The 144,179-nt window shown below is 37.4% G+C and overlaps 11 protein-coding genes, 1 non-coding gene and 1 pseudogene across 15 annotated transcripts; 6 read left to right on the forward strand and 7 right to left on the reverse strand.

Moving 5' to 3' along the window:
- Positions 1-3,636: 3,636 nt before the first annotated feature.
- LOC116178780 lies at positions 3,637-4,564 on the reverse strand. Its single transcript, XM_031498385.1, has 2 exons — positions 4,159-4,564; positions 3,637-4,111 (listed from the first exon to the last, which is right to left on the reverse strand). Exons 1-2 carry the CDS (start codon positions 4,207-4,209, stop codon positions 3,722-3,724), a joined length of 441 nt encoding a protein of 146 aa, XP_031354245.1. The 5' UTR covers positions 4,210-4,564; the 3' UTR covers positions 3,637-3,721.
- A 5,753-nt stretch (positions 4,565-10,317) lies between these two features.
- LOC116179013 (GATOR complex protein NPRL2) lies at positions 10,318-13,198 on the reverse strand. Its single transcript, XM_031498706.1, has 5 exons — positions 13,011-13,198; positions 12,867-12,958; positions 11,321-11,577; positions 10,747-11,090; positions 10,318-10,694 (listed from the first exon to the last, which is right to left on the reverse strand). Exons 1-5 carry the CDS (start codon positions 13,155-13,157, stop codon positions 10,341-10,343), a joined length of 1,194 nt encoding a protein of 397 aa, XP_031354566.1. The 5' UTR covers positions 13,158-13,198; the 3' UTR covers positions 10,318-10,340.
- A 2,349-nt stretch (positions 13,199-15,547) lies between these two features.
- LOC116178979 (bifunctional coenzyme A synthase) lies at positions 15,548-20,128 on the forward strand. 3 transcript variants are annotated; one of them, XM_031498646.1, is made up of 7 exons: positions 15,552-15,824; positions 15,873-16,251; positions 16,302-16,502; positions 16,552-16,743; positions 16,791-16,999; positions 19,162-19,305; positions 19,360-20,123. In XM_031498646.1, exons 1-7 carry the CDS (start codon positions 15,627-15,629, stop codon positions 19,576-19,578), a joined length of 1,542 nt encoding a protein of 513 aa, XP_031354506.1. In that variant the 5' UTR covers positions 15,552-15,626; the 3' UTR covers positions 19,579-20,123. The 3 variants fall into 3 exon arrangements, with proteins under 3 accessions (XP_031354508.1, XP_031354505.1, XP_031354506.1); XM_031498648.1 differs by lacking the exons at positions 19,162-19,305; positions 19,360-20,123 and adding an exon at positions 17,071-17,720 and having other exon boundaries at positions 15,548-15,824; positions 16,791-17,020; XM_031498645.1 differs by having other exon boundaries at positions 15,551-16,251; positions 19,360-20,128.
- Positions 20,129-21,250: 1,122 nt separating this feature from the next.
- On the reverse strand, positions 21,251-23,221 carry LOC116179223 (glutathione S-transferase theta-1-like). The gene is made up of 5 exons (XM_031498955.1): positions 22,967-23,221; positions 22,822-22,912; positions 21,732-21,882; positions 21,504-21,684; positions 21,251-21,445 (listed from the first exon to the last, which is right to left on the reverse strand). Exons 1-5 carry the CDS (start codon positions 23,076-23,078, stop codon positions 21,291-21,293), a joined length of 690 nt encoding a protein of 229 aa, XP_031354815.1. The 5' UTR covers positions 23,079-23,221; the 3' UTR covers positions 21,251-21,290.
- Positions 23,222-25,145: 1,924 nt separating this feature from the next.
- Positions 25,146-27,603, forward strand: LOC116178787 (glutathione S-transferase 1-like). Its single transcript, XM_031498400.1, has 3 exons — positions 25,146-26,838; positions 26,883-27,086; positions 27,130-27,603. Exons 1-3 carry the CDS (start codon positions 26,698-26,700, stop codon positions 27,439-27,441), a joined length of 657 nt encoding a protein of 218 aa, XP_031354260.1. The 5' UTR covers positions 25,146-26,697; the 3' UTR covers positions 27,442-27,603.
- Positions 27,604-35,303: 7,700 nt separating this feature from the next.
- On the forward strand, positions 35,304-85,826 carry LOC116178519. Its single transcript, XM_031498026.1, has 2 exons — positions 35,304-36,036; positions 81,137-85,826. Exons 1-2 carry the CDS (start codon positions 35,337-35,339, stop codon positions 84,922-84,924), a joined length of 4,488 nt encoding a protein of 1,495 aa, XP_031353886.1. The 5' UTR covers positions 35,304-35,336; the 3' UTR covers positions 84,925-85,826.
- Positions 85,827-91,161: 5,335 nt separating this feature from the next.
- LOC116178134 (unconventional myosin ID) lies at positions 91,162-109,871 on the reverse strand. Its single transcript, XM_031497525.1, has 12 exons — positions 109,623-109,871; positions 99,978-100,084; positions 99,379-99,552; positions 99,091-99,332; positions 97,759-98,377; positions 97,597-97,710; positions 97,400-97,548; positions 93,752-93,919; positions 93,459-93,703; positions 93,196-93,413; positions 92,384-93,107; positions 91,162-92,131 (listed from the first exon to the last, which is right to left on the reverse strand). Exons 1-12 carry the CDS (start codon positions 109,709-109,711, stop codon positions 91,939-91,941), a joined length of 3,042 nt encoding a protein of 1,013 aa, XP_031353385.1. The 5' UTR covers positions 109,712-109,871; the 3' UTR covers positions 91,162-91,938.
- A 9,175-nt stretch (positions 109,872-119,046) lies between these two features.
- Positions 119,047-119,119, reverse strand: Trnav-uac. The gene has a single exon. It is a non-coding gene; the product is annotated as a tRNA-Val (tRNA).
- A 250-nt stretch (positions 119,120-119,369) lies between these two features.
- On the forward strand, positions 119,370-120,087 carry LOC116178604 (protein C10). The gene has a single exon (XM_031498154.1). The coding sequence runs from the start codon at positions 119,434-119,436 to the stop codon at positions 119,797-119,799; it is 366 nt and encodes a 121-aa protein (XP_031354014.1). The 5' UTR covers positions 119,370-119,433; the 3' UTR covers positions 119,800-120,087.
- A 6,975-nt stretch (positions 120,088-127,062) lies between these two features.
- Positions 127,063-136,830, reverse strand: LOC116177661 (epsin-2). 2 transcript variants are annotated; one of them, XM_031496687.1, is made up of 5 exons: positions 136,693-136,830; positions 135,668-136,466; positions 135,498-135,615; positions 131,259-131,682; positions 127,063-127,429 (listed from the first exon to the last, which is right to left on the reverse strand). In XM_031496687.1, exons 2-5 carry the CDS (start codon positions 136,450-136,452, stop codon positions 127,083-127,085), a joined length of 1,674 nt encoding a protein of 557 aa, XP_031352547.1. In that variant the 5' UTR covers positions 136,453-136,466; positions 136,693-136,830; the 3' UTR covers positions 127,063-127,082. The 2 variants fall into 2 exon arrangements, with proteins under 2 accessions (XP_031352547.1, XP_031352546.1); XM_031496686.1 differs by having other exon boundaries at positions 136,689-136,830.
- Positions 136,831-141,187, forward strand: LOC116177664 (7,8-dihydro-8-oxoguanine triphosphatase-like). The gene is made up of 2 exons (XM_031496690.1): positions 136,831-136,965; positions 140,623-141,187. Exon 2 carries the CDS (start codon positions 140,635-140,637, stop codon positions 141,121-141,123), a length of 489 nt encoding a protein of 162 aa, XP_031352550.1. The 5' UTR covers positions 136,831-136,965; positions 140,623-140,634; the 3' UTR covers positions 141,124-141,187.
- On the forward strand, positions 137,177-137,995 carry LOC116177663 (annotated as a pseudogene).
- Positions 141,149-142,237, reverse strand: LOC116177662 (nuclear pore complex protein Nup85-like). The gene is made up of 4 exons (XM_031496688.1): positions 142,078-142,237; positions 141,813-142,030; positions 141,448-141,766; positions 141,149-141,401 (listed from the first exon to the last, which is right to left on the reverse strand). Exons 1-4 carry the CDS (start codon positions 142,167-142,169, stop codon positions 141,185-141,187), a joined length of 846 nt encoding a protein of 281 aa, XP_031352548.1. The 5' UTR covers positions 142,170-142,237; the 3' UTR covers positions 141,149-141,184.
- Positions 142,238-144,179: the final 1,942 nt, after the last annotated feature.

The following is a 144,179-nucleotide window of genomic DNA, read 5'->3' on the forward strand; positions in this document are numbered from 1 at the left end:
ATATTCCAGAGTATTTCGCCTGTAATAGTAAATCTACGGGATCTGCTGTATTAGGGAGTGAAAAGTACGTGCTATTAAAAAATTTTCTATAAATTTTCAATAAAGTTGTCAATATAAATAATCGCATTCTTGATCTTATTATCGTACCTAAAACGCTAACATGTGATGTTATGCAGGACATTCAGCCTTTAGTGAAGGTAGATTGCCATCACCCACCCTTAATGTCTTTGTTGCAAGTAACTAGCAAAGTCAAATCAATAAACTTCCAACGGAAGTTAACACCGTCTTACAATTTTAAGAAGGCTAATTATTTTGGGTTGTATACTGCTATGGCCAACATCGATTGGGAAGTCCTTTATTCTTGTGTTGATGTCAATACTGCTTGTAAATATTTGTACCAGAATGTGTATTCCACCTTAGACCAATTTGTCCCAAAGACAGCTGGAAGCAGAAACCAATTAAAGTATCCTCCTTGGTTTAACGGTGATATAGTGCGACAATTACGTATTAAAGAAAGATCCAGAGCGCTATACATAAAAACCAGGAAAGTGAGAGACAAAGAATCATTTCAAATAGAACGGCGGGAATTAAAGCGAATGATTAATAACGCCAAGAGTTCTTATATCAACTGCACCGAACAAACTTTGAAACAAAATCCAAACGCCTTATGGCGACTTGTTAATTCCATGAAGAAATCTACGAGGATTCCAGGGGAAATGCGATTTGGTACCGAAATTTTGACTTCTCCAGGAGGTATTGTTAATGGGTTTGCTAGGCATTTCCAAGACATATTTACACCACTAATCAATACGGTCCAAAAGCTGCCCAACAAATCACTAGACTACATGTGCTTTACTCTAGTTAGCGAGGAAGATGTCATTAAGTCTCTGAAGAAACTTAAGTCAAAAAGCACCGCTGGATTGGATGGAATTCCATCGTTCATTCTAAGGGATTGTTGGCCGGTCTTAGTGAAACCTCTAACCCATTTATTTAACCTTATCATTCGTACATCGGAATTTCCGGTAATGTGGAAGTGCGCTAAAGTGATACCAATCCTGAAATCGGGAGATCCAGCGGACATTACTAACTATAGACAAATATCTCTGCTCAATAATTTTTCGAAAGTGTTTGAGTGCGTATTACACGAAAAAATCTTCACTTCTGTCATGAACTTCTTATCGAAGGATCAACACGCATTCATCCCGAGGCGATCTACTTGTACGAATTTGGTCAATTTTACCCAATATGTATCTAACGCAATGGATGTTAACAAACAGGTAGATGTATTTTTTGCAGACTTTAGTAAGGCATTCGATAGACTTCAGCATCCCATTTTAATAAACAAGCTGCGTAATATGGGTGTAAATCAAAACCTTATTGATGTTGTCTCATCATATTTGGCCAATAGGAAACAGTGTGTCGTTGTAAATGGGTACACATCTTTTGCATATGTGTCACCAAGCGGTGTTCCCCAGGGTTCCAATTTGGGGTCACTATTGTTTTCCATTTTTGTTAATGATATTGCATCTATTTTTAAATGCAACTCACTAATATATGCGGACGATTTAAAAATATTTACTGATATAAACAGTGCTGATGATTGTAAAGTGTTGCAAAGGGATCTTGAGTTATTGTTGGGGTGGTCTGAGGAGAACAGTTTGGAACTAAATTAAAAAAAATGTTTTGTGATGACTTTCTCTAGAAAGTTGAACAACATCTGTTATGAATATGACTTCAGAATTATGTTGTAGGGAGAGTGCGTGAAATTAGGGACTTGGGTGTCACATTAGACCAAAAATTGACTTTTCTAAGTCACATTGATAAATTATGTACAGATTGTATTAAAGTCCTGGGTTTTATAACTAGAAGTTGCAAATTGTTTAAATCTAGTGATGTATTGCTGAAATTATATAATGCGTTTGTTGACTGTAAGTTAATGTATTGTGCAGTGTGTTGGTCTCCCACTAAGGTCACCTACATGAAAAAGATTGAATATGTACACAAACGTTTTCTGAAGTACCTACCTTTACTTTAAACAATTTGGCGTTTATCCAATTCAAGGAACGTCGTATGAATCCTTAGCAGAATTGTTTGAAATCAATATAATGCGACACAAATATGATATACACAATGCACTTTATTTGTTTAAATTGCTGCATAATTTGATTGATGACGTGCGTATACTATCACAGATTAAGTTGAGGACACCTAGATCTGGTTTAAGGAATTATAATATTTTTTATTGTCAAAAGCCTAACACTTATCATCAAGCAAATTCTCCTCTTCATAAAATGGCGAAAATTTGTAATCAAATATTATCTTGTAATATAAATGTGGATATATTTAATGATAGCTATGGCCAGTTTTTGAAGAATGTAATTAATCACTTTAACAACTAAGGACGTGCCCTTTACTGTCTTTTGCCATCTGTCAATTAAGTATGTTAATACTGCTATTGTCTCGGACTGTTGTTCACTAATATTGCCCTATAATTGGTGTTATCACTGTTGGGATAATAAACTTTATTATTATTATTATTATTATTATTTTGATTCGGCGAACTACCATTTTCAAAGTTTATTTTTGCAATGTAATTTATTTTGGAATTTCCAAACTTTTACAATCATTAATAATTGCGATCATTATTAAACAAACTTGTCACAATTTCAGTGTTCTATTTAACGTTCCTTCCCTACTGTGCTTCAGGTCAAAGCGTTGTCTACAACTAACGTAAGGGGGTCCTGTCTTAGATGTTTGATCACGTGCCACTTTTCAAATTTAAGCGGGATCTTGGTTAGGTTTCGGGGGAATACTCCTTCGGGTGGCCATTTTTAAACGTTGCCGGGTTGACTTTATTTCCGTGTTCTTGTAGTGTGAAGTTAGTGTAGAACTTGGGGGTTAAGTACGCTACACTGTGTTTAGCGTCCTTGGAAGCGCGCTCATTTATCAAGATGCATAAGCCATTTTCATGAATTTTATCACCTAAAGGATGCTGGGAATTTATAGATGTTGGGGAAGGAATCTGAGCTTACAAAGTAAGGCCATGTAATTGTCCATCTTGCTTTTAACAAAAGGACTTTATTGCACCAAAGATGAGTCACATCCTGTTCTCTTTCTTAGAATTTAGGTACCTGCTCCTACCTGACCCATTGTCCCCAAAAACTTGCTTCTAATCTTGAGTGTAACCATTGTAACCATTGTGACATTTACTATCTTTACAAAATATTTTGTTAACTAACTTTTGGACTGCATTAATCAAACTGCGAGGTTTTTCTATGTCGTACTCTTTTTAACCTTAGCAGTTACTTTTGCGAGAGTACGACACCTTTTGGCTTTGCTTGCTTTGTTTATATTAATGTACATCAACGAAATTTCCGGGTTTTCACAATCATAATAATTACGATCATTATTAAACAAACTTTTCACAATTTGAGTGTTTTATTTTACGTTCCTTCCCTACTGTACTTCAGGTCAAAGCGTTGTTTACAACTAACGTACGGGCCCCCTGCCTTAGATGTTTTATCACGTGCCACATTTCAAATTTAAGCGGGATCTTGTTTAATTTTGGAGGGAATCTTCTTTCGGGTGGCCATTTTTAAACGTTGTCGGGTTGACTTTATTTCACTACAAAGTAAAGCGGTTTTTTTCCTTTTAATTTATTTTTTTACCCAATTAACAAGAAGAATATATAATGGAAGAGTTACATGCAGCGACACATATTTTATTTTAGTTTTAAGCCAATACCGAGGCCAATATCGATACCTACTGATTCAATGTTGCGAAGAACACATTTCGCTGTATTGAATGCGACGTCACACAAGTTTTGGTCCAAAATCTCTCCAAAACATTTATCATATATGGTGCTTGGTATCCCAAGAATTTCCATAGACTTTTGCTGATCAAACTTTTTTTCTTGATCTTTAAAAATTCCCACAGACGTTCCCACACATTTCAGGAAGCATTTAAAATTATCGTCCTCTGGAAACTCCATGTTTAATAAGGCGTTCATTCCCAAATCGGCGACGACTTTGCTTTCGAGAATACATTTCGCCTTGTGCGGTAGAATAGCAGCTTCATATTTGAGCCGCGTCTGCGCTGGGATGTTAAATTTCTAAAACTGAATTTTAGGACTACAAATACAAGGGATGTTATACTTACAAAGCTAAGTGCGAAGGAGAAAAGTGCACAAAGGATGACGACGACCTTCATTATCACCACGTCTGGTCAGTTTAATTTTTAAACACAACCTGAATTGGTTCGTTTCGTTAATATACCTACCGGTTTATCTACCAGTATCCAGTTTTAGACTAGGTACTTAAGGACCAGTTTATTGCGTATCTCCATCAATATCATTTAATGGTGACATTGGGTAATCAGGTACTTACACTATCGTTGTTACCCAAATGTTATTGTGTTAACCGCATAAAAATAGTACCTACCTATACCTAAAGGAAAACAATTAAAATATTTTTTGATTGTTTGATAGTTTTTGATGTTCCTAAAATAAAATCTTGATTTTGTCGGATTAGGTTTTGGTTTTGGCGAAGAGGGTTATTGAAACAAGGAAAAGAAAATGAAGAAAAAAATGTGGCAAATCCAAAAGGTTATTGTAATTTTTGTCAAAGCTACAGTCACACAAAATTGTTTATTTTAGAAGCAGTTTGGAGGAGATTAATGTAATCAAAGCTGAGCAATCTAAATTTCGAAATCAATTTATCTTATTTTGAAGTAAATTCCTTCCATTTATTGAAAAGATTACCTACACATACACGTGTAGGTGCTACAATCTATATAAATAACAAGATACGAAAAATCGCATGCGATTTTGAGTAAGAGATTTTTTTCCACTCAGCTTGCATTCGGAAACCAGACTGTTATTCGGCTCATATTCAATAGCACTGATCCTTGAACTTCCGAGAGTGGAAAACAAAAGTGCGTTACTAACGAAATATCGCGTAGACGAAGACTGCTACAGGATATCTTAAAGTTAGAAAGGATACACCGAAGCGGAAATAACGAACCGGCGAAATTTCAGAAAAGAAAGCAGCAGGAGGTAAAAAGTGTTGCAACCGGCGCTTCTTCAACCAACCGAAACAGTTTGAAAGGTGGAACGCAAATATAACACATTTAGTGAATCTGAAAAAGAAAGTTTATTGAATAATTTACTAAAATGTTACACAGTATGCATTTAAAGCCAAAGAAATGCCGCATGTTCCCCTAGGACAAAAGACTCGAGCTGAAAAAAATTTCGAAACATTGTTCACATATTTATATAAGGGGGTCCGTTAACTTAGCACCACCATTTCAAATTTCTGGCTAAAGATAGATTGCGCTAGAATCTCTATGGCTAGCGCCAGCTACCGCCACTTTGAGTTCAGCTAGCGCCATTACAGATTTTGCAGAAAAGCTCTTGACTTTCGGGGGGTGCTGTGTTAACGCTAGCACCACCATTGCGTCCGTATCACTTCCAAAAGCAAGCGCTGTGTTCGTCAGACCTAGCGCCAGCTAGCCCCACAAATTTTAGAGCTAGCGCCACCCCCCAATAGTGCGGGGGGCAATTTTTCCTAGCACCACCATTTTGTTTTTTCGGGTAAAATTTTGACGTTCTGTGTTCTGCCGACCTAGCGCCAGCTAGCGCCACAAATTGCAGAGCTGGCGCCCAATCCCCAACATTGTGGGAGGTCCTTTTTTTTATATTACCACCGGTTTGTTTTTTCGTGTATAATTTTGCTATTTTGTGTATTGCTTTTTTACTTTAAACAGAACGATCAATCCAAAAAGTAAAGGATTTCAAATTAAAATAATTGGTCTATTATTTCCGACCCTAAAAGGGACAGATTTGCACATTCGGGTTTAAAAATGGTAAAGAGTTTGACCATCCCAGATGCGGTGTCTGTCCGTTACCACAATATCTCGATAACGAATGGACCGATTACGATGAAGTGTTGTAGTTGGATTCTTTATCAAATTTGTAGATCGAAGTTCGGGAATTGGTAATGTATCCCAAAAAATAAAGAAGGCCCTTTTGACATCTGCGTGAGTTTTGAACCGAATTGCATGAAATTCAATATTCGTATAGCTTTAGCTATACAACACGCAATTCCAAAAGTTGAGCCTAATCTATCAGCATTCACAGTGCCCTTTTCGCATCGACGTGTAAATAAGTATAGAAAACGAGCTCCTGGGTATGGCTACAGCATGTGTAAAACCAAATTTTGAACTTGGTGTTAGTTTTGCTTTTAGTTAAATAAATAAGAAAATTGGCACCGCACATCATGCACAAAACCAAATTTTGAAACTGGCGTTAAATTTACTTTTATTCCAAGTGGCTATGTATCAAATTTCTTTTAAATGCTTCCATAAATAAGAAAGTTTTCAATCCGGTTTGTAAATGGTCGAGATGCGAAAAGGGCACTGTGAATGTTGATCGATTAGGCTCGACTTTTGGAATTGCGTTTTATATGGCTAAAGCTATACGCATATTGAATTTCATACAATTCGGTTCATAACTGACAGAGATGTCAAAAGGGCTTTCCTTATTTTTTGGGCTATATTGCCAATTCACGAACTCCGATCTACAAATTTGATAAAGAATCCATCTACAAAATTTCATCGTAATCGGTCAATTCGTTATCGAGATATCGTGCTAACGGACAGACGGACAGACACCGCAAAATTATAAACTCGCTAGGAGCTCGTTAACTAGCTGTAAAATTAGTGGCGCTAGCTGGCGCTAGGTCAGCAGACACCAAACGTAAAAATTTTACCCGAAAAGACAAAATGGTGGTGCTAGGAAAAATTGCCCCCCACCCTATTGGGGGGTGGCGCTAGCTCTAAAATTTGTGGCGCTAGCTGGCGCTAGGTCTGACGAACACAGCGCTTGCTTTTGGAAATGATCGGACGCAATGGTGGTGCTAGCGTTAATATAGCACCCCCCGAAAGTCAAAGGCTTTTTTGCAAAATCTATAATGGCGCTAGCTGAACTCAAAGTGGCGCTAGCTGTAGAGATTCTAGCGCAATCTATCTTTAGTCAGAAATTTGAAATAGTGGTGCTAAGTTAACGGAGCTAAACATACATTTGATATTCCATCTACAATATACAGAAATTAATAATCCGAAGAAGGAACCCTTGAATTTGAACAATTTAAATCTGACGTTAATTTAATACAACATTTGATATGCCAAAGAATGGCCAGCTCAAATAAATTTCAAAGCAACACCAATTCTTTCCCATTTGTGAAAAATTTCATTCTTTCATTACAGTCGGACTTTCCCCAGTCCAGAAGGTATCTAAAGTCCTGGATACGGTTAAACTTATATTTCGAGATGAATGCCGCTAAGTAATTTTACACTCTGGCATTTACCTCTACACGGGTGAAACAGTCAGTGACAATCAAAAAGGCAGATTCATACACAAAAAATTGAAGTCGCTATTTAATCTAAATGAGTTTAAACATCGAGCGAACCAAAGCTGGGTACTGCTCGCGAGTGTTTCGCTCGAAAAAGCGCTCCAAGCGGAAAAATCGCTTGCGAGCGATCCGCTTTCGAGCACTTTTCGGAGCGGCCGCTTGGTGCTCAATACTCGAGGCTTTACTTAAAGTTCCCGAACGCTTTTTCCGAGCGCTCGCGATAAACCGCTAGAGCACTTTTAGGAGTGCTTGGAACTCGTAAGTGGTTTCGCTTTGCAAAACAACTCGATGCTCGCGAGCATTTTTTTAGAAAATTAGAGCGCTCGTCGCTCGAGTGGTTATTTAGAACGCTCGACCCAGCTCTGGAGCGAACATTAAGAACTGGCCAATTTCACACAAATTAAAATTGCAGTAACATTTCAAGTGGAACAAACAAATATACGGGTTACCTGCATACGAATATAGAATTTTTATAGAAATTTAAAATAAATTCAACTGCCCTGACCGAACGGAGAACGCTAGAAGTCAAATGGACCTGCATGAACTGACCAAAATGCAAAATCGGCAAAGCTAAATTAAGACACTATTTCCTTCATATACAGAATAACATTGTTTAAAAATTGTTGATATACAAATTGTGACACTGTTGTAAAATTACAACACTGTATTTGAAAGGTTAATGTCATGTTAAAGTATCTCCAGCGGTGCCTCTATATGCCCCAACGGTATTTGTTTGAAATTTGGAAATCAGACATCTCGAATTGAAGGAAAATAGACAAGATAATAAAGTAATATACGTGGGCTATCCAGAAAGTAACAACAAATCTTCCACCTCTTCCCAGCGATGAAGACCTGACTCGCAATGCAGGGGTTCGATAGGGGCGACGCCGAACTTCATGTCGGCGTAATTACCCAGTGCAGGTTAAAATCTCAGGCGGTAGATTTATAAAAGTTGGAATCAAAACACTTGTGCCACGCTATGATAAGTGCCTCAATTTGAATGGCGCTTGTGTTAATAAATAGCCTAAGAGTGTAGCTCCCAAACGTTTATAATAAGAGATTTTCTTTTCAAGTTTAAAATTTTTTATTTCAAAACGTCTGTTACTTTCTGGACAACCCTGGTATATTATTGAAGGGAATTTATACTCTACAACCCTTTTGACTGCATTTGTTTTTATAGTGCATCGTTGAAGATTGTTACATATTCCCTGGACAAAGGTTGTATACTTTATTTTTAACAATTGAAAAATTACAAAATAACAACTTATATCCCCATGACAACCCTCAGCGTATCCTTCTACAATTACGCTAAATAACTTGAATTATATACACATCAAAGAGAGTTATCCAGACAAAAAGAGCAAAAATGTGAGGTGAGGTGTGAGATTTAATATAATTTACAAAATAATCCTACCAACTCTTTCGTAGTTACAATCAAGACTAACTTATAGTTTTACCAAAGAGTATCCATAATATAATATTTACTCTTTGGTTTTACACACACTTTCAATCCTACGCGATCGCCATGAAAAACAAAATGCCAAACGTAACCCGCGTTGGTATAGCATATTTATCTCCAATTGGAACAACCGTTCTCCTGTCCCATAAGAATAAGCATAACTTACGGCCCAGCATTAGCAATCTGCATTGACCCCTTGCATTTATGCCACCCTGGCCATTAGCTGACTATATTATGATATTTATAATAAGGCTATAAGGTAAGTCAAATAATATAATAACGTTATACTTATGAAATAAAATGCGAATAATAAGTTTCCCCCCAATCGATTTATTATAATTTACAAAATAATCCGTCCAACTCTTTCGTGGTTACAATCAAGACTAACTTATAGTTTTACACACACTTTCGATCCTTCTACCCAGACGAGTTTTTATGCTTCCTTCTTTCATAAAACATTTAGTTAAAACAAAGGCCAGTAAGTTGCCAGTAAAAATAAACATGAAAATTTTAGGATAAAATAATCAAAAATCGATGGCGCTCACAAATAAACACACATCAACATATAGCCGTGTCAATGCTAAGCGTGGATACTGCAGGTGAGAGAGTAAGGAAAACTAAGAGGTAACCTCTCTCTATCGCGCTTCTGTTGATCGACATCGCTGTGGCAGTGCTTTTATGTCGCATGTCGATGGTATGATAGAGAGAGCTTGCCTATTAGTTTTCCCTTCTCCCTCAGCTGCAGTATCCTCATTGGCACCCACCGTCCATTCTATATGTCGATGCACTCTAGCCATGCACCATGTTTTTAATCGTCATTATGTGTTCTCCTACATGACTTAATTTCATGTAGGTACTTTAATTTTACTCAAGTTTTGTCTACTTAGTTCACAGAACATGAGGAGAGTTCTGTGACTTAATGCAATTCCACTTTGTACACAGCGCTGTGCACACAATGTTTGCTCCCCGCACTTGCATGTTCAATGTCCAGTGCAGCACTCAACAAATTCTCCGCAAGTGTGCAGGCCTTATTGACGATATTGTGATAAAACACTCATGGCTCCCACTTCTTTTTGGCGCTGTAAGGTACAGGGTAAGTCAATATTGCAGTGCTGGGTTGGAGACCCTAACAAGTCTACCACAGGCGACATGAAATCTGAAACATGGAATCAGGCATGGCAGTGGCAAAGGTGACGGAAACATAGACATAGTGCAAGAGATGTGAATAAAGGTTAAGGACGAGTAAAAATTAGTGGGCGTATCTCTGGTACCCCAATTTTTAAGAGGCAACAACCACCGCACTTAAAAATGGTATGAATCATTCAAGTTACACACAAGCGAACTGACCTCCACGTTGCTTTTCAGTACAGATTTTAAAAAATATAGTATGACGATTTGATTGACATTTTTAGAATAACAAAAAGTGGATATAAAATTATGGGATCGGTACACAGTTAAACAATATAAACATTTTATTTCCACAAAATAACTACATTATGATCTCGTTCCAGTTGGTCTTCTAACTGTTGCACGTTAATGCCTGCCACGCAACATATCTCGTCCAGGCTAGCTCCGCCCGAGAACGACTTTTGTAACTCGTGATTGTCGCCCACGTAGACGGGGTATTTATTAACGCGCCTGATCAGCTCCTCCAATATTCCAAACTGCACCAATTTACGCTCGTTAATGTTCAAGCAGGCCGGATTAAATCGCACACACAAATCTCTGATGGTGGTGCCGCGCGTCATCGCGGCGTACATGCGAAACACGTCGCGTATGTTCGGCAGCTGTCGCGACGAATTCGCGACGTAATGCAAGCACTTGCGCTAAAAAAACGGAACGTCTACTAATTTCTGTTGGCATTTTGCGCGTTTTTACCTGCAACACCTGGTTTTGCACTAGAAGTTTTAATTTTGGCGTGGTACAGTAGACGTTACCGTATTGGAATAGGGGCACCAAGGCAACCGCCCCGTAGTACACTAAATTCTGAACGCACGCCTTCACCAAATTATTTTCGACGTCGGCCAATGCCGCGATGCGCGCGATGTGATTGAAGCCGTTAATGAACGGAGCGACCTGCTGTGTTGTTAGATCCCATTCTTGTGTGGGCAAGTGTTTTAAAAATATAGGAACCTGGTGATCGGCTACCGGCGGGGGGGCGCTCCGGACATGAACCACTTTTAGATGTGTGGCGGTGGGTCCACCAATTAGTGCACATTCTCCTAAAAATAAGGGTAAAGGGCAATGTTGCCTCAATAACTTTTCGTTTCGTTTGGGAGCTAGGTCTCCAAAAGTTGCAAAATTTGTGTTTCTAAGCTAAGTTTGGATTTAATAGTCATATCCAGAGATCCTGACGTATCAAAAAGAAAAAGAGAAAGAAATTAAAAAGAAACGCAGATTTAGGGGCGTAGTTCCCAAATGTAACGTCCCCTCTTCCCACTCGAATTTTTACCTTTGGTATTTAAATCTTCTAGAACTTGTTTCAGCAAAGGTACGAGTTGGGAGGGCGCCGATCCGGTGGACAAAAAATTACTTTCCATTTCGAGAGCCATAAGATAATCCGACAGTTTCGTAACTAACGGTTCGTAATGGACGGTACGCGCCGAACTATCGCACACAAAACATAGGTTGAAGTAGAAGGCATTTCGGGCATATTTTTTGTCGTCAATGCGTACAGGGCATCCCAAAATTTTATAATCGGTTAAAGTCCTAAAAAATACTACGATTACACAGAATCCACTATACAAACGTTCAAGTGTAATGGAGAGCAAGTTTGAATTAAGGACTATTTTCCCTGTTGGACTGCGGTCTTTGTTTATCCGATTGATTTCTTATGTGCATAACAAAACCAAAATAATTTTGGAAGGGATAGTAAACTGTCCTGAAAGATTGTTCAAATGGGTGTTTACAATGTACGATCTCCGAAAAGGTGCGGATAATTTAAAAGCCGCTGCCGCATTGAAAAGAGAAAATTTTGCACCTTCGGCACCAAATCAACGATAGAACGCATTTCCGGTGGAATCAGAAAATTAATTTTACTACGCGGACACCGTCGACCAATCGCAGCCTATTTACGTATCGCACAGCGCAAAAGGCTCCCATCACAATGTACTGTTTACGGAAGTGCGTAAATATTTTTTAAAAACGGTATGATTTCTCTTCGAATTTTTCCCAGAAAAGTGTAAATTTAAATTAGTTTGCTTCACAACCACCTGCGAAAATCATATTTCAGCTATGGCGTAACCTCATTTTTGCCAATTAGGTATTTTATTTATCTGTGTTAATAGATGACTCTTTAAGTGAACGCTTATTTGTAGCGTAATTACACTGATAGCAGTGATAGAAAGTTATTCAAAGCGGAGAGTGTGAAACAATGACGTATATAATATCCTATTTTTTGGTGTGTCATAGCACTGTTCCTGTTCACTACCTATTACCTATTGACTTTTACAGCATAAAAACTACAATATTGATACTTTTTGTCATTGTAAATAAACAAAAGGGCGATCTTTTCCCACCAATATTAATTACAATGTGCTGCCACCAGAGGTCTCACTGTTAATCTGAATCGCTATTCCCCGAGCTATTCCCTTAATTTAAATGTTCTATTCTTTTTTCTTTCGTTTTGTTAATCCTCTTTTTGTTAGAGCGGAGTATGTTATTTTGTTGTTTCACACATATAGTAATTAATAATAAGCACATTAAAGGGATTTTTTAAATGTAACACAATGTATATTGTTGCAATTTTGTAAATCTAATCAGTGATCACAACGATATACTGCTGTGGAACTCATCTGGATGCCTGTATAACCCACACAAATAATGATGCACCCAAACCTGGTTATAAAGTACAAGTTCACCCTGTAAAGTTCATGATTTGTTCATTTGTTTTCAAACAACCAAGAATAAATTGACACAGATAAGATAGGTGGAAAGTTATTGGCAACCCATTTATACGGAAAAAAGTTTTGCAATCGTGTTCTCCGTACAGTACTTACACGGTTATCGTACTCCGAAGCAGCTCTGGTTTCGTTATTATGTAAACGCTGACGCTATCAAACAACTCCTTCGAAATAAAGTTTTCCGGTACCTACAATGATAAGGCATTGTGGATTAGCTGGACACCACCCAAATGTATCTACCTGACAACTAATAATTGGACCTGCCGTGGGATGAAATTCGCACAAAAATATGCACCTAATTGGGCATTCTTGCTTGTAAGCGTTATCCGCCGCAGGAATATTATCTTCTCCCATTGTAAAACATTTAATTTGTTTATTTACAAACATGTATCAACATAAACAAGGGGTTAGGTTGTGGTTCACGAGCCACTTCCACACGTGTCTATGTAACAACATTGAAGTGATTAATACACCCATTAATATTCCACCAATCAGTTTGGTGATTGTTTCAAATTCTAACCAATCACATGATGTGATGTCCGATTTCAAAATTCAAGCTACGAGTACCGTTAGAGTAAATAGAGACACCGTCTTTGCAATACATTGGCCCATATGAATAAAAGGGAGCATATGCTTATACTTGCAAAATTCAAAGTAAATACTCGTAAGTGCCCCTTCACACTGGGCTGCTCAGCAGTTTTGTACTGCGTCCCATTCCGTGGCTAAGCAGCGCTGCTAAGTCGCCCAGTTTGAGGGGACACTTACGAGTATTTACTTTGAAATTTGCAAGTATAAGCATATGCTCCCATTTATTCATATGGGCCATTAACAAGTCACTATGCAAGAATGTTAACAAATTTTATATCGGCAATTTTTAAACAATGGGTGTATATGAATGAAAGATTTCTCTTGAATTAGATTTACTTTCAGCAAGTACATACACTTGTATTTAGCATTAATTTTCAAATTTCAAGTTTTGTGCTGTAGGTGTAACGAAAGGTAGTGTACTTAGTTTTAATTGTAATTATTCGATGCATAGTAAATTGTGTTGCCTTCACTTTCATGTAACTAAGGGGTGGTTAAATAGTTCTTTAATGATACTTTAAATTCTGTGGCACTAACACGGCACTAATAGTCTCAGTTTATTCGTGAATAAGAAAACTAATATGTAGTGGATTCTGGATTACGATAAGATAGTACGCGTATCTAGGCCTCAAATGTCGTGTAATGTGGTTCCTCAGATCTAACCGCCAGACCTCGTGAACCTATACCCTCTACCATCTTCCACTCAGTTGTACGTTCTAAAGTGCTGATTTGAAATTGTGTGCATGGGGAATACGTAGATAATTGTGTGTGCTAAACCGGATCAAAACAGTGGCGATGTTGCTCCTAGGTGAACTTCGCCCTTTGGATTTACATCTAATAAAGACGATATTATTATAAATAAACGCCCCCCCCCCCCAAATATATTCAAGGTTAAATTTTTTGTCAGCAGCCTGCAATCTGCAGTTTCCAATCAGGCACTGAAATTTTGACTTACTGTTGGCAACTCCGGGAAAAAATTACAAGCAGCGCCTGTACCTTTCATGTTAAAATGGCACCTACGAAAGGCAAATCAAAAAATACAAAATCACACATCTCAAATTATTGTACAATTGAAAATTTGGTAATTAATAAAACGAGACACAAAATGAATCAATGTACAAGAAGTCAAGAACGTATCAAAACATAGTGTTTAATGTAGAAAAAACTCAAGTACCTGCTACTTGTAATTACACTTCAAAAAACGAAGGAAATATTGAAAAATTAGTTCGATCGATCGAAAAATAGTAAGCCGCGCGGCCTCGCCCACTCTCTAGCTGTCAAGCTTTATCCGCAAGAAAGTCCCTGTTCCGAAAATGCTGTCCTTCTTGCTGTAAAAGGTGTGTTAACTGATCACAAACTTCAACATAATTATTATGCAATGCACCTTTTTCGACTTTGTAAATAAATTTTCAAAATGAATATAATACGGCGCATCTCTAAACAGGAGTGGAAGGAAAAGTCACGATCTCGACAAAAATATTAATTTTGGTACGTTTGAGGTGTAGCTTTCTAACGAAATGTTCGGAGCTTTTATTTTATTAGCAAATAACGTTGAGGTTATCTCATTTAAATCCGGTCGTTGCGATAGAAAATATGTTATCGCTGCGTACACTTATTAGTTTAAAAAAAACACAGGTGGGTAACGTCGAAGACGAAAATTTCAAATAGAGAAGAGGCGGAAAAATGAAATTTGTTTTAAATATCACCCTGTAGATCGGTAACGAAGTGTTTCCCGGCGTATGTTTATATGAATTTTTAGTCATCAAATAAACCAAATAATAAACAAACCTCTTATCCTTATATACATCATATTTAGGAAAACGTAACGCCCTGTATATTGATTTTGTCTAATACATTTGTTTCATCTGTAGAATGTTGTGTTTAGTAGAGCCTAAATTACGACCTAGATAAGTGTTCGCATGCTGAATTTTTCTGTTGGTACCCAAGGTTATGCTAAGAGTTTAAATAAAAATTTGCAATATTTCTTTGTCATTGTGCAGTTGATCAAGGCTGCTGAGTTTAATCATTTCGTATAAAGGATTTGTTAGTACCTGTATTTAACTGAGCTAGTTGGACAGGTGCTTGTGGGTGCTTTAGTAACCGTTTGTCATTACGCATAGAAATATAATTAAATTTATTTTGTAATATTTGTTACACCCTGTACAAATTTATACCAAAACGAAAAACATCGGTATGTGACAGTAGACACCGGCCGTCATTTCAAAATAGTTAGGTTATATTTTAGAAAATCCAATTATTTTAAGTTTAATCATGCTAGCCAAAACGGCTTTACTAGTTGTATCAAATCCAAGCCAAATAGGCAAAATATTAGTAAACATTCACGAAAAGGTCAAAACAACTTTGTACATACAACTGCTGTCCGCACTAAGCGGTCCGTTAACATTCCAACCAAATGTGTTTACGTCGAGCCCCATGTACAGTTCGTTAATTTCAAATATTTACTATCAAGTGAGTGCTTCCATTACAAAAAAGATTAATCGGTTTAATCGTTTACAGGCTGCAAAAGATTGCGATAGTCTCGATGTTCGTGTGTTATTGTCTGCTTTAAAATCGAAAAGCTTACCGAAAATTAGAACGCTTAACACAATTGACTTGGTCATTTTTGATCGAAAGTATCACGATGTGGAAATCAGTAGATTCGTGCAAGGAGGAATTGAGAACATCGCTGCAGATTGTCCTGTTTTAACATTTACCAGTAGTGAAGCGAGCGGGCCACTCGAAAGTGCTCCCACTAACAACAAGGTGTATGAACATACGGTTTTAGGGGGCACTTTTGACCGGTTACATGCCGCTCATAAAATTCTTCTGTCGGAGGCAGTGCTGCGGTCATCCTCCAAAGTTACTGTTGGAGTTACGGAAGAAAATATGTTGGCAGGTAGGCTACGGAAATATTTCTATTCTATGATTGTTATGTCATAATTGTAGGGAAAACATTGTGGGAATTAACAGAACCCCTAGATATGAGAATACAAGGAGTGAAAGACTTCTTGAGCGATATTTGTTCGGAGCTCGACATTAATGTTGTACCTATAACCGATCCCTTGGGTCCGACTCGTGACGACCCCACAATGAATTTGCTTATTGTGAGTGCAGAGACCGCTAAAGGTGGACGATACGTTAACGAAGGTAACGCTTGGTACATTTTTCATGTAAAATCAAGTTATCTGCCTTACAGTGCGTAAAGAGAAATCCCTCCCCTTGTTGGACGTCTTTGAGGTCGATTTAATAAACGAACCGAATCCAAATCCAACCGAGGAGGAGAAAATCAGTTCGAGTACCATGCGCATGCGTCTATTGGGCACGTTGCTGAAACCTCCTGTAGGTAATACGTTAATTCCAGACAAGCCCTACGTTATAGGATTGACGGGTGAGTTGTTTCAATATGGTAGACGTCAATATCTGTGCCGCTTGTAGGTGGAATCGCGAGTGGTAAGAGCGGAATATCGCAGCGGCTGAAGGAACTCGGCGCTGAAGTTATAGATTGCGATAAAGTAGCGCATGACGTTTACAAACCGGGTAGGCCGTGTCATAAGCAGATAGTTGAAGTTTTCGGGGGGACTGTTATAGCCGCAAATGGGGAAATCGACAGACCAGCGTTGGGTGCTATTGTTTTTAAGTCTGCGGTAGGTGCTAGTATTGCACAAGTTAATAACCTAGTCTTTGTTTTTGAGTTTTTTTAAGTTTATTTACGCAGGTCAGGCGCCAGAATGATCCAAAAATAAGAAACGGATACTGCGCATGCGCGCGCACGACTTTAAATTGGGGCGCGGTCAGCCATACTCAGCGCTCACAGAGCTGTTTAATAATAATAATAATATCCCTTTATTTTAAACTTTTGCAGCGCCGCCGGAGAACAGGTAATTTACACAACAAAGTGTAGCAGGAAAAGTTAGCATTGAGTACTTATTAGATTTCTGGAGGCCTCAGGTAATGGCTGGCATACCGAGTTCTCATTGTTTATTTTGTTTGTTGTGTTTTGAAAAGTGTATTTATGAAGAAGTTGTTGTTGCTCTGTACGATTCGATTCCTTGGAGGGAAAACTGAATCCAGTTTGATTTTTCACTGTGTATGTGTTGCTCCCGCATGTTGTGCAGACTGCTGCAGCTCTTGTGTCTTAGCATACACGAGACGGGGGGGAGGTAAAACTTGATGTTTCTCTGTATGAGTCGTTTAACTATATTCCTTGGAGGAAGTACTTTATAGAGTTTGATTATTTGCCGTATCATGTTGCTTCTTCATCTCGTGTTTGCTGCCAGATGGTGTGTAAGCAATACGAGAAAGAGGAGTCCTCCACACTTGTGCTTCTGATTCTTTGCCCAATGTGAACTTCGCCTTGATGACATCTCTCTCCTTTTTTAACAATGATTGTGGAGGGTGGGGGGGGGGGGGTCCGGGGGTTCTCCACTGGAAATTTTTGCAAAGTTATACTCATCATTTAAGCACTTTGAATGACTGTTACAAGACGAAAAGGAGGGGAGGAGATCACATGCAACAATTACTCACATGGACATGAAGCTATCTTGCGAGCGAGCAACTGATGATTTGGAGAAAGCTTACACTATGAAAGAAAGGGGACTGATAATATGCTATCAAGAGCAATGCTGCTTGTTGAAGCTATGGCAGCCATATTCTCGGTGCACAAAAACTGTTTACTTTTTTATCGGTTCATTTGTCATGGCATGCAGAGGAGTTGTGCACAATTTCTACTTGTGTAAATACGCCTTACGCCGATGAACTGTCCCCGGCCATCTTTTGGGTGCACAAACAAATTATAAGGCTTCACTTTACGATCATTATTATCTCTCTCTCTCCTTCTCTAAGGGAGAAAGCATAACCGTCTCCTTTAACTAAAAGTATGCGGCGCGGTGGCCTCTTTTTGTGACTAAAAAAATGCATTTGAAATTTTTGAAAAATCTTTGAAACTAACAGATATCACCGAAAAACTAAAAATAAGAATTTTTGTTTTAATTTTCCCTAGCTTAATCTGAATCTAATATCAGACTTTCTATAGCACGCTAGATCAGCTAGATGTACAGCTACAAGCTACTACTTTCTTATTTCTTATAGACGCCATATTGGATTTTTAAGGAATGAAATAGAGGATAAAAAAGGAATGCATCGCCATTATAGCCATGTTGATTCAGCAAGATCTAGTTACCTGTGGATATTTTGTTGAGAAATGAATGTAAAACATTTGATTTTGAAATTTTTCTCGTAAATTTATGTAAAAGTAAACTGTCAACATTGCAAAACATTTACTTCAGCGCATGCGTACACTCGCGTTTTGTTTTGTACGACTCCTTTGATTTTTATTAAAAGGAATTTTAAAAAGTCCTTAAACTCTTTCTACAATGAAGCTGGATCTTGTGTTAAATCCATGTCCCATTGTAAAAATTTCATAAAAATGTTTGTAAAAACGTTTTATAAAAGGCATTTTGGTGGTATGACAACAGTCAGTTTGATAACGTCACATAAAACACTACAGTACTTGATTAAGGTGTTTGGAGCCCACTGACAGCCCATATCCGTACACACAAAAACTGGTCTTACCTTATGCATTAATCATCATTAAAAAATCAATGGTTTTTCTTTAAATGATAAATTTTAGTGAAAATGTCCAGATATATCTGTCAGTAATTTTATAAATGCTGTGAATGCTTAGGGAATGTTTAAAAACACTACAGCTAGGAATATATCATAAAACTATATAATGCGTAATTATTTCAAATATAAGTAGATCATATGATCACTATTTACATAACACTACGCATTCTTATTTTTTTAGGAAGAGCTAGACAAATTGAACAACATAGTTTGGCCAGCCATCGCCGAAGAAGTGAGTGCTAGAATAAGAAATTCGTCCTGTAAGGTTGTCGTCGTCGAGGCAGCAGTCCTATTGAAAGCGGGGTGGGAGAAATACTGTCACGAGGTTCGTTTTTTTTTGCTTTCCTTTCAGTTAAAAAAACGCCTTTCTATGCGGCAGGTTTGGACCAGCTTTATTCCGTCAAAGGTCGCCATTGAGCGTTTAATTAATAGAAATGGTTTAAGTGAAGAGCAGGCAAGGAGTAGAGTCGATTCTCAACTGGATAATGCAGGATATATTCGAATGGCGAATGTGGTGTTTTGTTCACTTTGGTCAAAAGAATTTACCATTAGTCAAGTCGACAGAGCATGGGATTTGTTGCAAGCGCGGCTGCTTTAAGAGCTATTATTGATTATGTTGTTTGTTGATTTTTGTTATTTTTTACTCATATTGTCTATGTTTTTGTTACCGAAATATTTTTATAAATATGCAAGAGGGAAAAAGAGGCATTTCTAAGCATTCGTGTCGGTAAAAACGCAAGCTGGAAGCTCAGTTCGGCTAGATATTTTTACGATATTACATTACAGACAAAAATAATATTTATTGAATTGCTTCAGACACAGATTAATTTCTGTGCTTAAGATAAGATAATCAGGTAGGTACTGTTTGTCCACAGTGGGATAACTCAATATATTTAAAAAATAATAAAACGCATTTGAAAAAGACAATTGCCCTATAACCTCTTTCGCGTTTTCTTGAATAGTCATTTCTGCACAGTCATAGGTGTTTTGTGAGATTCTTAATTTATTTCGGTATGTCTTTAATAACGGTAATTTGACCAGGTATCTTGATTCGATAATTAAAAAAACCTACCTTATAAGTAGGCATAGCTACCTAACTGCTAGAGCACAACTAATAGCTTATATATATGGACAACTTCAACTTCGTTTGTGGTAAAAAATTGTAGAATTGTGATTAAAAGATACTGATCCCTTAGTATCCCTAGAAGAAAGTTGACATTGCGCAGGCCCAGACATTTGACTTTTACCCTATGCAGTATGTTTGTCTTTACTAGGAGCATCTACTGTTAAAATGTGAAAGAAGTATCTATAAATAAGAAAGTTAGTAATACGCATACGGCGCACATATCTGATTTTTAACTGTTTGCGATATGTTTCCCTTTATAGAAGCATCTGTGAGTATGGAAATTGAGTTGAGCAGTCTGTGTATATTTGATTTTTAATATATGCGATACATTTGCCTTCACTAGAAGCATATGTGGTTTAAATTTCAAAGTTATCTCTTGTAAATCCGGTCGTTGCGATAAGGAGTTTGAATATCGCATAAGCGAATTAAGTTTCGAAGTTTTCTTCACCGACGTAAATACAGATGGTAGTTACTCGACGTCGCAGTAATTTTGATAAGAAGATGGTTCGTAAAGTTGAAAAGAAAGGAAATTGCTTTAAATAGAAGAGACCGACGTTTTTGTGGTAGCAGTTTTTTTTTGCGTATCGCAGTCAGCGGTAGATCGTATTTTGGTTACAAGACATCCGTCTTGCCAGTTATACAATTGTTGTAGAAGAATAAAATATGTGAAAGCATTTCCTAGTATCCATTCAAGAGAGATTTTCCACCATCAAAGAGCAAATTTTAGATCTGTAATTCAAATAAAGCCAGTGTCGTCCAAATCGGGATTGAAGTGCAATCAAAGAAGTGAAGTTACGAAGTATCACCGTTTGGTGTCTGCATTTGTGCATCAGTTACCGTATATTTTGGATTGTTAAAACTTTAAAGTAATTAAGATTTCTTTAATTGTTTCAATCGATCACTTGTGGCGTGGTATGCGCATTTTGACCCTGAGTGACTGTTTTTATTTCAGCCTTATTTGATTGATTTTGTCTAATCAATTTCTTTCATCTGTAAATGTTATGTTGTGTTTAATCGAGCCCAAATTACGACATAGACAAGAGTTCTCGTGCTAAATTTTGCATACAGGTATATAAAATTAGATTCACCGGGAATGTGTCTGAAAGTTTATATAGCCTAACGAGACAGACAGAAGTAAGAAAAATTGGAGTTATAAAACAAAAATTTATTTACTCAACAACTTTTTAAAGTTTCGCATTCACAACCTTGCTTTCTAACTGTACAATTTTGTTCAAAAATTTATGGGCTTCTTCATAGTACGGATTTAGCTCTGCTCGTACATTACTAAGCCAACGACTTAGTATAGGCCGCCCTTCAGCGGGATCATAACCGGCCATACCTAAAATTAAAGAAAAAAAGTCAACCCTAGATCGAGATGCAGCGCTCGGTAGACTTACGGGGCTGTTCCAGTTCGCATGCAGCCCATATGTCGGCGGCAGATATTTTATCGCCGGCGATAAATGCATTAGATTGCAGCCAGCAACGTTCAAAGGTATCTATCGAATCGACCATTAGACATTTATACTTGGCTAGTGTCTTCTCATTGGAGGGCTCGCCAGTTATCTTAGGCATTAGCCACTAAAATGAATGTTAAAGCGTTAACAAAATGGTCAATTGTTGCACACCTTGTTTCTAAAATACATAGAGCAACCTGCTCGGATATTGTTGTGTTGCCATTCCAAATATTCATCGACTCTGGCCTGCAGTTTACTGTCCTTCGGGTAAAAGTGGTCGGGCACGGAGAACTCGCGGCAGAGGTATCGTAAAATTCCAACACTTAAAACGCAAAATCATAAAAATATAGTGTACTTCAAACTGTTCGAGGAGATTAGCGATGCTAAATCGAATGGTTTAATTTTTTTCTGTATTCTTTCCCATTAGAACAGTAACTTTGTTATTGGTATTTCCTATTGTAATTTTTATTTCATGTTCGAACATGCATACCAAATTTGGGAAAGATTGATGTATGGATAACGGAGATGCCTATACATTTAGGGACGGAAGTCAAACTCAACACATTTTTCATGCATTGATCAGTACTTTACTAGAAGCATCTATGGTTAAAATTTCAAAGAAATGTCTCCATAAATAAGAAAGTTGGAATTTGCCAATCTGCGCACGCGCACATCTGATTGTACAATATGCGATATGTTTACCTTTAGTAGAAACATCTGTAGAAAATATCTTTATAAATAAGAAAGTTGACATTGTGCAGCACTGCGCATGCGCAAATTAATCGTCAAGATTTTTCTTTGCTTGGGTGCCAAAAGCAAGCAAATTAAAAAAGAATGAACTAAATATATTGGAAACTGTATAGGCGGGCGGACAGACAGACTTCGTTGGAAATGCGCTAAAAAATCTTTTTTTACCTCTTAATGTGAGTTTGCAGTTTTTCCAATCTAAGTGCAAGAGCAGTTAAACTGTGTAAAAATTTCGTTTTTTTTGTAAATATCTCAAGTTAGGTACCATAGATCTGACTTGAAAATAACTCTGTTCTCTTTATCTGTAGCATGTTTCAATGAAAATTAACTGTCTGATGGATTTAACCGTAACATGAAACCACCAGCTCTTTAGCATTATAATTCCTATATGCTGGGTTACACAAGTATAACCACACTGTATATATATTAAGAAAATTGAAACAAATTCATTCATATTCAATAACAGCTTATGAATTACTACAATTATGGACAACAGAAACCATCACACTGTTACCTTTCTGTTAAATGAAAGTCCCCATGAATGATAACAGGAACTTTCTGAAATGGGGACACCTCATTCTTATATTGCTCAGTTAAATGTTCACCTGCAAAACACTGTAAACTAGGCCACCGTTGCTTACTATAAATTCGCTACCTACCTTTCCCTATATTTACCACACATCCCGTAAATGGTATGTTGGTAGTTTTCAAGAAGATGAGCAAAGCTCTGGACGGTTGAGACAAGGCGTCGTAGTATAATTTTAACGACATATCGTAGTGTGGCACAGCACTAGTGTATTAACAATTATCGATTAATAAAGATGCAATTTATGAGTTCAGGTTCAGAGTCTAAACTTCATGTTTATCTGCTCAGTAGCTGATTTAAAGCATATATACCTACTTTTATATTAAAGTAGGTGCGTAACGTAACCTCAACTCAATCCAGCTTGAACCAGCGTCGTACCTAAATTGGGGGCGCGAGGTTTTTTATTCTGAAGAACAAAGTGGTCATAGCTTAGATGATCTAAGGTACTTAGGTATTTTACATAATATTAGCTAATATTGTTTATTGATGATAGGAGCTGACGAGCGCATTCTTGAGTCTTGACTTGACCCTTATTTGGACCCAAAAATTCCACTTGGTAGAATTGATCAATCAGGAAGCTGCCACTGTAACCAAAACCAGTTATTCACTATATTTTGCCCCCCTCCCCCCAATTTATTCCTGTCAGGATTTGTAAAAAAGGTCGCTCAGCAGCGCTACCACGCAGCCGTCGTCCCGCGGCCCTATATTATAAATACAATGATATTAGTCCCAGAGTATTTTTTAAGAGTCAATATATCATTTGTTTGGACGCTTATTGGCTGTGTTGCCACCATATACTGCCCATACCTCCACCCGATAACAATTGGCGCCCAACGTGGGACACCGTCGAGTGTAGCGCATCGGCGCATCCACTAATGAGGGACTCAATAATGGGAAACACGATAGCGCCTATACCTACTACCGCCGTCAGTACATTGTCCGCTGCCAGTATGAGAACCGCTACCACCAGCTCAACCTCGACTCAGAGCCGACAAAGATTCTAGCCACGGTCGCACAAATCATCAACCATCTGACCGCTGAACTCAAATAGCACTAGAGGGCACCACCACCGGCCTTCCCGTCTTCTCCGGGGACTCATTCGAGGGCCAAAAATGCCGTTTCCAGTGGAGCCCAACGCGCCCTGGACGAGCAGCAACTGCAGAAGGCGGTCGTCAACTGGTGGAAGCCGCACACCTACCTCCCCCATCTCGAAGTGCGACCAGTGGGTCACGGAGCATATACAGTTCTACAACCGCGACCAAAAGAACGAAACCGGCCTGCTACTCTCTCCCTTCAGCGGGAGGCCCAGCTCGCTACACGGTTGCGCATCGACATAAACGGGCACATAGCCTTGCTCGCGGATCTACTGCATCACAGGCGGAGTGGGGCCGTTCATGCGCCTATCGGGCCCCTGGCAATGTGATCGAGATGAGGTGGTAGTGTACTTAACCGCCAGGTTCTACGCTAACTTCACACTACAAGAACACGGAAATAAAGTCATTTATCGCACATAGAACCGAAAAATTTTGATTAGCATAATCTCGCCCCCTCAAGATAGATAACTCGCCCCTCGTTCGGCGTTTCGAGCCTACAGGCGAACACAATCACGGAATTAGGTGTCGTAACTCAATTTGATGACAGTTTTTGCCACCCCCGTGACTGATTCATTCACGGAGAAAATGTTAGTTACAAACAACAAGTCAGTACACACACAAACAGCTCGCTAATTTCCACATATTAAAATAAAATGATCAAAATTTATATTATGAATGTTACGTCTGGTCAAGACCATGTAATCAAAACATAAACAAAAATTCAGTAAGCATTACACCAAAAACGTAAACGATTACGAACAAAAGGATAACGGTATCAAATACGTGATTCTGCATTAAGGTTAAATCAAGTCAATTTCAAAAACAATAATTGAAACTCAAAAAAATATAAAATGCTACATACAAAACACAAATACGATATAAAGAAATGCAAAGATTACTACCTGCCATTAAATAACACAAAATAACAACAAACATTTATGGAGCAACGCGTTCACGACAGCCATTAAAGACAAGATGCCAAACGTAACCATCGTTCGTACGCTCCAGAGATGGTGCAAACAGCTTTCCCCTCCTAAAGTCACTGTATCTCTACAAAGTAGCGCAATTGGTAAGGACAATCGTGTTAGACAGAGAAAAAACTATTTTGAATTACAATGGCGGAGTGACAGTTCCAAAACGCATATGGCAGTTGCCACCGGTGGAATTCCACTAACAATAAACATGCCTGGATGTTGTGTATCACATTGCAAAAATAAATCTGAAAAAGGCTTTAGATTGCCACAAGGTAAAAATTAACCATTGCTTGTATTCAATGAAACGGTCATACCTATATTATATGTTTTAATTTTTTTAACGGCAAATAAGTGATGTTAATAGAAGAGCATCTTGAGTGAAAAGTATTGGAAGTTTGCTCGCAGAATTGCTACTTTGTAGAGATAGAGTGACCTTATCCCTTCCTAAAAATTGCGTGGTTGCAAACTCACAAAAATGTATGCATTGTCGTAAGTTGCATATACAGGATGGAACCTCTCAAGGTGGTCGAAGAAGACACTAGCTAGGCCAGTTGGCGCCGACCCTCCAAATAGACAAGTTTCACTGCCCGTCTGCTATTACTATCCCGAGCGCCACTGCCATCGGGACTGCCGCGTGGCTCAAAGATCACGTCATCCAATGCACGATAACTACCGCAGCTCGGGCTACCAAATATCGCCATGGAACTTGGGGACGCCACCGCTTTGTCCTGCTTCTTGGGCATGAACAATTGGCTTCGCGACTACGTGTCCCGCTGTGCCGAAATTCAAGCTCCATTCAACGACATGTTAATAAAGGAAGCCCGTTTCAGGTGGACGGCCGCCGCGAACATGACTTTTGAGCGTCTGCAAGAGGCCCTCGGTCAGCCACTGGACCTCCATCGAAGATCGAAGACCAGCGTCGGCTCATAGTCAGCTCGAAACGAATCCCGCTCAGACCACGTCAACCAACTGGAAGAGGTCAATACTGGAAGGCCGACGATTTACATTACGCACGGACAGTCTAGCATCCCTCTGGCTGGATCGAAACAAGGCCGATCGAAGTAAACTCACCCGCTGGGCCCTTTCAACAAATACAACCTATGTTATTGGACATACATCTTACCAAACTTATTACCTATAAACAAACGTGACAATGACAGCATAAGAAGATTATATACTTCAATGCAATTATCTGTTTGGCATCATTGCGATGAGAGGCATTTAGTCCATTAAAGGCTCCATACTGCAGCCTCTGGAGGTGCGAACGCAGTATAGTTAAATTAAGATGAATATTTGCAATTTTATCTTTTTTTTTCCAAATCGCTGTGTTTTTGACTGACACGGCGGTGATGCACCAAAATAGTTTTTCGTTTTCTGGCAACTAAAAAAAGGTCAAAGAGTAACTAATTATTCTTTGGTCACGTATAGCTACTTACTTAAAGGATATGTACCTAAAGGTTATAAATGGCTTTTGATTTTTTGTAGGTAACATAATGAGGATTTGGATGATGAGGACAGAATGAGGATTGTAAAATACCTACAAAAACAGTATCAAATTCATAATTGTTTTTATATTTGCCGATTTCCCGTCGCTGTGCGGAAATATAATCTAAAGGTATCGGGCGCGGATATCGTTTTCAATAAGCGTGGGGAATTGTAGGTCACTGGTGAGTTAAAATATACCTCGTTTCTGCATGCACATTTAGTTCCGCCGCATCTTCGATACCGGTAAAATCATGTCTCCAAAATTATATGTTATTGACGTCAGCCCTCCAGTTAGATCGGTTTATCTAGCGGCGGAAGCTTTGGGACTCAACCTGGAATATATACAGCTGGATTTATTCTCCGGAGAACACTTGCAGCCGGAATTTAGGAAGGTAGGAGACTTACTTAAGTCGATCTTAGTAATCGTGCTCGGTAGATTAATCCCCAGCATACAGTTCCCACTTTGGTCGACGATGATGGAACCATCGTATGGGACAGTCATGCCATTAACGCCTATTTGGTGTCAAAGTACGGAAAGGACGATTCGTTGTATCCAAAAGATCTGGCAAAGCGCGCCGTTGTCGATCAAAGACTGCACTTCGATTCTGGTTGGGCTTTTCTTGGAGTTAGAAACATTGCTGTAAGTTCCGTAAATTGTGCCGAGGCTACTATTTCTATTTCAGGAACCCATAATTTTTTGGGGAGATAAAACAATTCCGGAACAGTACAAGGCGAACGCTCTTAAAGTTTACGATTTTTTGGAAAGATTCCTGGATGGAAACACTTGGGCTGCGGGTGACCACGTCACGATTGCCGATTTTGCGCTAATTCCAAATATAACGTCCTTGAACGTGTTGGTTCCAATCGATGAAGTCAAATTTCCTAAGGTGAGGGCATGGATGCAGCGTTCGGAAAAGCTACCCTACTATAATGGAGGCAACAAAAAGGGCTTGGATGATTTCGTAACGCTAATTGACAACAGGTTAAATCCATAACAATACACTAACCCTTTTACTGAATCAAGGTTTTTTGCTTATTTTTGAAGATTAAGTTTTTCTACTTAGGTATATAGTGTCACAGTACATTTAAATAGGTTGCACCATTGTGATCTGTTACCATAATTCACAATTTTAAAAATATAGATTGTAGGTATGTGATTGATAATTTATTAGGGTAACACTTTCTGTAGAAGCATTGGGAAAATGCCACCTCTGCCAAGAGACTCCAAGGTCATTAGCAACCCGTTTTTGGGTGAAGTTTTTAGTTCACACTACAATGGATTTTTTTTTGTAATCCTCTACCTCTGTCGTGTCACCTAATGTCATTATTTGGTGAGAGCTGGATTGTTTTCATGGTGCCTCCCGTAAACTTGCCAACGATCTTTCGAAGATTTCCGATGCCATTTAAGTGATCTTTTGGTAGTACCTGTTGTATGCGGCTAGGCGCGAGGAGCTGCTGAAATCCGCCTTAGAATTCGCGTCAGGGGTTTCTCTTGGATCGCCTTATTTCGATATTGTATGTAGCTAGTGCTGCTCTATACAGTTCTCAGAGTTTCCTTTCTGCTTTCTGCCTCTCAAAGTTCCACATTCCACCAGGGTGCGTTTCTTGTAATCCCTTTCGTTTTTGCTGGACAAGTGACTTAATATATGTTTGTTTTCTTCATAGGAATATCTATACCTATCATCGGTTACCGTTTGGCGCAAAATGTTCGGCAATTGAGCTTTCACCTGAAACCAAATATGTCTATGGTCCAAGCCTAACTCAAGACGTGTCAATTATTTAGTTTTTCCACAAGTAGTGAAATTGCTAGCACCTCCTGCCTAATTTATTGAACATTTGCCCCTGTTAGGTGTTGCATGTGAAATCGAGATAATGTATTCTAACGACTCACCTTTGGGTGTTCGAGCTGCCCCATACTGACCTTCACAGAGCCTCTCGGAAAGTAAGCCCAGGTCACTAGATTCTCATGCCTCTGTAACGCGGTCCTTGAGATGTTAAACTCTCGGCGATTAAAACACAATAAAGAAGCCGAATACCTCTATTCTCAGAAATTCTCTAGGTACTAGATTCTGCTAGGTCACAGTTGGTACTCGTGGTAATATGAAGTACGTTCAGGAATGGACAATAGTGCGCACTATGCAAGTAGGTCAATTTGTCTTAACTGGATCTATATGGTATTAGCTTCCCTAATAGTAAATTCTGTCGAGTTTAAAATTCTTAAACATATGCGCGGGTTGCGTCCCGTAATAATAGTGTAACAGGAGCGAAACTGGCTCAGTTCAAGGTCGCTCGCTACCTGGTGGTGACTTTGGGAAGTAGGTCAAGGTGAAGCTCAAAAGTGCTTTCAAGGTCATCGGATGCGGATGACCCCATTTTTTTGCAGTGTCATCTGTTACTCTCAACGTTATTAAAGATCAGTGACTCCATTTTTGTAATATCCTATTTTTCAAGGTCATCAAAATTCAATGACCTCATTTTTGTCGTTTCATTTTCAAGGACAATGGCTCCATATGGTATAATATTTTATTTTCAAGGTGATCAAAATTTAATCGCCTCCATTTTTTACATTAATCTATCAGAGATCAAGGATCCCATTTTTTGGAGGTTTTTTGAAGGTCATGAAAGGTTAATGGTCTCGTTTTGTAATCTAATATTTTGCTTATCAGAGGTCAATTACCACGCTTTCGTGGTGTCATTGTATTTCTTACGTCAACAGATGTTAATGACACTTTTGTGGTGGTATGTTTCATTTTGAAGGTTAACATAGTTCAATGACCTCCATCTTTGCGGTGTGATATTTCATTTTCAAGATTATCAGAGGTACTCTTAGAATATCTTATTTCGAGCGAGTATAAATATTTATAGTAGCACGAAGGTAGCACCAATATTATTATCATCACTCAAAATTTGCGGAAGAAAACTACTCGTAAACTGCTCTACCCAAAAATGCACCGATTCGAATACTATGTCACGTATTTTTCTAATAAAATAAATGAGTTTATTTCGCTTCTTCGATGTTCAATCGAATTTTAATTTCGTACGTTCATTCACAACAAGATTTTATACCGGCTTGGTTGAAATTATAATCTTTTTTTAATATCTTGAGGATATAACTGGACACAAGCGACTAACGATATATCTTGTGTCTTTTAACATCGCGATTTATATTACCGCTTAAAAAACCGAAACGGACCCAACGCAAATCTCGCAATCAGCGTTTCCTCTCAGCCAATTGCCAACCCGCATTTTTGTTAGCTCGGCCCTGTCAATGAGAGCCAACAGAGCTGGATGGTTCACGGTTGTCTCGGTTAAAAACCCACGCATCTTAAAAGGCGTATGATATCAGTACGCGTCAACTCGCCAAGGGCGACTCGCCACCGGACCACTCGCCATTTCGTTGGCGAGTTGTCGCAGTGGCGAGTCGTCCGTTGGCGAGTTGTCGCATTGGCGAGTTGTCCCGTTGGCGAGTTGTCGCGTTGGCGAGTTGTCCCATTGGCTAGTCGGTCGGTGGCGAGTAGTCCGGTGGCGAGTCGCCCTTGGCGAGTTGACCGTGTCCCTATGATATCGCATAGCGCTTTCAAACCTACTCGCGCCTATTATTCGTATAGAGCGGTACGTATGCAATTTTACCGGTCTAGCGGGCTCCCCGACCGTGGACATTTCCACTACAACCACATCTCAAGAAATAAATTGAGTTATAGGGATACGTAACCGAAGTTTTTATAGCAGCACTACCGCTCAGCTAACTACCTTGATCAGTGGCCAATTGTATAACTGGCAATCTGTAGATATATGTATATGGTTCTTGAATTAGCGCAATCGCTATCTTGAACATAACAAATAATCTACACAGCATGAGATCGTACCTGAATATACATTTTTGAAATACCATGTATATAAAGTAATATTAATAATTTATTTATACCAAATGTTCCAGTGAATAAGTATATATAATTTGTAATTTAAATTCAAACGGAACTAGGCGTGCGATTCGGTTTCGCGGGGAAAATAAAACGTATGCTTTCGCCGCAATAATCCTGCCTAATGTCGTTGTTACATCCTTCCATAATAAGTGCTTTAAACCGGAACCGTTTGCCTGCATTTTCCTGTGGCGTCACAGTGACATCAGCTTTTTCAGGTAGGGCACGTCTTGCATTCTACGTAATCATTTATATTTATAACGTACTTACAACACGCGTAAGACTTTGGGGTAAATTATAATTCAATTTACGATCAGAATATTCGTTCAAATTGTGTAGTGATTTAACCTATAACGTTTGCATCGTAAAGCAAGCAAAGTATTGATTTAAAGGTATAATTCAGGTAACGTATCGATTTTGATAGGATATTTAAAATTGGAGCTTTATCTGAGCACAACGTTCTCAAATTCTTTTATAATAAATTTACCCAAATTAAGTTTTGGATATGCCAATACCACATAATTTAGTTACCACATAATACATAACAGCTTTATATATAGGCAAACCAACCTACCTAACTAAATATATGTTTATATATTTTTATTTAATCTTTGAGTTGGTGAAGTATCAGCTCAGCTGCTCTACCAACCTAATCCACTATAAAAATCCATGCATTAGCATTCCTTGCAACATTCGCGACTTTTGCATGGGCCGCCTTTTTCGTAACCCCTGATATAGCATCAACCGCCTTTTATGTTGTAATGGGAAAGGGTTGCTTTCTTCCTTGGATCGCATTGTTCGTAAAACTCGCCGCACGGACCACCTTTTTCGAATTGACCACCGACCACAAGTTTTGCATCACACATCGCTACGGCATCGACTGCCTTTTTAGCGCATTTCCACAAAAATAAAAAAAATGCGCTATTGTGGCCACTTTGTCCGTCCTTCCATCCGTCCGTCCGTCCGCTCGTTTTGCGACGTTACTAGTTCTTTATCTTAAGAGCTATTGTTCTACTTTTTTCGCTATTTGGTTCGTTATGGTGTCGAGTCTTGTACCAAGGAAGGAATTTTTTCTGTACCGCTTACAAAAAAAGTTATTTAAAAAAAACAAAAAACCGTTTTTTACATGTTCCATAATTTTACACTTTTGCCGTTTATTAACGATCCTAGAGATCGTTTATAATTTTGCATTGCTATCTGTCGTCTGCCTGTTGGTCTGTCCGTCTGTTCCTTTGTCTGTCTGTCCATCTATCTGTCCGTGTGAACGATAACTTTGTTTAGAAATGTTCGATCGCTTTTACATCTCCGTTAGTTATGAACTGAATTGCATGAAATTCAATATGGGCATAGCTTTAACCATATAATACTGTTGTATATTAATAGAAATTAGTAGTGGGTTGTGTGTGTGTTACTATGGTTTTTCATGTTCAATAAGAAATAAAATAAAATCTGTCATATATAAAAGGTGGATGTTTTTTCGTGTTCTATACAATTCGAAGAATATACAGGGTGATTCCTATAGTACCTGCCACCGTTTGGGAGCGTGTAGGTGGTGCGTAGGGGAGTATTTTGATATAGGACACTTGGGGTCAGAAATCTAAAATAAGGGTGCCAGAGCCAAATTTACCTTCTGGAATTTCGCGCCTGTAGGTAGGCAACCCAACCGGCCGGCGGTGGACACGGAGCGATCTCAGGCGGCGATGTGTGGCTGACACTTGATCAGAATTTTGTTTAAACCCACGAAATCCCGTCTGCAACGACGCGTATCAAGTGAATAAACATATGGCAATAGTATAATAATAGTTGGCTAGATGTAGGAAGTGCATTGAGAACAACGGTGGCCACGTTGAACACTTGTAAACGTTATTGCTTTTGACTGTCGTTTTTCCTCCTTCCCTCCCATGTCGCTTCCTCGCGCTAACTCGCTCTGCATCGCTCCGCGCGAAACGTCGGTCGGTTGGGTTGCCTACATACAGGCGTGAAACTCCAGAAGATAAATTTGGTTCTGGCGCCCTTATTTTAGATTTCCGACCCCAAGTGTCCTATATCAAAATACTCCCCTAGGCACCCCCTATACGCTCCCCAACGGTGGCAGGTACTATAGGAATCACCCTGTATATTAAATACGCAATGCCAAAAGTTGAATCGAATCGATTCAAAATTCACATCTCGACCATTTATAAACCGAATTGCAAACTTATTTACTTATAAAAGTATTTGAATGAAATTTGATACATCGGCACTTGGAATAAAGGAAAATCAACCGCCAATTTCAAAATTTGGTTTTGCGCATGCGCAGTGCCAACTGTTTTATTTATGGAAGAATTTAAATGAAATTTGATACATAGGCACATGTAATAAAGGAAAATCTAGCGCCAGTTTCAAAATTTTATTTTGCGCATGCGCAGTGCGAACTTTTTTTATCTATGGAAGCATTTAAGTGAAATTTAATACATAGGCGCTTAGAACAAAGGAAAATCTAACATTAGTTTCAAAATGTAGGTTTGCGCATGCGCAGTTCCAACTTTCTTATTTAGAAAAGCATTGAAACGAAATTCTTCTCATAAACTGAAATTGAAGTACTTAGCACGTCAACAATGGATTGCCCATGTGCAACGCTATCTTTCATATTTGTGGCCGGATTTTTACGATTTTAATAGAAGTTGCATCTTACAATAATGGGAAATGAATGCAAGTGGAAATGCATGACGAAGAAGCCATGCTTGTTGCAATTTTCATGGCTTAAATTGACATGGTAACGGAGATAGTTGCTTGTTGGATCGGATCATTCGCAACGTCAGTTTTAAAATCGTAAGAAGACAGGGACGACTGTCGAATCTCCAATGGATGGCACATTTCGCAACACTCAATGCTTTGAACCGCCTTTTTAGTATCTAGCTTTGATTTAGCATCGGCCGCCTTTTAGATGGTAATGGGTAAAGGTTGTTTTTTCGCTTCCACGATGGATAGCAAATTTTTGAAGACGGAACCGCTTTTTCAACGGAAGGAGTGCTTGTCGCACCGTCCATGAATCGCATTCCCTTTTACGGTACCCACTTCCGACGTCCCGTTGCCGTTCACCCCAAATTCGCGGTTGAAGTTTTCACTCCACCATCAGTTAGATCTTTTCGGAGGCTACCACATTTCCTTTTTCGGTGCATACTTATATTACACCCACATTTTGGTGGATTTCGTTAAAAACCTTCCAATAAGATAGTACTTACTTTTTGGGGTACTTCTCATTACTCAAGCTTCTATTGACGACACGAGAAAGAGAGACAGCGATTCCAGATTTACGAAACGTTAAACCGCGTGCCAAAATTCGCAACGGAAGGTAAAAGGTGCCCGAAGTTGACTACCTCTCGAAGACGCGCGCCTTGAAAAAGGTCGTTAATTTCGCCCCTAGGACAAAAAAACAAAATTCCACGCAGGAGTTGTGCGCGTTTACAACATCTTTCCGACGACACCAATTTGAAAAGAATCGGACCAAAACTGTACTAGAAGATAGGAAAAAACTGAAAAACCTTCACGTTAGTAAACTACGCTCGAGGATGACGCCCAGATGTTGCCAACCCCACATCATGTAGCCCTGTCCCTAAGGTTGACAAATTACACGGCCTTGTAGATACACGTACACCCGTTGCCTTTCTACAAGAGTTCTTCTACGCGCCCACATTTGCTGCCAGCCAGCCAGCAAGCCAAAGTGAGATTAAAAGCTACTTTTTACAAATAAATTTGCAAAAATGCGCTAAAAAGCGCAATTATGGAATTACTTAAGATGTGCACACGGACAAACAAGTGTGTACAATGGGTTGCCGCTCCTTAGAAAATCGGGGCGCATTTCTCGCTCAAGCACCTTTCATTTTTGCGAACCAATTTCTCTTTTGCAGTGCGTACCTGGCGATAGACGATAGCTCGCACAAAACGTGCCTTCTCGATTGTACGTTTCTGAAATAACGCGCATTAATCTTAATCTTATCACAGTTTAAAGTTATAGAAGTCACATACAATACCTGCCCTTTTCTTCCATTTTTCCCTTAATTACTTACTTCCGCTACAAATGGCTGATTTTTTAATGCGATTACCCATCGTCGGTAGATACGTGGATCCGAGCGTGGATCTCGACGGAAATACGGCGCATTGCCTCTTGAAGTAAATATCACTTTTGTACTGTATAAACATCGATAAGGGCCAGATATATCTTATCATGTGATTAGATAAGGGAAGTGGGAATTTTTTATATGCGTTTTTAGTTTTAGCCGCCTAGAAGCAATTGCGTCATGTTTGTGTTTTTTTTGTTCATAAAACAATAATCGCGCGACAAATAAACTTTGTAAGTAAGAAAGGGAGCTGTATTTTTTTACTGTTTAAGTATGTGATTAATTTAGTGCTTTCTGCAGGAGGATAGCGGACCGATTTTTTTAATGTACAAAAGGCCCACTTTCAGCGAGCTGTATTTAAACGTGGTAGCAGCGCGATATAAATCAATAGAGTTTAACCTGACGTGGCCTGTGAACATGGGTTCATCAGCGCACATGTGATACCTTCAACTACCGGCACTTGTCCATTTAGTTCATCACAAATCTTCGCTTAAACCGGAAACGAACAAACTATTCCCAAACCCAATCGCGACGAATAGCGCGTTCGCGAATGCGTTTGAAGGGAAAGTGCGCGAAACGTTCGCCGACAAACTTTTCAAATTGATAAAAAGTCCCAGTGATAACGGACCGCCGCGTCGCTATTAATTAATTACTAAAAAATCGTTGTCAATTCACAAGCGGGTAGTTAACGATAAGTTACTTACGATTTAAAACGATAAGTGCGCAAAATTATGCATTTGCTGCGGGTAAATCTGTTGCCTTCTTCCGGAATAGCTATGGTATTACTCGTATCAGAGACTCGCACGAACTCCGTAGTGATCGCCAGTGTTTCAGTAGTTCTGTTAAAGCAATCCACGCAGGAGGTGAAACATGGACGAGTTACCCAATTCCGACGATCCCCAAACGGAATGTGATGGAGAAATAAGGCGCGTCGCAGACCAACAGCATCTCGAACCGAAAAGTGCGCCGGAAATTCCGTGCAGACGCTCCGCGCGTATCTCCGCCGCCAAGGAAAACGGCACGCTTCTCTTAAACGCGTACGAATACCTCATCGCCGCAAGTTTCAATAAGAAGCCTCGAAAGGAGATCAGTGCGCGACGTAAGACCGCCAAAAAAGTGACGGACCCCTGCGATTGCCAAGAGAAGTTTTCGATGAGTTCGAAGAGATTAAGGACCCTATCCCATTCGAACAACGCGTCTCCTGCCACCGAAAACGAATGCGATCAACCGCGCAAAGATGATGAAGTAACGGCGGTCAATCTAGCACATGGATCAACTGATAACAATGCGGTCAACGATGATAAAAAAGACAAAGTCGACGATCGTGATGAAATCTTTAAATGTGTTAAAATGAAAACGGAATCCAAAACAAATAGTGATTTAAAAATGAAAATTAAAAAGTGCTACAAAAAGTCGAAGAGGAAGGAGCCGAGTGGCGACCTAAATAAAGTGACTGTCAGCGATAACGGAAAACCTGGCGTTCCAAACGAATCCGGAAAGAAGAGGAAGCGGGAAACGTGCAGAAAACAATTTCGGCACAAAGACATCACGTTATACAAGCTCGGGAGCGGTAAGTCAAGTTTTTTGAGCTTTTTTCTCTTACTACCAGAGAAATTTTAATGGATTCAGCATGAGTTCATTGCACAAAGTTATCAAAATTATCTGAACTGAAATATTCAGCTCACTTTCGACGCAGCGATATACGTCAATGGATGGTACTCATCTAACGCTTTGTCGCAATTCGAAATTGCCACAGTATAACATTTTTCGCCCATTTGCGTGTACCTATAGGGTGGTTCAAATTCCTGGCTCACCATTAGGATCTCCGGATTTTTGAAAAATCTTTGAAAATAACTGAGATATCACCGAAAAACTGAAGATGTCAAATTTTCATTTTCCCTAGCTTAAACGGTCGGAAATAGACGGTTGCCATTAGCACCTTCTTGGGCACTTTTTTTTGGAGAATCTTAATCTCGAGCTTAATCTGTTATCAAACTTTCCGTAACACGTTAGATATAGAAGCTACTACAGTGGCGACAACATGGTATCTGGTTTTTGATTGATCATTGGTTCCGGTCGCCATATTGGAGCTAAATTCCAAATTGGCCAATAAAAGCCTCCAAAACGACACGATACACTCCGTGCTATAATTATAAATTATACTGTTTTGACAGTTCATGCTCCACGGCTTCACATTACTATTTATAGTTTGCACTTTGCTTCTTGTATTTGCTTTATTTTACGTTTTCCGTCTCCAATGTCGTATTTTTCAAGACGCATATAGCTTGGATTTACGATATTCAGGTATTCAATCCGCTTAAAGTATTTTAGAGGTAAAACTGTACCTAACCTTACTAGTGGTAATCAGTGGCGGTCCCAGGATTTGATAAAGGGAGGGGCCCAAACCCGAACCCGAAAAATAAAAGAAACCTCGCATATGAAAATGAGATCGACACAAAATGGATGAAAAAAATGGACAATGCCCCTCCCCCCCGGGACCCGCCACTGGTGGTAATTAATGTAAAAATCGAGGGGTTGACCTCGCTGGGAATTCGGTATATACGCTGTTTGTTTGGGGAATTCTCTGGGAAGTCTGAGGAATTCCCAGGAGTGTTTTGGGAAGTCTTGGGAATTCCCACAAATTGGGTCATCATTTGTGGTAATTTCTGCTGTTTGTATTTTTATTATACACATCGACAGTATTTGTTTGTTTTTTTAAGTTTATGATTTATTAATTTGTTTATGTTTTTATTAGTTTTGTATTCTTTGTTTGAAATCAAATCATGGAATAATATCGCTTAGGTTAATTTTCCTGATTTTTCTCAATTATTAATCTCCTTGGCACTTGGCATACGGCTAGTTGTTCTTTTCACAGGTCCGCACTCTGGATTTCTAGATTTCAATGGAACTATAGGTCTTAATAGTTTATGATTTTTGCCAATGACTTTTGACCTAAAGTGTAATTTAAAGAAAATACACAGGGTGAGGTTTTTTAAAAAGCTTGGGAGCCGATCTCTCTTATTACAGATCTCTTTCATTACAGACATCTTCAGAATCGAATGTCAGATTAGGATCAATGGATTCCGCCTGCGGCATCTTGGTTACCGTTGAGTTTTTGCACTAGAACTACGTCTATTCTACGTTCAAAATTTCATTTAAATCATTATTATATTAAATTAAATTCAAAGAATTAGTCTGGCCATTCAGCGCGGCATTGCTGCTAGTATTATGGGCACTTTTCCTTCTACAATCTCTTTAGATGAAATTTTCTTCCTCTCTTAAATTTCAAATCTTTTTTATTAAACATATTTTTTAAATCTCTTAACAAATAAAAAAATCGGATTGCGCATGCGCAAAATACATTTTTTGATTCAGAATTAGTTTTAGTACCTACTTTATTTTATCCTAAATCGTTATAGTAACAATAACTCCTTAGCGACGGGTTATGTTACGGCACATTTAACAACACTAGTGCTGTAAAAAATTATTACCTGACGCTGTCAATGGCAACGAGGATGTATACAACATTTCAATTAAATATTTGGAAAAATTTAAAAAAACAAATTGCGCATGCGCAAAACAAATTTTTTATTTCAGCATTAGTTTTCCTTTTACTCGAGGTGCTTTCATCTGGGCTTTCATACAAAATTTCATGCAATCCGGAGATGTCAAAAAGGCCTTCCTTATTTTTTTGGGTTCATTGCCAGTTCACGACCTCCGATCTGCACATTTGATAATGAATCTCGTAATGAATCCACTTGCAAAATTTCATCGTAATCGGTCCATCCGTTCTCTTTTAAATCGATGCACATGAATCCATCGATCGAGCGAGCAATCGTACGATTGGGAAAAAGCATAACCGCTCGTTTAAAACTCTAATATTACCTAAGTCTTTTTTTAATTCTAAAAAGCTGCGTTGCTAAAACAAAAATGGTATTAGCGAGGGTATTAGCTATGTTTGTTAGTCAATTGAAATCTTTGATAGGCATCAGTTATCCATATTTAGGAAGAACAGTTTAGACATGACATGAAAATTTTTTTTCGAAAAGTTACTCACTTTTTGTTAAATGGTAATTAGGCTTAAAACAAAGCTTAAACTTTCTACTTTTCAAATGTGGCAAAATGACGATGGGATCTCGTCCAGGTTTAGCTCTGTGATTTTTTCTGGGCGCGCGCACACGTAAAGTATTAAGGCTTAAAACAAACAACAGTTTTATTAAAATCGCCTCGAAAATCGCTGACTATAAGCTCGGGTTTAAGTGCCTAATCCGGCTTGAACTCCCCCATAAGTATCATGAATATGGAAAATCGTGGGTAGTTTCTGGGAATTTCCGGGAAATCTTTGGGAATTCCCAGGAATTCTCTGGGAATTTCTAAGAAGTCTCTAGGAATTCCCAATTTTTTTTCTCCCAATTTGCACAGATAGATTTAATTAGTAGTAAAAACTTGTTTGACCTATGTTAATTATGAGATTTATTAAGTGTTATTGAAACAAAGTATAATATCTGTAGCTTGAATTACAACCAAATAACAATTTAATTTTTTATTATACCTGAATCACAATCTCCGTTTTAAACACTCAAATGCGTGCGAAAAAGGGCCTTTAAAACACACGTGCTTTAAAGTTGCTAAGTAACGGTACTTCAAGTATGACTTTTGAAACTGTCATCTGGATGAAATAAAAAATCCTCTTAGGTCGCTTTCTGTAAATGCAGAACATTTCTTTGGCTTTTGTACCTATCCTTTGGTTGAAGCTTTCACAAACGCGCGTAATTTAGGGTATGCTTCCAAATCTGTTCCACTTTTTAATCGCAGCATTGCTTTAAAGTTTTGAATGAATGCACCAAAATATAGAAGATTTAAATACCTTTGACATTTCCTTCATATATGCCAGCATTATGGATGCATTTAAGACTGTATTCGTAAGTAACTTCCTATTCATCCATGGAAACAACTTTTCATATTCTTTATAATAGGCTTTACTGAAGTTGGATTTTACACCTTTGTTTAGATTTTACAACAATCGATTTAATGGACGGTGTATTATCTTTTTCAACGGAAATCGTTTAATTCACAAAGACGATGATTTTTATAAGCAAACGTCAAGTGACATTTCCATGGCAATCGTGAAATTACGAACACCCAGCCCACTTAATTAGACATGTATTCGAGTATAACGTCAATATGACTTCATTGTATTTCCTATTTTTAAATTATACTGCAGGTATAATAAAAAATACTATAAGATACACGTGTATAATTGGTCTTTAAAGCACTTGCAACGTTAAAGGCACTCCGCTTTGCGTCGTGCCCTTAAACTCGTTGCGCGTGCTTTAAAGACTTGATTATACACTTGTATCTTAATATACTATTTAGAGATGCCCTTTTTAAATAATAAAAGACATCAATTTCAAATAACGTATTTCAAGATTATTTTATTTCGAATTAGAACAAGCAAAAGCTTTTATGGAGAATGCATTTTTCTCAAAAAGTATAGTAAAAGTCAATCCGTGGACATACGGTACATGTACATATACCGATGATTTTTTTAAATGTTGTATGCCGTTTATACCTAAATATAGATTTGTATCTTTCTTCCCCATGTCTTAAATTCGAGGATTGGTCTTTTGTAAACTAGTAATATACAGGGTGGTGACTTGCGTAACGCATCATAGGGATTTCAATGTAAAATTCATAACATGCGATTTTGGCTCCCCAAATTATTTTAGAGCAAAAACGTACTAAAGTTTTTTGTAAAAAAATTTTTTTACGCCAATCAACCGTATTAGATTTCAATTTTTTTCATATAAAGACGGAAAATTGGAAAAATAAAGCCCGCATCTTTTTCAATAATCTGCGATGCCACGGAATTTTCCGAGGAATTTTCTAAAACAAAAAGATAACCAGTTCTCAATTAGCAGCAGATCGAAATGGATTTTATGATCAACTTGGTTACTGTCTTCCAGTTAATGGTGACTTATTCGAACATTTATTGTAAATTGTTATATTAGGAAATCGTTTTTAGTAATTTGGTCTTTCTTTATGTTGAATACGCTGTTCTAAATATAATACTTTTTGATGGAATTTGATTTGTTTTATAGCAGACATTCCATGGCATGACGAATATTGGCGTAGTTTTTGTATTTTAAAATTCCATGGCATCACAGATGATTGAAAAAGATGGGGGTTTAATTTTTCCAATTTTCCGTCTTTATTAGGCAAAAAATTGAAAACTAATACGGTTGATTGGTGTAAAAAAAAATTCTACAAAAAACTTTAATACATTTTTGCTCTAAAATATTTTGGGGAGCCAATAATCGCATGTTATGAATGTTACATTGAAATCTCTATGATGCGTTACGCAAGTCACCACGCTGGGACAATTATTACACTATCAAAACTAATACTAATATAGGTACCTAGGCACTATTGAAGTTCAAAAAATTTAATTTGCAACGAGGTATGGATTATAATTTACGGTACCTATTTTAATTTGCAGTAAGGAAGACGGTCAAACAAATCGCAATACAAATAAACACCCACACAAGGTCGCAGCTTTCCAGACATCAACAACACAATATACAACAGCCCTGTGTTCTAAAAATAACGTAGAATTTTGATATTTGTTTTTAAAGGAATGTTACCTATTCCCATTTCTATTATTTATTTAATATAAAACGGTAGGTAGAGGTACCGTTTGCGATGAATAGGAAACCAAATAAATTGCGAAGCAAGGAGTCGATAAAATAAAAATATAACTGTGCTTGATTGTGCACGAAAAAGTAAACCAGCACGTCCACCCCTTTTTGAGGCACAGGGTACCCGTTTTCCGTGCCAACTTCATACCATTTTTGGACGCACTAACGAAATGTGTTGTACCAAATCGTTACTACCTGCATGATGCATGGACCATGTGGCGAAAAAATTTCATCCTAACGATTCTAATAGGTGCACGTCGTTTAAAAAACTACGTACAAGATTTTCTCTGAAGCAGCTAAGTCGTTATGGGGTTAGGGGGGTGGTGAGGGGTTGTCACTCATAACGTCATTCTGGTTCCCCCTCGATACCCCCGAAACGGTTTTTCGCGATTTTCAATATCTTCTTTAGTTTGGAAAATATGGCCGACTGCAAGTTTTAAAATTGACACCCTGTATTTGTGTCACGTAGGTATATCTTCTAAAAACTGAGGATAGAAACTCACAACTGTCGAAGTGCACCGAGACTTTTGGTGGAAAATATCAATAGTTGTTGGCGGAGTTCGTCAATTAGCGCCAGTTGAGATACATGGAAGGCGTGTAGACGTCGTCGAAGCTTGCGTCAAGAGTGGAGATGTTTGGAACAATTTTTATGAGTTACATGTTACTTTCTGTGCTGGAATCACAGAATGGGGATTTTATGCTAAATTTGTAAGCGAAAGAGTAGTAAATATGTTGAATGGCGAATGGCGATATTAAGACATATTATAGCGTTGTCCAGATATGCTTGTCTGTATACCTACTAGAGAAACATCTGTGGTTAAAATTAAAAAAAAAGTCTCCATAAATAATGTGACATTGCGCAGCCTGCCCATGCGCATATTAATCGTCAAGATTTTTCTTGGCTGAAGTGCCAGAGCTGTAAGCTACCGAATTCAAAAAGAACGAACTAAATACAATGAAAAACTGTAGGATTAGTTAAGGCCTTAGATGGACGGACTGACGGATAAAGTTACCATAATATAGTACCTTCCAACATGAGTCAAATGCGCCAAAGGACTGCTGTGTAATGCTGTTGAGGAACTTTGCAATGGGGCAAGGATTATGGTGTAATCGCTATAGGGGCCAACATGATCAAATGTAGGAGTTCATCTGGGAAATGAAGGGGAAAAGGATATAGTGTGGTAAAACTGAATTATAATCTGGGCAAATGCAATACGAGTACAGTGAGAAGCGTACCTATATTTTGACTTATTCAAAATCTCCATTAATCCTTGCTCCATATTGATTGCAAAGGAAATTTTTGCAAGTGAATTTACTTTTACAGCCGTAAACACTACGATATTGATTACTTTTGGCCATTGTAAATAAACAAAATGGCGGTCTTAACCCACCAATAGTAATTACAATGTGCTGCCATCACAGGTCTCACTGTTAATCTGAATCGCGAATTTAGTTTTGAAATACTTCAACGTTACTTAAACAAACCAAATTTCTAGATTTATTTTTTAGAAACAATTTTCGGACTTGTAGTCAGACTCAGTAGTTTTTTAGATATTAATTTTTATACAGTCGTGGTTTTAAGCATAAACAGGGTGAAGGTTTGTCATATTCTTATCAAATTCCTTTCGGGCAGCAAACTTTTTCCTCTTTGTACTTACAGGGTGAGTCAACGATTGCGCGGAGTAACTTAATTCCTTGAAGATAAGATTTTTCGATAGAGTGCTTTTGTATTATGATATGGTTGAATATTCTGCACATTTTAAAAATATTTGGAATTATACAGAATGCGCCCACAAAGTAGGGCGTTCAAATGGTACATTTTTTTAAATAGAACTCCCTGTATTTGAATGCTTTTTTGAATTCTACGTGTAATTGTACGTTTTATTTATTATATGGTTAATATCCGAAAAGTTAGTAGTTTTAAAGGTAATTCGATTTGTAAGAAAAATTGGGCATTTGCAAGCGTCAGTATATTGTCAAAATTATTACTTACATTTTGATTCCAGGTTTTATATCTTTTATTCTGGGTTAAGTAAAAGTCAAATAAATACATCTACTATAAAACATTAAAAAATAGCTTGCAGGGTGTTTTTTTTAGATCCAAAGTTACAAATTTTCATATTAAAAATGTTACTTTTTTTAAATGGAACGCCCTGTATATTTTTCTGTCATCTTTTAGCTCCTCCAAAAACCTTCAACTAATAATAATGTCCTATACCTATCTCTGATAGTCTTCGAAACATCTTGGTCTTCCTGGTTTTTATATTCTAAACTTAATTAAGTTACCTATATGTAATTTACATAATAGTGAGGTGGCCCTGCAAAAATTTAAATTTAAAATATAAAAAGTAGAAAAACCAAGATATTTGTTTTTACTATCAACTTTATTCTCTAGTTTTTATAGACTTAAATGAATTATTAGAAAAATGAATCAATAAATATGATTTTAACTTGGAACGAGGCAGATAAAAATTGCCTTTTTTGCATGGCGACCTCACTATTATGTAAATTAAGTACATATAACTTATTTAAGATTAGAATATAAAAACCAGGAAAACCAGATGTTTCGAAAACTATCAGAGATAGGTATAGGACAATATTATCAAAAGTTGAAGGTTTTTGGAGGATCTAAAAGATGACAGAAAAATATACAGGGTGTTCCATTTAAAAAAGTGAGATTTTTTAATATGAAGTTTTGTAACTTTGGATCTAGAAAAAAACACCCTGTAAGCTATTTTTTTAATGTTTTATAGTAGATGTATTTATTTGACTTTTACTTAACCCAGGATAAAAGATATAAAACCTGGAATCAAAATTTAAGTAATAATTTTGGCAATATTACTGACGCCTGCGAATGCTCAATTTTTCATAAAAATCGAATAATCTGTAAAACTACTAGCTTTTCGGATATTAACCATATAATAAAAAAGACGTACAATTACACGTAGAATTTAAAGAAGCATTCAAATACAGGGGGTTCTATTTAAAAAATGTACCATTTGGGCGCCCTACTTTGTGGACCCACCCTGTATAATTCCAATTATTTTTAAAATGTGGAGAATATTCAACCATATCATAATACAAAAGCACTCTATCGAAAAATCTTGTCTTCAAGGCAATCATTGACTCACACTGTACATAACATAACGTTTCGCTCAATCTAATGATGCACCACGGCTTCTGTTGTGACGTGAATAGCTAATTGGATAATTATACAGCCATTGAACACCTAGGTTCAAGGCAATCGAAGACAACAGACAAAAAGACCTAGGCTCTTCTAAACCAAAATTGTGTGTTATCGGTCAACTAGAAATCAATTTGGCAGTTTTGAATTTGTTTCAAAACAGATAACCGGTTATCAAATAATCGGTTAATGAACAATGTAGTAAAGCACGTTTTTTTTAAATTATTAGTGACAGTTGAGCATGAATGAATACTTGCTCTGAGGTTTTTAAATTTAAAACATCGTAACGTTCTTCATCATTTAATCGGTCAATCAGATAAATCCATTTTTTCCGCAATATGCGTAAAAGTTTTAGTGCGCGCAAATTTAATGATGCCGCAAATAATTATTGTGGTCGACGCTTTTTTGATGATAGCGCTATCGGGTATCAAAACAGTTCATTGCCTCTATGAGCGCTCTCCTGCGATTTTTTTCTAACTATGTCTGTGTAAAGAGGCCATGTTAGTCAAACAAAAAATTGGGTACTGTGGATACCATAATCGATCGCTGACGATGGCGTCTCTTTTTCATCCGAAAGTGCAAAATTTTTTTTTAAATTTTGTTTTATTTTTTATTTTTTTAGTATCAATTGATTTTATTTAAATATTATATAAAATATTTCGAACATTTTAAAAATGTTGAAAGATTTAAAGAGAAGAAGAAAATTTCGTCTAAAGAGATTGTAGAAGGAAAAGTGCTCAAAACACTAGCAGCATTGCCGCGCTGAATGGCCAGACTAAGTTTTTGAATTAGGAATGTTTTCGAATGGTGCTCTCCTGGGACATTTTTCAATTTTTTTCCTAAAGTATTCACAAATTGCATAGCTTCCGTACACCAGGGAATATTTTTTTAAATTATTTATTTTATTTTAATTCTCAAATTTTCGAACTCGTGTCTCGTCCAGACCTTCCATTTTCCCAGTGAGAGTACCCTTTCACATCTTTTGATTTTTTGCAAATAAATCATCTTTTGAAATAAAAGAACTGCATATTTCTACTTTCCACCAAAAGACCTACCCTACGACACCCATGTAGCGAGTAAAATGTGTTTGACCTTTGGGCGCGCTCAAAATAGGAGGAGCAAATTCGCGATAGGCACACTGGAAAAGATAGAAAGCATGTTCAGAATTAAAAGGTGCATACAAAACTGTTGTTTTATTAAGCTTTTGGCGAGGCTTTTGGTATAACCGCAAATTTAAAAATAAATTTCAACATTTATGTTGTTAGTAGCAAAGCAATAGCCATGACTTTTGTTGTTTTATGAATTGCTACTAATAACAGAAATGTTGAAATTTATTTTTAAATTTGCGAGTATACCAAAAGCTTAATAAAACAACAGTTTTGTATGCACCTTTTAATTCTGAACAACTTTAAACTCTACAGTTTTTTCTGTAAAATGTGCAGGAGGGTAGGGGTATTGCATTGCATAAAACTAATTTCCCATGTTAAATCCCTATGTTCCTACTTACCGTGCACCACCCGGTATAGATCTGCTATGTCAATTTTTGGATTTAAATTGATTGTTAGTAAAAAGGAGATCAACACGTAGTCTGAGAAAATATTAATATCAAAACAGGCTTCCTCAGAAACAAACGGAGCTATAAACGAATCTCAAGCAAAAGTAATAATTACAATTCGATTGTATCGAAAATCAATATGTATTCAAACGTTTAACCAGGAAATCGATGAAAATAACAAAATTGACTTTTGAACTTCGGGTGGCAACCTTTTGAGCTCAGAAGGGCGCATACTTCAAAATCTGTAACACAAGTAACACAATAAACAAATAAAAGGGTTGCTGAATCGTGCTGCACATAAAATATTGCGAAATAGCAATGTCTAACGTCTGACACGGAGGGCAGTGGTATACTAAAACTGTGATTAATACTCAAAAAGAATCACTAATCCAAATGACTTTACACTAGCAAAAGTCCGGGTACAACAGCATAAAAGTGGCGTTAAATTCAAGAAAAATACTTTACTATGCATAAATAACTAAATTTCTATTTAATAGCAATAGAATCTAATCAATTCAAAACATAAACAAGATAATATGAGCCGAGTCTTTGGAGTAAACAAACAACGTAGCTAAAAATCATAGATATAGGCTTCAGGCTTCTGTAAATGTGCTGCGTAATAGTCGAGGTAATAGTGTAACATACCTCGAATTGTTTAAACGCAACACAGATTCGTAAAACGTTTCAATGGAGCCACCATCCACAGAAATCAAGAAGACAGATAAATCACTCCAAAGTAAAATATGGTAGAGGCAAAACACTATGCCCTTTTCAGGTAGACCTGAAGTCAAGGAACTAATGGTCACAAAAGAACATTCTAAGGCAGACATTTTACTGAAGAGGAAGAGAACTAACAACTGCGAGCAAGCAGAGAGAAATAGGGGGACAGAAGTGCAGAAAGGTACAAGGCGTGCACTCTGGCAACAAGACAATGAAGTAAGTAAAAGAACTCTGACACTAAGATAGCCTCTAACGGCAAAAGAAAGAACTAGGTAGAAGAACTCAATACCAGCGAAAATACAGAACTAAGGTAGAGATTAATCTATTTGAGAAATAATTTGTATCTATACTAGTGGATTGCAAAGTAAACACTTAGATGTCGTAAGGGTGTCAAAGTCACTAGATATAGAAAGTACCGCAATCCATTGGGCTCGTGTGTTAGAGAGAGAGCAGATGACTTTTGCCCAAAAATGGCGGAAGTTACCAGATTCTAGTAACTTTAATGTTAGGGATTGTTGCACTTGTTAATAGAAATTTCCTGTTGAAGTTCGAAGTAAGGATTTTCCAGTGCTTCTGTCTAAGCTTAAAGTTAAGACATTATATATGGGCCGTCTGTGTGGCTCAGTGGTAGAACGTTCGGATACATAGCCGGGAGGTCGCGTGTTCGAACCTGGGTTGAGGTGAATTTTTCATCTGTGGCAGAGCTGGGAATTTACTTAGATCAATTTCGAGCATTCTGCCGGCTACTCCGAATTAGGTTTAGGCCCAGAACAAGAGATGGACAATAAATAAATCAACGGAAGCGCTTCCACGACAACTCCCCTACCCCTCCCTTCTACACTCTTTTCCAGACACCGTCTTTTCGTCTGGCCTTTTGATGTGTTTACTTTTTAACTCACTCACTGGTCGTTCCTTCATTTGAGTATAGGATACTGGAGATGCTGCAGATTTAAAGTTGGAGTGGACCTTAATTTCTAAAGCTGTGGCCGATAGCTAAATCATAAATTAATTACACGATATTCTAAACCGATCCCTAATTAAATATCGCAGTATTGGAATATTGATGGAAGCTTGTTGCTATGTGTATTATTGGAGGATTCACTTATTGATGTATATTAACTTTTCATTAGATTTAATATTGAATTTCGCAGAGGCAACGCAAATATGCGTTCATGTTTTTCAATTCGCTAAAATGTCAAGTGTTTGACCTTATATCTTTATAAAACGATCAAAGTGTTTACGCAAATTACTGTTATTGTAAATTGTGGCATCAAAATAATGCTACTATTTACTTCTGATTTTATCGCTTCTTTACTAGTAGATATAGATGCATTTTTCATTACTTTTCGAGTGGGGAATATCGACTGGTCAACTAATTTGTAATATATGGACTGTAATTATGGGGAAATTTGCGCAAATGAAATAATAGGGAGGGAAATTTTTCCCTTTGATACTGTTTTGTTATAAATTTGAAAGAACAACAGGAATTTGTCAAATTAATTATTAATTAATTTCAGAATTATGCAGATGTGACTATACTCGTATGTGCAGTGTATGTCCAAATACCTCATAAGTTGGTTCGATAGTAATTAGTGAGATACTATTTATGAACCTTGTTTGCGACGTGCAAATAAAATTGTTCTCGAAATGGCGGAATAAAAAATACTACTTTGCAACGGAGGGTTTGACACCTAACACCAATAACATTAACTTGAATGACCTTATATTTTCTTAGTTAAAGGAGATACCGAAACATGTTTATTACATATGTTTCTTTAAAATGAGTCTTGAATAATCTGCCGTTTTCAAAATAAGTGTATACGAGGTCAGGTAAAAAAGTTTTCGTACTGAACCTCTTTTTTTAAATAGACCACCCTGTATATTTTAATCTGAAAAGATAACATACTACATCCTCTTTTAAAAAATATAGCGCACCAAGGATGATATTCAAAAAAGATTCAGGCGATTAAAAAAATTCGAAAATTTTAATGATTTCAAAAGAGTAACAAAAAATGAATTTTTTAAATTTTAAAAACTTTTTGAATGTTTTTTAACGCTGAATTTGTTTTAGTGTGATATTTTTTAAGAGAGAATTTAATATGGTATTTTTAGATTAAAATAATAGGTCGTTCAAGAGCCGTCCTTAGCAAATGCGAGGCCTGGGGCGAAATATTTTTGCGGGGCCAATGACTGCCGGGGGGGGGGGGATATGGAATACACCCGGAGGAGGGTGGTCCTCCACCGGAAATTGTTGCAAAATTATACATGCAAAGTCGTCATTTTAAGCACTTTGAATGACTGTCACGTGGCGAAAGGGAGAGGAGATCATGCAAGATGACTCACTCACCGGCGAGTTGTTTTTATTTTATAAAATAAATGGGTAACGAAAAACAATTGAATTTTTTTAAATGACAATGCATCTTTTCATTAGGCTCATTTGATAGAGATTTTTTTTCCCTTTTCGATGATATAACATAGTCCCCTTATTCAAGAAAATTGATTATTAACATCAATCCAGATATCCTACATCAAAATAAAGCAAATGAACGTGTACGTTTCTTATTAAACCTTGAAGACAAAATGAAATTAGCATTAAAATGTTAAACAACTTTCATATAGAAAAATTTCATATGAAGGGTAGAACATGACGTGCCCCCTCCCCCCCCTCCATTTTCTAAAGTTTCCACCACTAAAGGCATGTGTATGCAAAATCTGAGACCAATTGGTTGTCGTACCCTTAATAATAATAATAATAATAATAATCTCTTTCCTGATAGCGTTGGCTTATTGTGCCCATGTGTGATTTTTTTTTTTTTTTTTTTTTTTTTTTTTTTTTTTTTTTTTTTTTTAGGACCCTACATAACTTCACCAGACACAGACACAGACACTGATCGTTACTTGATTTTAATCCGTGCGATTAGTTAACCAGGCTAGACCTGAGTTCTCACAAGAAACACCGACCATAATAATAATAATCATTTATTTTCACGTCATAACAACTTAGAAACAAAGGCTGAGAGTGTAATAAGGAGACAAATGCATATACCTATAAGCTGTATGGTAAAAATCACAGGGGATATTGGTTCAGTCATTGCAAATAAATGCAAGTTCTGATCTACCACCAATTCCCTGAAAAAAGATTGTTCATCGTGCAAAACTGAACTTTTAAACATTTTGCCTATTAACTTAAATTATGGTGTGAGATGATAATTGGATGAAGGATGTCGGTGCAGCGATGTAAAGATTAATTAGTTATATAACAGGTGGTTATAGTGAATAGTGTACCTACGTATTCTGGGTGAACCCAGACGTGGTAATGTTTGTATGTTTTAATTATTTAAACTGACTATGTAAAAGTTATGCACGTTTTACTTTCAAAAACAGCATCTCAGGAAATAATTCGTGGGGGGGGGGGGGCCCGAAATTTGATGGCCGTCTGGCACACCTTCGAGGTATAGGATACCTACTGCAACAAATTCCAGGACTCTAGGACCATTCCCCTAGAAGTAGTTCAAAACGGTAGAAGTGAGTCCGGACGGACGGGCGGACAAAACGCAAACAATGGCACATTTTTTTAATTCTTAAAAAATGCGCTAAAAAGACCTTGCAAACGGAAAAAAACGCTCATGAGCGGAAAAACCGTTCGCGGGAAGAAAAAAGCGTTCGAGCGCCGAGCACTTCAACTTCCACAGCATTCCACAGATCCTCGCATCTGGCAGCATGCTTGCACAGTAAACTTTCAGATATTCCTGTTTTCACGTCCTGCTAATCTAGCTGTTTGTGGTAAATTAATAATGATTATTACGCTTTCAGCGTAACTTATATTTCAAATTTGAGCGAAAAATCTGAGTAACTGCAGGAGACATACATATAGAAATAAGTACAAATTGTGCACAACCCTTGTGCAGGTAAAGCGCATTTTTTTTTAACACTCCTACGAAATTTCTTCCATAAATAAGAAAGTTGGCACTGCACATCCTACACAAAACCAAATTTGGAAAATGGCGCTACTACTCTGAGACTAATTGGTTGTCGTGTGTAAAAGTTATGCACATTTTACTTTCAAAAACAGCATCTCAGGAAATAATTCGTGGGGGGGCCCCCCTTTTAGACAGCGAAATTTAATGGCCGTCTGGCACACCTTCAAGGTATAGGCTACCTACTGCAAAGAATTCCAGGACTCTAGGACCATTCCCCTAGAAGTAGTTCAAAACGGTATAAGTGGGTCCGGACGGACGGACGGGCGGACGGACAAAGCGCAAACAATAGCACATTTTTTTAATTCTTAAAAAATGCGCAAAAAACTTAAAAAATTCTTGAGACGTTAACGCCCTGTAGATCGGTAACTAAGCGTTTGCGGATCTATGTTTATGTGAACTTTTAGTCATAAAATAAGGCAAAACATTAGCCCTTTCAGTATTTATCATATTTATTTTATTTATTATATTTTGCGTTTATTTTTGAGTGCGCGGGGTTTCAGCCAAGGCTGCTCTACCAACCTAACCCACTATACATTTACAAATATCCATGCCCGAACCCGGATTCGAATCAGGGCCTTAGCACCACAGTTCAGCTGGAACAACCTGTATAAAACAGAAAATTATAATATTTATTTTATCTGTAACCATCTACAATTCCACCAAACAATAACAAAGTCACTCACAACTTTACAAACTTCATGGATCTGGATAATTGTAACAAATCGAAAAATATATAGTAGGAAGCAGTTATGGACTCTGTGCGAGTATAAGAATTCAAGGGAACCGAATGTTGCGAAAGATCTTATGAAAGAAAGATTTGAAGCTTTAAAAAATCAAAAACTGTTGAAGGAAATACACTTAAATTTCAGAAGGAAGGGAGGAATTTGAATAAGCCAGACACATCACGAGTGCTCGGTGCTCGCTAATCAAAATACAGAAAGCATGCGCTACCGCATGGAACCCAAAAATGTTGGCGTTATGGAGAATTGGCCCCCGCATCACTAGCGGTGAAAAAATGACGCTAAATCTGCGGAAACATTTTTTTGGGCAGGTTTTTTTCGTCTATACTATTAAACAAAATCCCGCAATTGTGAAATGAAAAAGAGTATTTTTACTTCAAGATATATGATATTAAATACTACACATTACATTTATCTTAAAAATTATTAACCAAAACGAGTAATGACATATTTGATAAAAGGTTATCAACACTTATAGCAATAGGAGCGCTTTGATTATATTTAAGTAATTGGCTCTAAAGTGTATATATCGCATTGCAGTTTGCAACAAAACGAAATTACCCGCGAAGCGATCGAATTATTATTATTATCGATCAATTCTGGCACACGCGATTAACTTTCGCCATGTACATACCTGATATTGGGTTACAACATTTTTGCAATCCTCTATCATTATCTTATCAAGGAGGTTTATCGAAATTATTTATATCCAAAGAGGTCCCAAGTAAGATATGTAAATATCAGCTCCATTTTCTGTGACTGGGACAGTTATGCCAGTTCTGCGTGAGTCATGCCATGAATGTACCTACTGGGCAACTTCATTTAGGCAATGATGAAAAAAGCATGAGATACTGCAATGTAGGTCCTTTTCGACATTTTTTTTTCGGGATATCCAGAAAGTTGGAAAAGCGTAAATCAATTACTTATAGCCGTCGTGAATTATTTCCGGTAGGTGTCTAAAGGCATAACTACCTATAAAATTTTATTGGTTAGATAAGGAATTCCTCAATGAATCACGAACAGGCGATGCAGACGTTGTGTTTTCAAACACTAACCGTTTAGATGCGGAACATAATAAACACTACTACTACTACTACTGCAAGTTTGATAAGATTTTTATATACCTGCACTCGATGTATGTGAAGGATGATCGAAATGAACGATTTATAAGTTCAAGATTTTTCAAATCGCGCTGCGTTACGAGATAAGTCAGGGAGTTGTCAACACTGGCAGAATCGCCGAAATGCGCGGTATTTCTGGACTATATACGCACAAGTTGGATCGTTGTTCAATCCCATCTTCAATGCCTCCTCTTACAGTATCCTTACTAAAAAAACAATGCCGTCCAACTCCAGCCTCATCTTAAACTGACACCAACAAAGGTATACTGTAAGGTACTTTGTCAATTGACCGTATATTAACAGCCACTAATGAACAAGAGGTATGGTTTAGTTACGGTTTGCAACTTCACGAGAATATTGTTAACGTTGCTGAAGATTGCAATTCTGCAATGCCAGCTCGTACCGCCTCTCAATTAAACAGAAAAGTGTATCGTTATAAACATGAAGAAGGATAAACTTACAATTAGACTGTATACCTGTCATAGTGCATGATAAAGTTAATTACTTGACTCCCGGGACACGGTTTAAAATTCAAGTCAATTAGCGCGCTTCCAACAATACCAAACACCTGATGAATTTCATGGATAACATAGTTAGGCATACTTAAAAGAGTCCTCTATTGTTCAGCAGTATAAACATGTACCGTTTAAAACTGTAAAATGACTTATGGATTTGTGCATTAGATGTCGCTGCAAAAAATTTAAAGCGCGAAAGTTTGCTCAATTCGAATCCGCTATTAACGGATTGGACGTTCTGTCCGTCCGTCCGTCTGTGTACACGATAACTTACATAATTACCTTTTGTATAATGTGAATTGTACACAAAACTTTAATTTTTTGGGGCCTCTCCCGTAACACTACATAAATTAAATTAAATAACTCGCGAACGGTTTCGCATTTTCCAATTTTATTTTTAGTACAATGTTTATCATCACCCAAGGAATAGAAGAACTAATTAATTTTTCAATGACCCAAGAGCTCATTTGCTGTATTTTTTACAAGTTATAAGTGTATTATTAGTATTACAGATATAATATGATAGGAAATAAGCTGAACCGCCATTGTATAATTGAACAATGGAAGTACTTATTCGCTTTAATTTGTTGCAGCGACATCTAATGCATTAGTCCACAAGCGTCATTTTACAGTTTCGAAAGGTACATGTTTGTACTGCGGCTCAATGGGGGCGATTTTAAGTATATGTACCTACATTGATTTTATAGACAGTGGCGACAATAGTGTTTAAATTTTGATTGGTTGTTGAGATCGACGGCCATATTGCATCGAGTATATATAATATTGTATTCTCGTGTACGTAACAAGGCCATACGTGTATTGTTTGTTGCCTACTTTCTAATTTGAATTTTCTATACATGATGGCAGCTGGGCTCCTATTGTCGCCACTGTCTATAAAGTCACTGTATAGTTACATAAATGTGATACCCATGAAATGCATAAGATGGATTGCTGCTTGGGATAAGAGCAACAATCCTAAGTCAATTCGAAAGTTTCAGAAAAACCCACCTAAATTCGTGCAAAATATTCCACTACTCTTTCCTCAAATTCATTGTTAAATAAACGCTGCTTTATTTTAACTACTATGACCGTGTGGAAACATTGTCGCTTAGTATGAGCACTATTCAAAATTATAACAATTTAAATCTTTTTTACCCTTACAGTCACGGAAATGGATTGAATACACAACTGTAAGAAAGACGAAATTACCTTATTTTATTGGTTTACTTATATTTTCTACACCTCCGGCTCGATTACAGGATGGTTTTACGATAGTGTTTCCTCATCGCTTTTGGAACTCATTGGATGGATTTTTGAAGAAGACGAATTGTTTTTCTCAGCAATATTGTTAAACATATACTGCGCCATTGAAAGTGCCATTGGACACGTGTTGTTTTGAATTTTGAAGTGGACAGGGTTTCAGCCAAGCCTGCTCTGCCAACCAATCCACTATACATTTACAAATGTCTACTCCCGAACCAGGATTGGAGAGAGATACCCTTGGTAATGCAGTCGAAGTTCCACGCCACTGCGCCGCACAGGCCGGCTTCTACAGCGAAAAGTCGTTAAACTGCTAACAAGAGGTGACGTCAGCGACCAGGTTACGTCGTAATTTATAAATACAGTCTGTGCTCCTATTTATTCCCGAAGACTGGTCAATTTAACGTTGTGTCTTATTGCAATTCCTTCTCCGTAGCCACCTTCGAATTTTTCATTTAATGAACATCCAAACAAATACTTCGTATTTGCGCGTTATCCGTATTGATTGATTTACGCTACGATCATCCCTTATTGTCATGCGAACACTTGCCTTAAGTCGACTGGAAGTATTCATCCTACTCAATTTAATTTAATCTCCTGCTTTTGCACACGTATTTCGCAATGTTTAATCCGATTTTGTCCTTTTTTGGTTATGAACTCATCTTCTAAACTTAGAATTCTAGTAGCCCTCGTGACTTGGTGACTGATTTTACCCGTACTACATCGCGGCTACCCGCATAATACCCTCAAAAAACTCTCTCTCTCTCCCCACTTTTTCCAATTTAATGATCACACCTTCAAAATGGTAACTAATCGGTTTCAGCTGCCATCTTTATGCGTGCAACCTATACAATTTGTTAACGTTTGACCAATCCGACGTTTGAAAAAGCCATTGCCAGAAGCCTTGACAGTTCAAAACCCTGACTAATCAGTTTTCATGCTGCGTCGTAAATCGGATCCAACTTATCAGAAACTGACACGTATAACCCACAATCTACCGCCAGACAAGCGCGACCAACTTTCTCCCGCAATTAATCGCCGTATCCGGATCATTGACAATAGAGCGACTATGGATAAAATGATGGATGGAATAGGAGGATTAAGGGAAGAAATGAGGAGAAGAGAAGAGCAATGGAATAAAGAAAAAGAGGAAGTTACAAAAAGACTAAAAGAAACTGGAAGAAGAAAATGACAGAAAAGAAAGGGGAAAAATATAACAATAAAGGGAGTAGTGATGGAAAAGGGGAAAGTGCGAGAGGGAACGGAGGAATGGTTGAAAGAAAACCAACAAGTAAAAGCAAATTCAAAAGAGGCGAGTACTTTTGAAGTAAGGGGAAATAAAATAGTAATCGCGGAACTTACATAGGAAAAGAAGAGGGAGGGGGATAAAATAAAAACCAGTACCTATTCCGAATAAATATATTTGTAAGAACCAATTTACGAAGAGGAGCAATGTAAAGGGACGAGCTAAAGGAGGTATATAACAGGGGTAAAAAATGCGATACGGGATTGGGGGGATGAAACGAAAGATGAGGAAGGAATACAGAGAAGAATTTAAAACATAAAATGGAAAGTATGGTAAATGAAAGCGAGGTGGAGGAGGGGGGAGATTTTAATGCTAAAACAGGAATTAAAGAAAAATGGGTAGAGGTGGGAAGAGGACCATAAGATAGAAAATCAACAGATAAAGAGTGCAACAAAGAGGAAGAAATGTTACTGGAATTATCAGAAAAGAGAAGCGGAAGGATTTTAAACGGAAATATGAAGGGGGATAGTGACGAGTAATTCACATACATGGGAGAAAGAAATAACTGAAGGGAAGAGAAAACAGAAAGTACAATCATGTAGAATAAAACGTGTACAGAAGTGAGAAATAGATATAGAAAAATTGAGAAAGAAAGAAGAGGGGAAGGAATGGAAACAACACTTTGTCAAGTTACTTCAAGGAAAGCAGGAATAAGAGGAGGCTATGGAAGAGGTAGGAAGAGAGGAGAGTGAAGGAGATGAAATATCAATAGAGAAGATCGAGCAACAATTAAAGATACAGAAGAAAGAGACAGCGGCAGGGAGCGTCGAGATAGCTAATGAGGTGTGGATTTTCGCCACAAATAAGCTCAAGGAAAGGATAAGAAATCTAGTAAACAAGGTATGGGAAGGAAGTGGGTTTACCCGAAGAGTGGAAGGAGGGGGTAATTGTGCCGATCCTCAAAAGCGGGAACAAAGATTGTGTGGGATATGGGGGAATTACTATAACGACTACGGCGTATAAAATATATGCAATGATACTGAACGAAAGACTAGAAAGAGAAATGAAATAGCAGATGATGTGGGAGGAAACACAACGGGAAGAATGGAAGTGTATTGGGAAATGAAAAGAATGAAGGTGATCGAAGATGATGAGATTTGCGAAGGTGAGAGGAAAAGAGAGATAGAATGGAAATGGGGGGAGGTAAGAGAAACTAAATAGTTGGGGACCAAATGCAAAAAAACAATGGAGCAAATATGCAGGTAAGAGAATTAAGGAATAAGAGGTTTGTGGCGAGGAGACAGGTGGGTTCCAGAATGATTTTAGAAAAAGAAAGTGTCTGTTCCACCAAATTGTATATTAAAGGAAGAAACAAAAATGGAAAAGATAAGGAATGCGTCGGGGCGAAGGGCGGTAAGATTCGAGAAAAGGGGCGATAGAGAAAGCGAATGGTGACAGAATGCTTGACGACGAAGATAAACGCAAAAGGAATGAGGGAAGAACGAACATGGGATATTACGAAAAAAATGGGTACGGACGTGTTGAGGTCGGAAGGGGAAGAGGAGTAGGAGAAAAGAGGGGGAAGATAAAACAACAGAGGGTAAAGATAGAGAGTGGACGCAGTAGTAGTAGTTATAAAGAGCAATAGAACACATGTTATGGAACTGTACGTAGGTGGAAATGGCAGGGAAAAGTAGGAGTGGATAGGGGGATAGGTACTAAAGAAAAGGGAAGAGAAAATCGCATTTTAATTTATACTGTAACAACTTTTGCCGTTTTGGCGTCCAATAAAGATTGATTGATTGACAATAAAGCGACCACGTATATTGAGAAACCATTAAAACGATATGTTGGAGAAACCTGCCCTATAATAAATCCACCGTGTATACCTTGTAATAGTCACCCCTGAAACCGCGAAACCCTACAGAAATTTAACTTTTAAGTCCTTGATTTGGACAAACCACCCATAAAACTGTTTCAACTATCAAAATAAAATCCAGCCTACATCCATGTGGAATTTCAAACAAAATTAGAATTCGCCACCGGGCTCCCGTTACAATGTATGGGCATGCATTTTTTATGCTTTTATAATTTTGTTTCTCTCTGTCTCTCTCTCTCGTTCACTCCTCGTGGATAGCGAAATACAAAATTCCGAAATTCAAAAAGTTGAAAATTAAAATCTTTCCACGATTAAAAATTGTAAGAATTGGAAGCTTATAATAGTGAGTGTTTGCTTTGAATCTTGTGCATACCCTGTGTAAACCAAAGGAAGCTCGTTCTTGTAACGTTGATGGAATTGTCCGGAAGTGACCTTCAATATCGAAATTTAAATGGAACGCCCTCTATATGTTGCATGTTTAGTTTCTACAAATAATTTTACACCTGATACATTGTTTTCGGTCGAAAACTTAATTAAATTTATTTTTTAGTTTCGGTGACCATGAATGGACCATAATTTTCATTGTTACCACCACATTACTGGATTTTTAATTAATTTAATTAATGCAAAATTATTAGTATCATTGTGACTTGCTACTGAAGCGATCGTTAGTGTGAAAATTTTAAATTTCTACTTGCTAATTATAAAGGTATGTCTTAATATTTGTAATATATGCACGCAAAATGTCACCCGGCCTTCAATGCGTCAATATTATGTCAACAGGTCTATGTCACGTAAATGCGTTGATTTATCAGACGCAACTTGATTTTTTTCAAAACGATTTATGGATCATGCTGGAATTGTCGCACTAGTCCAGTACGGCGCTGGGCAGTTCGGACGTGTCCGATTCGCTTACATTTAATTTTTACAAAAGAATGAGTCTCTAATATATGATTTCATCAGCACTGTAAATACTGCATACTACGCCCTGTGCACTACGGAATCTTGCACCTGTGTGAAGTTAGCAGTCAGTTTTCAGCAGCCAAATTGCCGAAGACGCCCGAACGTCCAGTGGCGCCGTCTATTTAAAAAGTGGGGGCTGTGGCAGCCATAATTACTAAAATGATATCAAGCTATTCATTTAGCGACCGTCGGAGGGAGTGAAATCTGCCCCTAACGTACAAAAAAATTCCTTAATGTACAGGGTGGCCAACTAAGAATGCGAGGTACTGTATCTGAGAATCTATCCATCGTATAGGCTTACGGTAAAAAAATTTATTACTAAAACGGCTACGAGCAAAACCTGGAAAATATTTTTAAGTTTCTGAATTGACCGTTAGGGGGCGTAACTGCAATCTGGAATCTAAAAAAGTGATGTTTCTGTGAATTCCGCTATCTTAACCTAACAAAAAAATGTTCGGTCTTTGAAGTCGACGATAATCTGAACAATTTTTGTTTGACAATTTTTCCTGTATCTCTAAAAATGAAGTGGTGGGGAGTATTCAAACGTTTCCGTAAAGAACACCCTGTATCTTCGAAACGGTTGAGCCGATTTAAACAAACTCGGGTTAGTTCAAATGAGCTATTCTTCAACTACAAATATTATACTATTTGAAGTTTTGTTAGTTTCACATATCACCGCTTGAGGGCTTTTTTCGACATTCCGACAGAAATGGTTAATTTTCTAAAAAAAAAAAAATTATTTGCAATGGTGACTTTGGGGATAGGTATTTGTCATAGGCCACCATTGCCAAGTGTTAATGACTTTTCAAACGGACTATCTGATTGATTGGAAGATGAAGTGGACTATGTAATATTAATGGGAGACTTAAATATTAATTGTTGACATGTCGAAACATATAGTCTTATGCCCTCGCTTATGCCTTATAATCAATTTTAAAATTCATAATCTATTCATATATGAAATGAATCTATGGGGAAGGTCTAGAAATTTATTTACCTATATTGATATACCACTCGCTTCCATTTGGAGATTTATCATCAATTCACCATTATGGAAAACAATTAAAAGATAAATAATACAACAAAGAAGACAGAGAAGAGAGAATGGAGGATAATGAATGGAAACATTTTGGATGATACGAGTACATACATGGGGTGAGGTGTATAATAGATTACGAAATATCAAATGACACAAGGAATAAAGTAGTACCAGAATTCATGGTAGGAACAAGGATGAAATCGAATTACCAGCCGGGTAAGATAATTCTAAAATGCAAAAGAAGAAGTAAGTACACGCACTCTAACGATACAAAGAGCAGTACAGATATGGAAAGAAGCAAATCTGGATAATTACCTACTGAAGAAGGCTGGGCAATTAGGGACCAGCAGAATATGAGAACACAGAGAAAGATTACAACATGACAATATTAGAAATACAATATCATGAGAACAAGTGAATGAATTGTAGAGAAAAGATGCAAAACAATGATGGAAACAAATAGAAATCGGAAATTAGATTAGTTGGAAGAACAAAAAGAATGTACAACCAACATGTAAAGGAAAAAATCTGAAGAAACAGAAAGAATATGAAAAATAAATTGGATGTGGATAAATAAACAATTCGAATGTGGCACTTGGTAAGTGCCGACAGAAGCGACTCTCACAATCCTTCGCTTGCCTCCTAACGCCGCTGCCGAGTGTTAGGTGTGACGACCACCGAATATATTATGTGGCGTTACTCATGAGATTCATGAGGATCCGTTAACTCCCCCCCCCCCCCCCATGAAAGATATGATAGTAATATTACTATAAAGTAACGCGCACCGATGATAACTTCGTTTTTTCAGAAATCCGAAAATAGGGGTCAAGTATAATACTAAACGAAGGAAATTGGAGCCCCCCCCCCCCCAAGAATAACGCATTTTCTACCGGTACAATTCGTTATTCGCTCCACTTTCATTAAAGCGAGCGCATTCACAGTTAAGCGATAACAAATTTTTAAAAGTGGGGGGGGGGCTAACTTACCTCTTTCTAAAAGTTACGTTTTTAACATGTTTTTTACACTACATTGTACCTTTCATCGTGCGCTCAAATGTGCGGTAAAGAGAAATGTTTGGTCTTTTACGAACCCGTTACAACATATGGCTATGCGGTGAAGATATGCTTTGTATTATGCGCTTAATTGTGCATCTTTAATTCGGTAATAATATTACTATTAAATCTATAAGTGAGGGGGCCTAGCTAACGTACCCGTTAAATTAAAGGGGTTCGAGAGAGGGAGAGCCGAAAAATGAGACATAAATATATGCAACAGATACACTTTTGCTTCGTCGCACAACGTTCTATTCAAAATGAATGTGCACCCCTCTGGATGCTAAATAAAATTTAACCCACACAAAAGGATGTATTACTGAACTGAAAATTACCAATCTCTTGGGCTGAGTTCTTTTATCATTCAGAAAAATACACAAATTTGTTCACGGGTCCCGTGGGTCGACCTTTTTAGGAATGTTAAAACGAACCAGGACGTTTCGCCGTCGGCGTCATGCCGTGGCTATCTCTCCGTCGCCATTTCACCGTGGCCACTTCGCCGTACACCATCTCGCCGTCGCCCATTTCGCTATCAACTTCCAAATACATTTTATCAAAATCAGAAAATTGTTACAACCCAACTTTGATATTGACAGGGTTTTCTACTATACTATATCTACTATATATCTAATGACTATTAATTGTCCGTACACATAATTATCGTTCTGCAACTTTCTATCCAACATTGATGCAAGTGCCAATTACTTAATATTGCCTTTATGGCCGTTTGCACCGATAAATTTAAGCGGAGCTTAGCTTAAGCGTAGCTTAAAATCCATGGCAACCATTGTCTCAATAATTGTTGCCATTGATTTTAAGCTACGCTTAAGCTAAGCTCCACTTAAATTTGTCTGTGCAAACGGGCATTAGACTCTTAAACTGGAAATGCGGATTATGTACACTACTTATAAACATTACATTACAATTAATATGACAGTTCAATTTTAATCAACTACTTCTTATACAGTGCGCGTCTCCCCCCCCCCCTCTACTACTAATTTTTGAGTCACTTAGGAGATGAGAAAAAATGTATCGCGGCGAAGTGCCCACGACGAAATGGCGGCGGTGAAGTAGCAGCGGCGAAATGACGACGGCGAGATAGCGACGGTGAGACGGCGAAACGTCCCATACCGTGTTAAAATGACTTTAACCACACATCTTTTATACAAACTTCCCCAAAAAATACAATTGATTTGGCAGCAATTTGGAAAATTTAATAGTGGAACGCGTTGTACAACGCCAGTCGCCAGGTAAAATTTGGTTACACGTTAAAAATGAATTTCCGAAGATTGTTGACGAATTTGAATAAGGAGCAAACAGTGCTTCAGGTTTCTCGCAATTATATTAATTAAAAGTTGGTTTATTCACTGGAATAATTTGCAAATGTTCTGCAGCATGCATTCGCATCTAACCGTCTCCAATATATCCGCAATGAACGTTTTTCACCTTGGATCGCAACACTTTCGTGGTAATAATTTGTTCGGTTTCACGCGATCTCAAAAATGGCGCACACAACTTACATGATTCTCCTTGAAAACTCGGCGTAGAATTTCGTGTTACCCGAAAGTTTGTCGCTAAGAATCTAATACGCGATCGAAAAATGCGTCTATGTTTGTCGCGCGTTGTCTATATTGGTTTGAAACAATTTATTAATGCGCTCCTAAATCTCGCGAACGGTTTCAAATTGTGCAATTCTGTTTTCAGTATTTTGTTTATCAAGAAAGAACTGATTAAATTTTCAGTTTTCATTTTTCATTTCATTTTCATTTTTATTTTTATTTATTTAATTCCTTCGACAAATAACATTTGTATGGAACAAGTCAATATAACATTAATTAAACAAACAAACAATTAAATATTGGAAGATATAAAAAATTCTTGTATGTTGTCGAAACACCCATTGACTAGATACTCGTAGTACAATTTCTTTTTAAATTTTTTCCATGTAAGGCAGGTTCTTATATTATGAGGTAAATGGTTGAAAATTTTAATTCCTGAAACTAGAACTAGAACTATACCTATTTGTCACAAGTTTATTTTATTTTGAGATTTTGCAACCGGCAAATATGGGATAGTCACTTTCATGATCACTTAAATGACAAACTCGAAATATAGAAACTAGAAACTGGTTTTTTTCAGATGGTTCTAGAAATTTCGGGACAATTACACAAACAGTAGAGTTGGAGAAAAATTGATAAAGAGCTGACTACTTAACCGATAATATGTACTACATTTGGGTGCCATCAGAAAAAAGTGTTTCAATTTGTCTAGAGTAAAATCATAATGGAAAAAGAATTGTGCATTAAAGCGTAAATTGTCCCCAAACCAATCGTAAATCAGATTTACCTATTTATATGCTCGATTGTTCAGGAAATGTAAACATGCAGTAGCTATATAGGTATAATAATTGATTATCATCAATAATGACACATTCCGTTGTATTTAATGATTTGTTAACAATGGGTACTTTTTGTAAATTACAAACCCGACTTGTAGGCAGTTTTTGCTGTTGGAAGTTTATCAGAACAATAATATCAAATGCAATTACGGCTTCTGATTCATTTGAAATTGCATATTATACAATACACATACGCACATTTTATTAATGTTAAAACTATGGATAGGTACTCAATCACTAATTATATTTATTTATAATGAAACTTTGCATAATTTGCTTACACTGTAGGTATTAATCACAAGTTTTTCCTGTTATTGCTACCTTAACCCTAGGACGATAGTAACTTTCTTGGGAAATGAGTACATTCCTGTTAAAAAAGCACACAAAGTGAAATTGTAACGGGAACCCGCTGGGTATTTTAATTTTTTCGACTTTTATAGATATTTTTTTTACACAAATGGGAACGGAAATTGAATAAATACCCATCATTTTGCGCGTAAGAAAAGACGAGATCATATAAATTATGTTAGGCACACAACCAGAGAGGCGATGTTAGGGAAACCTTCTTCGGGACAAAACCCTGGCATAGCACAAATTAAATTAACAAAGAGAACAAAAACCAAAGAAAATGCACAAATTCAAATTGTGCAACAATAAAAATCAGGTCACCAATTTCAAGATTCTAGGATTCTAGGTTCCCCCCGTTCATACATGTAATAATCATAATTTTCGCTATGTCAAAGGTCTAGGTTGATATGTTGGTCCTAATGATGTTAATAAAACTTTATAAATAAATGCGCGATTTGTCAGAAAGCGTACCACAAGTCCATTTACGCGGTTAACTTAATGTTTCTAATTCCGTACTTTACCAACATTAATTTGAGGATACAAAACGCACTTCAATTTTCCTTTGTTATATCATTGCTATGGTAACCCCATAATTTAGTTGTTTTCATCTTTCGTTGGAATGTGATATAGATGTAGATATAGATAATTTTAATACGCAATAGACGCACTCCCAAATATTGAGTGTTTGCTCTGATAAATGCAATTCGCGAACATCAGTTTTTTTTCATATCTCCCCTAAAAAACGCATCTGTATTACATCCGCTATTACCTCTTTCGCGTAAATTAACACGCCATTTGTTAACCGATTGATCTGCACTTGGCGTTCTATTTATCATTTGAACATCGAAAAACCTGCACGTTTCACAATTAAATCGCTTATCTGCACCGTAACTGTTTTCATTCGACCGTTGATTATTAACTCTTATAGACTAAATTAACCTTCGTTTGCAGTTATTGAAAATGCGCGGACGAGACCTATACTTTCATAGACAGTTCATCTCCATCTAGCTCGCAATGCGCTTCGCTATTTATATTGAGGCCAAAACGGAACCAACGGAATTGTCTTGATCTGCGTCCACTTTAAACCAATAGTAGACTAGCTTCTTGTTTACACTGCAATTTTGTGACGGATAAAACGGATCCACCGAAACTTGACAGTTCACCTTCGGTAAAGACCTAAGCGTTCTAGAGAAGTTTATTGTTAATAACTTTTCTTTTGTGTGTCAACGTGCGAGACGAAGCCGAGCAACGGGTCAACGATTCTATACAAGCAATTCTATACAAACTGGGTAACATCTACATTAGGGTTTTACGTTAACCTTCTTTCCTAATTGTATATAGAAGGTACTTTTTTTTAATTTTGGCGCGTATTCGGGAACGTATATTACTCGTCCACATTCTAGAATCGACTGCGATTTGGGTACCTATATGTGCGAGGCGAGGCGGCGCAGTCTCAAACCGCAACTTTCTTATTTATGGAGCAATTTGAACGAAATTTTAACTGTAGGTCCCCCTAATAAAATCAAACAAACTGCATACGCAAAATGTCTTACTGCGCCTGCGCAAAACGGAACCTTCTTATTTATGGAGCAATTTGTACGAAATTTTTATGTTAGGTCCCTCTAACAAAAGGAAATAAAATTCATGCGCAACTTGCTTATTTTCGGCGCTATTTATGAGAAATAAACTCACTTTAGCGGAGACTTTAAATGCGAAGCATTTTTACTAACCTATACGATGAGATTGACTAAAGGAGAGCTCACCAATATATTGGTCCTTTTTGAACCGAATCAAATATTTCCGCTTTTTTGCTTTTTAGAATACGACACACAAATGTGTGTGCCGATTTCGGCGGGGGATACCAAAACGGCGTTGGATACGAAACGCCGTGATCGGTCGAGGCGAGCGCAGCGAGCTCCATTCCGATCTAGTTTAATTAAGAAAACACTAACCTCAATTTGAAGTCTGAATTATGAAACACAAAGGAAAAAACATAATCATTGTTAGTATAAGTGGTACTTGGTGAGTGCGGAGAGGAGAGACTTCTACTTATCGTTTAAGTTAAAATCTTTCCTCTCGCCTCCAATTTCCGCTTACCGCTAAACCCCGCGCGGATTCGAATAAATTAATTAGACTGGACCGTGCACAATAGACTTTGGGCTGATATTGTGTATTGTATTACATATTGTGTTGGTAGACTTGCTGTTGAGTTTTCTGCTATACACTTGTCCTATGTTGCTGTCTCCACTCTTCTCTGTCCATTGACTGTGAACTGTGAAATGGAAACGGTGCACTGTTAACTGAACTGTGAACTGTAGACTGTGGATACTGGTGTGTAGCATCTGGATTAGTGAAGTGTAGACTGTATACTGTGTCCTGTAGACATCATATTATGGACTGACTTTGGGCTGTGGTCTATGTGCCGTAGCCATCGAATAGACGAATATGCTTTTCGAATTTTTCTATTAGAAACAACTCGATTACGTTGACCCGGTGGCTGATCATAGAGATCCATTTCACTAACACATGTCCTTTGTTTTAGCTCTACTATAATGGTCAGCAATGGCCAGTTTCAATGAAAAAGATCGCCTTCTCTAGAGTGCGGTCAGCTCCGATGTCCTATCTAATCCCGAAGCGTTTCTGTGGGGCATCTGTAATACCGTGGAAACTCCCGCGAGTCCCTTCGATCTAGATCTCACCTAAAAAGTTTCTTTGATATTTTTTGGCAACCACAACACATAGAAGGATGAAACTAACGGCCTTTGGGACTTTATTTGAAACAAATGTTTTGTATGTGTTTTAATAACAAATGATTTTCTAGCATTTTTTTAAAAATTCTCAACACTTTTACAAGATAACAACTCCTAGTTTTTTTAATCTTTAACTAGATCAAGATCTTGGTCACGTAATATCATAAAGCGCGTTTCTCGTATCAGACGGCAAAGGCTTTTAAAGACTTCTAAGACAACAAAAACAACATGGAACTCAAAGAACCTTAAAGGTTCTGAAGACTATTAAAGTTTGTATAACATTCATGAGGGGTCTAGAAACTTTGGAAACACTTGAAAACATCCACTTTAATGTTGTTTAAAAATGAGTGGGTTCAAATTTTCATTTTTTGAATTGAAAAAATTTTAAAGAATCAAAAATTGTTACACTTTAAAATTTCAAATCACTTATATCTGTCCGTCTGTCCACCTGTGCCATACTGCTTTGAAAATACTTAATTCGATTTTTTTTGGAGTTCAGTAGCTTAAAGTTCTGGTATGGCAAAGCAAAGTCAAACGGTTACGTGATTTTACCTAAATTATGATAAAATCATTATTTCTGTGTCATTTGGAAAGCTCGGGCATAATAAAAAAAAACCGAAAATATTTGTAAGATTAGGAATCGCAATTTGCTGTAATAATTAAGTACGGAAGCTGTTGAGAGGTGGATTGTGGATAAGATAAGATTGCGTAAGTACATCTTGAGCCACATAGATATTCTCGAATATTATACCTACGTTTAATAACATCTTACAAATTTACCTTAACCCTACAAGTAGGTACAGCGTATTAATTATTATTAGATAATGTACCTTTATCAGTTTGATAAGAAAGGTTTTGTACTTCAAAATGGTTCGGAATCTGAATAAATTGTGTTGCTGGGGAATAGCGTAGTAGAACACATGATTGAGTTTAATTAATCATTATCAATAATAGGATGACATGTAATACTGATACGAGAGGAGTTTGGAGATCACTCATGCGATCTATGTGTTTGCAAATTCGGTAAAATTCCTTCCGGTCACCCGTTACTTTGAGTAGGCGAGGAATGTAGTTGATCCAAGCGAAAACGTTCGAGACCCCAGACTTGACTGAGAATGAGAACATTGCTAGTGGTCACCGAGACCATCTTTATTTATGTAACAAATACATTAATGAACGTTCTTCGCCCGAAATCTTATCAGGTAGCAATTTAATGTGTACCGCAGCATTTAAATGCTCTAACGACGTCTTCACACAATTCCCAATTGGATCCAAAAATCATTTGCTCTCCACTTTGACATTCACGACCTGATTAGACCTCGCTAAACCTAAGATATAACACAAAACTGTTTAAAAAAACTGCAAAAAAGTCAACTATTTAATCGTATTGGTCAGTTTCATCAACCCCTTCATTTTCCTTCTGCTTCATTCATCAGGATCGAGAGGTGTCAGAAAGATTTAAAAGTAAAAGAGGTCTGATCTTTGTTAGGTGCCAAATTGCTTTTTTATTTAAATATTTATTCTTCTTTAGGGCTCGGTTGTTTTTTTTTTCGTCAAAAATTCTTAAAACCGTACATTTTTACAATAGAAACAATATTCAATAGCTAATATTTCGAAAACCGTTATTTTTGTTCTTAATAAAATACGGGGTATCCATTAAACAACACTTATAGTTTAAAGGACTTTTTCAATTAACTCTTCCTCAGCACTTATTCATAATCAAAGTTTCGCCACTAAAACGGAACCTCTTCTATTAAAAGAAAATTCGGCCTAAATAAATAATAACAGGTCTTATACAGAAAAAGTGACAAATTTTTGACATAAAAATTAAGATATTTCAAAAACGGCTGAATTTAGGTAATAGCTACGAGTATTTATTTATCACGTCTGGAAAAAATATATCCATTGGTGATATTAACACTTTCAAAGCAAATATCTCGAAAACCGTATGTCGGAGGTGAGTGCCCACACAGGCAAAATGAAACGTCTGGACGAACGAGACATATCTATTGGTTAGGTCGAAACGAATATCTCGAAAACGAAGTGTCGGAAGAGGGTACTCATAAAGGGCAAGTGGGATGTCTTGTACTAAAAAAAAACCTGGCATACGCCACACTAATACGAAAAATAAATCAACTGCAATAAAATTCAAGAGAAATCCAACATCTCAAATCGAAAAAAAAATCGGGTCATCGGTTCAAATACAATTAAATGAAATAATAAAACAAACACTAGAGACATCATAAATGCAAATGGATGATACGATAAATCAATTTAGAACAAAATTCTGGATTAAGATAGGAGGGTGGATAACGTCCACGCGTACCTAGGCCTCAAATTCGGGCTCCTTGTACTACCTCCCTGACTACAGTCGTTCGACCTCACAACGTCACTCAAGCTATTCCAACACGTGAGATGAGGCGGCTCTAATCGTAACCATGTCCCGCCAGGATACCCCCAACATGGATTGTCTCAATTGATCTTCGCTGACAACACTCTTCTGTTTCCGATCTTCGACACTATGTTCACAACACCACAATAGTTGCCCTTAAGCGTCTGTCCAAAATCCACTTTGATCAAAACTGACTTGTCCAATCCAATCAATCGATCCAACCAAATGATCCGATGCGCCCGAACGAAACGTTCTTCCGCGAATCGCTTGGCACATTCACCGACTTACTTACGAACACAATTTCCTTTTCATTGATATTCGGCCTTTCCTCTGTTTGTGTCTTTTGACATATTTTTGTCTCTGTTCGGGCACTCCGCCCGCGTGTGTCCAGCTTTTCCGCAAATGTAGCACTTATACTTCTGCTTGTTGCTCTGTTTCTTTCTTTGGCGAATGCGCAGCCCGAGTCATTATTAGTACCGCCGTCGCCGTTATTTGCGCGTTTCACAATCTTGTTGAGCAACCGAGCACGTACAAAGTCCATGGTACATCCGATAACGTGACTATCTGGCCATACGAGCGAGGCACCGACGGTAACAAGTAAAACACTACCAGCCGTTCGTCCAGCTTTGTGCCTGTCGAATCCAAAGATGACCTAAGAAGACTTTAGGATCTGTCCTACAGCAGTGTTTATTTCAACATAAAATACAGAATTGCCAACTGCAAGAAAATGCGATCCGATTGATCCCAACATTTTTTTCACCATCTACCGAAGGAGAAATTAATGAGATGAAGGATATATCTGGCTGTCAATTGGTTACCCATTATACGCAGAACAAATCAGCAGACCAAATATTTCTTACGCCATTGGAGCTTTGTCGTAGTTCAACAAAAATTCACTGGTCAGCGGTGAAGCGTGTTTTTCTTTTAATCAAAGAAACTTTACACTTTAAGTCGCGAGTTGAAGTGAAATGATGAACGGACGCTGATTAGGCAAACGGTCAACCACTGGTTATGTAGTTTCATTTATCAAAATGGAGGTATCTGATGGAGTTCCAAGACCCAAGCAACCTCAGCCACCTTCTCTGTCTGCGTAAACTGCTTCTGCAGTTTTCGAAATATCTACCTCGTTTATGTTAGCCCTTTTGCACCTAATCCAAAAAAATTCATGGTACTACGACGATATCATACATTTTTTTTTGTTAATTGCGATCCAAAATCCTACGAGCGATCCTCTGGATATGTTGATGGAGAGCTACCAAACCGTAGCCGAACGCGTTGAGTTCCCATGAATTTAGTAGAAATCGATGGTTCTTTTGTTATAGGTAGTCTATTCCGAATCATTCACTGTGGCGCTCAGTCCAAGTGGCAGTGAAGAATTAGTATTTAGGCGCCAATGTCATCGGCACTAAAATTCGTCTGAAGAGGAAACGTAAACATGACCCCCATTAATTAAATTTCCCAATGCAACGCAGATCGATTTCGCCACTTGCGCCGAATTGCATAATAATTTCACAGTTCGAAGGTTTTCAAATTTTATCAAAAATTGTCTAGCGATAAGTTAAGCACTGTTTCTGTCCCAAATTATGTAATCTTAGCAATACACGTTACCTACATTAAACAACTTGTATACTTAAACGGTTGATAAGATATCCGAATGTGTTAAGTATATACCTATAACATAAATTCTTCTTAGGAAACCGTTTCCTCTTCCACATCAGTATCCGTCCGCTTGTACACTTTGTTTTTCAAAAAGTCTTTGATTCGGAATAAACGTTTGATCGACTAAAGCACTCCACTTCAAGAGATTCTGACACAGTTTACTACTTACCTACTTAATGCCAACGAATGAAGTTGATATTGATATTATCGTCCAAATAGCGAGTCATTATTAATACATTAGGGTTTTTTGCCGTACCTAATATAATGTTGTCCTTTCGCTTTTATTTTGGAACAGTGACCGTGTTTTTACTATAAATTAGGTCACAAACAAATATTCAATAACGCTAAATTTACATCTCTTAAGCGACCCCCAATTATTTAGCTTTTCTTAGTCTTTTACGGTATCGTTGGAATCCGTGAAGGGCTGGTTAACGGTATCGCTCGTAATCAGTTTAGATGTTGGTGGCAGTAGGTACCTATAGGGGTAGGTGTACACTTGTACAGTGCCAAATCTGCGCAATTTGTACAATGCACGTTCTACCCATTATTTAAAGCACAATTTGCAATTTTAGAACTAGAATCTATGAATTCCAAGACTACAAGATACTTATACTCTTATAAATACAATTTAAACATAAAAGTGTCGTTAAGGATTTCATTTTTTACTATTGAAAATAATAACAATTAAAATATTGTTTGCCCTTAAAGTCGCGGAAATGGATTGAGTTTACAACTATAAAAAAGATGAACTTACCTTATTTTACAAGTTTACTGATAGCGCCTCCGGTTCTACGAGCGTATTTCTCGAAGGGCATCACTCATTGGATGGGAAAATCTGGTATTACTTTGAAGAAGACGAATTGGTTTTTCATATACAGGGTGACAATTTGAAAACTTACCACCCCCCATATCTTAGTAAATAAACGAGATATTTAAAAAAATCAAAATCCGTTTCGGTAATTCGGAAGGGGAATCACAATGACATAGTTGGCGACGCACCCCCTCCAACCCCCTGCGCCCCAGCCACCCCAACTTTTAAATCTTAAATAGTGACCCCCCATGTGTGATACGTCGTTGGAAAGCTCTGAAAAAATGCTTTCCAACCATACCAAATAGCATTACATTTAGGTTAGTAATTATCGTGCAAATCAAAAAATAAACATGGAAAATCGTATTTAACTTGAACTTCCAAAGCCGACTCGATAGCAACTCATTTTTGATCGCCAGTTATAATCTATTCTCAAACTCTTGTCGAACCTTTTCAAATGTTGGTTTTGCAATATTTCGACATTCTTGAATTATTCTCTGTCTTAGTTCGTCTATGTTCGCCGGTTGCGTTATAAATACGCCAGATTTCAAATGTATCATATTAGTTTATTTTTTGATTTGCACGATAATTACTAACCTAAATGTAATGCTATTTGGTATAAGTCGGTTGTCGAAATTGATTAACAAACGACAAAATTTTGCGACATTTCACTGTTGGAAGTTTGACAAATGTCATTGAATAATCGCATTGAATTGTCGCTGAAATACCACACGTGAAATTATCTAAGTAATTCCTTTGAACAAACGTTTGATAGCGAAAATTCGTTATAATGGGACCACTTTTTATTTAACTGAAATTAATTTAATTAACATTTACTTGTATAGTTCGGAGTAGCGTATTACGAGTATAACTTGGTTTACAACCTGTATCGTTCCTTATTGTTGTGAAGACCCTTGTCTTAATGTAATTCTGCACCCGCTCGATCCAATAATTTTTGCTGATTTTGCACACTTATTTTGCACTGTTTAACGAGATTTCTTAAGTATCTCGATAAACTTCGAATTCTAGCGCCATGGTGACCTGAACACGTAACTTATCACCACCACCATACTTCTCACGCTGGCCTCCTAACGCTTAAGTTCCGAAAAACCTATCTCGTCTTCATCCCTACTTTTTCCATTCTTCACAAACACGCCTTCAAGATGATGCTAATCATTTCAGCAGCCAACTTTACGAGTTTTACTTCAACTCCCGTTACCAACCCCACGTTTGGAAAAGCAATTAGCCAGAAACCACTGCATCAGCTTTTTTGGAATTGTGCTAGAACCCTCAGCATATAAGTGGCTCTCTAAAACGTACCCAACTTATCAAAAACGGACACGTTATTTCTGTCTAATCTCCCGCCAGACTTGTGCGGAAAGCTTTCTCATGCAATTAGTCGGCCAGTCCGTATTTGGAAACCATTCACTTGCACTATAATTAACCGCCAGGTTCCACGGAGACGTTTAAAAAATGGTTATTCCCTCCAAAACGGAACAAATCCTGCTTCAATCCACCTCATTTTGATCAGTTATCTTAATAGTTAATCATCTCAAATAGGCAACAGTGAAACTGTTATCAATGTATAAGATGATATAAAAGCAGGCTAAAAGCAAGTTGCAAAACAAAGAACTTATCGAAGTGCAAACAGGCAACAAAACAAGGTAGCTGTACAATAACTTACTCATCTTTGGGAGAATAAAACCTTTTTGCTCCAACCACCTGAATAAGACGCTATTTTGTGACACTGTTCGGTATCTAAAATTGACGTTTTGCGGATTAATCGCTTTCACCATGGCAACTGTACAAAAAGTGGATACTTTTGGTCCTAGTACCAAAAAGAAATTGACCTTGAAAGTTGGCCAATTAAAAAATTACAATCACGGAGATATGTCACATTGACATCGTTTTACATTGCAGGTTGTAAGATATTTCTATACATACAAATCAAATATTTTTGCATATTCAATGCAAATAATGATGTTACCTATACGTATGTACATGTATTGAAAATGATTTACGCTCGCTATTTTTATTTAAACCATGTGTAACATAATTTACATATTCCGTGAACGTAATTTTAATACGTATACAACCCGCCGTCGCGCGTAACGCCATCTATTTCAGACCCATTGCACTATTATCTGTCACTTTGAATTCAAAATTTGAAAAAGTTAATCGCAATTAATTTTAATTAAAAATCTGTATGGTAAGTTTTTTATTTCAATACAAAATATAACAATATTAATTGTGTATACAATAAAATGACTGAAACTGATAGCGACATGGATTGCACTCCGCCAGAGATTATAGAAACGGCAGAACATGCTACCTCAAGATTTGCTCCCTACAAAGTCGCGAGAGGTGAGAAGTAAGAAGTAAGAACGAATAGGTTATAAGTTAACCTAAAAACTAGAGTGGCATGACACGTGAGGACAAGAAAGCAGAAGTTCTTATACTAGTAGTGAAACTGTGACTGAATCTAAATTCGAATATAATTTGAAGTAAAGGGGGTTGGAGAAAAAATTTTATGTTTTATTCGTACAAAAAATGCGTTTTCGGGACTCGGAAGGTTGCTGGACTCCGCTAACGCGTCGTCCAGCAACTATCTTCCTCGTTCCGAAAACTGACATTTTTTGTACTAATGAAACAAATAACTATTTGTTAACAGCAACATGGAAAATTAAATGACCTTAGAAAGCAAATTCATCGTTAACAGCAAAGTATGTCGAAATTAGTAAATCGCAACTCATATCGCAGATGAACTCTAAACAGAAACGTTTTTGTTAGCAAGATCCCGGCCCTGGGACGGGTATTCGGGCCCTCGTGCGAGAATTTCAAGCCTACAGTTGAGATTCGCGATCAATCACAGCCTTAGATGTCATAACTAGTGCGGTTACAGTATTTCTCATCCCTGTGACTGTGACTACACGATGCTCTTTAGAGGAAAGCTCAAACCAGAAGAACCGTTATTTGGTGCTCACAAAAAGGTGTACGTTACCCAAATTTTACTAAAATCTACTCCATAATGAAACCCTTGAATACCTTATAATACTCAACCCCTAAAACCATGTCACTTTAAAGCACAACTATAAACCCTTAAATTACTATTTAAATAGTTCCAAGCACCAAAATCTAATGAAAATCGCACCTACACACGTGTCCTAATTCATTAAAAAAAAATACGCTAGCGAGTCCAATAATCATAGGTGTAGGCTTGATTTTAGTAGTGGTTTGTGGGTGGGTTCTTCCAAGTTTATGTCGGAACTTAAGGGATTACGAGAGTTTTTAGGATGGAGCGTTGCAAAGTATTCAGGGTGTCATATTTGAGGACAGATTTTGTTACGGACAAATAGTTTACGAGTGCGGTCCTGGCTGGTAAGTCCGCGCCACGAAGAAAAGTAATGGGATGGACGTGACCGTCTTGCTGAGTCAGATCCGTTTCGTTATCAGAATATTACGCAGTCTGGTGATCCCGAGGTTTCTGCCAAGTAGGGGTTCCAGACAGACTTCTGGCAAATTCCCAGCTATTTGGAGCATACTTACCATTTTACCTAGTTTTGCAGTCTCCTTTGAACTCATCAAGAGCAAGACAACCTTGACGTCTACTGTCACACCTGTTGAGGAAGAGTATTTTATATTTAAAAAATCAGTTACCCCGTCACGAGACCGGAAACCCACTATCCTGAATTTTGGAATATAAGTAAATTTGGTCTTGGGTACTTATCACGCTAGGTTCATTTGAGGAGTGTAAATTTTTTAGTATCAGATTACTCGCTTATTTGGTTGATTATATCAAAAGAAGGTTCCTCTTGAGCTTGTGTACCTACTATTTTATTGCCACAAGACACAGATGCGTATCATTTTCCGTTTGTTACAAGAAGATGTATTAAATATAGGAGTTAACTATGTACGCGTAAAATTTAAAAGTTGTGGCTAATTTTTGTGTATCTACGCAGTGCACCACTATCAATAAACTCAGTGGGTTTTTTTTTGGTCTGGGGGATCCTCAGTTTCAAAGCAAGCAGCCGCATATTTGGCCAAGCTTTCAGTGAGTTCATGAGCTACCGCTTCCATTGATTAATCAGAACTTTTTCTATTAGAATTGACCAATATGGATGAACTGTTTCTGAAGGAAAAGGTGGTATAGTGTTGTATTGGAATTCTCGTGTTTGCAAGTAAAGTTTTCGGTTGTTAAATGTAATTTGACCCGTTTTGTTCTTGGGATTGTTTTTATATTATTTTTACCGCTTTTTATAACTAGCTTCATTTTTTTGACACAAAATGTTATGTCAGAATCACAGAAACGTTCTACATTCATTCAAAAGCTTAGAAGGTGTGAAAATTGTACCCTGGATCTTATCTTGATACAACCATACTCAAAATCAAAGATATTGAATAATATTGACAAGCTTTTTAATTTGTTTATAGAATACAACTACTTCAATTATTTTTATAACATTCACTCCTTGATACTTTATACAAAGTTTGTACAGAACACTTTTCAACACCTTCCCTCAAACTTTGCACAACAATGTTCATCACTTTCAGTTCATTAACACATCCCTAAACCGTTTAAATTTAATTGGCAATAATGGCTTAGTAAGTATGTCGGCTATTTGATATTCGGTGGGACAATGTATTAAATCAAATACACCTTCACTTAATTTTTCACAAATGAAATAATACCGCACATCAATGTGTTTGCTGCGCTGATTAAACTTCCCATTTTTTATTAGTGCGATTGTGCTCGTGTTATCAATTTGAAATTTAATTTTTAAATTTTCGCCTATCAACTCTTCAATCAAGGCTTTCAAAAATAAAACTTCCTTCAGAGCTTCAGCTGCACTTATGAATTCAGCTTCCATAGATGAGAGTGCTACGATGGGTTGCCGTCTTGAACACCAGCTTATTGGTGTTCCATTAAGGAAACATACATATCCAGTAGTACTACGTCTACTTTCTAGATCATTAGCATAATCGCTATCCGTGTACACTACCATCTCATTCAAATTTCCATTCTTTTTGAAGAACAAACCTAAATGTTTGGTTCCTTTCAAATATTTTATTGTACGTTTTACATTTTTTACATCCGAGTCTGATGGATTTTCCAGGTATCGAGATTCCTTTCCAACAGCAAAACTGATGTCCGGACGTGTTTTTGAACTGAGGTAGAGCAGGCTTCCTACTGCTTCACGATATGGGAAAATACCTTTTAAATTTCGATCAGTCTCATCTTTTGTCATGATTGGTATTTCCGAATCCTTAGCATTAGTCAAACCAAATTTTTCTGCTACTTGTTCGCAGAACAAAGACTGTGATAAACGAATTCCATTCGTTTCTTGTGAAATTTCCATTCCTATGAATGTTCCTGCTGAATGATCTACTGTAATTTCGAACATCTTTTTGATATTGTTCAAAATTTCATCTACCTCTTGCAAATTCTTCCCCACAATTATTCCGTCGTCCACGTATACAGCAAGATAGACAGTATTTGATTCATTTTTAAAAATACAACTATCGCATTTTAGTGGTTTCAGTCCAATTTTGTTGAGCCTCTTCGTCAAAGTTTGATTCCACAATAACGGTGATTGTCTTAACCCATATAAACTTCTCTGTAACTTACATATCATTCCTTCCTTCTTTGGATAACCTTCCGGAATTTGCATGAATGTTTCGTCTTTCAGTTCCCCATGAAGAAACGCTGTTTTTACATCAAAGATTCTTATTTTAAATTCTTTAGCAGCAGCAGACGATAGTAAGAAGTACTCGCAAACTTGTCATATTTACCACAGGACTATATGTTTCTTGAAAATCTATTCCTCTTTCTTGTTGAAAACCTCTTACAACTAGTCTAGCTTTCCTGGTTCCATTTTCTTTTCCTTTGAATATCCATTTGCTATTCAAAATTTTTGTGCCTTTCGCTTCTTCGGTTTTTACAAGAATCCAGGTTTTGTTTTTCGCAATAGACATTTTTTCCTCATTTATCGCTTTCTCCCAAAGCTCTTTATCTACACTTTTCATTACGTCAGTGTATGTTAACATAACGTAATCATTAAAATATGCTGGTCGTCCCAGACGAGTTCGATCTCTTAGTCCTAGAAGGCCCTTTCTGTTCAGATCTGCATTATTTCCTTCTTCAGAATCCGTGTCGTCCATGATATCAGAATTAAAATAATTTTCGTCACTGTCATTCTAATATTCTGGCAACAGCATATCATTATACGACTCATCAGCATCACTATTACGTTCTTGTTCCAGCAGATAAATTAATAATTTGTGTTTCTCTAACAATCTGAGAAACATCTTCAGATGATTTTGTTTCTTTTACAAATTGCACATCTCGTGAGATTACAATTCTTTGTTTGTTTTCATCCCAGCAACGATATCCAATTGCTGAATAACCAACCAATTTCAATTTTACCGATTTTGATTCCAATTTCTTTGTACTCGGCAAAACCTTTACATACACGTCACTACCAAAAATTTGAAAATTCTTCAAATTTGGTCTAACGCCTGTCCAGGCCTCAATTCCGAGTTTTACCAATTATCGCTGATGATGGTGACCTATTTGTTACATAACAAGCTACTCTTAATGCTTCATTCCAGAACGTCTTTTCAATTTCAGCGTCAAACAACAGTGCACGCATTTTTTTCGCACAATGTACGATTTAGACGTTCCGCTTTTCCATTAAGCTGTGGACTGTACGGAGTGGTCCAATTTATAACAATTCCTTTGTTCGCACACCAATCTTTTAATCGCAGAAATTCTGTACCATTGTCGCATTTCAAAACTTTAACTTTCTTACCCTTTTGTGTTTCCACCTTGTTGATAAATTTCTTGACTATTTCTACCACATCCGACTTCTTTTCGAAAGGATAAACTTCACAATAATGAGTATAGTCGTCTAAAAATGAGATAAAGTACTTTTCTTTACAATACGATTCATGTTCTATTTGACACACATCCGTGTGTATAATTTCTAGTTCCTCCGAAGCTTCTGGAAGACTACCTAAGAAAGGTGTTCTTGCATGTTTCGCTTTTATGCAAACTTCACAAGAGAAATCTTTATTTTCTCTAAATTGTATGCCGTCAGCCATGCTACAAAGATTTTTCAAATTTGTACCAAGATGTCCCAGCTTCCTGTGCCATATTTCTTGTGTCAGTAGGACTTTGGGTTTTTCACTTTCTATGTTTACGGCGTACCAGCCTTGATTTGTTTTCCTTCCCTTAGTCAAAACTTCACCATCCTTTCTTATAATAACACTATCTTTCTCAAATACTACGTCTCCGCCATTCTGTGTAATTATGGTGACGGATATGAGATTTGTGCTTACATCAGGAACGCACGCCACATTTGTAAGATCACACTTGTTACCTTTTATGGTTCTCGTAGCTGTTCCCGCCATTTTACAGTTGTTTGCAACTGTAAATTCGAGTTCTGCATGTTTTACATTTTCCAACAATCTTATATCAATCGTCATATGACAACTGGCTCCACTGTCCACGATTAAATTCCCATCGGGGTCATTACCTGTTAGAAAAATGACGTTTTTCTGGTCTTTATCTTTTCCTTGATGATTGTCCCTATTTCTAAAGAAACATTTGCTTGTGTCGTGATTGTTACGTTTGCAGATGGTACAATGCAGTCTTTCCGGTTGTCTTAGCTCGTTGTTAGAATTCGAACGATCTAAGTTTCTTTTACAATCACGTGCAAAATGTCCTCGCTGCTTGCATTTTCTACATCGGTACTTAGTCCTTTCCGCAATTTTAAATGCAATAGCTTCCACTGGAATGTCATCACATTTGGTTTTTAGTTCCTCCGTTGAAAGACGTGCCACCAGGTTTGATAGCGTCCTTTCTCCTACAGCAGTAGATTCCCATGCACTTGCAAAATGAGAAAATTTGTCAGGTAACATTAATAATATTTTTGACATTAGCATAGTATCCGATACATTTTCGTTTAAAGACTTTAACCTGAATGCAATGTTTTGTAGTGATGCAACATTTTCCGCAACACATTGTCTATCATCAAATTTGAATTGATAGAATTTACTTAACAACGTACATTTCAAAGTATCGGTATCACGCTCAAAAATACTTTTTAAAGTGTCATACATTTCTTTTCCCGTACTTTTGGTCATTAAATGTATGAGCACGCTTTTATCTACTGTAGTAATTAAGATTTTTTTAACCTTGGCATCCTGTCTTTTCCATTTAGAAATTATATTTTCAACTGCAGTTTTACCTTCTCCTTCTACCGGTTCAGGGCATAATTCTGTACCGTCAACGTGTCCGTAAATACCCGCCGCTTTCAACAGAATATCTATTTGAAACTTCCACAGAGAGTAACCCTCTGAATCCTTAAGTTTTTCTATGGAGTTCAGCTCATTTTGTTGTTCCGCCATTGTTCCAGTTTGTGACATCTGTCGTTATTTTTCAACTGCAAGGCACCAACTTCCAAGCTAATCCTTTTTTAGTTATTCAAGTTCTCCAACCACGCTCTGCTACCATGTGAAAATTGTACCCTGGATCTTATCTTGATACATCCATACTCAAAATCAAAGATATGTAATAAAATTGACAAGCTTTTTAATTTGTTTATAGAATACAACTACTTCAATTATTTTTCAAACATTCACTCCTTGATACTTTATACAAAGTTTGTACAGAACACTTTTCAACAGAAGGTATTCCCATTCCATTGACCGGTTCATCACTTGACGGAATGGGGTTACGCTTCAGTACGTGTAGTATACCTGAAGTGTAGTGTCATAGTTTGTTGTTGAGCATATCGGTAAGAGTTCCGTATTTTTTATTCCTTTAAAAGAAGGAAGGTGGAATCTGAATTAATCCGTGCACCAATCGAGTTTTTTCATCAGATTTAAGAAGCTTAGTCGTATTTGAAATGATAGAAGAAGGTGACTCGTTCATAGGTAGGCCTAAAGTTATAGTTAAAATAGCACTTGATTTCAATACATTGTGTGTTTACCTTTGCAGATATAGTAAGCCACCCATTTGGGTACAGCGTATATAATTAAAAAAACGGTTTAAATTAATTTAAAACGCATTTATACCGAATATCAAAATAAGCATTACCAATAGAAATCACGTCATTAATAAACACACAATTGTTTTATTTATAAAACTTGCATTGATTGCGTTATCTCCAAGACAGTATCACGTAGATGATTTGTATGTGGATTAAGTTTATTTGTGTACGCATTGTTTGACTCACGAAGACTTGACTCATCATTAACGTAAGCGTAAGAAATACGATAAGGATGTACATGAACATATATGTTGCTGCTGTTTAAATTAAAACCTACCTTTCCGAAATTCAATTTGCGTTATACATAATTTACAAACTGGAATGATAGAATGTACCTTCTGTAGGCAATACGTGACGATTGGTACTTCAAATTCGCAATCTATTCCAACCTTAAGTTCAGGATGACCAACAGGATAATTGTTATATTTGCTCCCTGTGAATAGTCAAATGTTTAGTTGAAAATAATAACACCTCTGAGAAATGAATCATTTAATTTGTCAGGCAACATTCCTCCCTAATGAAATCATTTTTATACCAAGGTATTGGTGAAGAAATAAGGATACCGCGTAGGTATATGGCGAATTGTTGTAACCAGGATAATTCGCCCGGATTTATATATTTAAAACACATTTGATGGTATCAGTAAAATTATACAGGTGTGTCGAATGTCAAACTTAATTGTAATAATACACTCTCATTACGTACACTATCTTTCGGTGGCATCTGGTAACTTATCTGGTGGTCTGTGTAACTACTATTTAAACTGCAATTATAATCTACTCAGAATATAACGCGTTCCAATACATGACACAAGGATACAGGTATTGTTATTTGGGCACCTTTTGTCGTCCCCAAAGTTTATATAATGATGTGTTTAGGAAATATTTTTATTGTAAAGTAAATTGTGCTTAAGACATAACCGATAGTCTTTGTCTCCTTAGTTGATGAACAACCAAAGGTCAGACTTCTTTATTTTTGAAAACTAGTGGTTATGCGAGATGAAGTACCCAAATGCGCGAGGTGAGGCGGCGCAGCACAATGAAACTCAGTGAAATCTTGTGTGCGCTTTTGTCAAATATGTATGGAGGCAACTTGCCTTCACTGTGTTTGGAACAACGACTGAATCAAATGCATACTGTGTTTCAAATATATATCTACTGGTGGTGAGGGGAATGTTCTGACATCCTTGACATATTGACAAATCGCCGAAGTACAAGCTGTTAAATTATATCAAGTTAATCTACCGTTGTAAAATCTCATTTGTTACATCGAATAACTGTCAGAAATTAATGCCTTTTTTTCTGTTTCAGGCCCTGAGAAAAGCATCGCCAAGACGAAACATGAAATACAGAAATTATTTATTAAGTGCCCCACGGGTGATGGTCCATCAAAAGAAGCAACTGAATCTTTCCTTGCGACTGAAAAAGACGTGAGTAACTTGTTACAATCATCTGCAAAGGAAAATAGTGACAAACTGGCCGAGGAAAAACTAGAGGATGCTAAGCTATTAGAATCCGAAAGTACTCCATGGTTAACCAAAGCGGTCCACGAGGAAGCTTCAAATAAGTGTGAAACAGTAACCGAACCTAAAGCGATTCCTGAATTACGAATATTTGACGACTCTTCAAAGTCATCGATAGAGTTAACCGACATAAAAACAAACAAACCCGAATCTGGCAAACATAATTTACCAATCAGAATACCTGAAAGGCGATCCAGCATCGCACAACCCCTACGCCCGACTTCTAGTCGAGCTGAGGTTAATTTTTCCGTCGAAAATATGGTCGAGAGTAATTCTTCTACTTCGATAGAGTATAATGGAAAAATTTTACACAGGCCCTATCAATCTGTGGAGAGCGCCAAGAGTACGTCGTCTGATGAAGATCGCCCACCGCAAGTAGTTACCAAAATTCCGGACATAACGAACGAAGAACTGCCTGCTGGGTTAGGGAAACGTTGTAGTGGAATCACAGATCCACTGAAAGTCAAAGAAAACCACTTGCCTCTGCAAAAAACCTCGCTCAAAAATGATTCGAAGCACGAAAAGATTTCGTCGCCTCGAAACGTTAAAACGATCGTCTCACCGTTACAAAGCATGCCTCGTTTAGACGTCACTGAAGAGCGTATCCCTGACAAAGTAAGTCCTATTTTAAATGCGTCACCTTCATCTAAAAATTTGAAGCGAAAGCTGTCCCCTGAACGAGATAATATACCCTTCGCCAAACAATCTAAAGAAGAGCGCCCCACATCGTACAATTTTCCATTCGCCAATCCCCCCTTGTATAATTTCCTCCCCACGTTCGCAGAATATAACCGATACCTCCGCCCACCTCACTTCGCACCGCGCGCCCTGACACCATACGAATCCTACAATACTCACCTAGTTAGGAATCCCAACTTTCCGCAATCGAATTTTTATAACTACGATTACGTCAAATCTCTACTACGTTACTCGAAACAGGAACCGAGTCATGCGCAAGCCTCACCCGCAACGATTTCGCCCACCGTAACTTCGAACGTTCCGAAAACCAAGGAAACCGCAATCCTAACCATTCCAGTCGTGAGGGCTGCTAGTGTGAAACTCGCGGAAGAATCGCACGAGGATGAAGACTTAAATGCGCAAACCTTAACGAAAATTATAAATAACGAATGTCTCTCGGTGACCAAATTGCCTCCAAACGCCGATATTCCCAAACTGAACGTCGGTAAAAAGGAAAGTGGCTCCAAATTGGAAATGGAGATACTTCGCAAGGAATTGATTAAACCCGCCGCTCCAGTGCGAACATCGTCTCCAAAACCGACATCACATCAACTGAGCAAAGTGGAACCCGCACCAAATTCGCCGCTTTACGTAATATCGGATTCCGAAACAGAAACCGATAACGAAGCGGAGTTAGAGGAGGAAAGAAATAGTAGCGCACTAAATCTAACAAAAGGGAACTCTGCAGTAGATCATAAACCCGCGGTGAGGGTTCGCAATACTTCTTCATCTGAGAAAAAACGAATTGCGCACACGCTGAATACGCTGACGTTTGTTGTCAACGAAATAATCGACAAATCCGGCGGTAACATGGAGAAACACGACAAAGACATGCTACATAAGCTACTGAAAGGTGTCCGTCAGAATTTTGAGCTTAGCTCTGCCGACATCGACGAAAGTCCTCCCGTGATCGTAAAGCAGGAGAACGTTATCGAAATTGTGTCGTCCGATTCGGAAAATTCGAACGGCGGAAAGGACGAAACAGTTCAACAGTGCTTGGATTTATCAAAAACTGGCGATGTTGGAAAGGAAAGTAGCCAAGTGCCCAAAAACCAAAGCGTCGCCAATTCGCCATCTGCCGCAAACGACGTCGTCGTAAGTTTAGTGTCGCCGAATACTCAAGAGGCGCATGCCGCCAATACACCGCCGAAGATTGCGGCGCACGGAGAAACTTGTGGAATCGATCTCTCGCTGCGTGGTAAGCCAAATTGCGTCGAAGAGGCACATCGAGTAACAGAAGTTAATAACAACAAAGATCCGATAAGTATCAGTCCAGTAGATAGATCAAACGTTGAAGCTGCTATAACACGGAACCCGTCACCTTGTAGAGCTTTGGAGTCGCCTCAGACTGTGCTTAAAAGTAAGACAAGCAACGTCGATATAAATGTTAAGAAAGAAAGCGTAATTACTAGCCTCCCGCCAGCACGACCAATAATAGCCCGTCGAGCTAGTTATCATCCGTCCACTACAACACCAAAGCCCCATCCAAACTTACCTTACAAAGACACAACATACCACAACGTGTCTGGTAATATCGAACTTCCTCGACCGACCTATCAAACAAATAGAAATCCAGTGAACAACCCTCAAGACTCGGATCCCTCTTCCAATTTGTCGACGAGTCTAATGAAAACTTTCGTTTGCGAGTACCTAAGGGGAGGTAACCAGAACCAAACTCAGTACTCGCATTCTGCGCCGGTCACACCAAAATCCACGACTGCTACGAATACGTTTACTTACACAAATCCGCAATCAATGCAGGCGCTTCAAGAGTATACCAATCGAACTGCATACCAAGCTTGGCATGACGAACTAAGAAGACGCCGAGTTGCACTTCCTCAGTACTACGCCAACTCGAATGAGCGGCCTCAAACAAATGTGAATTTAAATAAACCGATTAATTACAACGGCGGCAACCCTTACCTGCACCCGACACAGCCTTCGGCAAATCCGTATGGCGCGAACATGCCGAGAGCCGAACGTTACTATGGAACTTACGGGAGTGTTGTAAATGGAAACGTTCTCGCACCAAGTGCCGCTGTGATTCCTCCCAAAAATCAGGCAGCAAATAAGGTGAATGGGCAGTTTTCGTACGCATCTCCAAATTATGGATACTTTAGAAGAGGAGGTCCTCCATCGAAACCGTTCGCAAACTATAATCCAACGAAACCGCCGCCCGCGCCCAACCAAAAGCAGCCACAACAACCCCATCAATTTGCGGAGATCAACTCGAAAAAGCCGGAAAGTTTCTTGGGCAAGGGCCGGTTGAGAGAAGCGGTGTTCAACGACAACGCGTCGCCAGATTACGGTTACTATTCTCCGCAAACGAAAGCGGCGACAACGGTCGACGGAGCGCAGCAGTACGGCGCCTACTCGCAAAACATTGAAAAGCGCCGTCCATCCGTCTCCTCTCAACACTCTAGTCTTAGCACGTTAGAAAACCCGTTCTCCGAACACCACCACACGAACAGCAACAGTTCAAGCACCACCTCGATCGGAAGCGTGAACAATAACCCCGAACCGCCCCCGCAGACGTTTTCGCTGATATCGCAATCGAAGGACCAAGCCATACTGGCGAAGATCCTGCCGAAATTGCAAGCGAGCGATCAGCCCCTAACGCCCGAGCAGTACGTTCGCGAAATGAACATACTGGAGGCCGAGGGCTGTCCCAAAAAACTACTCGAGTTTTACGCTTACGTTACCAAGAAACAAATCGCGAGCAACCAGCGCCCGATAGGCTTCGGCATATTTTTGGAGTTTCAGAGCGCGGGAAAGCTAACCGTTTTCGAAGACGCGTTCAAATTATACACCGAGAAGCGTCAAATTGAAAAGTTTTAAAGCAGCTAAGTGCAACGGAACTTGTACTTTGTTTTACATTTATTTTTCTACCAATTACTAAATTAAAGCCATCTATGCTCAACTACCTATATTCGTGCTTTACTTTAATTATGTGTTCAACTGGAAGACTGAATTTAGATATCTAAGTATTTTTAGGCGCTAGCCGGATGTTTGGGGTTACTGGTTGCACGATTTTTGTTTCTAAAAGCTTAGTTGGACCAAAATTTCACATTTGCTTTTTAAATTATCACCGTTTTCTATTTCTAGTAGAAGTGACTGGAGTAATAACTACCAATCGTATTTATGTACGGTATACGACAAAGGTAGATGATATTTATGCGGAGATACTTAAAGACCTTTTCCCTCCAAGCCAGTGTTTCGTATCACTAAACTTATTCTAGCTATTAGTTTCAATCATTAATTTATTTTTTGTTGCCAACTGATCTGTTAGTTGTATACAGTCTTTTCAATAATACACTCTCGGCCATAGCCTTTAGAACGAGACGAGAATTTTCACAGTGCGCTTACGCATTCCTTTAATTGCAGACTAGGTAAGGCGTTTTATATGTAAATCAAAATTTGGGCTGTGTCCTTAGTGTTAAAATCATTCATTTTATTTTGTAAGTTATTGTGTCATGCAAATTGTTAGCCAACAGCCGATAAGGATCAAGAACATATCATCATTAAAATACAATAAAGGTAGCTTTATGATGTGTTATGAAATGACATTGTCCCCTCCTAGACCTAACTGTTAAAACTCTCTGTATTATTGTATCAATGTTGGGAAGTTTTATGTTTGTAGTAAGGTAAAGACTTAAAGAATAAAATTCCTATTAAAAAATGACTAAAAGACAGATCCTCACGATCTGTGTTCAAAAAGTATTTGATATTTAACGTTTAATGTGTATAATATTTTTTGTACTATTTTCGATGATGTTATATTAAATTTTCATGTTGTATTTCTATTGATTTATTTTTATGTAGGTTTAATGTCGAAGGGAATTATTTATGGTTCTTTGGATTCGGCTCTCGGTACTACAGTAGTCGACCTAAGCAACCAACATACCAAACGCTTTAACTCTCTTTTAATTCAAACAGTTAATGTTAACCGATAAAGTAAGTACTCCATAATGTATCTCTGGCTACATTGACATTACCTAACACTTCCATATACTGCCATTACAGTGTACGATTTTAAATCCTTTTAGGTTTTGTGAGTTAAGACGTTTCAGGACATGGTCAGTGGCGGATTTAAATTTTTTGCGCCCCTAGGCACACCGAAAGATATGCGCCCCAAAATAATCTTTAAATTGCAATCAATTTTAAGATGCTAATAGGAATCAAATTTTATAACTTGAAATTTTTTAAACTAATATGAAAAGCAATACAGTACACCTAAGATTAAGTTTTTCACACGTCAAAACTTGCATTGTCGATTATCGTTCTTGCAGTTACAGTTTGTTTAAAAAATCTCCCAATTCGAATTAATTTTAATTAAAGATTTTTGTCATTTGTAACTTCTTAGGGGGCGTATTTTAAAACTTAAAATGTTACCTAAAATAAATGTAGTGCAAAAAATGCCCCCTCTAAAGCTGCCGCCCCTAGGCACGTGCCTAGTGTGCCTATATGTAAATCCGCCACTGGACATGGTCGTGATATGTTGCGAAATCACACTGTGCATATTTGAAAATATTGTGAGTTAACACATGCCTATGCGCGGGCTATGTGCGGAGATCTGTCTGTAGGAAAAGTCAACTAATATGTATAGGTGCAATTAATAGAATATGATATGAATAGTGGGAGTACGTGATCATCTCGCGCCGAGTAGAGTAGTTCGGTGTATAATCACACGGCGCACATTTTAAAAATCTTCGAAGACTTGTCTTCAGAGTCCCTTCAAAACAAAATATATGGTAACGATTTGTTGTAAAATTGCAATGTGTACATTTTCAATCTTTTGCAGTATTGTGTATTTTTAAGCGACGGGCGTTTATTGCTCATTATTACACATACAATGCAGAATACAATGCGTAAGAAAGACTGGAACAAATAAAATATATCATTGAATTTATAACTATAGTTATAAATTCAATGAATATATTACGCACACAACAACGGCGATACCAGAAACACTTTTTATGAACAAAACACCTGGCATATCCTACAACGTACACGCAATACATCAACTACAAGAACAATAAAATGCAAAAGAGAAAATTATACAAATCAAACATCTGAAATCGCACAAAAAAAATCAGGTATCGAGTCATCAAATGCAGTAAATCAACAAGAATGAGGCACAAAAGACATCATAAATACAAATGGAAAACACGATCATTCAAAATGCATCTACGGCTCAATTTTAATAAACACAACTCGTAAAATGATAAATTGCATGATAAACATCAGAAAGGGTCTACTCCGGCCTCGGCTATCTTAATTTTACACGAAAGGTACCATGTCGGGGAATGCCAGTAGTGTGAGTCTGAGTATTCATGTTAAAGTTTACCTATTATTGCACAAGCAAAACAGCAAAATCACATTAGGTAATAAGTACCTAGAAGAAAGTTTAATTAAAAGATCCTCTTTCTTGTATTTCTAAATTGCTAAGACACAAAAGAGCTGCGGTCTTACACGAGAAAGAAAGTAACAAATATGGCGAAAGATCGAACTGTATTACTTATATAGGTATTTCCGTCACGGAATAATTTAATCGAATCATACAGAGAGACATTACTATGATAAACTTCCTTGTGAATATATAAATAAATACATAATAAAACAATGTAAGGTATCACCACCTGATAGACAGTGTAACAAACAAGAATGATTCAGTAACGGTACTTCAACGAACTCAAGCGACCGGCCTCGCGTTTGGTCGATATGGGCGGTAGCAGCGGTCTTGCGGGTCGGTCTCGGAAGCCTCAACCGGAGAAACGGGAATGAAAGCAACAAAAACACCAAAGTAACAAAAAGCTTATCTTGAAATTAACGGAGCGGTAGCAAAAAAATCTCTAAAAGTTAATTCCAATGAATATTATTATTATTATTATTATCCCTCTCTTGTTTTGGGCCCTCAACAGGCATGCGCCCAATTACAGAGTGACCCGCATAATGCTATTTAGAGGTGCCTCTGCAGAAGGTCTTAAGATGGTCTATACTACTCCGGTATTTACCTTACGAATTAGGAAAACTGCAGGAAAACCTAATTCGGAGTAGCCGGTAGAATGCTCGGAACTGGCCTAAGGTAATTTCCATCTCCGCCACAGATGAAAAATTCACCTCAACCCAGGTTCGAACACCCGACCTTCGGATTTATAACCCAATGCTCTTACCACTGAGCCATAAATCCGATAATCCGAATATTGTGAGGTAACTTAATGCAAAAGGCAAAAAAAATTAATTAACGGTTAAAACACTAAAAGTAAAAGCTGATGATTTAAATACGATAAGGTTGCGCAAAAGTAAATTTTCTGCAAATCTCAAAATTTCGGTACTTCAAAATATAACTGCGAAAATGCAAAGGTAAAAAGATAGTACTTCATAGTGAGTTTTCTATTTATCTAAACATTCATTTGAGTAGGGAAAAAACTAGAATTCCCGTCTCGTATGCTTATACCTTCGACACGTTCAAACAAATTAAAACTGTTTTTAAGTAATTACACCCCCCGACATCGGAAAAATTTCAATCCTAGATTTTCGTACACCATTAAAAAACTAAAATCGACTAAAACTTAATACGACTGATTGATTCTCTCTTCTTCCCTGGCAAGAGAGCTTTCGGCGGCTGTAAAATAATTTAAATATTCCTACAGGAACGGTTGCAAAAAGGATCAGTTCACTACCAAAATTAGGTGCTTGCGTTATCGGCGGCCGGTAAGACAAACAACTAAACAAAATGAAAACACACAAAGCTCACCTTCTTGTCTCCAAGAGCAAAGAAGTAAACTTATGCCACGGTTCGATATCACTATTTTATATGCAAAAAGAAAATAATAACAAATTGCGACATGAAATTCAACGATTCAGTTTGTACAAGAAATAATAAAATGGCGACTGTAAAGTACCTGTAAATACACATTTTCAAACCAAAACGGACAAAATAAACGCTAGACCCGCAATAACTCAAACCAATCTCGGATTCGCACTCGAATACCGTTAACCAACGCTAACTTTTTCTATACGAGAAGGGGTTAAACTGTTTCCGTGGAGTAAGTAAACATTTATACATGTGCGAGTTTGCGCGATAAAGCGAATTGAGGTCAGTGGATACTAAGTGAGAAAGTATAAATACGGGGATTTCAAGCATCAGGGAAGAGTTGCCCGTCGTCGTTTTACGGAGCAACATCTATGTCGCAAATTAAAGCGTTCCGCGCATAGGAGACGAAAACGTTTCTTCCCAGCGCGCCGAAGAAAATTGGAAATTTACAAAATTACAGAAGACAAGGATTCCGTTGTCGGTACGTGCGCAATCCAGCTGGGGAGTACCAAACTGAGATCGAGATACACCAGCCTGCCTGTGATTGGTCCAGCTCAAAAGCGAACAGCAACCTGCAGTGGGCGGTCCGAATTCATTCGACTTCCACATCGATCGTGCGACAAGCGACCTCCAAGTCCTGGTGCACTTATGAACTCGAGGTATTTGTAGACGATAATTCGTTGTAGTTCGCCTCGTTGTAGATTTATTAATTCGTTGTAGTTCGCCCCGTTGTAGATTCATTATTTCGTTGTATTTTTATTATTACAAAACTATTATAAATTGGTATGTTTGTAAAGGCGATTTAAATTACCTACTAATGTTGCGTTCAATTTAGTGCTTATCAGCACTATTTGCATTCATTTAAACGACTCGAACCTAAAAGCGTTACTACACGCATTTACAGCAGTTTTGTGGTGACTTTCGATCAAAGTGGATAAGAATTTATGAAATACGAATTAATTTTCTTTCTGTACTCGGCGGTTTTGAGAGTAAATACCTTGATTTAATTCACATAATAAATACATATTTTCCTTTATATGCAGTGACTTTTTGTGTATGAATGAGTTAACTCTATTTTCACAGGATGTACCGCCTCACCCCCATTTCTTTTAATATGTGTTACTTACAGATAAAAGGCGATTTCTAAGACAAAAAGAACCCAACAGGTTTTAATAAAGATTATTGATTTTTATTCAGTTATCCTTTCCCCTCTCCTTGAGGCCAGAAGAATTATCGACTGAAGCTAGCCGGCGCCCAACAACCCTTAATGTTTATAGGAAGAACCACCCCCAAATAAAGGATTTTAAGAAGAGACGGTAAAGAGAGTTGGAAAGTAACCAGCCGGTTACACAACACATAAATGAATCAACCTACAAGTTTCCCGATTTTCTAGCACATTTCGGACAGACTTAACGAGTCACATTCGAAGTACCACAGGTAAAACAATTTTTTCCATTGAAGTCTCATCCTTTCGAGCAAACTGTCAATTTTTATGACAGTTCCAACACTTTCTCTCTTAGACCATATACATAGTACATGGACTGCTAACTGTAACTAAATGATGGTCAAGGACATCGCCTGGGTATGTGCGTTTCAGGGTAAACGAGTCTGTCCGAAATTGTCCAATGAGACGCGATTTGAGACTGTCAACTGTAACAAATGTCAATTAATTAATCGCCTAGATATGGCAAAAAAAAGCAAACCTGTTCTTATTTGTGGACGTATAGAAGATAATCAAGGGTATTTAAAGCTTCCCGTACTACGCGGTTACCATAAAAGCTACTCTTTACGCGATCCGATTGGTGTTCATACGACTTTAGTTTACCCATGACTATGTGCCCTCTATCCGTTACCACCCATTTTGTACTGAAAGCATAGGGCTAATAGCAGTCCATGTACTATATGGTCTAAGCTTTCTCTCCATCGACCGATATAATATAACATTTATGAGTACAATAAACGGCAAAAGTTTATAATTGTAAGAGTGAAAAAATGGATTTTTTTTGCAAACACTTTTTTGGTAAGTGGTACTGAAAAAATTCCTTCCTTGGTGCTAGCCCTGACAAAAGTAGGGGACACTTAAGATCAAGATTTGATAGCCACATTGCCGCAGGGACGGACAAAATGGCCACAATAGTGCATTTTTGATTTTTGTAGAAATGAGCTAAAAAAGATACTTGAAACAAGCACAAAAATAGTGAAATTTCTATACCATAGTCATCGTTGACATCGAACCTAGCATCTACCTATGGTAAGAAAAAGGCTTAAAACATTTATTTATGTATACAAAAATAAACAATGGCACTAAAATCTTACAAAGAAATGTTTCGAAACATACGTATAAATATCTCTTAACATATAAGTACAACCTTTTGCTTAAGGATTAAAAATCCTGGTAATAAATTCGCGCCATAAATGCAGTCTTAGCCAAGCTAGAACTGAATACTAATTTCCTAATGCAATTGGCATAAATTGCAACCGCGGAATTAAATATGGCAGTAGCAAAAAACAATTAGCACCAATGAATATTGTGGGACAATCTTATTAAAACTAGTCTAATAATATAAACAATACAAAAATATTTACAGGCAAAAAAGAATACTTTTTTCATTTTAGAGATCACATTAAGTACCACTGCAACGAATTTCAAATGATTAAAAATTGCATTAATAAAGGCTTAATAAAAGTGAACTTTGTTATGTAACAGATTAAACTACATGCCATGCAAATTAATACTAATATAAATATTTCTCGAAGGCATTACATTTTATGCAATGATGAAGGCACTCAACAAGACACAATTTCAACATTTTTAACTATCACAATTAGACTAAATGCTACCTGGATGCCGAAGATACGTATCAAACACATTGATTTTGTTTTTAATAATGGTGCAATAGTGTAACTCACCATTAACAAAAGGATTAAGGTGGTTGTAAGGACAATGTGGTAAAATTACACTCACTAACAGGGAAGGTTAAATAAAATACTGTAAACAAAACAAAATTGGAAGCACTACAAGACAACTACGTTCGCTAATTTTTACTGCTACCGTTCTCAAGGAGGGCGTAATTTGAGGGTAGCAAGTACGCAACGTTGTTCCCGTCCTTTTTAAACGAAGGTTCCTGAACTTCCTCGGTAACCTGTATGTTTATGTGGCGCTTCTTGCCTCCGAGCGAACAGGTGAAACCTTTATTGACTGTGACAGGTAAGTCTGAATTTTTCAATCTGTAATGTAAGGAGAAAATTATATATAATGGAAGCGAAAAAGAAAACTGTTCGCATTTAGGGTCATTCCTGTTTGAAAACACAATTGCTTGAGTTCCAAGGTCAGATCCCAAAAAAATTGAAATTAAAGCAAACAATAGCAAAAATCGAGATATGCAGTATTCAAAGCCACAAAGAAACAATCCCAGCCGACGAGCATCGAATATCATAATCTGGGAATATTGCTAGAATATTTTTAAAAAAAGAGCTCACCTTGCATATTGATTGCACAAAACCCCAACCAGTTCCCCAAGCCGATCTTCTTTGGCCGACGTATGCAATGAAATAACCAAATCATTCCCACCAGGTGAATGCAGAACAATGAGCTGATCCTGACCGGGCGTGACGCTCAATCCGGTTAATGAATTGATCGCGACGCCGTCCTTCATGTTTCTAAATTTCACATTGTCTAATTTGAAGACGTGCTGGTCAGTCACGAGCATCGCCCTTTCGGCGCACTTGTTAAACTTATTAAACTTCGTCACAAATGACGAGAACAAAACGTTCGCGAAGTGCTGGCTATTTTTTAAGTTGTTCACGCTCTGGTTGAACGTTGTGTAGTTGTGATTTTCGTTGTGCAGCGCCAAGTAGTTGCCGAGCCACTCGCGACTCTGGCCCCAGTACAGGCGCTTGTTATTGAGCACGCACGCCGCGCTGATTTTAAGCTTCAACTGAGGCCACTCCTTCTTCGGTATCTTGCTTAAAATCATGTAGGCGCGCCAGCGGTTAAATGCCCCCCGCAGTATGCCGACGATACTGCGTAAAGTGCGAGGGGGCGCAGGCCACTGTATACTCTTGCCGTAGTCACGCATGTTACGCGCCCCCGAAAACTTGCCTTGCAACGTGTTTATGTACTTTCGTAATTTCATATTCCTGTACGCGTTCACCATGACTATTAGTGCTTTCATTTTCTTGTACAACTGTCTCGCTTGGTAACCTGAAATATAAATGGAAACAATGATGCATATCCCTTCACTTTAATAACTGATATATTTGATCAACTGAGAAAATTTTGTAACTCTCACCTCGCCAAACTTTCTGAATAAGAGTTACGATACCGGGAATGAGCTCATTCCGCGCATTTTCCAACGCAAAGAGCGTTTTAGGTGACCGAATAAATATTTTCGTGTACCCATACTTAACATCGTTGCCAAAACCGTGCTCGTCCATAATCACTTTGGTGCCGTCCTTCGGGCTGCCCGACCGAAAGTTGGGCCACGTAAACTGCGATATCATCTTATACCTGCAAATGAAATGTCACAAGTCGGTTAATAATACAAACACTAACCTCTTAAGGAAGAGATCGTATCGCTGTCGGTACACAAAACCCGCTCGGCGCACGCGAACGTTCTCCACCAACCCCAAATAATTCACTTGATGCCGTACCCGTTCCTCGTCGAAAACTGTCGGGGATTTAATTTCGTTCGGTTTAATGCACCGAACGTAGTGCGGCTCTTTACTGGCCAAGTTTTGTACTAAGGCGCTCATGGAATTCTTAAATAGCGTACCGGCAGTAAGAGGCCTTTTCGTGGTCTACAAAATCAAAATTATCGCCTGCAAGCAATTTAAAACGTCGTATACCTCTGATATATGTTGAGCTCCTTCGGGCCACATCGCTTTCACGACCGGATCGGAAGAATGGTATAGTAGACGTTTGAAATCTTGGAACAAAGAGTCTTTGTTTTTGTCCATGAATCCGATAATGCTGTATACGACGTCGCCCGCGTAGTGGGTAACCCGGAAATTAATCTAAATATAAGATCATTTTTAGGGAAACGTGGGCGAATTTTGTCCATCCTTTGTTAAGAGCCATCAGTGCCTGTTAGATCCAATATTGCTGTTGATTGGATGCATATAACTGTTTTTGTAAAGACAAGATTCTGATTTGACGGCGGGAAGGGGCAACAATTATGTGTGTCAAAAAATATTGGGTGGTTGAGAATAAACCAAAATTTTGTCCTAAATATACTGGGTCCAAAATCTTTTTTAAATTTTTTGTCAGCAACCAGATTGTTGGGTATGCTCTGTCTGCACCGCATAATTGCGACAGTCTTAATTTTAATTAAGTGATTGGAAAAGCACTGATTTAAAGGCAATTAATTCACACGCAAGTTTTGGGAATTATAAAAGATACAAGCCAATTATTAAGTATTCCACTCAGTTAATCAGTGAGGAATGAAAAGAAATTACCTTGCAGTACGGCCTGCGGCGAAATTTTCACTAAATTGATTGATAGTTCGATAAACTGCCTTGCGCATTTTTCACGGGTAAACAATAACTATGTACGCTACATTTTTATTGTTTTGCACCATCGAACATTAACGGCTTACCGTCCTGAACTACCCTACGCCCCGTTTACAAACAAATTTTGGGAAGATCTTAGAAACTTTAAATTACAACTGGAATTCTTTATTTTTAAATCTCGGAGCTTTAAGAGATTTTGAACTAAACTCCAACTCAGCACATTTCGATCCTAGCGATCAACAAAAAACATTTGGGAAGATTTCTTGTTATAATTAAATGGACCACGATCTAGGGTAGTAACTTTTTTTTAAAACGTTTTCAGTTCACAATATCAGTTACAGAATTCTTGTTTTATGAACTCTTTCGTTTTTCTTTCGGATGCATCGAACTTGTACTTCGAGTCTGGAACTGATAACAAGGATGCAGAGTTGTGCGTTGCATGTCACCGGAAGTGAGGACGTTTGGCGCGTTTCGTTGCGATTAGTGATTTATTTGAAAAATTCATGAAAGCAGATTTATTTTATAGTGGAAGGGGTGTTCCCTTAAATACTGGAGTCAACGTAGAAACGTGGCTGCTACTGGTTTCGCGACGGATGAAGACCGTACCCGCGAATTTTTACGGCCAGCCAGTCTGTTTATGTCAAAACGTAATTTGTCAGTACCGCAAGGGAGCAAAAATAAGTTGGCCAAGTTTAACGCGTGTTGTCTGATGGAAAAAGTTTTGCAAGCAGTTGTAATACGAGACCTTTTGTTAAGGTTCGCTTCTTATTAAAAGTTTCTACCGTTCCAACAGCCATCTTATTCATCACGCCGGTTTTGTTGACTGCCTGCGTGCGGAGTACTATGTCCAAACAAGCGTTGTAAGCTTTTCTTTCTCTCAGGGATTTTGTTTTCATTCTTACATGTGTTTCAGAATAAATGTTTGTCGTTGTCAATCAATTAATTGTGTGTTTATTCGAATTCATTGTGCGACTCGGATAGATGACGATCTCAGAAGAAGGGTTCGCAGCGATCATAAAGGCACTAAAAGAACCCAAAGTAGGGGATATTGATAGAATAATTGATGAGCTGAATGGAAAAACTACTAAAATCAAAGGAGGAACACGTGGACACCGGAAGGGGGGGGGGGGTGAAGAAAGTGGATCAGGTGGAGAGATATTAAATCCACGCAACAGAGAGTGACACGGAATAGAAGAAGGAAGTGCAAGAGACAATCATTTAGAAGACAGTAAAAATAAATGTAAAAAAAGAAAATGAAAAGAAGATGGTTTCATAATAAAAGTAATGGAGGGAGGAGGGGGAGTTGTACGTAACGGATAACGCGACTTATTTTAATAATGCGAAATGTGTCTTTAAAAGTATGAAGTGAACATAAATACCGGTAGCTAACCAGATGTACTCCAGCAAACTTCTCCTGATTAGGTTATGTTTAGTAAGATTGGAAGCGCGCTAATTTACCAAGGTGTTTGAGATTGGCCCCAGATTTATATAACGAAGAACCGAGTAATTAACGAAAGAAGTTTTAATTTTTGAAGATTGTCACCCGAGTACGCCGCCCGGCTGGAAAACCGCTGTTCCTTTCCCTTTTTTTTGTAGGAAATTCTATATGTTAGTAAATTGAGGCGTCGGGAAAGGTCGAGCATTCTCGGGAAGCGTGCGCTAAGTTGCAGAGGAGCGCGAATGTGGTGGAAGGACAATTGAAATAGAGAGATCGTTGAAGTTTGTGGTCGAAAGTAAAGAGCTGTTTTTTTGAAGTTCCATATCTTTACTCTTTTCGGGAAATTTATTTTCTATCTGTGCCGTATGTAGATTTTTCTGTATCAATTTTCGTATTTTCACCGTGTACCTTCTGCATTTCACCCCGTCGTTTAATGTTTAACGTAAGCGTTTGATATTTATTTCTTCCGTTGATGATAAAAAGGGTTGTTTTTCTTTGTTTTCTTTCATCTAACTTTGTTTATTAGTTTGTTACGTTCGCGCAACAGAATTAACTTTAGATAAGCACTCGGCAAGTTCAGGCAAAGTAGACGTGGGTCGGGGTAAATAACGGGGTTCTCGTACACTAGCGAAAACAAAGCAAAAGGGAAATATCGTAAACTGGATAGGCGCCATTAAGTCATATAGTAAATTCAAAAAGAGAAGAGAGAATACTTACTGAAAGAGGGAACAAGGCAGACTGAGAGATCCTTGTTCTGGTCTTGATAAGTAAAAGGAGTAAAATAATTGAAGGGGTAGAACATAAACAATAATTGGGGTCACAATTGACGGTAGTTCATCTAACGTTTGGCATCTTGTCTTGAATGGCGATCGTGAACGCGTCGCTCCATAAATGTTTGTTGTTATTCTGTGTTTTTTTAATGCAAGTAGTAATCTTTGCATTTCTTTATATCGCATTTGTGTCTTGTATGCCACATTTTATATTTGTTGTGTTTGAATCTTTGTTTTTGAAAGTTACTTGGTTTAACCGCAATGCATAATCACATATGTGACACCGTTATGCTATTGTTTGTAATTGTTTACGTTTTTGGTGTAATGCTTGCTTAATTTATGTTTATTGATGTTGATTACAATTTTCTCCGTGAATGAAGCAATCACGAGGGTGGTAAAAACTGTAGTAAAAATTACGACACCTAATTCCTGTAGGCTCGAAACCCCGAAACCAGGGGCGGGTTACCTATCTTGCAGGAGCGGGATTACGCTAATCAAAGCTCTTCAGTTTAGAATCTATGTACAATAAATGAGTGGCGATTCAATAATTTTTTGAATTTGAGAATGAGTTACGATGTTGTCAAACTTCATACAATGCAAACTTACGCCAATATAAAGGAATATACGCGGAAATAAACACAATGTATTAATCTGTGGTGGTATATTCAGAATGGAGGCGCAAAGGGAACGAAATCACGTGATCCTGATGGCTCTTAAAGCAAACATTGAGAAGGTCTGTTTTCTCAACATTTTTGAAAACGGCCTCTAAAAACATACCTTGTGCTTCAAACTCTTCTCCATTGGTTTCAACTGCCTCGAAGTATAATGTTTATGATCCTTCAACTTCTTATCCATCGCATCGAGTAATAATTCGTCAGTAACTTTACCTACATTTAAACAGGCCTCGTCCAAAATCGCCAGAACTCCTGAAATACAAATCAGTAATCTTTGAGAGTAAACAAACAAATCCGTACCTTTATGCGGAGCTTCCACTAGCTCACAAATGATTTGATTATTAAAATAATCGATATCCTGCCACTCGATCCCTTCCTTGCGATACTCTTCCTGTTCCTGCTTTAATACGAGCTCTAAAACCAATAATGCCACAACATACGTCAACCGCACGGCATACGCACCTATAAACAATTGCTGCAATTTCTCGTTACAATAATTGATACAGAACTGTTCGAAGCTGTTATTGTCGAAAATTTCGAATCCGTATATATCCAAAACGCCGATTAATGAACTTCTGTAACTCTTTTGACTGTTCGTATCGACCGCCACGGCGGCATTAATTTTATCGACGATCCACGTGAACAGTCGATCGTAAATCGCTTTGGCGAGAGCGTCGCGGCCGTAAAACGCCTCCTCCTCCGTGTGCTCTTTTCTCATGATATCTTTATGAGCGGCTATAACTCGCTCACACAGTGACTTATTTAACTCATCTTCAGGTACCTTTAATAAAGAGGCCACGTTTTTGGACACCTTCGAATCTTTGATTCTCAGTTTATCGCCGTCAGTCAAAAACTCTACATTGCCTAAATGTAATATTGCACCGACGACGCGCCAAAGAGTGTCGATGTCGGCGGGCGTAAATTCTAGTGTGCTTAGCGACGAGGACATCTCTCTAAAGTCGGTTTTGTCGTTTACCGAGTCGACTTTCGACGCTTGTCCTTGTTGTATATAGTAATAGCTGTTCACGTTTCGGTTTAGAGATAATTTCTTGAGAATATCTTCAGTTGCTCCTGTTAAAAGCTGAAAAGTCATCAAATGAGTTTTTTCTACAACAAAAAATTGTGGAAATCGCCCCCTAATTACTAGTACCCCAATGGAAAATAATCGAGTTACCACTTTACCTACAATTCACTCTATTTAGGTACTTGTAATGTACTCTAGAAGTAACTCAATCTCAAAAACTATTGATGGATACGCAAACTGTAGAGTAGTACTTCATTCAAGAATTTAAAATCAAATAAAAAGGCCCCTAATTTTAGCGCATTTTCCATCAGTACTTCCCATAAGGAATCTATTTTTGCAATATGCGATATGTTTGCTTTTAGTAGAAACATCTGTGGCTGTCATAACAGTCTTAGTGACTACATTCATTTCTGTGAAATATGGTGGCACAATCTCTTAACTATCAATGTAAAGTCACGATTATGAGGGAGATCAAATTCCACGATGTCGTACAAGATAAAAACTATTACAATGAAGTTGTAAAATTCAAATTGGAAAAGAAGACAGTGAGTACTTTTCCTTGTTTCCACTGGCTCTCTTTTTCCTTCCTTGTAATCGATGTAGTCCCTAGAGCTACTCTTGTGTGATTATGAGAATTTGGATTTCGAATTTGAAATAACTCAAAAATGCAATTAGACGCGATACAAGAGTCTCTTGGAGATACTTGAATGCCACATGCTCTTAAATTAAATGCAAACGATTCCAAGAAAAGGAAATGTATCTCAACAAACCTGATAAAAGCAATGAAAATTTCGCTCTCCAGGCTGTTGGTAGATGACTCGCGACTTTTCTAACAAATACTTATTTATATGGCCACCGATCGGATCGCCTTTAAAGTCAAAGTGAATGTCCATGTATTTGCCGAACCTGGACGAATTGTCATTGCGATTCGTTTTCGCATTTCCGAACGCTTCCAATATTGAATTCGATTGTATAAGTACGTTCTTTACTCGTTCTATTTCCTTGCGGCCACCTGGAAACGTAAAATGCATGGCACGTCGGTAACTGTGTATACGTACCTTGATTTGTGACAGCGGCGATATATTTCATTATAATTTTCGATGCTTCCGTTTTACCAGAACCCGACTCTCCACTAATTACAATGCACGTGTCCCGACCCTGCTGCTTCATGACCTTATGCGAGGCATCCGCGATTGCAAATATATGAGGCGGATTTTCAAACAATTCTCTACCTAGAATAATTATTTTTTAGTATCTACTAATTTTAAGTTAACTTTCCATTTTTTAAATAATGTAATGTTTATTATGTAATGAAAGTGCTCTCGTTAACATATACTAATAGGTAATTAGGTCGTGCTTTAATTTTATTTTGTCTGCAAAACAACAAATCATCCCTCCATATATGTATTAAGTAGATTTCCATTTGCGCTTTCATCATAGAAAGTTTTAGATACAAGCAGTGAAGGTAACCTTAGCAGACTTTAGCCCCATTATATTATTAAATAGCTATATTGCATAACAACCCACTTAACTTTCCTTATCAGTGATAAAGGTAAAATTAAAAACTAGTACTTTAGATAACCTGCACTGAATTTTCTTATTACGGAAACACAAAAAAACTGCCCTTTTCATGACATTCCAATACTGTGAAACTTACCTTTATATTGATTAATATAATTGGTATCGTAGATATTCATGGTACGATACGGATTTACTGATACACATACTTCTCCGATGTACGTGTATATTTTACCATTTTTAAACCTGAAACAAAAAAATTCTATTAATACATCATACTCCATGCATTAAAAAAAATCAATAGCAGGGTAAATAGCAAATGTTCACAGAGGAGCAGACTGTGCGAGTCGATATTTTCTAATGGTCACCAATTCACATTCTTCGTATAAGTAAACAAACAGGTGACCAACGGGAAATATTCCGTATTTGCCAACGCACAAAAACCCGGCGTCTTGGTGTCCTTTCCCAGCGAAATTGAATCACAACCGGATGGCTACTAAATTTAGTTTACTTACATTGAGACAATTATTTTACCATTTGTCCAAGCAAATTGGCGAATAAAAGTAAGTTTTACCATTTCTCTATATATAGATAAGAAGTTTTTTCGAGTTTTTGTCTATACAAACACATTTAGAATGAATTTATATACTTAGTAGTTAATACAAACAGCATAAACAAATATCCACCTAATAAAATCAGAGTTGAATCAGCTTTATTGGTGATCGTCAGGTCGACAACAATCCCGCATCACTGTGCCACGATGGCGCCGTTACCATACAACAATTTCTTTCTTGAATCTCTTTTACAACTCGCTTGATACTGTCTTCAAACCCTTCAACCTGTTTTGCAAGTATGGCAAACCTTCAATGAAGCTACATTGTGATCTTGAAATCATGTTGGTCTAGTGAAAATCACATAAAAAAACTCCTTTGAATTTCAATTAAAAAACACTTTCGTAATCGCTTGAAGTTCTTTTATATTTTCTTGAAATTATGGAAATTTGTTTCACAGCTTTTGAACGGATTTAAAACTCTCCTTGAAAGTTGTGCTAGAGTTTAGACGATTTCTTTAAAACTTTTGATATTATGCTGAAACATTCTTGAAAATCTAAACCGAGATCTGAACACTTTCTTGAAAATCTTTTGAAACCCGCTTGTAACTTTCTTGAAATCGTCTCGATCCATTGAAATTGGCTTGCAGCTCGCTTTAAACCTGCTTGCTCTTAAGACATTCTGTGAACACAGTTGAAACTCTTGATATATCTTGAAACTGCCAAAATCTTTGTGTTGAAATATCTTGGGAAGTTTGTTAAAACTCCTCTGGAATTGATCCAAATTTTCTTGGTTGGTCTTAAACTTGCGCTGCCAATCTCTCAAAACTCTCTTGTTGAAATGTGTTGGAAGTCTCTAAAAATTGCCGAAATTTTTTTAATTTTCTAAAAATTTATTGGCTCTCTCTTAAAATTTGTTGGTCTTCTGGAACGCCTTTTTAAATACTCCGAAAATTGTCAAAATCTTCCAATTCCGCTTGAAATGAGCTAGAAATAAGTTTGAATCTCTCTAATAGCCCTCTAGAAACTCTGAAAACTCTCTGAAAGCTCCTTTGAGAGGTTCTTGAAACTATTGTCACATTCATAAACTGCTTCCGACATTCTTTTTAACTTTGGGAACTCTTGTAGCTCTCTGGAAACCCCATTGAAAGCAATTTTCTTAAAATCCCTTTTGCTCTTGAAATAAACTGGTAGCCACTTGACAAATACAATTAAAATTCTCTTGATGTTTCTTGAAACTCTTGCATTTTGACACTTTTTGTAACATTCTTAAAATTGTATTCAAGATTTTTTGTCTCCTTGCGACACCTCGCTTGAAACGCACTAGGAACTCGCTTGACTCTCTATAATATCGCTCCGAAAAGTCTTGAAACTCCACCAAAGCTTTTGGCACTCCTATGTAACTTTTTTTAAAATCATTTAACATTCTCTTTCAACTTTCTTCAAACTGATTACACTTTTAAGTTTGACAGCTACGATTGAAATTCTCATATTTTCTGGAAACCCTTGCAAGCATTTTGAAGCTTTTCTATAACATTCTTGAAATTGTCTGGTTGAACCCCTATTAAAAAGCTGTGGGAACTCTCTTGAAGCCTTCATACTTCCGAGTCTTAAAATTTCTCTGAAATGTTATTGAATCCCTCTTAGAATTTATTTTCTTCTTGAACCACTTTGAAATGCTCCTGAAATTTTCAAGAGTCTCTTTAAACTTCCAATCTCTCTAATAGCTTTTCTACCAAACTTTTGAAACTGCCCGGAAGCTCCCATGAAAGTTTTTTGGAATTTTCTTTTGGGACATACTTTTGAAACCTTCCTGTTTACACTCTTATGAGATTTTTTGAAACAAAACTTTGACAAATACGATCGAAATTCTGTTGGTCTTTTCTTGAACACTTTTTGTAATATTCTTGATATTGTCTTGTTTCCTTGAGTTTGAATCTCTATTCAAAATGTCTAGGCATTATTGAATCGCTCTTGGAAATGTTTTTTCTTGAACCCTTTTGAAATACTTCTTCTTAGACAATTGGGGAAAAAAATTCAGGAAAAGTTCACTGATCAGCGGTCAAGACATGAAAGCTTTCACAGACGCTGATTGGACCAACGATTTGGACAATGGACGATCAACTACTGGTTACCGTTTCATTTATCAAAATGGAACTCGAAATGGAAGTATCTCATGGAATTCCAAGAGTCAGGCAACCATAGCCCTATCCACTACTAAGGCTGAGTCTCAGTCTCAATATATCTCAGTCTCCACTATTTGCCAAAAAATGGTCTATTAAAACAATATTCTTAGAATTCTCTTGAATCTTGCAATCGTCTTGCCCTCTTCAAATTTTCTTAAAATTGTTCGCGAAAGGTGCAACGGAAAAATTGAGGTACCACTGTTCTACAAAAGTGGAGGGAATAATTTTCCGTTTATTTAAAATGTTGCCGATATCAATTTTTCCGTATTCGTCCAAGGTTAAGTGGTAAAGCAATTAGTCTGTTTTTCTCATTTATTTGAAACAATGGCCGGAATAGTCATTTTTGTAATTACATTCATGTAAAAAACACAATCTCTCATATGATGATAACCCATCCCGATAACGATAATTAGCTTTGCGATAATGACTAGGGGACGGATGGAGGAAATTGGAATGCTTTCCCATAAAAACTGTACACTTATTGCGCTCGATAGACAACCTGGATTTATCCGCGACTGACACACAAATTGATTTTCTTCAATGAACCTAAACAGAGGAAAAAACGATACGATTAGAAATAGCTTTAGAAGTTTATTTAGTCTGACTGCAATTTACATCGAACTTAATTACATTTCATGCCTAATCTATACTTAGATAATAGAGTTCATAATTGAAGTGAAATTATAAGATAAACAAGTTCTTTCTTTAATTTATACACTTTTTCCAAGACAAACCGAGACATGTGGTCAGAAGGAATTTCAAATGTTTCAAGTCATTTACCTTCTCATCTCATCAATAATTAAAAGTGACGGTGCGCAAATAAGTACTCGGCACTCGTTAGAAGTGTCCTCAGGAATGAAAAATTTCTTCCCCAAATCCAGTAGTGATTTCGAACCAAAGGGGTTCCTAAGTTTCAACCCTTGATCCTTCGTGTCTCAAAATTTTGTGTTGTTATCTTTGCAAATTGCAACACATCTCATCTTCAATGCATATTGCAAAGAGTTTTTTTGACATATTTAAACCAAGAAATTTACTTTTCCATGTTTATTTATTTAAACAAAATACTTACCAAGATTTTGACATGTATATCCACGTAGTTTATTTTTCAACCAGCCAATTTATTTACATGGCGCTTCAAGACTACAAAGGAAAGCTTAAAATAAAACAGCCGTAGGTCATGGTCGAGCTTTGATTATACCAGGAAATCGTCCTGAAGTTCCGTTTTTGAAGGCAATTCCGCCGACTTGGCTTGTGCTTGGAATGATTTCCTGTACTGTCTTCACAGTCCGAATTTTAAATAAAAGTTTCTACATGGAATGTATGGCCACTCAAGCATTTGAAACTTCAAGAATGACATTTTATTTCAGTACTGTAATGGGTCATGTGATTTGTATTTTTTGTATACATAATGTAACGGGAGCCCGTTAACGTTATTATTGGATTCGATTTTTGTATCTATTGTTTTTTTAGATTTATATTGGCATTTCGTGGACAGTTCTTCTGAGATTACCCGTGCGAGACCGCGAAAAAATAACCCTACCGCAGAGAGCACTGCGTGTCGTAGAAGGCGACTAAACAACGGTCAGTCAGCCGCAATCCTAGCAGCGAAATTTTGGTGAGTAGAGTATTTGCAGTATGACAAGATTTTGATTTTTATTTTTAACCGATTATGATTTATTTTTCGATTGTAACGAATTTAGACGATAGTAGTTTTTTTAGTTTTTAATTTTGTATGTGGGCGAATGGCTTGCGCCGCCAACGAGTCGTGTGATGTGGCGTGGTTAGTTCAGATTGCCAGGCAGATTTTGTTTGATTTGCAATCGTCATTATGGATACTCCTCCGTAGAGTTCGTTGTTCGGAGAGGACTGTTAGGAAATTCGCGTTGAAGCCCGAAAGAATACGCGTGAAGCGATTAACGCAGTAAAGTCGTTCACCTGTAAATTAACGCGGGGTGTTTACCACCTTTAATTTATCGCAGGATGTTTTTTTATACATTGGTGACAATTCTAGGTACATGAAAAAAATTGCGAGCGACTCTCATTTACACACGATAATTTGCGGCTTAGAAACTATTACGTTAAATACAAACAATAGTGGAAATTTTAACTCGTAAAAAATTAAAATCTGGTAACCTGAAATACAGTCGAGAATACGGACTACAGCATAAATTTAACGCGCGGAAATAAAACTTCTATCATAGTAATATTTCGAGGTGAATGGACTTACAATAATCCTGCCATGACGTAACTCTCCGCACGTCGGAAGTGCACATAATATCGAAAGACGACATTGACGCTTGCCGCTGATCATCTAATGTTTCACTGTTCACTTCAAATCAAAGAAGCCATTCCTTTTACGAGGCATAGGATTTCCTATTCAATCATTTGAATGTTTGCTGTACGAATAAGGTAACCATATTCTTGTATTCACATAGTAATATACCGATTCCTTTAAGGGACGTAAGAAGTCCAAACAGAGATCGCCCTGAAATAAAAACTGTTCTGACCGAACCAACGCGGCTCTCGAACCTGCGTCAGTTTGCAAGATTCACATTACATTGTCCAAAAATGAGCAGAAGAGATTTTAACAAGTAGGTATTTACCAAACCAGGAATGAAAGATCCGCTCGTACTAATCAATTTTATTTTAAAACTGACGAACTTCGTGTCGCCTTTGGGAAACCCCTTTTTCCGCGTTCCCGAGGGAACTTCGGGAAGTCTCTTTCGGACTATACTTTAACAACTTCAAAGAAACCAACGTTCTAAACCCCGGGTCTCTTTTCAACCGTAAAACAGAAAATTCTGTTTTTTCTGTTTCCGTTCCCGTGGGAATTTGGTAAAGTATTTTACTACATCAGAAAGCTTTCTCCTACTTCTGATAATGTAACCAAGTGTTTCCAATGTTATAGTCAAACTTGTTAACCACAAACAGTTGTATTAATAAAAATGATGGTTTGCTGGTAATTTTTAAAATACAAGGATACACCAAAACAGCTAAAGAAAACAATTCGTCGCCTATCTTGTCTAATTCATTGTCACAGAAGGAAGATTGTATCCAAACCAATTCTGTAGCAACGTTGTCACCTGTGACAGGGCCGTCGTATATGAGGTAGGTGCCATTCTTTTTTCATTTATGTAAAATTAAAGAGTAGATATACAAGGCCTCACCTGGACCAATTCAAGGTCGCTCGCCACCTGGCGACCTTGAAAAACTCAAGGGACACGATTTGGTTGCCGTGTTTCATTGTTTGAGGTGTAAAATTACATTTGCAAAGCTAATGGCCCCTTTGGTGATCTCAAATCAAAGGTCATCCATGGTCGATTACTTTTTGTGGTGTCAAATTACATTTTCAATGCCACCCAAGATCAATGGCCCTATTTGTGTGGTCAAAATACATTTTCAAGGCCACCCAAAGCCAATGCCCCGATTTTTTGTAATGCCAAGTTACATTTCAACGGTCATACAAATTTAAGAACTCATTTTTGTGATGTCAAATTACATTTTTGAAGTCATACAGGGCCAATTACTTTTTTGTGATGTCAAATTACACTTTCAATGCCACTCAAGGTCAATGGTGCCATTTTTGTGGTGCCAAATTACATTTTCGAGGTCATCCGGGGCTAACTACTTTTTTATGTCAAATTACATTTTCAATGCAACTCAAGGTCAATGGCCCCATTTTTGCTGTCAAAATACATTTTCAGGGCCATCCAAGACCAAGCAGTTGTAGCGCCAAATGCCATTTCAAAGGTCATACAAAGCCAATTCTTGTGATATCAAATTACATTTTCGATATTGTCATCCATGGTCAATTATTTTTTTGTGGTGTCCATTTTCAATGCCATCCAAGGTCAATCAATGGCTCCATTTTAATTGTGTCAAATTTAATTTTCACAGCCATCCCAGTTCAAAGACCCCTTTTTCGTGGTGTCAAATTACATTTTTAAAGTCATCCAAGGTCACTTTTTTGTTAAAATATACTTCCAAGGTCATCCAAGGCCAATGGCCCCATTTTTTGTAACGCCAAATTATATTTTAAACGTCATACAAGTTCAATAAACCCATTTTTTGTGTCGCTCAAAATTTAGGTAATCCGACGGTAAAAATACCTGAATGTCTACTGTTCTAGTTTTCAGGCCCACAGAATTTCATTTGGAGCGGTCAATCCCGAGTTACCCTTTAATTTGAGGGTCACTAAAATTTCATTCACTTCCACTACTGTTGGTATTTACCGTAATTAATGTAACTTCGGTAACGTACACGCACAAAATTTCTCCGGAAGTAATAATTTACTTCACTTCTAGGCGCGAATTCTCTTTCTCCCACTGTATTCCACGGGTGGTTAACTTAACTTCGCTTGCGGCTCCATGCGAATTTCGTACAAAATAACTAATCCGCCCTACGCTAAATTACAGGTGGTCGACTTAACTGTGCCGACCGCTTCACTCTAATTTCCTTAACAGTTGTCTCCGTTCAACCAACTTCCCACTCTTTATTTTGTTTAATGACACTCCGCCCGTGACGCAAACCCATTTTCACCAATAAAACAATTTTTGCTGTCCAATCCGATTGCTCGCAGCAATAAATGGACTCAACGTGGAGTAATTTCTCACGACTCGCTCGTACTGCAAGCTTTAGAGTTCAAAATCTTTTCATTCCACAAACACCTTTCGCCACCCCCCCCCCCTCCCTCCAAATCCTGGCGGTAGGATTGCGCCTGACCTGCCGATGTTTAGTCGCGTCCTACGACACGCAGCAATCTCTGCGGTAGGGCTATTCTTTTCCGCCACTACACGGGCATTGATACAAAATCGAAACAATTTAGCACCATGCTGGAAAGATCGGTGTCAAGTTAGCCCCCCCCCCACACTTTTGAAATTTTCAGAATATTTTTATTGCAATCGTTTGTTGGTTGACCGTTATTTAATTATTCAAATTTCAAAATTTGAGCCCCCCACTTTTTGAATTTTCAAAATATTTTTATTGCAATCGTTTAGAAAGTACCGATATAAAATCAGATATTTTTATGTGGAAGACCGTCGACCAATTCCAAGCTTTCGCCTCGTCCTGCGCGTTCTGGAACAGTAACACGTCATGGGGGATTCAGCAGCGATATACAGGGTGGTGTTTCTAAGTGGACCATTCGGAGTATTTCAGGAACGGTTTGGAATTTCGAATCGGGACCCATTACCTTTTTTGAATAATCGATGAAAATTAATCATTTAAACATATTTTCAAAATAGCCGCTTTTCCGGTTGTATCAGAACGGTACCGGAACTCCAAAACACTCGCGAGTGCCCTTCGATCTCGCCTTCGATTATCCGAGCTCCCTGAACTGTTTCCATGTTTGAAAAAATAAAGCCCCCCGTATATAAATCTTATCGGCGTTTGTAACCATCAATATACAAGGTGTTCCTAAATAAGTACATACGGAAGGTCTAATTGATTTGATTCTTCTATGACTAAGCAAGATAGATACTTAAGCAAATGCTTCGTTACCGATCTACAGTGTGTTATAATTTCAAAATTTTTTAATTTTTTTCCTCGGTTTTTTCTTTATATCTCCTCGAGTATCTCCTGCAGTTTTAAGATACAAATTTCGATTTTGGCTCACACCATTGGTCATGTCTATGGTAGTAAGAATCGACCGACAGGGTAATGTTTTTTTCTGGGGTCATGTTCCATTTTCTACCCTCGAACTTTTTTTCGGTGCGCCGCTGGTAGATTGTAAAATAAGAAATTCATTTTTGTTTAGAATGTAGAACATCTAAATTTGATGTTTCCTGATCGGTGCGAAGTTTGCAGAAAAACCGCGATATTTTCAAACGGTATGTTTTATTGTTGAACTGTTTACGGCGCACGTGGCACTAACTAATCCACCTATACATGGTTCCTAGTTCGGTTCCAAGTGTTGGGCCGCAGATGTTCTGTTAAGTTCACGGACCAAACTTCCATGACTAAAACTTGAAATACTTATTGAGGTGTATCCTCGGGTGTATCACTCTGGGGAGATCAAATTAAAATTCGCAAATTCCATTTGTCAAATCGTAAGAAGGGGACCATGAAAAGTCTGTCTTAATAATTGATTTCAAACGTATAATTAGTCCCTAAACCTAATTAATTAATTACCTATCCAATCTTGTAATTGTTCACATAGGTAATCACATATGAACTATGCCAAACTCGACCGAAGACAACGGAATACCTTACCTATCGCTGTCTCCCCCTCTGCTACTTACAGGTATACAACAATGTCTGTTTTATGTCTCTTAAAAGACCGTGGAAGTCGTTAGTAATTTTATATCTTCGCTCGTTAATGACCGCATTGCATCACAAAACAAACACAAGGTAACTACTACGCGCCGACTGCGTGTGATTGACCAAATATTATGGTAAACATAGCTGGAGGCATTACCCTTAGCCCAAAAATTAAATTTTCAATGTCACTTCTGGTCATACGGTAATTGCCAATTACGAATGCCCAGTTAACGGTAGTCTGTCAATTAGAATTCAGTCCACAATGAAAGTCAAGTACCTACCTAAAATTTATTGAAAGAATAAGTTTTATGATTAAAGCTCGTGTAATAGTTAAGTATTCCATTAATTAAATGATGAGATCAGCGAAGTGACTCAGAAGGAACCGCACGTTAAAAAAATCGATTTTGGTGTAAAGTGCACAAAACACCATCGGAGGGTAATCTCGAGGGTAATGCACTTAACCCGCAAGTCTTCAACTGCTTCAACATTTATTTTTAGAAAAATGTGTAATAGGTCCACATGTACTTCTCAAGCAAGTTATCTTTGAAGTAGGTATTTACTTAATTTAGTAACGAGATTAGATTTATAATGAATTTTGGGCATGCCGATCCCTTGGAGACACCCTGTAGGCCTGTACGTTCCTACAAGGAAGAGAAGTGTGTCATGGTAAAATTCGAAACACAACACCAACGATTTAAAGAACAATTGAATACTAAACACCTGTGCGGGGACACGCCCCTTTGCATTGCAAGGTACTAATCTTTAAAAAAAATCGTTGCTCGATACTCACCTAATTTCCAAATTTTGCATAAAATTGTCAATGTCAATTTTATCGAGCAGTACGAAATCGCCGACCCCGACTTCCTTTTGCGTATTCATCTTGTATAAATTTGTAAAAAAAGAAACTATTTATCACAGTCAAAACTACTTCAACTACACTAACACACAATTGATGAGTCAAAGTGATTCAGTTTTTGTATGAACGACGACCGCGACACCGTTCGCTTCTCTAGCGACATGCTCACTAACAAAGCCGGTTATGATCAAGTTACGAACTACTCTCACGGCGAAACCGTCCCACCATTCAAATATTTGTTTTTTTTCGTGCGCGCGGCTGGTTTCAAAATGCGGCGTGGAATCCCCAAAAATGTATTCAAACGGTTAATTCGTTCATATTATGTAATTATTGTAATTGACGACGTGCTAAAAGCTAGTAAAGATAGGTACGTTTGGCTTGCCTAAAAAATGTTCTTGGTCTAATGAATTTTACCGCAACAATGTCGCAATGTAATCTAATAAAAAGGGTAATAAAGTGCGCGGTTAGGCGCCCAACATTTACTTTCATTGTAGGTACTTGGTGAAAGTTTGAAAAAAGTGGATGATTTCACGCTCCTTTTGCTGCTTACCTAACACTCGAATATGGAGAAGATTATCGCATTTGGCCGAGTTCGTCATCATTTTAAAGCGTTGCGAAAGCTTTAGCCGGAACGGAATATGCCATCCATCAGATGAATGGGTACAGATCTTCGAAATGCCATCATCTCCATCATTTTCCCTCATCACCCTATAGTGATCAGTTAATACGTTGTCTATACCCAGGCGATGTTTCCACATTCGTGGCTCTCTTGTTGGTGGATACCTCAGTCAAAGATAATCTTTGCCTCGGTGGATACATTTGGTCATCACGATCTCGACTACGATAAATCGTATAACAATCAGGGTCGGCTTGAGGCGTAAGCGATGTAACCTCGGATGTAACCCTTTGCTTACGGCGCAGACAAGAAGGGGCGCAAAAATTACTCAGATTTAATGATTGTCGAATCATGGATGTAAACGCCGTTTCTATTTTAAAGACCAAACGATCACGCATAAAAGCATTTATACGATAAAAGATACATTGAAAAAAATCCTATTTTTCATATCTCATATAGACACTAGGTTGTCAAGTCGGCCATATTATATGTAGCTTTCAAGGATTTAACTGGAGAATTGGATATTCCTGTTGAGATGCGTAAAATATGCCATCTAAAAGACATAGACATAAGCGGGCTTTATTTTACTACGAGGGCACGGACGAAGCATCTACCGATCCCGAAGAATGTATGTACCTACAAAAGCAACCTTTTTTTCATACGGTAGACACAACCACAACGTCCATTTTGATCAACTCCAGAATCCGGAAGCGGGGCTACTACTAATAAATGTTTTTAGCGCATTTCCACAAAAATAAAAAAAAAATGCGCTATTGTGGCCACTTTGTCCGTCCGTCCGTCCGTCCGTCCGTCCGCTCGTTTTGCGACGCTACTAGTTCTTTATCTTAAGAGCTATTGTTCTACTTTTTTCGCTATTTGGCTCGTTATGGTGTCGAGTCTTGTACCAAGGAAGGAATTTTTTCTGTACCGCTTACAAAAAAAGTTATTGTAAAAAAAACAAAAAACCGTTTTTACATGTTCCATAATTTTACACTTTTGCCGTTTATTAACGATCCTAGAGATCGTTTATAATTTTGCATTGCTATCTGTCGTCTGCATGCTGGTCTGTCCGTCTGTTCCTTTGTCTGTCTGTCCATCTATCTGTCCGTGTGAACGATAACTTTGTTTAGAAATGTTCGATCGCTTTTACATCTCTGTTAGTTATGAACTGAATTGCATGAAATTCAATATGGGCATAGCTTTAGCCATATAATACGCAATGCCAAAAGTTGAATCGAATCGATTCAAAATTCACAGTGCCCTTTTCGCATTTCGACCATTTATAAACCGAATTGCAAAATTTTTTACTTATAAAAGCATTTGAATGAAATTTGATACATAGGCACTTGGAATAAAGGAAAATCAAACGCCAATTTCAAAATTTGGTTTTGCGCATGCGCAGTGCCAACTTTTTTATTTGCGGAAGAATTTACACGAAATTTGATACATAGGCACTTGGGATAAAGGAAAATCAAACGCCAATTTCAAAATTTGGTTTTGCGCATGCGCAGTCCCAACTTTTTTATTTATGGAAGAATTTAAACGAAATTTGATACATAGGCACTTGGGATAAAGGAAAATCAAACGCCAATTTCAAAATTTGGTTTTGCGCATGCGCAGTGCCAACTTTTATTTATGGAAGAATTTAAACGAAATTTGATACATAGGCACTTGGGATAAAGGAAAATCAAACGCCAGTTTCAAAATTTGGCTTTGCGCATGCGCAGTGCCTACTTTTTTTATTTATGGAAGAATTTAAATGAAATGTGATACATAGGCACTTGGAATAAAGGATCATCGAGCGCCAGTCTCAAAATTTTCTTTTGCGCATGCGCAGTGGCAACTTTTTTATCTATGGCACCATTTAAGTGAAATTTGATACTTAGGCGCTTGGAACAAAGGAAAATCTAACATTAGTTTTAAAATTTAGGTTTGCGCGTGCGCAGTTCCAACTTTCTTATTTAAAAAAGCATTGAAATGAAATTCTTCTCATAAACTGAAATTGAAGTAACACGTCAAAAATGGATTGCCCATGTGCAACGCTATCTTTCATATTTGTGGCCGGATTTTTACGATTTTAACAGAAATTGCATCTTATAAATGGGAAATGAATGCAAGTGGAAATGCGCTTTATGTAAATCGTTTACGATTACTTTTTAACTTGTTAATAATATGAACCTCTGTATTTGAAAAAACCTGCTTGCCAACAGTTTCCCTTATTTAGGCTACTTAACTTGGCCTAACCGTGCTTAACCGTAACTTTTGTCTTAGCCGGTCCTGGTAACGATGATTGTCCAAGTTATATCGTTTCAATAAATCGACAAAGTAGGTACTTACTGTTTACATGTAATAATTTCTTGTTCCAATTTCATTGCCGATCACGGATTAGCACAGTTTTGTTTTAAAACGGTTTTCGGCATGGAGGAAGTACCGGCGCGGTTTGTTGATATCGCTTGTTTAGCGATTAAATTGAACAAGTTAAAAAGTAATCGTAAACGATTTACCTAAAGCGCATTTCCACTTGCATTCATTTCCCATTTGTAAGATGCAACTTCTGTTAAAATCGTAAAAATCCGCCCACAAATATGAAAGATAGCGTTGCACATGGGCAATCCATTGTTGACGTGCTACTACAATTTCAGTTTATGCGAAGAATTTCATTTCAATGCTTTTCTAAATAAGAAAGTTGGAACTGCGCATGCGCAAACCTAAATTTTAAAACTAATGCTAGATTTTCCTTCGTTCCAACTTCCAAGCGCCTAAGTATCAAATTTCACTTAAATGCTTCCATAGATTAAAAAAAGTTGGCACTGCGCATGCGCAAAATAAAATTTTGAAACTGGCGCTAGATTTTCCTTTATTCCAAGTGCCTATGTATCACATTTCATTTAAATTCCATAAATAAAAAAATTGGCACTGCGCATGCGGAAAACCAAATTTTGAAATTGGCGTTTGATTTTCCTTTATCCCAAGTGCCTATGTATCAAATTTCGTTTAAATTCTTCCATAAATAAAAAAGTTGGCACTGCGCATGCGCAAAACCAAATTTTGAAATTGGCGTTTGATTTTCCTTTATCCCAAGTGCCTATGTATCAAATTTCATTCAAATACTTTTATAAGTAAAAAAGTTTGCAATTCGGTTTATAAATGGTCGAGATGCGAAAAGGGCACTGTGAATTTTGAATCGATTCGATTCAACTTTTGGCATTGCGTATTATATGGCTAAAGCTATGCCCATATTGAATTTCATGCAATTCAGTTCATAACTAACGGAGATGTAAAGCGATCGAACATTTCTAAACAAAGTTATCGTTCACACGGACAGATAGATGGACAGACAGACAAAGGAACAGACGGAGAGACCAACCGGCAGGCGACAAATAGCAATGCAAAATTATAAACGATCTCTAGGATCGTTAATAAACGGCAAAAGTGTAAAATTATGGAACATGTAAAAAACGGTTTTTTGTTTTTTTTACAATAACTTTTTTTGTAAGCGGTACAGAAAAAATTCCTTCCTTGGTACAAGACTCGACACCATAACGAACCAAAAAGCGAAAAAAGTAGAACAATAGCTCTTAAGATAAAGAACTAGTAGCGTCGCAAAACGAGCGGACGGACGGACGGACAGCCGGACGGACGGACAAAGTGGCCACATTAGCGCATTTTTTTTTAATTTCTGTGGAAATGCGCTAAAAAGACGATTTTCTGTCCAAACGATCCATAAATAACCGAGAGTTTAAAGTTTGGTAATGGAAGTGTCTGGTCAACTCAGTTCAGATTTGACAGAACGTACGCAACTACTCGAGAGACGAATAGTATTAGTAGATCGTTGTTTCAACACTTCAGTAATTTAGATACATCTAGATAACGAGAAAAAAGCGACAATTTCTCTTTGTCAATGTGATAACAAGACGTCGACGCCGTTAGCAATGTGAAACTTTTATAATGGGGTTGCTTCGTGGAGGTCTTTGAGTAAAGAATAAAAATGTATCTTTCACGTTTACATTAACAAAAAACGATTATGTATGGCATTTCGACTGAGAAAACCTGCTCGTATGTCATCCCTTAATCGTCCAAGACCGAAGACAAGTCGTTCGCATTACGTAAATGCAATTAGAGCTATCGTTCGAAAAACGATACAAAAATCGATGACTGGCTCGCTGTAAAAACAAAACACATAATTTAGATGTCCTCGATGCAGTCTCCAGCTTCCGATTTCTATTTAAATTTATCTGTGATAAAAATCTCCCGGAGAACATTTAAATATTTCAAGCGTGGTTTTAAAGGTACATACACGTTTTATGGCGATGCTCGTTGTGTCACCGGAACGCTAACGCCCGGGGGTGTGATTGATTTAAATGTTTGATAAAATATTCGACCTTTTTTCTACGCTTATTCCCTTATAATCCGTAAGGCGTGCTGTCAGTCTTAATTATTGATAATTGGGATTAATTTCTGGAAGTGGTCATGTGTTCCTAGTCAACTCTTCCCTAGGGATTAGTATTGTTTTCCCCATTTGTCTCTGCTGTCTGTTTATATTGGAGGAATTGTTTCATATAATTCAGTTGGATAATTTGTCACATGTTATTAAATACCGTCGGACTTGAATTTCTGTGCGATACTGTATGACTATTCTCAAAGGAATGTCGGAAGTGTCACTAATCTAACATTTAACACAACTAATTTCCATTTTCTTAATACAAAAGCTTTTTTAAATTATCTACCTAGCCTGGCGTACACTTGCACTTTAATAAAATTCTAAACGGCTCCGTAACATTGTCTAGTCGCGGCAGTACTTTTTGATTGGAAAGATGAGGGAATTTAAGTTTAAGAAATGTGTGCTTATACCGTTTATCGCTGGAAAGGGAATAAACCAAAATTGGTCTACGAAAGATGACAGATTGTAGTAACGACCCAGGTTAAAATACCATTCGAACTAAATTGGCCCACGCGCGAAAATCCAAAGACTCACAAATATGAAACGGGGGTGTCACAAAGTGCAATGATTAAACTTTTAAATATAGTATGGAGAGAATCGATGTTCCACAACGATTCTCAGACGAGATGATAAGAATCGATAAAATGGGTCCATAAATGGTTTCCACTCCTAGAAAGTTAATGACGACCGTTACCTAGTTATAGTTTTTTTTTACTTCGTCCTATTTTCTGTTACATACATATAAGGATATGTTTACAAACTGTCCTTGTTTTCCAGTAGACTTGATGAAAAAATTAAACTTCGGAGTGCAACGCTGGGAAAGAGTATCACTGTACAGTTAAAAGGTTTGAAGGAGGACCAATTGGGAATGTCATAATCAAAATTCCTCGGAATGGTAAGGGACGATAAATGCTGATGGGCAGGTTATGTGCACATTTCAGAAATTTTGTTCGAAATATTTCCCCCTATAATTAGAGTTAATGATTAAAAATGGCCGAATTCATTAATAAAGCGCCATTTCGGGGCGTCAATTAATTAGAAGAAAAGTAGGCATTTTTCGTTTAGCCACCTAGCGACAAGCCATATTCAACTATTACGGGCTCTCAACAGTAGAATTTTAATACTGGGAAAATTCTAATTCGGGTTAGAGCACGCGAAGCATTGCGTACGTGTGTCCGCGAAAGTATACAGGGAATAGAAGATTTTATACAGTGGCTTAATATTTTTTTATTACGTGGGCTTTGTGTTTAAAAACAAGGAAGCAAGTTACTGTTCTACAAGGGATTATAACTCAACCAAGGGTAGTCAAATCGGGTCCCTGGTCAATTACTTAGTGAACTTCAGAGAAAATTTTAGTGCGTACAAACAACACCCATTTTCCAAACAAAGACGGCTCTGTTTGTTGTGAGACACCCTATATTGTAGCCTATCTGACTCCCACGTCTTTTCCAGTTGTCGAATAACCCAAAGCGATAGAAAATTTATTTGACAATGACTGTATAATATCCGCTGTTTCCTGATGAGTAACAAGGCTTAGAAAGAACGAGTTATGAGAATGAGTTAAACCACAAAAGCGTGGTTGGTAATTCGACAGATTACTTGATGTATGAAAAGCCGTATCAGAGAAATGTTTGTTGAATAACGAAGCTATTTCATTTGGACCATAAGTGGTGTAATTTCTATCCAGTTGGAGCTTAATATTTTCAAACAGTTTAGGGGATTCAGTGTTTTGCTTAATAATTTCCCATGCGGCTTTCGGCATGTTTTGAGAACTTGCCATTAAATTGGTTAAGTACGATGAACGTGCAACTGCTAGGTGTTCTTAAGTAGTGTAACATATCGTTGGACATAATTATTATTATAATTATGGTCGGTGTTTCTTGTGAGAACTCAGGTCTAGCCTGGTTAACTAATCGCACGGATTAAAATCAAGTAACGATTAGTGTCTATGTCTGTGTCTGGTGAAGTTATGTATGTAAAAAAAAAAAAATAAAAAAAATAAAAAAAAATTAAAATCACACACGTACATTGGACATCTAGGGATAGTATGTAATTCGTACTTACCAACATACCTATTGATGGGCACAATAGCCAACGCTATCAGGAAAGAGGAAAACAAAACAAAACAAAAAAAATCATTATAATAATTCCTGTAATTTTATTAAATGGAGTTTATTGTGTAAGTGTTTCTTTGGCTTTGCGTTTGGGTTGAATACGAGTGGGTTGTGATAACGTGGTGTGTTTCTGTGAAGAAGGAGTTTTGTGTTTTTTAATTGTATTTATGGTGTTTCTTTGTTTTGTTATTATTATTATTATTATTATTATTATCCCTCTCTTGTTTTGGGCCCTCAACAGGCATGCGCCCAATTACAGAGTGACCCGCATAATGCTATTTAGAGGTGCCTCTGCAGAAGGTCTTAAGTTGGTCTATACTACTCCGGTATTTACCTTACGAATTAGGAAAACTGCAGGAAAACCTAATTCGGAGTAGCCGGTAGAATGCTCGGAACTGGCCTAAGGTAATTTCCATCTCCGCCACAGATGAAAAATTCACCTCAACCCAGGTTCGAACACCCAACCTTCGGATTTATAACCCAATGCTCTTACCACTGAGCCATAAATCCGATATCCGACATCATGCGCTATGGAGGATGGCGCTCGGCTAGTGTCGCGGAAGGCTACGTCGAAGGGTCGGAAATGACAAAAGTCAACGTTGCGACGAAAATCCTAGGCGGAGCGGGTCCTTCATCTCATCATAAAGAAATCGAAGAAAGACAACAAATGAGTGGACAACTCTTTATAAAGAACAATGTGGATTGCGTGATTAATATTAACAATTACTACTCGAATAAGCACTCCCCGAAGTAGGTGTTTCTTCAGGTGTTTCGCATTTATATTTATTTTGTTATGTATAAATAAATTATTTTGACAACCGACCACGTGACATTTGTTTATGGCCGCCGTCCATAAAGAGCCACTTTATGGCCGCAAAAGAATATCATAAAGTATTGATTATTATACAATCGGACATAAAGTATTTTTTGAAGCCCGAAAAAAAAATTGTCTCAGATCGACCCGGAAAAAAAATTTCTTATAGAATGTGGCCTGTAGAATCCATAATTTCAAACAGTTCCAAGATTGGCCTACTAGTTCAAAAGTTACAGGTCTTTGAATTTTCTTTCGAAATTGGTTTCTAGTCCATAACTTTTGATTGAGAAGTCTAATCGAAAAAGTACGATTTGTTTTGGATTCTACGCACCAAAATTAATAAGAAAAAGTGTTTTCCCGAGGAATTTTGGTGCAGTCGATTTTTGGTAAAAAAGGAAGGTTATACACTGCCTTTTTTTGAAGCCCGAAGAAGAAATTGTCTCAGATCGACCCGGAAAAAAAATTTCTTATAGAATGTGGCCTGTAGAATCCATAATTTCAAACAGTTCCAAGATTGGGCTACTAGTTCAAAAGTTACAGCATTGAATTTATAATAGTTATAAATTCAATGGTTACAGGTCTTTGAATTTTCTTTCGAAATTGGTTTCTAGTCCATAACTTTTGATTGAGAAGTCTAATCGAAAAAGTACGATTTGTTTTGGATTCTACGCACCAAAATTAATAAGAAAAAGTGGTTTTCCCGAGAAATTTTGGTGCAGTCGAATTTTGGTAAAAAAGGAAGGTTATACCTACACTGCCTTTTTTTGAAGCCCGAAGAAGAAATTGTCTCAGATCGACCCGGAAAAAAATTTCTTATAAAATGTGGCCTGTAGAATCCATAATTTCAAACAGTTCCAAGATTGGGCTACTAGATCAAAAGTGTTTTCCCGAGAAATTTTGGAGTAGTCGATTTTTGGTAAAAAGGAAGGTTAAGTATTCAAATACCTTGCGAAGTATTCGAATACTTTACGAAGTATCCAAATACTTTGCGAAGTATTCGAATACTAAATATTTGTGAAAGTATTTGAGTTACAAATACAAATACTGATTCCATAAAAGTATTTAATTACAAAGTATTTGAATACTTTAAAGGATTTGAATACTAAAAAGTATCGAATACTGCCCAGCTCTGCCCAGTACCTATAGTTAGTGAAATCAGAAATGTCTAAAAAAAATAGCAAAACGAATGAGCAACCATAATATTTCTACATAATAATAGTCCGTCTGTGTGTCTGAATCTGAAGCCGAAACTCATAACTCATGGTACAAAGAGCAATTCAACAAAACTTCATTTACGGATTAGTAATCGGCAAAAACTAATTCCAAGAGAGTTTGGGAACCCAGATACCTTAGTTTGAAATAAATAAAAAAAGTGGTTCCGCCCGGGATCGAACCGGGGACCTTCTGCGTGTAAAGCAGACGTGATAACCGCTACACTACGGAACCATTCACGATGGTGTGGTGTGTATTTTCATAATCGTTGCATCATATTACAGATATTTTGTCTATGCTTTTTTGGAAGTTGCGAGGAAGCCTGATGAAATCAAGCAAAAGTGTGAGGAACTCTTTCAATTTCTTAAGGAAGTCACAGCAAGTGCAGGATATTCAGAGATTTCGAGGAAGATATTGTTCACATTCTGTGTTAGTGGCGACTTCTGTGAAAGCAATGCTCAACTAAAAGGATGGTAAGGTAATGCAGTTTTCTGCACTCAGTAATAACCATAACCTCAATATCGCTGTAAAAAAAACAATTTTGAAAAATGTCGAAAGAAATAAATCTAACATCAGAACTTGCAATTACAATACTCAGTAAAGTACTCGATCAATTACAAGAATCTTCCAACGTGCAAAAGTTGGAGGAAGCCAAAGACAATGTCGGCAATGAAATGTTAAAAATGATGCAGTACATCTTTCCAATTGTAATGCAAGTAGAAATGGACGTAATAAAAGACTTTGGTTTTCCAGAGGGACGAGAAGGTATCGTGAAGTTTGCACAACTACTTCGAACCGTAGAAAGGGAGGACATCGAAGTCGCTCGAGTGCACGGTTTAATTAAAGCGTATTATCTACCGCCAGTATCCGTGAATGCCACTAACGAAACTACTAACGATGATAGGGTGGGATAGTATATTATTGTACATTTTTTAATGCAATCAAAGGGTATACGTTCGTTTTTGTGTTTTAAGAGTAGCGGAGGCAGAGCATGCTTGTTGGAGTAACACTCTTTTTTCAGTGCATCAATAAACAAACGAATACTAAAATAAGTATTACTATTACCTTTTAACTTATATAAGTATATATACCTATTTAACTCCATGCTTATGTTGTTTTATACACTAATTACATCCATCATATTTTATATACGATTGTATGTTAAAACATAAATGCATTTACAAATAAAAGAAACAAAGTAATGTGCTTTTTGTATCTTGGTGTTTATTAAATTAATAATAGGAAAAAAAAGGTCCTTGCCATTCAGAAATGATACTGTAACTACAATTCATTTGCGAAGAATTAATGAAGATAGCAGACCACTCTAAACAGCGATTATTATTCTGGGTCAATAAAATAAACTGTATGTTTTTCTTGTATTTTATTGTAGTGAATTTTCTAGAACAATAAAAGGCGCAATCAAGTCGAAAGTAAATTGATTAGCCCAACAAACATTTTAAAAGGTCATTCTTGGCGCAACAACCCCTTCCCACAACATATACATTGATGGGCCCAGCATTTCGTATAATCTGCATTGGTCCCTATGTCACTCTGGCCCAGTACAGATTTATATTGCATTTTACAATCAGCGTCTCTCCGATTCTGGCGTTAGGCGCGCCAAAGACAGGACCAGAGTAGACTTACTTAAACATACACAGCACAGATTGCTAACCTTATGCATTTTTTGCTTAGACCATATAGTACATGGACTGCTAATTGTAACTAAAATATGGTCAAGGACATCGCCTGGGTATGTGAGTTTCAGGGTAAACGAGTCTGTCCGAAGTTGTCCGATGAGACACGATTTGAGGCTGTCAACCTATAAATTAACAAACGTCAATTAATTAATCGCCTAGATATCCCAAAAAAAGCAAACTTATTCTTATTTGTGGACGTATAGCAAATAATGAAGAGCATTTAAAGCTTCCCGTACTACGCGGTTACTATAAAGCTGCTCTTTAAGCGATCGTATTGGTGTTTACACGACTTTAGTTTACCCTGAGATTCACATACCCACATAGATATATAAATACATAGATACAGCCATACCCCAACATAGTTCAAAAGGACGTACCATCTATTACCATCACTTTCGGCACATTAATTACATATAGCGCTATCCTTTATAGAGGTACCCTGAGCATGGAAGACAAGATTCGCATTATTTATTATAACTGTCAATCAAATTGTTAGCACAAATCACACAGAAAATTATCAGATTTGAGACTTTACAACATAAATAAACCGCCTTTTTATTTATTTAAATTGCATAGCAGCAAAGAAATGTTACATTTAAAATGGAAGATGTTATTTAGAAAGCTGGCAAATGAAGAATTTGAAAAAATTACAGCTGACAACTGGAAGAAAGTGTGTGAACATGTGGAAAGTGATTAATTTAAAAGAGAAGTTATATTGGTTGATGTTTCTGAAGTTTATAATAAGTGTTAATAATGACAGTGATGATTCGGATTTGTCAATTTCATCTGATGATGATTCGGATTGTGAACTTTTACAAACGTAATGAACGTTGACTAAATGAGTATTATCACCAATTGGATATCATTGTTAAGATGTTGTATTTATTTTAAATAAATGTACACGTGTAGCTTACTTACTACAATTAACACTATAATTTCAACAAGTTAAAAAGTAATCGTAAACGATTTACATAAAGCGCATTTCCACTTGCATTCATTTGTAAGATGCAACTTCTGTTAAAATCGTAAAAATCCGGCCACAAATATGAAAGATAGCGTTGCACATGGGCAATCCATTGTTGACGTGCTACTGCAATTTCAGTTTATGAGAAGAATTTCATTTCAATGCTTTTCTAAATAAGAAAGTTGGAACTGCGCATGCGCAAACCTAAATTTTAAAACTAATTTACTATAACTAACTAATAAACTAAGATTTTCCTTTGTTTCAAGCGCCTAAGTATCAAATTTCACTTAAATAGTTCCATAGATAAAAAAGTTGGCACGGCGCATGCGCAAAATAAAATTTTGAAACTGGCGCTAGATTTTCCTTTATCCCAAGTGCCTATGTATCAAATTTCGTTTAAATTCTTCCATAAATAAAAAAGTTGCCACTGCGCATGCGCAAAACCAAATTTTGAAATTGGCGTTTGATTTTCCTTTATTCGAAGTGCTTATGTATCAAATTTCTTTTAAATTCTTCCATAAATAAAAAAGTTGGCACTGCGCATGCGCAAAACCAAATTTTGAAATTGGCGTTTGATTTTCCTTTATTTCAAGTGCCTATGTATCAAATTTCATTCAAATACTTTTATAAGTAAAAAAGTTTGCAATTCGGTTTATAAATGGTCGAGATGCGAAAAAGGCACTGTGAATTTTGAATCGATTCGATCCAACTTTTGGCATTGCGTATTATATGGCTAAATCTATGCCCATATTGAATTTCATGCAATTCAGTTCATAACTAACGGAGATGTAAAAGCGATCGAACATTTCTAAACAAAGTTATCGTTCACACGGACAGATAGAGGGACAGACAGACAAAGGAACAGACGGAGAGACCAACCGGCAGGCGACAGATAGCAATGCAAAATTATAAACGATCTCTAGGATCGTTAATAAACGGCAAAAGTGTAAAATTATAGAACATGTAAAAAAACGGTTTTTTTGTTTTTTTTTACAATAACTTTTTTTGTAAGCGGTACAGAAAAAATTCCTTCCTTGGTACAAGACTCGACACCATAACGAACCAAATAGCGAAAAAGTAGAACAATAGCTCTTAAGATAAAAAACTAGTAGCGTCGCAAAGTTAGCGGACGGACGGACGGACGGACGGACGGACGGACGGACAAAGTGGCCACAATAGCGCATTTTTTTTTGTGGAAATGCGCTAAAAAGAAACCCCACCGATTGTACAACATATGCCGAAAGGTAGGCAAGACGCGTAGCGACCAAAATTTGATATTGCACGCACACACAGTCTATAAATCTCGTTTTCCTAAGAATATTGCACGGATCCTTCTTTGTGATCATGATACAACCGCACTGCATCAACATCATATAGGCCAAAATGATAATTGGAAACGAATTCACTTCCTCTCGCAACTTAATCTCCGTTACCAATACGCCTAAAACCATGCAATTAAAATTAAAATGTTGAACATAAACTTTACTTACTTACGGTTTTTTTGGTATTCTGCAAGCCAGCAATGAATTCACTGCAGCACATCGTGCCAAACAAGGTAAACATAGTCCCAAATTTGAATGGCGTAGCTCTATGTAATAAAACTATTTCAGGCATAACAATTATGGACGCGTCTATCATTATGGCAAGCACTAATGTTATTCGTATTCCATTGATAACGCAATAATTACATAATATTTAATGAAAAAACCGCCCATTTAGTTAGATTTGATTTCGCGCGATCGTGAAATGTGTCAACTGTCACATGACTTATGGGACGCGCTAAGTTTGTTTTAAGCGTCCGATTCGCGTACGACATAGAAGTTAATGCAATAAAAAGAGATAGAACATGTTTCTTCTTGGTTAGAAAGAAATGGAGAGATGTACAAATTTCTTTGATATGTTTTTTAAAAACCGAGGTACGTTTGTTAAGGATGGCTGTATCTAGGTATTTATATATCTATGCATACCCACGACTACAGTGCCCTCTATCCGTGACCATCCATTTTGTATTGAAAGCATAGGGCGAATAGCAGTCCATGTACTATATGGTCTAAGATTTTTTGGGAAACAAATTTAGGTATACTTAAAGGCGCCCTCTATTGTGGAGCAGTACAAACATGTATCGTTTAAAACTGTAATGACGCTTATGGATTTATGAGTTAGATGTCGCTGAAACAAAAAACCTAAATTTGTTTCCCAAAAAATGCATAAGGTTAGCAATCTGTGCTTAAACTAATCAATTATGATTTCCAATAAAATGCATAAAACAAAATGGAATTCATACCATTTATTGCATTACATAAAATACAATAAAAAAAAACTTACAACTGCTATTGAACGATAACATAATCACTATTCTCTAGGTCTGGGTATATTATGAATGTTTGATTATTGGAGTACTCGCCCGTGTCTTTTGTATATGTGCTTTGCTCTGATCCATTTGCTACTCTTTCTGTCACTTAGATAATCTCTACAACTTGTATTTGTAAATAAAATCCTACAAACAGAGGAACATCTTACGATGAAATAATCAAACATCTATGGCGGTAACAACAAATCACCCACGCCATGCGACACCGTGCGAAATGACGCTTCGGATTTAGTATTCAAAAATGACCATTAATTATTCATTTAAAGAGATGCCTATATAGTGTCCCTGCAACGGGGCTGCATATGTTAAACCAAGTATGGATAACAGGAGAAAATAAGAAGCTTGAGCGATGCAGTAAATTACTGCTACAACCTTACCGCCAATGCGATCAGTATAACCAGAGTAACCATACTCTTTGGTATAACCATAAGTCGGCCGTTATTCGTGTGTTTGTTGGGGAAGTTCCAATATCGATGGCGAAGTGATAAATAGTGGAAATCGCGCTCGTTATAAATTTAGGCATATTATAAATTTGAGTACAAGTAACATGATAAATAATAATAACTGTAATAAATCAATTTATTAAGGACCGTTATTAATTTAATTGTACTGGGGTTCTTAATTATGCTGTGAATATTGCTGTCTTTCAAATGGACCTACTTCTACAGTCTTTAATGTTACCTCTCACTAACTTCTTAGTGATATTCTAATAATACCCAGTAACCATCATAGACGTATATCACACGTATACGTACCATAAGTCTGGTAATAATCACTAATGTTAAAATCTAAGAAAAGTATCATTTCAGAACCAAATTTTAACAGTACAATATAAGCGTGTCTACTTTACCTTCTAGAGAAAGTACCGAAAAATACAAGTTATTTGACACATAATAACAATACCGGTAAATGTTTGCGCATCAGTGTTTGCCATTGTGCATTGCAACAAAAATGCTGGAACTCCGATGTCCAGTATTATTTCAGTCAAAATTATACGGACCTCAGAAATCATTTAAGTGAAATCGGAGTTCGCACATACGTATGAGGTACGAAGAACAGACAGGGGAGATCAATGTTTTAATTTTCTCCTCTTTAATTTTTATAATGGCAACATCTAAGGTACACATTAAAAAAATAAATTTTGAGTTTCGTTTAAAAATGAGTGTGTAATTGTTATTTCAAATCATCCATACCTCCCTGCCCAACCCTGTATTATACTTATAATTTTGTGGACGTACATCTTCAGCCGATACTATAACGTCCACCATAAGGTTATTTCTGGATCATATAAAATTTCCTCCACAGCGCAAATGAAAAATTTGTGCGCGTTCAACCAATCAGTGTCTGATAGTCCCTTGTAAAGAATGTGAGGTTAGAATATTAGAACGCCCATGTTGACCCAGGTACAATAGGCGACGCCGTGGTCTCGTTGCGGTCTGGAGTAATGACGACATGTCTGACATTGCTGCGGTCGTTAAGTGGAACCAAATACCTGTGGAACATACTCTACAATTACTCCCATCATCACTGACAGATTGATATCAATCAAGAGTTCTATATGAAAATTGAAATTTTATATTAAAATACTATTTCAGGTAAAATTTAACACAAAACTTGTCCGTAAAATGCCACTACTTGACCTGGAAATTAAAGTACTCGGCCCGCACTTCAATATTTCTTCGCCAGTAAAAGCGCATCCTTTTTCACATTATTCCTACGCCGCCTACGCGCCTCGTTCAACCCGATAAATGACGAAAACCATACCTTCACAAAATTATTTTAACAAACTTTTAAAGACAAAAACTCCTCTTCTATACATGGGCGCACCGTCTAAAAAATTGCATTTGGACGGAAACAACTTTACAATGCATTTCCTGTCTCTAAACTTCACACCTGTACCATCGCTTATTTCATTCAATTAAATTTTACTTTGATAAAGGCCCTTTATCAAGCATCTGTTAACTAATTTTCGTAAAGACACAATACATTTTTTACGGGCACGTTTCTTAACTTCTAAGTCTTAAATTACAACAACAAAAAAGAACAATTATATTGAACTGAATTTTACCGCAGTCTACTTTGTATCTAGACTGTGGTTATACATTGAATTAAAGGTGGAACAGGACAAATAATTTTTTTGTAAATTGTACATATATTTTACTAATGCAATATAAATGTAATTAAAATAGGTATTACAATTACCTTTTAACCCATATAACCAACCCTATGTCTGCTTTCTTTTATACATTAATTAAATCCATCATAGTTTATATACAATTGTAAAATAAAACAAATATGATATTTACATTCGCTATAAATAAAAGTAACAGAATGATGAGCTTTTAGTATCTTAAAGTCGAGTATTGCAATCGCATTCTGAAAAAAAAAGCAAATTTAGAAGAGGCCCGCTTGTAAGGCCACTTTTTATAAAAATCTTCACAAAATACAATATGCAACAGTCTTAATCTTTAGAAAATAAATAAACAGGGCAGGAATCGCCTATCTATAACAACTCATGTCGACCCGATCTACAAGAGATGTGTGTTAATACTAACATTAAATGGCCACGCAAGCATAAAAAGTTCTCAAATTTTGCACCTTCATATAAAACTGTAAATGGTATACCTATTTACATTAATTTCAGTCTGTAAAATGACGGACCAACTTGATTTAATATAAGAAAATATATTTTGATAATTAATGTAAGCGTGTTGTCTGCATCGCTTCTTAAATTCTGTACTGGTTTTGACGGATATTTATCCCACAAGTTGCTAAAATACTGAGAGACGAAAGCGAAACATAATTAAACATCCTGTTCATTGCAAAGGTACACAAAACATTATCACAGATAGCTAATACAAATTAAAGCTGATGATTGACGACCGTCACACAATTTAAGCGTGCAGACATTTAGAATATATATAGACAAAACTGAGCAAAATTCGTTAATCACCTTTTCGTTACAAGCATCATGTTATCATTATAATTATAGTAATGGTAGTGTAAAAGGTCAGACATCGACCTCCTACTACCACCTGCTACCTTTAAAAAATTACATAATAGACGTCTAGTGCCAAGACAATAAAAATTTATATGAAATTTGCACCATTTCAATAAAGTTACGTAATTGGTGTTAGTGTTCGTGCACGTCCTCCTAAAAGTGGGTTACGACAAAAACGGATTGGCTTGTTCCGGCTTCATCCAAGGACCGCTTAAATTGGCGTTTGTACTCGACGCGGGAGCCCACGGATCGTTACTCGCCTGCGTCTGACCCAAGTTGCCGGCGCTCGACGCGAACTGCGAACCGCTGTTAATGGGCGGCGCGTCGCCGGCGTAATTACTCGGATATGTGAAGCCGAGCATGTGCGATCCGTAAGTCGGCGCGGACGTTCCCAGCTGCGAGGCGCCGAAAGGCGGCTGCTTTATTTGATTTATGGTCGGCTTGGGCGGTTGGGGATCGGAGAACGGATTGACAATAGCCGGAGGTGCGGTCGACGCCGTCGTCTGCTTAGCTGAAAATTCGATTAGGAAAGTTAGGATGCCAAGATGGAAGAAAAGGTAGTGATATATTTGACATGAACAACAAAAAGCGTCATGGCAGAAACTAAGGTCACAATGTCTATTAATTGATTTCGTTGGAGTTGGGGTGGATAGAGAAGTATTTCATAATTGCACCAAGAGAATTAATTTGAAACTCTAAAAAAATTAAGTAAAGTCCCTTGAAAATAAGGGCACCAAATTCCACGAGTCATCATCTCAATCAATGACGGTTGTTTATGTATATAAAGTAAGAGTTTCGTTAGTTTGCGAGCACGTCATCAATTCTGTTTTTGTGAACGCATTAAATATTAGCCTGCGAACGGTGATCTCAATTTCGAATTTCTAAATCAAGCAAATCTCTAGAAAGTAAGAAAAATACAAGGCAATGTAGGAAACCCATTAGCGATGTTGATGGTTGCACACAAGCACATGTGACGCATCGGTTAGTGCTAGGGATACGGATACTGGTCGCTTATGTATCTGCGACTGGTAGCAACTAAAGACAACATGGCGGATCAGCGACCCAGCCCAGCTGTTTTATCGTGACCAAGGGCTTGCACAGAGAAACGGTGCCAACATGTGTTATACCATGCACAAACCGGGTGAGCTCAGAATAGTATAGGGGGTCAAAACTTTACCGCCTGGACCAAGAGGAGAGAACCTCAGCAAATAACCTAAATCCTAAAGGCCCTCTTATTTTTTTAATATGAAACATGAAACAAATGAACAACTATTGCTCATATTTGGAAAAAATAGTATTGCGATTTTGCAAATTAAAAAATGTCCTGACTTTTACTCGGCTGTGGCTAGTAAAATACTCATCCGATTAAAAATATTTGAATATGAAAGTTATAGGAAATGTTGTGCTTTATAACTCTTGTAATAACTACTTTTAACATAGGTGGCATTAAACAGAGAAATTATCGAAAAACTGAATTTTCATACTATTTTTCCAATGCGGCGGCGGTCGCTCAAGGTCGCAAACTCATGGTATTATTCAGGACCCCTAAATATAGTAATCTACCAAGTTTCAAAACTCCTTGATCTTTTGCAGAAAAACCCTTTTTTGCCTTTTTTTTTGACTGGACTATATCCACCACCAACCACAGAAGTTAGCAAACTGTCAGCGAAAAGGATAGCAACTCCTTCTCGGATGTGATGCCAATGCGCACCACCCTGTATAGGGCAGCACTGACATAATACTAATAATTTTTTCTTATTTATTTATTATAATTATTATTTTTTCTTTTTGATTACTATCATTTATAAAATTTACTCAAGAAAACTTGATCAGACAAACAACATACAGGCAAACACTAATCGTTACTTGAGTTTAATCCGTGAGATTGGTTAATCAGCCTAGACCTGAGTTCTGACAAGAAAGACTGACCATAATAATAATAATAATAATCGTCATTTATTGGAATAACGGAAACAAATACAAAATAAGAAATATAAAATAAAATAAATTTTTAAAAAAAAGAGAAACAATGTTAAACAAAAAAGGTGAAGTTCACTACCATCTGTTGTATCACTTCACTCTGCTTCTTTACTTCTTCTTGATTAGTCATAGTCTCACGTAGAAAAGAGGCGACAAAACTAAAGAGCATTGAAATGTACCGGATCAAGCTACAGGCAGTGAGAGAAGGGGGGGGGGATCACGTTAGACCAAGGGCTCACTTTCAACTCACCTCTGGAGAAAATAGCAAACAAGGTCCCTGTGGACCTGTAGGTAAGCGTTCTGGAGCACTGGATATACACTAAAATGATACCAGTGACTTCGTATGCGTCACTGGTGTGGTGGCATAAGACCTTTACCAAGAAGAACATACTGATACTTAACAAGGTGCAGGGCAGAGCTTGCTTTGGAAGTACAGGGGCAATAATAACGACCCCAACGGTGGCTATGGAGACCCTCTGGATCTTATCGCTACTACATGTGATAATCAGGGGAGAGGCGCTCAGAGGGGCATACCTCATTACGTCCAAATAATAATGTCGACCTTGCTAGCCAAAGACAAATATCTACCAAAACATTTTTTCTAGTAATTGGTTAATAGAAGTCGATGTAATGGGTATCCTACCCACAATGCAGCACTATCTGTATGGCTGCCTACATACACTTGAAATCAGAAATCTGTGGCCCTGGGTGATTGATTTGTGAATCAAGTTTAGACAAGTTTTTTTATCGATTTCTCACACTTGATAGATGTTAGTGTTTTAGCGTATGTCTGAAATTGATTCAAAAATCAATCAGGCAGCTCATTTCAGGTCTATGTATTCTCTTCTATTGCTTGCACTATGTAAACATACTTAGTGATGACGTCATAATACACCAATGACGTGCGTGCAAACTAAGTAAAATCCTACTATAATACAATAACACATAAGACATAAAGAGTGTAAGTTTATACCGGGATAAGGTCTAAAATTTGTTTCAACCATTTTACAATAGGATAGATTTTTGAGAGCGCAACGGCCGCCATGTTTCTTCCAGATTTGAATGTAATAAGATATGGAAAAGATGGATATTTCTAATGGCAACTCATTTTTATTGAAAGAATGCACCATTTCATGTTGTAAATGACAGTATAATACCTACCCATTCTTTTACGAAACAAAACGAAAAATTAGAAAAATGTAAAACTCGTGTAACAAATACGAGGTGTTTTTCTCTAATTCCAGAATTACCTTTCACATTTTCTTAGGCATGATACAGTGGAAAATTTTCAAAAGTAAGTAATGAAAATGCTACGTGTAGCTTACTTATTCTAGAGACTTTCATGTTGAAAAGTTTTAAATTGTGAATGTTACGATTTTGATAAAAACTTCAAAACATTTAAATACATGGTGTTTCAAATGAGGGGGATGATTAAACAACATTCTACATATTCTTTTAAGTAAAAGAAGGTTTATATATTAAACTCGATGAGGTAATAACCTTTAGTTAGATTAAGATTGCGAAAGTTCACATTTTAAATAAACAATGGTAGTATGTATCTTTTTTAATTAACTTACCACAACTAGGCTCATAAAATGCATATTTTAAAAAACGTATGTGCTATTTTTGCGTGGATTAAGAATAAAAGGGATTTTAGTTATGACAAAGTACACATTTAAAGAAAGCTGTAGCGGGTCTAAGATACCCCGAAGTTTTTAGTAAAGTGTAATATTATGAATGCGACATAACCACAATTGTCTCTACATGTTTATATTGCACACCCATTCGGAAACACAGCAAGCGGATTACTGTAGGTTATCACACAATATAAGTTTACTAAACATAATTTTATTTACAAAAACTCAACATAACCTACACGTACAGAATTAACTCAAATTCAAATCTGGAGGAAACATAGCGCAGCCAAGAGAAAAGAACCCTATGGCCACACTGTCAGAATAAAGCCACTGTCTTAAAAACTAAAGTCACTAAATATAGAAAGTACCGCAATCCATTGGGCTCGTGTGTTAGAGAGAGAACGCATGATTTTTGCCCAAAAATGGCGGAAGTTACCAGATTCTAGTAACTTTAATGTTAGGGATTGTTCCACCTGTTTGTAGATATCTGTATATATTTTTAAAACATGACAGTACTATGAGGTTAGGTTATAAAAAATTACAGCTATTCAGATTTTATTTGTCAATTTTTTTAAGTTGGCAGCAAATTTGCCCAAAAATGGCGGATGATTGCGGTACTTTCTATATCTAGTGACTTTATTAAAAACCAGTAAAGAGCGCCATCTAATGATGTAGAAAGAAAAAAGGATCATGCCATATGACGAACATCTACACGGTACTTACTCGTCGCCGTTACTAAATTATCTAAATTAACAAGGCCGGCGTTGTCACCGAGAAACGATTGAGGTGTTCTCTTGGTCGCCCCCGTGGATGGATTCGTATCAATTGCTCCGAGACTTTCGCCTAATAAGTTAACTTCGAACGGATCGGGCGTATTATTGTTACTGTGTGTTGTTCCGTTCGTTTTCGGTGAAGTGCGATTTCTGTTCGTGATCGCGTCGAAATCTTCGAGGTCGGTCGACGAGCTCTGGCTCGTAGGCGACCAGGGATCACCGCGCGGTATGGGAGGCACTGAGGGCATAGGCATTCCATTATGGGGATTCCACGGGTCTGCCTTCGGAGGCGGCGCTAGTGGTGGCAGCCACGGGTCTTCTTGCGACGAATTGTGGGTGGGAGACGACAAAGCGTTTCCTTGCCACGGTTGTACCTGACAGAAAAATATAGAATTAGGTCATTTTCAAATCGCCAAATGTGTAATTGACAAGGTGTAACAGACAACAGTAATTTCGTAATAAAAAAATTATACCTTTATCGATTCATATTGAGATTTAAGAGCACAGATGAGTTATTCAGTCAAATCTGTAAAAGTATTTGCGTGTTGTATTAAAAGGTCTTATTTGGCCATTGCTAGAAGAGCATTTGTTATAGCGTTGCTAAGTTGAAATTTAATTAGTTTCAAGATAAGCACGTACTTTTCGACGATCAGTAAGGTGTGCAGTTTATTTTGAAACTGGCGTTAATCAAATTTGGTTCTCATTGGCTATTTATTTATGAAATCTGAAAGGAGCTTTTTCTACTCCTATACTTTAGTTGATATACTTTTTAAACATTTGCTACTTGTACTTAAATGTACTGTCATTTCGATTTCGATCTTTATGCTATTTTTATGCAGAAAATTTAGGTCTTTTGGTACTAGTACTAGCGGCCACGCATTTCAAGTCCAAACAATGGTATAAAATGGTACGAACTGACTCATGAGACGTACAAATTTCAGTGGCTATCTCTCTCAGGCTCAGACGACGTGTTTCAGTCACCAATTCCTTTACTTCATATTTTATATGGCGTCGAATTAATTAATATTAGGTGGAAAAAGTACTAATATTATTCCAAGAGTGCTTTTCCATACACAACAACAATTGATCAAGAAGTAGAATGAATTTTGTCGTAATAATCCTGCCTTTGTTGTTGTTATACCTTTCCGTCATAATTGTGGAAACACAAGCCGTTTATCTGCATCTTCCTGTGACGTCACAGTTTTATATGTACTTAAATTGAATTGAATATTCGTTCATTTATTGATTTAGGATAGATTTTCCAGTTAGAAAAATTATGCTTAAATTGTAACCTATAACGTTTGCATCATAAATAAAGCGGTAATTGATTTTAAGATATAACTCAAGTAACGTATCGTTTTTGATCTTGATGGGACTTTCAAATTTAGCGTTTTATCAGAGCCCATTTTTCTTGTCAAATTTACTCAAATTATGTTTTGGATATACCGATAGGGGTCAATCTCCACTTGAAATACAAATATGATTTGTTGGTCAGCATTTTTTATTATTCTGGTTGGTATTTCATACTACAGGTAGGCGATCACAAATCACCATTTGAAGAAATTTTATAAGCCATGGTTTTTTGAGGTAGCCATTTCTACAATGGTGGTTTGGCGCATTTGACGGAAAAACGGGGTTTGCGGAAAGTTTAATTGCCAAGTTATTTTTTAAGATATCAAAATAATTTCAAAAAGTGTATGTTCAGCATGAAATGATCTCAAACTTACATTATTTTAATTTCCCCATCATGCAAGAAAGTCAGTCGGAACTATTCTCAAAAAAAAATTACCAAATGCTTTTTGTTTTGTTGTATCTGTGCAAATAACATTAGATAAAAACAAATTCCGCAAATTTCGGTTTTTCTGGCATATCTTCGGAATCGAGTTCGGAAGTAATTGGAATTTTCTGGTTTTTCTTTAAAGCATATTAACTCTTTTGCGCAACTTTTCCGTAATTTGACCATCTTCGTATCTTCAATGGTTTCCGAGATCCCCATTAAAGACATCCCGAATTGCTCCACAGATTTGTATGAATTTTTGTTGTGTAGTTGACAGGTATGACAACACGTCGTCAAGTGTATTTGATACCGCTAGGTAATTATGGGACTGGGAGGTGAGACCAAACATACAGTGATATTCATGTAGAAGTAGACATAGGGATTTCCAATGTCTACATTTACATGATAAAAAGTCTCCTGAAGGACGCCTAATTTTATGCAACCAAAATAACTTCTTGAAACAAATAAAGATCTGGCTGTCATATTAATTATTAATTTGAATATTGTTGCTTTAGCTTCACAGAAAATAAATCTCTTAGGCTCCTTTAACTGTTATCGGCACTATACCAATTGGAAATCAAATCAACTTTTTCTTTAGTTGAATACATCGCACACGAACCGAAATTAGAATAGAGAAGTCAAAGCGATAATATTCAAATTAATTAATATGACAGGCAGATCCTCATTTGTTGTAGGTAGTTTCTTTGGTTGCATAAAATTAGGCGTCTATCAGGAGACTTTTTGTCATTTAAAAGTAGCCATAAGAAATCCCTGTCTACTTCTACATGAATATCACTGCATATCCCACCAAGAAAACGAGGTTTCCCAAAGGCGGAGATCTGCTAGTTAATTTATAAAATTTTTTAAATCGAACTGATTAAAGTGCAAGCATTGAATAAGCACCTTAAAGAAGTATAACGCCCGTGTTAACTGATGAAATAAGAAAAACTGCCCAGGATTCGTCCCTCTGTTGTGGGGGAAAGTGAGCCACAAATTTAAAGCTAGTTACCGACTTAGATTTCTTTACTTCTTTAAAATTCCAACGTTGCCAGATTTTTGGCAAGCGCTTTGAGTTTGAACAAACTAGATTAAAAGATTTAATAAGCTTTTATTCAATGCCAATAACAATATTATGTAAGGGAGGATCAATTTGAAATGTAAGATCATGAGGAACAATAAAATAAAGTAAAAATGTAGTTTAATCTAATAAAAAACCAACAAGAACTGTTCTAAGGACCATTATCTTTACATAGTAAACAATCAAACGTTACCTAGCTCCATATAAGTATCTGGTAAATATGACAACACTGTTCAACTCTGATAAACAAGGAAAACAAAGGGCCCCTAAGTATAACTGGTTTCCCTGTTTAAAATAAGTCATTATTTACCGCCCGAGGTCAAATATACATCAATATTTGTGGTAATTAACCACTTTGCAGTGTATGCAACACACCTTACACCAATTTCAGGTTTTCCTATGTAGTTATACTTCTTTAAGGTGCTTATTCAATGGTGCAAGTAATTAATTAATCATATTTGAGATGTGTAGATGTGTAATTCATTTGGTATTGAACCAATTATTCCCGATTATGGTGCAAGTAATTAATTAATCATATTTGAGATGTGTAGATGTGTAATTCATTTGGTATTGAACCAATTATCTTTCCCGATTATTGGAATAAATTGCCTTGTTTTTTTAAGTGAATATAAGGATAATTGCATTGTAGTTGAATTGTCACTTAAAAAAAACTCACTGTAGGGTCTAGTTCCAAAAACCCAACTAACCAATTGCATTTGTTGTTTTTATTCATATTAGTATTAACAATCATTTCAAGCATGAAACATAATCAAAATGAAATTGAGAAATTGTCTGGATGGAATCTTGCCAAAAATTAAAAACAACAATGAGGCCAATGTTCACATTAGTGTTTGTCAGTTATTCTTATAATTTCATTGTAGGCTACATTACAACGCGGTTTTTTATCATTAAAAATTATCATTAAGTATCATGTTTATTTTGTAAACAAGCAAAGCAGGTGACTGTTCAAATAGTCACAAAATTCCAGGGTCAACCTTTAAATTCCATAGATTCCTCGCATGGAAAGGGACTACAGAGTACCGACCCCTTGTTGATACTACTAATATTTAGCTCAATCCACTACTGAATTTGCTTGCAACCAAACAAACCATAGAACTTAATAAATGAATTACACCTGAAGCAGAACCACTGCACAGGTGGTGAAGGCAAAGAAGAACTAAGTTTACACATTGGGTCAAAGTTACAGGGATCAATGTAAAAGTTCATAGGATCCTTTGCCCATCTTGCTGTTTATTAAAAGATGGACATCTGCCTGACAGGTCATGATTTCTCAGTGTTTGAACTCTGAACAAAACATGTTCAAATGGAATTACCTGAGCTCGTGGCGGTGGCTGAGGAACAACCCATGGGTCACTCGCCGCAGTATTGCTGGTTAAATTCACATCTAGTAAATCGAGAACGTGACTCTTCGGTTTGTAATCTTGATGAACTCTAGAAGACAATCGACTGAGAACACAAAACAAAAATACTAACCACAGCATACTTGAAATCTTGCTGACTTTGACTAAGAGCAAGCTGCAGTCGAACATCGTCCGATCGTTTCTTCTGCTCCTCTTGCTCGGCCTCTTCGCGTGACATTGCAAGCGCCAACTGCAACTGTAATTCCTCTTCGCCTGCCGTTTGTGGCCGAGCGAATTCCAATTCCTTCGGTAGCTCGGCCGAATCTTTACTACCATTCCACCCGCTGCCTAAGCTACTAGCACTACCGCCGCTACCACCACCTCCACCACCAAATGCGGGAAACCTAGGGCTGCTTGGCGTATCGAGCCCGCCATCGCTACCGAACCCGCTCGCCGTCTGAGCGAACCTCTCCTTTGCCTTAAGAGCGCGCGCACGCTCGTTCTTCAATCGCTCGTCGTCCTTCAACAGATTCACCAATTGCTTCGCTTTCTCCCTAACATTTTGCCCTTGATCTTTACCTTCCTCGAGGTACTGGAAATCTTTCAAAGTCTGTATAACGAAAATATTTTCTTTGCACTGCTGCCCGACCTTCTCCGAGCCCGTCTTAATTAAATACTCCAAGAGGACTAGCGCCTTATACACGTGCCTCCAGTTACGGCCGTTATCGTTTAACCGTTTCCATATCATTTGCATTATTTCGGTGAACGCGAGCACGTTGTAAGTCAAATCGGCTATCTCGGCCATTAGAGTGCTGCTCGGTCCCCAGTGGTCGTTCGACGTCGCCTCCCTAACCTTCTTCTGCGCGTCCGAGTAATTGTGGGCCACATTCTTTATAGTTCTGCGAAGACCAGCGACGTTGACTTGCATTGTCAAAAAATCATCTACAATGAATTTGTGTCACTTGCAAATCTAATTAAACTTCTATGTATTCTACTGGCAAGATCAATATTCTATTAATAAGACATTCCAAGTGCTGTAGAGAATTATAACTCGTTACAAGCTCTACAAATGATAACAGGAATTAATGCGGAACCCCTGAATCACCCATTTTTTTCGTGTGTCAGTAAACAAATAGGCCATTTTCCAGGTAGCGGTCGACTTACCTACCAAAATTAAAGATGTGCAAAACGTCAAAGGAGACCGGTAAAAGACACGTAATCCCTAGAATGAAATGTACAAAGGCCCTTTTCACGAAAATAATCACTTGATGACACTACAAATTTACTTTCTTGTAATATTTTTACAGCTGCAATGACACTTGACTTTTCTTTTTTTTATTGCGCATGACAAATGTGACACTAACAGGGGGGACGTCGCGAATTTTTCACGGTTTTCCTTCTTTTGTGATGGGAAATGTGTTGGGGGGTCAACAATAAAATGGTAAGCCAATTTGCTATTTCACCCTAGGGTTAATTTGATCAAAAATTGCACATAACTTTCGGGGTAATTAGGCAACAACGCATACATATTGTCGAACAGAAAAAGTTGAAAACCGTGGCGAAAACTAGAAATTTCCGTGAAATTATTGCGAATTAAAGTTACTCTTTGATTGTAGGTAGGTGGTAGGTATATTTTGAATAAACAAATTTGGATTAAAATTGTTACATTTGTGTGCAACTTGCAGTGTTGTCACGTATACCTTGTTATCTGATTTTAGCCTGTTATATAATAAATAGGGTACTTTCACATCGTTACGAGTTACTTGTTGGCCTTCGTTCGCCTAGCCATAGGCAACCAACATAACGCGTGTGTATTTGGATGATTGAGCTAACGCGCATTGTCCCACTCTCTCCGGACTGGAAAAGTGACAACGTTGTTTTATGTCCTCCCTCCATTAATAACCTCAAAAATCTATTCAAATTTTTGCCAAGATTTTCTGTTTATTCTGCAATTATTCGCCATGAAACAGAAAATATACACTTTAGTATTTGTGAAAAAGCAAAATGAAGTATTACTAGGTTTAAAAGTTCGCGGTTTCGGTGTGGGACTGTGGAACGGTTTCGGAGGAAAAGTCGAGCAAGGTGAAAGTATCCAGGAAGGTGCCAAAAGAGAATTGAAAGAAGAATCTAATTTAGACGTTGACAAGTTAAAACATGTTGGTATAGTTACGTATAAGGAGGACTTTTGTCGTGCGATTGTGCATGTTTTTACAACGCATAACACTACTAGTCATTTGAAACCGAGCGAAGAAATGAACCCGGTCACATGGTATAATTTTTCCAATATACCGTATCAGAAAATGTGGCCAGATGCTAAACTGTGGTATCCTTACATGCTGCGAGACGAGCATTTCCTAGCCGAAATTACGTATGTCGGCAACAAAATAACGGAAACACTAATCACACCTTGTAACGCAAATGAAATACAAACTGTACTGAAATCGTTAGTTTAATAAAACAATACCGAAAGATATAGGCGTATAGTTTTGTTAGAATTTATTTAGTTAATTACATTCCTTCCTCCTTTTCTTTATTTCGGTTGCTGTGTGTCTGCGAGTGCAATTAATTCAGCACATAAAAAATGAGTTGCAAATTTCCTGTCAAAACAGTATGCTGTTGAACCCATTTAAATTCATTTTCAAATCTGCTACAATTTAAGACATGTATAGAAACAATCCGGGATAAAAATACTGTGAAGAACTACAGGACAGTGGCAGATTTACCCAAGCACGTGTGCTTTGGGCCTATCTAAAAAAAGGGGCGAAAGATATGTATTCAATGAACATCTTTCAATGACAATAAAATTATCATGGATGAATCTGGCAAAAATATCTTACATAGGTGCGGTTTAGTTTTTTTTTTTTTGGAAAAAAATGCATAGCTAATTAAATGCTCTAAGTGCCTTTTATATCTAGAAGAACCTCAGAATGCAAAAAGCCTGGAAACCTCTGGCAAGACTTCAATTTTTCGGGAAAGTCTTTACATGCACCGAACAGTACTATAAAAGGTCAAGCAACATACTTTTCAGACCTTTTTCAAGCCTTTTTTGGAACTAGCTGAGACTGCAGGCCGCTTAAAGAAAGTGCACCTAGAAGGCTTAGACAGAAGTACCTTCCAATACTTTTCCATGGTATTCTATGCCTTTCCAAACTGTCTGGGCCATTTCCACAGCTCTCTATAGGTAGTCTGTCTCACCTGAACTTTACGGTACAGGCTCGCTTATGGTCAACAAAGATACCAATAATAGTGTGGGTGCTTAGGTCCAAAAGTGAGATAAAGTTACACTTTTGAGTAAAGCTATGAAAATTGGCACATATATGCTCTTTGACCCTTCCTCTTAATGTGCTGACGTGCCCACGCCCATCTGTTCCTGGAACTCCCGTTAGGGGGAGCGGATTGCCTATCCCCTAAGAGCTGTTTCCTGAAAATGTGGACTGCTATCCATTTTTTCGACTCTACTAAGCTGTTTCTATATTGCCTCTTGCCATGCGCAAAACCGACAAATTACGGTTAACTACTAAATAAAGGTAAAATGGAGGGGGGGGGGATTAACCCCTGATACCCACACAATATCCAGTTTCTGGGTTCATCTAAAACGCTGCCGAAATAGCCTAGAAAGCTAGGGAAAGTGCGTAGACCGTTCAGTGAACGCCCAAAAATGCTTGTAACGGTTTTGAAAAAGACTTTTAATAGCCTTCAAGTGCTTTCCAGGGGATTTTAGTGCACCTTCCAAAGCTCGCGGATAATTTACAAAACAATAGAATTAGAATACTAAGGAAAGTGTTGGAGTGCATTTCCCCCCCGCCTTTCTAGGGGAGTGAACTACATGTAAATTGTATGTGTGGTGAGCCTAGAAAGTCCTTTTCTGGGCATTGTTTGCATTTCTCCGGATCTGCGTCCACACCTTTAATTTTTTTGAAAGCATTTTAGACAACAATTTTCAATGAATAATCATTTATAATACCCTGGAAACAGAAGATGACTTACTGAATCCTTCGCAACATTTAAGGACTTTCTAGGTATAGAAAAGGCATAGGAAATCACGGAACCATCCCTTTTCGGTTTCAGTAAGTGCTTTCCCGAGCGTCTCAAGTCCTTCCTAGATTTTCCAAGCCTAGATGAGTGTAGAAAGATCTGGAAATGGACAAAAATGCTCTGAAATGATATATAATATTATGGATAGCGTATCAAGATGATTGTTCAAATTTTCCGCCTTATTTTCACATTGCAAGAATTAGCAATTTCAATTACTTACAAATAGAAACCTGTTGCTGTTGTTATAATGAGATACCTATAGAGGACGTAAGCAGGGATTATATAACAGACAACAGTCATTTTTTACAATTCTTGTGCAAGACTATAATCGACAGTCTTCTAATTAATCCTATTTAATATAGGCAGAGCTGGGCAGTATTCGATTTTGTAAATACTTTTTAGTATTCAAATCCTTTAAAGTATTCAAATACTTTGTAATTTTATGGAAGCAGTATTTGTATTTGTAACTCAAATACTTTCACAAATATTTAGTATTCGAATACTTCGCAAGGTATTTGAATACTTTGAGAAGTATTCGAATACTTCGCATAGTATTTGAATAGGTAACCTTCCTTTTTTACCAAAAAATCGACTACTCCAAAATTTCTCGGGAAAACACTTTTTCTTATTAATTTTGGTGCGTAGAATCCAAAACAATTCGTACTTTTTCGATCAGACTTCTCAATCAAAAGTTATAGACTAGAAACCAATTTCGAAAGAAAATTCAAAGGGCTGTAACTTTTGAACTAGTAGCCCAATCTTGGAACTGTTTGAAATTATGGATTCTACATCAGGCCACATTCTATAAGAAATTTTTTTTTTCCGGGTCGATCTGAGACAATTTTTTTTGCGGGCCTCAAAAAAAGGCAGTGTATAACCTTCCTTTTTTTTTTTGAACGTTTGATTGTGATATTTCCCGACTTACACTCGCACTGTATATTAAACTAAAATCAAGCATGTTAGTGGCAAAATATCACCTATCACACCTTTATGCAAATGACACTTTGGAATCGTTAAGTTTAATAAATCAATACCAAAGAATACAAACTCAATTTTTTTTCAGGTGTAACACGAAATGCACACCACACACTACACGCTGATTTTCATAAAAACCCAAAACCACGTGCTGCTGGGATACAAGAAACGCGGGTTCGGTCAACAAAAATGGAACGGTTTTGGAGGAAAACTGGAAGAGAACGAAACCATATCGGAAGGTGCAATTCGCGAATTATTCGAAGAAAGCAATTTAGTGGTGGAGAAACAGCATTTACATTACATGGGCGTTGTTACTTACGATGATGACGTTCACAGAAGGATTGTATATATTTTTAGCGCTAGTCAGGTGGAAGGCGATTTAAAGGAAAGCGACGAGATGAGACCCCAATGGTTCGAGTTCGAAAACATTCCCTATCATAATATGTGGCCGGATTCACAATTTTGGTTACCGTTAGTATTAAATGATCATCACTTACAAGCGCGTTTTACTTACAACGACTACAAAATTTACAAGTACAACGTTGAGCAATTGGACGTGATACCGGATCTCATACATGTTGAAGCGTAATATTTATTTGTTAAAAAGAATGTAATTATTTGTTTTATTTTTATTTAAAAAAGAATAGTACTCAGGTGTATTTTTTATCCAATTGCATTTCATATAAAAGGGCACGAGACAGATTTCTCGCAGCACCTAATCGAATCAAATCGATTTTATCCTTCAGCTCGGGAAGTTCACATTTTTCTTCTAGACTATGGAGTAATGTGTAAGTATCCGTAGATGAGATGACCATAACGTTATTTTCCAACAAATTTATTGCGTCGCATAGTAATGTGTCCCAAAAGCTAAAACAAGAATGATGAATGTGCATTTCTACAGTTGATCACTTACTATCTCGGTGTAAGTTTCGATGCGAGCAAAGAAATGAGTATATTTGCCGCTTCCTTGTAATTCTTTAGCCGATATTCTTTGTGAAATTCGAAGTATTTACCTAGAAATATGAGCCGATCGCTAATGAGCATCGAGGAACCTAAATTGTCGAGCAAATCTTCATTCAGCAATACTCCCGTTTCTTTGTATTTGCGCAAAAATTTATCCGCAATAAGTGAGGTAAATCCGCCGTCTTGCGATTTTAACCCCCAAGTCAGAGCATTTCCCAAACGTCCTTTCGATATGGAATCCATTGTGTGTACTTTACAAATGCTTTGTACTGAAATTGGCCAGTTAGTTACTAGACGAGCATCATTTTTACCAACCAATTTGTGGCATATCTCGCTTGTGAGCCTCGCGTATTATTTTTTGCGTGCGTGCCTCAGATTTCAAGGGCAGTGCGGGTAGTAAAAGCTCGATTGTTGACAGTCCTTCTGTCGGGCAGTGATCCAGATAATTCAAGCCCACTTGCCACAGTGAATGGTGGCCCATGAGCAATGTGCCATAGTCTAGTAGGAAAGATTCGCGTAGACGACTGCCAATCCTAAAATTGCCAGATATTACCAATGTCCTGTGCCGGATAATCCTTACACTTTGGTTTCATCACTATATAACCCCTCAAGACGACCGGCATGATAAAGAAGATCGACTAAATGACTGACAAACCATCCATTTTCGGACATTTGTTGTATTTCTTTTATCACCTGTGCCAAACATGTCAGAAAATTAAATAAAATTAAGCAAAGGTAATTCTACACTGGAGACTGGCAGTCTTTTACAGAAGAAGATACTAAATCGATTTTCACCGTTGAAGGGGAAGCTAGTGAAATAATAAATACGCAGTTTTTGCACATTTTTTCCACTAAAATAGCTTATGTAGCAGCATAAACTAAAAACAAACTGGTAGTTGCACTAAATTTATATTTTTATTTTTGCTTTATGTTTGAGTGGGCGGGGTTTCAGCCAAGGCTGCTCTACCATATATTGCTCTACCAGCCTAACCCACTATACATTTACAAATATCTATCCCCGAACCCGGATTCGAACCAGAGACCCTTAGCACCAACAGTTCAGCTTTAACTGAACTTGCGCCACACGGGCCGGCAAAACATAAGCTTGCCCTAGCATACAGAAGAGGGTTGTGTTTCTGTAAGTAGTTTAGCAAGGGTAAAAAATGTTTAGCGCCCTAATTTAAGGCGGCTCTGCAGTGAATGTTGAACTATCCGCAAAACAGCGAATCATTTCTTTAAGATTTTGATTTTATAATCGCATTTAAAAAAAGGGCCGACGTCAAATATTGTAGCTATTAACCAACAGAATGATTGTGCGTAAACCAAATTTTGAAGTTTGCCATAATTTTGGAAATAACTAGTACAATTGATAAAGCTTGTCTTTAAGATAACGACGCCTCTATAAAACATACAGACATGGGTTTTGGCGATTTACAACCAGCTAACAAAATTGTATGATTGTACATAGATATATCTTTTTCAGCCCTTAAATTAACAACAAAAATTGGGGAAAATGTTTTGATGACATGAAGTATTTCACAAATTGAAAGCACAGTTAGGCAACTTAAATTACACCATACACCCGCCGGCGAAATTGTCATTAACTGGCAATTGCGAATTAATCCTATTCATTTTTCTAACAATAGCTTTAGAGATTGGGCTATTCATTATTATCTGCAATGGAATTCACCGCCTTGGGCTTTGTCCGGCATCATTAACACCTTCCTATAATTAGATAATAATGTATTTGTTTACTGGTTTCATTGATTAGAAGTTTGTAATGGTAAGATTCTTGTGGATACCTACTTCTGTAATTACACCAAGTATTAGAGGCCGTGTCACGCAACCCGATACCTAAAAGTATTCAGGCTTTCATTGATCAATTAAATCTGACAATGTGTACACCGACATAGTTTTTCTTGACCTATCGAAAGAATGATCTTTCACTTCTGGTTCTATCGCATGTCGATATCAACTTCTTTTTTACATAGAACACCCTGTATTTTCCAAATCTACATGAAAATTTACGCCGTTTGATACCAATTTCCCTATATGCAGCATCAAAGGATTTCAGGTTATTCAAGATTTTGAACATTTTTGATGTTTGGCTGTTATCCTATTGAGTCCTGTATCTATGACTCCGTTGACTTCAATTTTAAAAAGTATTCCAAAATCGGCAGTACTCACTTGCTGCTGCGTGACAATGATTTAAATTTTGTTCGCCCTTTTACAGGGTGTTTTAAAACGAATGGTCAACTTTATTTAACTTCAACCCTTAAAAAGTTGATTTTTTCAAACGAAACATGCTTTATTTTTTTGCACTGTCAAATGTCAAAAAAAATCTACATTGATCTAGTATTACATTGCCTATACATATCATTCTGTTATGCTTTCCGTTTTATTATAGATTTTCTAAAATTGTGACCGTTATGCATAATTTTCTTAGGATGCCTTGAAATAAATGCGTTAGTAAATGTTATTTTACCAGCATTTGAGAATTTACATGAAGAAAATTATCAAAGTCCTCGTTTGAGATCGAAGGGACTTCAGCGCATTTTTGTGTGGCAGATCAGTATTCTATTAGCCACTTTCGACTCAACCATCAATAACAGATCTTGTCGAAGGCTAGTAGCTAACCGCTTCCCACTTTCCGCGTGTACCCGCAATTCGCTTTTAAAGATT

The sequence above is a fragment of the Photinus pyralis genome, unplaced genomic scaffold, assembly GCF_008802855.1.
Source record: "Photinus pyralis isolate 1611_PpyrPB1 unplaced genomic scaffold, Ppyr1.3 Ppyr1.4_LG8, whole genome shotgun sequence".
Classification (NCBI taxonomy): Eukaryota; Metazoa; Arthropoda; class Insecta; order Coleoptera; family Lampyridae; genus Photinus; species Photinus pyralis.

What these genes read in the sequence shown, in the direction of transcription:
- LOC116178780 (XM_031498385.1), bottom strand. Translation starts at nt 4,209, where the DNA reads ATGAAGGTCGTCGTCATCCTTTGTGCACTTTTCTCCTTCGCACTTAGC. An exon ending in TCTCCTTCGCACTTAGCTTT is followed by an intron (nt 4,112 to 4,158) that starts GTAAGTATAACA and finishes ATTCAGTTTTAG; the next exon opens with AAATTTAACATCCCAGCGCA.
- LOC116179013 (XM_031498706.1), bottom strand. Translation starts at nt 13,157, where the DNA reads ATGTTTGTAAATAAACAAATTAAATGTTTTACAATGGGAGAAGATAAT. An exon ending in GTCCAATTATTAGTTGTCAG is followed by an intron (nt 12,959 to 13,010) that starts GTAGATACATTT and finishes TTATCATTGTAG; the next exon opens with GTACCGGAAAACTTTATTTC. An exon ending in CTTCGGAGTACGATAACCGT is followed by an intron (nt 11,578 to 12,866) that starts GTAAGTACTGTA and finishes AGTATTTTTTAG; the next exon opens with GACTTTAACCGATTATAAAA.
- LOC116178979 (XM_031498645.1), top strand. Translation starts at nt 15,627, where the DNA reads ATGCTAGCCAAAACGGCTTTACTAGTTGTATCAAATCCAAGCCAAATA. An exon ending in CTACGTTATAGGATTGACGG is followed by an intron (nt 16,744 to 16,790) that starts GTGAGTTGTTTC and finishes TGCCGCTTGTAG; the next exon opens with GTGGAATCGCGAGTGGTAAG. An exon ending in CTATTGTTTTTAAGTCTGCG is followed by an intron (nt 17,000 to 19,161) that starts GTAGGTGCTAGT and finishes TTATTTTTTTAG; the next exon opens with GAAGAGCTAGACAAATTGAA.
- LOC116179223 (XM_031498955.1), bottom strand. Translation starts at nt 23,078, where the DNA reads ATGTCGTTAAAATTATACTACGACGCCTTGTCTCAACCGTCCAGAGCT. An exon ending in CTATGTATTTTAGAAACAAG is followed by an intron (nt 21,685 to 21,731) that starts GTGTGCAACAAT and finishes CATTCATTTTAG; the next exon opens with TGGCTAATGCCTAAGATAAC. An exon ending in ATGCGAACTGGAACAGCCCC is followed by an intron (nt 21,446 to 21,503) that starts GTAAGTCTACCG and finishes CTTTAATTTTAG; the next exon opens with GTATGGCCGGTTATGATCCC.
- LOC116178787 (XM_031498400.1), top strand. Translation starts at nt 26,698, where the DNA reads ATGTCTCCAAAATTATATGTTATTGACGTCAGCCCTCCAGTTAGATCG. An exon ending in TGCAGCCGGAATTTAGGAAG is followed by an intron (nt 26,839 to 26,882) that starts GTAGGAGACTTA and finishes CGTGCTCGGTAG; the next exon opens with ATTAATCCCCAGCATACAGT. An exon ending in TTGGAGTTAGAAACATTGCT is followed by an intron (nt 27,087 to 27,129) that starts GTAAGTTCCGTA and finishes TTTCTATTTCAG; the next exon opens with GAACCCATAATTTTTTGGGG.
- LOC116178519 (XM_031498026.1), top strand. Translation starts at nt 35,337, where the DNA reads ATGGACGAGTTACCCAATTCCGACGATCCCCAAACGGAATGTGATGGA. An exon ending in GTTATACAAGCTCGGGAGCG is followed by an intron (nt 36,037 to 81,136) that starts GTAAGTCAAGTT and finishes TTTCTGTTTCAG; the next exon opens with GCCCTGAGAAAAGCATCGCC.
- LOC116178134 (XM_031497525.1), bottom strand. Translation starts at nt 109,711, where the DNA reads ATGAATACGCAAAAGGAAGTCGGGGTCGGCGATTTCGTACTGCTCGAT. An exon ending in ATTGCAGCAATTGTTTATAG is followed by an intron (nt 97,711 to 97,758) that starts GTGCGTATGCCG and finishes TATTGGTTTTAG; the next exon opens with AGCTCGTATTAAAGCAGGAA. An exon ending in TTGTGCAATCAATATGCAAG is followed by an intron (nt 92,132 to 92,383) that starts GTGAGCTCTTTT and finishes CTTACATTACAG; the next exon opens with ATTGAAAAATTCAGACTTAC.
- LOC116178604 (XM_031498154.1), top strand. Translation starts at nt 119,434, where the DNA reads ATGTCGAAAGAAATAAATCTAACATCAGAACTTGCAATTACAATACTC.
- LOC116177661 (XM_031496687.1), bottom strand. Translation starts at nt 136,452, where the DNA reads ATGCAAGTCAACGTCGCTGGTCTTCGCAGAACTATAAAGAATGTGGCC. An exon ending in AGCCACCGCCACGAGCTCAG is followed by an intron (nt 131,683 to 135,497) that starts GTAATTCCATTT and finishes TTTTTCTGTCAG; the next exon opens with GTACAACCGTGGCAAGGAAA. An exon ending in TAATTTAGTAACGGCGACGA is followed by an intron (nt 127,430 to 131,258) that starts GTAAGTACCGTG and finishes TCGAATTTTCAG; the next exon opens with CTAAGCAGACGACGGCGTCG.
- LOC116177664 (XM_031496690.1), top strand. Translation starts at nt 140,635, where the DNA reads ATGCACACCACACACTACACGCTGATTTTCATAAAAACCCAAAACCAC.
- LOC116177662 (XM_031496688.1), bottom strand. Translation starts at nt 142,169, where the DNA reads ATGTCCGAAAATGGATGGTTTGTCAGTCATTTAGTCGATCTTCTTTAT. An exon ending in GCGAGATATGCCACAAATTG is followed by an intron (nt 141,767 to 141,812) that starts GTTGGTAAAAAT and finishes GGCCAATTTCAG; the next exon opens with TACAAAGCATTTGTAAAGTA. An exon ending in TCGAAACTTACACCGAGATA is followed by an intron (nt 141,402 to 141,447) that starts GTAAGTGATCAA and finishes TTCTTGTTTTAG; the next exon opens with CTTTTGGGACACATTACTAT.